Source organism: Trachinotus anak, unplaced genomic scaffold (assembly GCF_046630095.1).
Source record: "Trachinotus anak isolate AG129_WGS33_773 ecotype Australia unplaced genomic scaffold, CSIRO_AGI_Tana_v1 ptg000001l, whole genome shotgun sequence".
Taxonomy (NCBI): domain Eukaryota; kingdom Metazoa; phylum Chordata; class Actinopteri; order Carangiformes; family Carangidae; genus Trachinotus; species Trachinotus anak.
This window is the reverse complement of record NW_027273852.1, coordinates 21,271,387-21,415,565: the sequence shown is the minus strand read 5'-3', so window position 1 is coordinate 21,415,565 and position 144,179 is coordinate 21,271,387. Positions and strand designations below refer to the sequence as shown.

Sequence of the window (144,179 nt, the reverse complement as noted above, 5' to 3'; positions counted from 1 at the left end):
CACTCTGCAAAAAATAGCTCTGTAGTTTAACTGAGACAAAGTTCGTGAAGCCTTTTCCAAATCCAGTCACATGTGCTGCATGAAAGTATCAGTAAGCCACATTTACACTTGTCATTTCAAAGCTCTCACATGAGAATAAATTCCACATCTTATCTGATAGACTTTGCATACACTTAGCATTGATATGCGTCGGCGTTAGCCAGATCTCAGATCTGATTGTGTCTGTCTTGCATTTCATGAGCTACATGCAAATGAGTCTGGCTGCACTCAGGCTCAGAGGAAGGTGGTAAAGCTCCTAAAGCTGTCAGGTTCAGGTTTACTGTTGTTTCCACACGTACGCTTGACGTGCATGTGAAATGCTGTCCCCTCATGGACCGCAGAGAAACATAGAACAAACACACAAACGCCACTCAGTGAGCCCTGTGATATCAGCAACAACAACAACTCACGACAGTGAAAGAGAAGAGTGGGCGTTTAGAAACTGCAGCTCATAAAAGAAAACTGTGTCGCGTGTGAAAGTGTTTTCATAATCGCCTGCACAAAGTGAAACTCCTGCTTTCCAGCAGCAGTGAGGACCAGTCCACACAGGAGATATTAGATCATCATTTAAGACAAGACGGTGATCGTCTAGACTCTCAGTCAAGGTTCAGTCACAGCTCTGGACAAATGCAAGAGGGACTGGTATTGACTGTTGATTAGATATTGGATTTAAAACAAAAAAATTTGGGTTGGGCAGATAATAACTCACATATTTAGCCAAGCCCTAGTAAAAATAGTATTTAAAATGGTTTACATGGCTCATGGGTCATGGAGGAGGGTCCCCAGAATTTTGTCTAGGGCCACTTGGCGTCAGGACTGACTGGTGTTGCAGGACGCGATGGTGATTCAGGTTAACTAGCATGGATGTGTGTTTACTGAGGGAAGGCTCAGATGTACTGGACGTCAGTGAAATTCAAAAAGTGGACTTGGCTCTGTGAAAGTTTGTCGTGCAGAAAACTCTACAGCAGGCGTGTGTTTTTGCGAGGTGTACCATGAGAGAATGCAGCGTGGCAGTAACAGCAGAAAGTGGCAGCATTAGAGAACAGCAGCATCTCAGTGTTACTTGTTTAGCAGGTGGCGAGAGCTACGGCCCTGTACACACAAAGCTAACAGATCAGTCAGGGTGGGATGTTTGTTTGCTGTCCAGCACGTCATGACTGTGAACTCCACCAGCTCCACTCCGGACACAACCACAGAGCTCTGTCAGACCTCGACCAGTCCCGGGCGTTACCATAGCGAGTTAGCTTGTCCAGCTCCATTAGTTCCTCGCATCATGTCGGATGAAGCAATGTCATACTCACCCTGCTGCTCTGAGCTTTTCTGAGGTGCTCTCTGGTTTTCAGCTGAAGATACGTTTAATGACAGAAGAGAGAAATATCTGGTGTGTGATAGGCTGCTGTGTTTGCATGTACTGCCATGGCAACCATGAAAAAAAACTTTTCAACATTTAGCTTGAATTCAAGGCTTTATAAGGCTTATATTATCAATGATGTGATTTGAGTTTGTCAGTATTCTCGAGCTGTGACTGACAGTCATCTGAACTGGTGCCAGTGGAATGACATGAGGGGCTGACATTATTGTAACATGGATTATGTGTATTGACCTTACTGTTATTGTGTCTCTCTCCAGGGCAATCAAGGCGTTCCAGGAGGTGCTTTACATCGACCCCAGCTTCTCAAGAGCTAAAGAGATTCATCTGAGGCTGGGACTCATGTTTAAAGTCAACACAGACTACGAGTCGAGCTTAAAGGTAAATTTAAAGGCCGTGTCGTGGAGAGGTGGGAGAAAATGTTCTTGAGTTTTGTTTGTTTAGGTTTCAAGTACTATGTCTAACTAGTTATCAGCCTAGTAACTGGTCTTATTTTATAGAACATGGATTTCACTTGCAGCACCATCCATGTTGTCACAGACTTTCAAAAACATGGAATTTTTGATTCCAGTCGTGGGAATTCAGAAAATGATTAATTATTATTGATTATTTAATCAGAACATTGACTGTAGAAGGAAACGGTGAAGGTTAATATACACTAAGGAAATTTTGGGAACTGACATATTATTGTAAATATTGTTCAGAACCATAAAAATAATACATAACTATATAATAATCATACTTTTTATGAAGGAAAACATTACAGAAAAAATCCCAAATGTTTGCTGTTTCCAGCTTCATTGATGTGAAGATGTAGTTGTTATTTTTTCTATCTTATATGATGGTAAAAGTGAACGTCTTTGGTTTTGAATTGGTTTTGAATTGAACTGGTCACACGATTAAAGACGCCATCTTTAAATGAAGGAAATCCTAGCGGACATTGTTGCTGTTTTGTTTTTTTGTTTGTTTTTTTTGAATAGACAGAAGGACTCATAAAGTGGGGATGACCCAATAGCCAAGAGGTTAGGCGCGTACCTCATGTACAAGGCAATCTCAGTGCAGATTGTTTTCATCTGTGAAATGAGCTACCAAGTTCTATCAGACGATGGGCGTCCCTCTCTATTTTCAACAATCTCTTTTGACACTCACCTCGTCTGAGAGCCCCTCCTGTCCTGAACATGTCTAACTAGCACTTTTTGACAGACTTCCTCATACAGTCTCCCAGCACTTAATAAATAGATGTGGTAGCTAAAACTTACACAAAGGTTTCCCACTGCACTGTAGCTTTACTATTGTCCTTCACTTGTAAGTCGCTTTGGATAAAAGCGTCTGACAGATGAGTAAATGTAAATGTATGGAAATGGCCCCGGTGTGTTTCCCTGCCAGGGTGGACACTTTCCTGCATGTCATGTACTCTCTGTCCCATTTTCTCTCTCTTTACACTGTCCTATCATACAATAAAGGCATAAAATGGCTGAAAGAAATCATTAATTAATCAGTTGTATAATGATGATGATGATGATAATCATAATAAAAAACTTTATTTGTACAGAACTTTTCATACATGAAATGCAGCACAAAATTCTTTACAACAAAGAAATTACCTGCAGGTTGAAAATATTTATATTTATCATTGATATATATTAATATATATCAATGATAATAATGATGATGATAATCATCCGTATTGTCCATGATGTCTTTCCATGCTTTAAACTGACCCAGTGACCCAGTGAACAATAACAACATCAGTGGCTCATTGACTAATTTTCCAGTCAGGCCGTCATTCTGTCACTGGAGTTTGTATCATGCATTAGCATTTTTTGGGGCCTTGTTTGACATTTAAACTTAGAGGCTTTGTTGTGAGTGGAACTTCTCCTGTTAACTCTGCATTTCTTTTATTTTTTAGAGGCGTATATTTTTCCTGTTATTATAATTATGGCTGAATCAGCAGCTCTGACTCTGAACAGGAAACCTGAACATTTACCAAGTGTTCATGACAGTTTCTATTCTTTCTGTGATTAAACTCAGGATTATGACGTGTGAGGGAGACGATGCACAACCAAGGGTCACGTTAACTGAATAGTTTCCATGACTGAATTGTTTTCCACAATGACAGAAAAACCTGGAGGCCGTCCATCATTTTGACAGATTAGATTTAGACAGCAGGTTCTGTGGGACCATGCTCACACAGGCAGATGCACAGTGTCGTGGATCGTGGAGGTAACTAAATTCCCCTTGAAGCAATGCCTCTTAGTATCTGGGTGCTGACAGCACGTTACTGACAGAAGGTCGTGGAGCGCGTCAGTGACCACGACACAGAGGGGTGCAGAGGGAACCCATGCTGCGGGTTGTCCTCCCAGTGAAGCGAGGGCCTGCAGGATCAGGAAGTCCTGTGTTCAGAGTCTTGTCAACTTCTGATCACTTCCCTGTTGTTGTGCTTATAATTCCAGTCTGATGTGTATCAGTAAAGCTTGTGTTCAGCCTTCAGGACAAAATTAAAACAGTCACCTCTGCAACACCTCTGCCCTGATGTGTGCATCCACTTCACATCAGTAGAGGAAGGTTGGAGTTCAGGCTACAACAGGTCAATTGAGTTTAATTTAATTTCTTGTCAATAATTTGTTTATATTTTAATTGTCTAATTCTGTTTCCTCTGCTGTCACTGCGGAAAATAATGTAATTCACCTGCTTCATGTGGTGTTGACATGAAAATCATCTTTTCTCTATTGCTGTTTTTGAAAATGAAAGGCTCTTAAATAGGCTCCGTCTCATTATCGTTAAGAGAGAAAATTAAAATGATGGGTGATAATAGATTATGATGGAAGTTTTTACAATGAAGTCTAACACAACCTCTGTGCACAACTGTGTGCGCTGATGCTCGAGGTGGTTCATTATTGAGCTGTGTGGACTGCACGTGCTGCACGTCCTCACTCTGTCTTGGAAGCACCCCTCCCTCTTAGTCTTGGCTCATTGCCCGCAAAAGACACACACACACACACACACACACACAGAACTGGCCCCGTTATCTACAGGGAGGGGTGGGCGCACGTTTAGAGGAGCAGAGATTGAATAAAGGTAAGCGAGCGAGAAAGGAAATGGAAAGGGACAAACAGGAAATTGTTAGAAAATTCTGGGGGGGAGGGAGGAAACATGCTTCCTCCTCATCATTCCTCTTCCTCACTGGATAGAGGAAGAGACTGGGGGGCATCAGGTGATGCAGAGATGAGCCGTCTGCCATTTCTGAGGATATATTGTAACCTGATAATGTGCCAAACATCACAGTTGTGCACATAACTGCATCTAACTTGTCTTTGCACACACACACACACACACACACACACACACACACACACACACACACACACACACACACTACTGAACTCCATTACTGGCTGCTAGTTTAGCCAATGAGAGAAGGGGAAATGAGACGGCAGGAGTGTGTTGATACACTGTGTGTTAGTAAGGTGATGAGTTGGCTGTTGTCTGTGCAGAGGAGAGCTTTGAGCTGAGAAGGGAGGCGAGATGGGGGGGTGGGGGGGGCTGCCTGTTCCAGCTTTAAGGTATTGTGTGTCATCTCTCTGCACTCTCCACTGCAGCCGTCTGCTGAATAGTAATCAGTGACACCAGGATAGAAGAGGGGAAGGAGGGGGAGAGAGAGAGAGGAAAGATAGGACACAGAGAGAGAGAGAGAGAGAGAGAGAGAGAGAGAGGAAGGCGAGACATGGGGAGGGAGGTGGAATGCCAAGCTGACAATCCTGCTGCATTATCTGCCTGCTGGTAGAGCAAGTGTGAAAGAGAAGGAAGGGAAGGATAGAGGAGACGGAGGCACAGAGCTACAGGATGATGCAGCGGGGCTCCAGGAGGAGTGTGATCTGCCAGCCGTCTAGGTAACGTGTTCGAGCGCGTTAGGACGTCTGGCTGCGATGAGCGTGTGTGATGTTTTGTAACTCATAGCTCTGCTTTAAAGGGAATTTATTCTGAGAAGGCTCGTGTGTGTGTGTGTGTGTGTGTGTGTGTGTGTGTGTGTGTGTGTGTGTGTGTGTGTGTGTGTGTGTGTGTGTGTGTGTGAGAGAGAGAGAAGCTCCACCGGCCTTACATGAAGCATGCAAAGAAAGCTCCAGCTGGATGCTTCTTGATTCTTATCTGTCTGATATTGACCGTGTGTGTAGCTGCTGCTGAAAGGCTACACACACACACTGTGTGTGTGTGTGTGTTTACAGCTATCTTTTGCCCCAGCCTTTAAGATATTTGCTGTCTCTGTTTCCTCCACCACAGCTGACAGTGGAGCAGCAGCAGTACAGTCTGTTCCACGGCTCAGGTTCTCAGGAGCTGGGAGCTGTTTCACTGACCCAAATAAGAAACCTTTGGCGCCTTTTTAAGTGCGTGCGTGCGTGCGTGTGTGTGTGCTTGTGTGTGTGAGTGACAGAGACTGCATGCGCTGGGTCATGGTGCAGCTTAGTAACTGCAGTGGCACCTGTCACCTTGAAGGTGCCTATGGGTGCCCTGGTATTCCCTTTGCAGAGGGACCTTTCATGTGTGACTTTTATAAAGCCTAAGGTCAAAATAGTGGTTGCTTGCGTATGGGAAATAACAGAGCTGTATGGGAGCCCGGGGGGTGGGGGGTGTGCAGAAGAGGGACCCCAGAGAGCCGTCTCTGTAGCTCTGTGATGTACTCGTGGGCCAATCGGCTCAGTGACCCTGGGTGGATCTTGGTTAGTAGTGTGCCACGCCTTGGCAGCCAGGCTAAGCCTCTGCAGACATCTGCCTCACTCAGCGGCCCCGTCCTTAGTTCGCATGGTGGGACAGGATGTTGTCACACACATGGTATATCAGTGTGGGGTTTTTTTTTTTTTTTGAGGTGCTTTGTCATCTGGTTGGACGGGAGGAAGGCAGGTTGTTGGAGCAAGTTGACTTGATCCAGAGACAAGAATATCTATGGTTCAGCCGCCCCCTCCAGCCACCTGTGTCCTCTTATGTTACAGTCACCAGGGTTCATTCATGGCTCGGTGTGGATCTGTTGGGGGAAGAATAAGCATTTCTGCCCAGTTTTCTTTAAAGCATTAAGGCTTAAAATCAGTGGAGTACTGTATGCTGTGAATCTTACCACTGTGATTTATTTTCATCCTGCAATTCACTTTTTGTATTAGTAACATGATAATTCAGACCCTTGATCATGGCTTCTTCCCTTCAAATTAAAGTGCTTCTTTTTCTCTCTCTGCAGCATTTTCAGCTGGCTTTGATCGACTCCAATCTCTGCACTTTGTCCAAAGCTGAAAGTAAGTAGCGTTCCTACAATTACCAGGGGTGGTGGTGGTGGAGGGGGCTGGGGGGCATGTGGAGAGCAGCCATACGCTGCTGTGTGATGCAGTATTAGATTTGATGTACAAGCTTGTCGGTGGCAGAAAGCACATATTGAAAGGGCACAGGAATATTTCTACTGAGCAGTTTTCCCTCTCTGCTGCCGTTTCCCTGCTGACTCTGCCCAAGACTGGGGTTGCCTAGGAGACAGCAGACAGAAAGAGAGAGAGTGTGAGAGAGAGAGAGAGCTGGAAGTGCTTGCAAGCACATTGCACATACACAATGTGATTTCAGATTACATGTACATGCCAGGGAGACTGTCCCACTCCCCCTCCCACCTGTGCTCCATACTGTTTGCAATCTGTACACACAGAGATCCATGGGGTGAATTTGTAATATCCCTGTTTTTTTTTTTTTTTTGTTTTTTTTTTTTAAGTAAACTAATTCTTCTTTCCTCTGCTTCCCCCCCCCCCCCCACAGTTCAGTTTCACATCGCTCATTTGTATGAGATCCAGGTAAGCAGTTATCTATTTCTGCTCCAATATTTAGACCAGTTTAATGTTGTGTGGACATTTCTCGGGGTTAAAGATCCCATATTGTATAAAGGTAGATGTCCCTGTCTTTTTTGATTGTAAAGCAGGTTTAGGTTCTATATTAATACTGTGAAAGTATCAAAGGTCAGAAACTGAGCCTTAAAACCAGCCGTCAGGACTTCTGGAACTTTGTGATGTTACAACAAAGCAGTCACCGCTCTCAGCCATGCCCCAAGCCCCGCCCACCTGGACCCACCATCCAACCTTGTAGGATTTGGTTTCTCGGAGCGTTTACCTGAAATCTGCTATATTTTTACTGGGTCACCCAGAAAACAGTCAGCCAATCACAAGAGCAGCTCAGATCCTCTCTTCTGATTGGCTCACTGACCTGTTGTTACTAGAGCTCCAGAGAGAAGCCTGAGAGAGGAGATGTAAAACTACACTGAGATGGTTTTTGGTTCTTAAAACCACAAATATATCTTCTGATGGAGATCAACACTTCAAATAAAACACAGGAGAAGTGTCAAATCTGGGACCTTTAAAAACATCATTTTATTCTTAGTCTGATGAAGGTTCACACATTTTTATTTTATTTATTTTTTGCTACTTAAGCTTCTGAGCAGACAGATTTTCCTCTGTTAGATCTCACAGTATCTTAAAAAGTTCTGCGGTTGAATGTTAGAGGAAATAAAAGTAGTTAGCAATCACCAACTGATAATTTATCTTGCCTTGGCAAAGACACACTCTCTCACACACAAACACACACACACAGTTCACACACTTCTGCTTGAATTTTATTGATTCCAACAGTAACAGTTTCACACATAAAGTCCAGACCTGGCTGGGTGCAGAATGACCAGAGAAGCTGACTGAACAACAGCACTCACAGTTAAATAGTCTTATTATTTAATATGGTGCAATACAGGGATGACGTACATCTGTGAATGAACCACCCAGAAACTGACTCCTCATTGGTGTGAGGTGAGGTGTGGCAGAACATCAGTAACACAAGTAAAACAAGACATCGGACATTCATCATCAACATCATCATCATCGTCATTCACAGATGTACCTCATCAAGTAATCATGTTTGAACCCCACACCGTTTCAGTGTTTACCGTTATCCTGTAGTGGTTGCCGTGCAGTAAAAGCTGTATGGTGCCTCTTTCAGTGCAGTTGTAAGGTGAAGAGGAAGGTGTATGTAACAACAGATAACCATAGCAACAACAGTGTGGTAATACACCTGGACATACAAGTACATGATTCTGCAGTGGACTGTGATATCTGTTCAAACTCTCCTTTCTGACTGTAACCAGACTGTAAACGGACTGTTTAAAACGGAGCCTCAAAGAAAATACTGGACACAACTGTTATATCCTCAATTTAAAACAATATATTTAAGTGATAGTTGGGGGTTATTTGACGTGGGGTTGTGTGAGGTACTTATCTGTAGTCAGTGTGTTACCTGCAGTAGATTCAGATCAGTGCCACTTTAACAAATTCAGACCTGAGGCGCCCTCTAAAAATGATCCAAAACCTCAGCACTGTGGAAACAACCTCTTAAAAGCTGAGGGTTTATTCAAACCCTCATGATTAGCCTCTGAATCAGATAGAAACATGAAATAATAACCCTTTGAGGGCTTAAACCTTTAACATTTATTGTATACCATCAGCTTTGCCTTTGAAATCATATATGGCTGGAAAAACAAGCAAGTTTGTCAACATTCCCAGTTCAGTTCAACTTTGTTTAACATTTGATTTTTTTTTTAATGTTGATGAACATTAGGCTAAAAGCAATGATTTACAATAAAAGCCAAAGGTTTAAGGTCTCAAATGATTTTTATTTCATATTTCTATTGGCTTCAGAGGCTGAGAAATAAAAGGTTTTAGTGACAGTGTTGCATCCGGTGAATCAGGACTTAAAACAGTGATGGTTGAACTGTCTGCCAACTGTCTGCTATAGCAAACCAGTTGTTCTCCCGTAGCAGACAGTTGGGCTGCAATGCTAGGACGTGTCGAGATCTATGCCATACACGTCTTGCCGAAGCCATCCCTTCAACCGAGAAGTGTTGAGAGAGACTCTACGTCTTGCCATAGCTGGGTTAGAGAAGCAGCAGGAGTTCTGGCACTGAAGCTGAGTGATGAGCTGCTGTGGATGGGGTCATCTGCAAAAACATGTTTTAGCCACTTTAAAAAATACCCAAAGTCTCATCAGTTGAAGTGTTTGCCTTATTTTGAGTATTTTGCTGTCAAACTGCATTTTCTGTTGGAACATTTTTCAATCAAAAACAGCTGATCTGCAGAGTGATACAGTGCATGCCATAGATCTTCCACTGGAAAAATCTGTTTTACAGAGAAAGCTGTGAATATGATAAACATAAGGCAAACACTTCAACTGATGTTAGCTTTTTTTCTGTGGGCATTTTTTTTTCAAAGTGGTTAAAAGACATTTTTGGTGATGACCCATCCACAGCAACTCACCCCTCAGCTTCAGTGTGGTGCTCCTGCTGCTTCTCTAGACTGGCAGCGCACTGATCTGAATCTGCTGCAGGTGATGCACACACGTCCAATAACCCCAACTATCACTCTGACATCCAGGAAAGTTTCAGTCGCCTGCTGAACAGCCTCATTCAAAGCTATGATCCGAACTCAACTGACAGGTGATTCGTTGCACTGGTAGAGTTTTAGCTTCTTGAGTCTTCAGTTGAGTCACTTTTAATTAATGATGGAGTCAAACAGCTCAGTTCAGATATCAGTGTTTGTTGTCTGGTCCTGGTCCGGCTCCATGACGGTCATCAGTCTGAGCAGGAAGGAACCACTGAGAGCCTCTGTCATTTATGTGCCCCAAGTGTCAGGGTTGAACCTGAGGTGTCTTTATTGTGAGCAGACAGGAAGTCCAGGACAAGAGTGAGTGAGTGAGTGAGTGAGTGAGTGAGTGTGTGTGTGTGTGTGTGTGTGTGTGTGTGTGTGCGTGCGCGCTGAAATGCACTTGACATTTGCAGCTTTAGGGTGTGGACAGATGGGGGTGTTTTTTTTTTTTTTTTTTTTTTTAAGAAGACCGTGAACTGATAAGGGAACATTCAGTCAGACTCAAAGTCAGTCAGGTCACCAAGTTAAAACAAACAGTGGGCTCACCTCAGACCAGGGAGCTCAGGTTTCCCTAAAATCCAGAGCGACCAGTGCAGTGGATCCACACACACACACACACACACACACACACACCTAAAGTGCAGACACACTTAAAGCTGCCAGACGTGTTGAGTCTGGCCTGTCCTCTTCCACGCTGACCCTCCCCCCGTGTGTGTGTGTCCGTGTCCGGCCGGTCATTATGAGTGAGGAGGTCTTTAGACTCTTTGTGTCTGTGCAGATAGAACCATAAAACACACACTGACCCTCCTGTCTGGCTTAAACAATCTCTCTCTCTCGCTCGCTCTCTCTCTCCCCCTCTCTTTCTCTCTCTCTCTGTCTCGCTCATTCTGTCTGTAGAAGAAATACAGAACGGCAAAAGAAGCGTATGAAAGTCTGTTGCAGACAGAAAATCTTCCTGCACAGGTGAAAGCGACAACACTGCAACAACTTGGTGAGTGTCTCATATTGTCTGATACTCTTATCTCCACTGGCTGAAATTAAATGTCTGCATCATGAACTACTTTGTGCAATCATGCCACAGAACTCACAGAGTTTGAGATATTGTATGCGTGATGCAGCATGCTCTGGGGGCTGTTTTTTCTTATTTTCATTCATTTTGTCGAGTGAAATGTGTTCCCACGTCACAAAAATCCACTTCTCTGCCTCTTCCTACCTGTTTCTCACAGTGCTGCTTTGATAGTTTGTCTGTGCTGAAATGGAGCGTTTCTTTTCTCTTGTTCCCTTCCCCCCCCAACACTGGGTCTGTGCAAGCATGTGCACACAAATGCAAAATGATAATGCGTGGGTGTATTTGTGAGGATTAGAGTTAATTTAGAAAACTGTTGCAAATAAACATCACACAACAGAAGCAGTCTGTAATCACCCTTGAACAACTGGAGAAAATTTAAGAGTTTGCTTTTTCATTATGCACCAGTTGAAGTTTTACTGTGAAGAATTACTGCAAATCTGAAATAATTTGAGGATGATTGACAGATTGTGGTTGGTTGTGTATAGCATGGAAATTAAGAATCTGATTGTGCTCATAACATGGTTCAGAGGAGGTAGATTAATAAAATGAAAGAAACAGATTTGTCCATCTACAATGGGTTCTTCGCTTAAAGGTCCCATACTGTATAAAGGTAGATGTCCATGTGTTTGTGATTATAAAGCAGGTCTAGGTTCTATATTAATACTGTGAAAGTATCAAAGCCTCAGTCCACAGAGAAATGCACACAGCCTGTATTCAGAAACTGAGCCTTAAAACCAGCCGTCAGGACTTCTGGAACTTTGTGATGTCACAACAAAGCTCCAAGCCCTGCCCCCCTGGACTCATCATCCCAGTGTTTCCATAAATCTGCTATATTTTTATTGGATCACTCAGTAAACAGTCAGAAGAGAGCGAAGAGAGGCTCTGATTGGCAGACGGACCTGTTGTTACTAGAGCTCCAGAGAGAAGCCTGAGAGAGGAGATGTAAAACTACACTGAGATGATTTTTGGTTCTTAAAATCACAAATATACCTTCTGATGGATATCACCACTTCAAATAAAGCACTGGAGAAGTGTCAAATATGGGACCTTTTAAATGGTACAATTAATTCAGTTTTGAAACAGAATGGTTTTGCTTTGATTTGCTAAGTTACCAGTTTGCTATGAGGCTGCAGGTTCAGCTCAGCTACTAGAGGACAGTGTATTCAGATTATCTAGAAAAGTATTTCCTGAAGCAGCTTGCAACGCAAGAAGACAGTAATAACAGTGATGCACATGGCATGACGAGTGACACTGCAGTAAGTGCTGAGAAAAGGCTTAGCACATACTGCAGTGTCACTTAGTTGCACAAAATACCACAAACGAGGAACAGCAAAGACAGGTGTTAGAAACACTTGTAATTCATACTCCATGTAGCTTTCACCACTGTAGCCAAGGCTGATAAGAGCCAATCAGTGAGCAGCCGGTGGTGTCCACATCATCGTTTCCAAACGTCTCTGTTTCTGTCCACAGCGAGTTTTCAGACTGAAACAGGTCCAGCAGAGTTTCTGAAAGTCTCTGTTTATGGGGCTTGAAAACACCGCAGTCATGTGGATGGTAACCTAGCAACAGGGACGTGTGTGAAAACTAAATGGTAGCAGTGTGGATGTAGCCTTAGCAATGTTTAAGCTAGTGTAAATATGATAAGTCACAATCTTAGAACTTCTGTTTCCAGCAATGTTACATTTATGCCTTCAGTCTGTGATATTACCGGTTTCTCTAATTACCAATTACCAAAAAAAAAAAATATATATTACATGTTTATTAAAAGTTAAACGCTATACATAAGTCTGGGTTTCAGATTTCCCATTAAGACTGTGGGCAGCAGTAAAGACAGATGTGGTTGTGTTGCACTGGAGCATTCTATCTTTTCTTATTGTACTTGACTGTGTTGTGTCGCTGATGAAAAAACGTTTCACTGCTGCATTTATATAAAATATCATCAGCTGCCTTGATTTTCAAAGTGTGATTATGTGCCTCCCTCTGCAGAAGCACTAATCACAGTGCATGTTGTTAGGAGAACAGCCAGTGTCTTTGATTTAGTATTTCTATGACATAAAGAAGGAGAGTTTTTTTATTGAGCCAAATCATTAGCAGTGATTGAAACAGTGTCTCTGTGTTAAATATTTCTTTAATGTCAGTTTTATGAACAAAGCTGTGACTGCGCCTTTAGCGTCACATGTCTTGAGACATTTCTCCTGTGCACGTGCAGAGAGAATTCCATTTTCTTCCTCTTCACAGTGTAGACAGCCCACCCACCCCCACCCCCACCCTACAATCACCCAGTTGTAAAAAACATTTCCAGTGTAGCCTGCTGGGGTTGTCATGACAACCTGTGGAGCTTGCCACAGGTGAACAGGAGGAGGAGAAGTGGGGAGGGCTTGCAGCTGTCTTTCCCTAGAGAGTGTTTATTTGTAGAAAATTGCCCATCACTGTCACCGTGTGTGTGTGTCTGTGTGTGTATGTGTTTGTGTCTGCATTTGTGGAAGTGGTTGGAGAGCAGGGAGGAGTTGTTTGGAAAGGCTTCATATGAGACCCTCTGAAGTGTCTGTGTGTCAAGAATACTCCCCCCTCCCTCCCTCTTCATCTGCCTCCTCCCTCCCTCCTCCCTTCCATAGGAAAAGCCATTTGTGTTCTTTATGAGTCTGGTTCATTTGCACATCAGACAGTGGTCTCACTCTCTGATTGTACTTTGTGTCCTTTGGATTCAGGTGCTTGACTCATGTCTGTTTTAAATGATTGAGCTCTGTTTCTGCTGCTGCACCTGAGAGCAAAGGCAGCTCTTTCTGGATTTCAAACACTCACTGACCCCCCCACTCTGCTCTGCTCCTCCAGGCTGGATGCATCACACGGTGGAGCAGCTTGGGGATAAAGGCACCAAGGACAGCTATGCCATCCAGTGTCTGCAGAAGTCTTTAGAAGCAGACCCAAACTCGGGCCAGTCCTGGTACTTTCTCGGCAGGTAAGACAAACAAGGGCATGAGTGCTTGTTTTCACGGAGTTGGACACCAACCAGTCGAGCGCGGGACGGTTTGTGAGCCCTGATTAGACTGTTTGTTTAACCCAGAAGCCATCTGCCAGGTAGCTTTGATCTCAGCGACATGAATCTTTAGTTTGTAGAATTAATGCTCTAAAGGCCCAGTGGAGGCATATGATCCACAACAAATTCTCCTGTTGGGTATTTTCCTCCTCGGGGCAAAATGCACAGGGGCGTCGGAGCAGAGAGGAATACACTCCCCCACCCCCGAAGTCCATGCTGCCCTTTTAGGTGTGAGCTAGGTTTGACTACATCCTGAGCAGTAATAAAGTGTGTGTGCAGCAGGTTAGTGTTGTTGTGTTATAAACCCTTGACACTAAGCATTATAGCCCCAACACAAAAATTAGCCTTTTCCAGAGAGCTGCATACACACCCCCACCTGTAGATCAGGCTGGTGTCAGTAGTGCAGGTCATGATGGGTAATTCAGGCTTGATCCAGGACAGGACAGAGTTGATTAGTTTACCGTCATGTTGCATTCAGATTAGAGAAGAGCAGCTGTTATTCCTGAGCGTTCTCATTATTCCATGGTGGTGCTAACCTAATGCTAACCTTGTATCAATCAGATAAACAGCCTAAATTAGCCACTGCTGTATATGTATATTTAGCAATTTGGTCGTGTGAAAGCAGACACAGTGTGTAGATTGTATGAAGTGTTCAGGTACATTATTGAATGGCCGTCCTGAGAGTGTAGCAAAAATTTCACTTGCACTCTTTTGTCAGAGCCTCACTCTCAAGTTCACTCTGTAGTATTTAGGTTGCATTACCTGGCCATGTGCAGCAGCATGTGTGTGTGTACTTGTACTTGCTACATAGTAAGGAGTGTCCTCACAAAGATAGAAGTGTGTGTGTGTGTGTGTGTGTGTGTGTGTGTGTGTGTGTGTGTGTGTGTGTGAGAGTGATTGAGTGTGAGAGAGAGATTTGGTCGATTCAGGAACGATTACTTTATGGGCCTCTCTTTTGAGCTGTGCACTCTTCATCACATTCAGCTGTGTGGTAGTGCTGCAAGTGAATTGAATGACACTGGTGGTGTTACCGTTGGTCCTTATCCACGGTGCCTTCACCACTGTCTGACAGTCGTCACTGATGAGACCCAGGAGGCGTCTGCTTCATTGTTTGTAAAAGCTCATGCCCGTCCAGACTAAAGCAGTGTGGACCTCACCTGAGGCTCAGTGTTTGCGCTTGTGTCGTCCACACCACCAGCTCCAAGTGGTGGACGTGGACTAACTTTAGGTAGACGGGGCAGAGTCCCCTGACTGAAGAAAAGGTGATGAACCCTGCATTGCAGAAATTATTAACAGACACAAGAAAGGTTAAGTTGGTGAGAGGTTGTAAATATCAGCTTTTATACTTTTTCAGTTTCTTACAAACTACACTTAGAAAAGCTTGAAGAGTGGAGCTGTCACATCCTGGTATAACAGCTGCTGTTTTATCACAGTAGCTTGACCTGGGGCTTTGCACGTCATCAGGTTTGGTGTAACGAGGTTGTCGGTGAATACCTGACTGATGGAGAACCGAAACTGTTTGAGAGCTGATGTTTTGTTCCTGTCACCTGTGTCTCATGTCCCGTGTGTCTGTCCTCTCAGGTGCTACTCCAGTATTGGGAAGGTGCAGGATGCCTTCATCTCTTACCGTCAGTCCATTGATAAGTCTGAGGCCAGTGCTGACACCTGGTGCTCCATAGGGTAAGAACACAACTCACAGTATGTTGCTAAACTGGTCACAAGCAGAGGGTAACATCTGTAAGTGTCTGGGTGGGGGGGTTGGGGGGGGGGGGGAATGCAGCAGCTGCAGTGCGACAGAGGACGTAATGAGAGGGAGGATAACAGCAGCAGGGGGGTGAGGAGGGATCTATACATAGATGCATGAGGGGTGGGTTATGTCCTCTGGGAGTCTGAAAGTTGGGATGGCTCAGAAAGATAAAGACCTAAATCCTGGAAAATGGCAAGAGATTCAACCCCCCCTGCCTCTCCTCCAGGGTGCTGTACCAGCAGCAGAACCAGCCTATGGATGCTCTCCAGGCCTACATCTGTGCCGTTCAACTGGACCACAGCCACGCCGCCGCCTGGATGGACCTGGGCACCCTCTACGAATCCTGCGGCCAGCCGCACGACGCTATCAAGTGCTACATCAACGCTACGCGCAGCAGGGCCTGCCTCAACACTGCTGCACTCACACAACGCATCAAACTGCTGCAGGTAGGACCGGCGTTCAGATGACACCCCCCCCCGTCAGCCCTGTTTGTTAGATGTCGTGGAGTATTTGAAGTGTGTGTGTATTATTGAAGTGCTGTGTTTACTGCCAAAGCAATCGCCTTTTTTTTCAAAATGCAGATTGTGCTTCTTGTCATTTTGATTTCTGACCACTGAGATATGAATAATGATTCATATTGATGTGTTTAGACACATTTTTTTCTCACTTGTAATTGTAATGCATACCTTCATTGCATTGGACATTTCTGTTGGTATTCTGTATACAGTTACCTCAAACACCACCGTAGCTTTTGCAGTGCCTTTTCCTGTCAAACCAACGTCCAGCACTAAAGTCTGTGTCTTACACAATTTCTCCTAGGCTCAGTTGTGTAACCTACAGCCAGGTAGTCTGCAGAATAAGAGTAAAATGCTTCCTAGTATTGAGGAGGCGTGGAGCCTTCCCATTCCTGCTGAGCTCACGTCCAGGCAGGGGGCCTTGAACACTGCACAGGCACAGCAGGTGAGATCCAGCTTATACAAGAGACTCCAGCCTCTTGGAAACGTATTTCAACAATACATTTATGAGGGATGTTAAAGCTGAGGCCTCACTCTGATACTCTCAGACTCACTCAGGCAAGTGTGACTGAAACATAAAGCAGGATACAGTCTGAGGGAATTGGAGCGAGGCCTATATTGCAATAATCTAATTACCCAAGCGTCGTTGACCTTCATAGTGCCACTCTGTGTCACATGACAAGTGTTAAGATTATTAAGCAACGCCGCGGGAACCTCATTATGTCCCACAACTCATCTCCTTAATGCAAAGATGCATAAATCTTGTGGAGTCCTTGCAGCGCACTGCAAGGCTGAGAATGCATGCACACACTCTGTTAAGGAACCAATGCATGTTTCAGTGTCATGTTTCTGACACTCATATATATCAAGTTCTGTTTTTATCAAGTGGTGTAAATTGTTATTTGTCACATCCTTTCTTGAAAACGAGACAAATCTCAGTCGCACATCAAGTCTGCAGGCTGCACCCCCACCCCCATCAGTGTTATTTAGTCCTCCTAGTTTCCTTGTCTAAACTGTTTTCATGTAGTTTTTTTTTGGTCTGTTATAGTCCTTTAATAGTGACATCATACTCTCTTGGCCACAAATAAACATCATTTCCATCATCAGCACCTGCGTGACTCTGAGAGCTCAGCACACTGCAACTCAAGAAAACACCTGAAAACAGACAAAACACCAACTCCTTCAGGAAACATGCTGCAAATACAACACAACCAAATGCACAAAGGCACTGTATTTGCTCATGTTGTGAGAATTTGCAGCACACGTGTTGTCAAATTGATGTCGATGTTTTCTTAATGTGTTTGTGTTTTGTTTTCACGTGTTTTCCGTTCTGCAGCGTGTTGAGCTCTCAGGGCCACCACAGAAAAACAGATTTTCTAAGTTGCTCCAATGATGACGTGTTCAGGTGTGGCTGATGAAATGTGTCTGGAAACACTGACGTCTCAGCCCACCACAGTTTGTAAAGTGAAAACAATACGGGGGCTGCATGTGCAACAAAGCTCCACTAATGTGACTCATGCTGCATTATTTCACATCCTAATCACAGCATGGACTCTCTGATTGTGACCTTAATCAACCTGCGTCTGTTAGATTAAGGTGGTAACAACCAGACCTTAGTTTAATCAGAGTTGTTGCACATTCAGTGTTTAGACTGTTGTGCATGTAAATGTACCAAGTGTGTGTTTTCTGTTTGTCTTGAAGCATCACATCAGGCTCATTTAGTTTAGGTGAAGAACCGTCAGCTTTGCTGTCATCACAAACTTTGTCCCTGTGCCGGATTTGTAGGCCTGCAAGGGGGAGGGGAGCCAGTCCGCCAGTAATCACACAGACCCACAGGCCAGTCCTGCCAAGAGGAAACGCACTGCCAGCCCAGCGAAGGTACGGCTGACGACATGAACAGTTTGAACTGGATGATTTAAGAATGTGAGCGGGTGGTTGAGTCTCTCTCTCTCTCTCTCTCACCCTCTCTCTCTCTCTCTCTCTCTCTCTCTCTCTCTCTCACCCTCTCTCTCTCTCTCTCTCTCACCCTCTCTCTCACTCTCTCTCTCTCTCTCACCCTCTCTCTCACCCTCTCTCTCACCCTCTCTCTCTCTCTCTCACCCTCTCTCTCACCCTCTCTCTCACCCTCTCTCTCACTCTCTCTCTCTCTCTCACCCTCTCTCTCACCCTCTCTCTCTCTCTCTCTCTCTCTCTCTCCTCTCTCTCTCTCTCTCTCTCTCTCTCTCTCTCTCTCTCTCTCTCTCTCTCTCTCTCTCTCTCTCACCTACAGAGTGTTGCTGACTCGTGGGCAAACAGCACCAGTCAACAGCAGATCCCCAGCTGGTACCTGACGCCACAGAAGCTTCAGGTAGGAACATTTTTCTATGTGTAGTGATGGAAACAGAAACTTTCCCAGTTGAATCAGACTGGTTTGCAATTTTGTTTTTGAAAATGAGCTCAGTGCAGTTTTTTTTTTTTTTTTTTGCCTAATGTTTGATTGAATGTAACGACAATCATTTGAACATTTGAGCAGTGTCTCACTCTGGTTTTAAAAGGGTAGCCTGATTGTTGAATTGTTGTTTCAGTCCGACCCTGGAAGGAATTGAGGTGTTTACACAGGTTTTAGATGATAATAACTGGATCCTTGTGTAAATTAATAGTTTTTTTTTTTTATTTGTAAAATAAAATGCATCATTCACTGACGCTGCTCTATGTAAAATGTGCAGCACCTGGAACACTTGCGAACCAACCGAGCAAACCTCAAGCCCCCCCAGGTGCAGATGCTGGAGCAGCTGGAGAACCAGTTCTCTCTCATGCAGCAACATCAGCCGCAGGTACACACGTGCATTTGTGTTGGTGAGTCTGCAGGTGCTAATGTAGAGACAGGAGGTTGTTGACAGATGGTTTGGTTTGAATCTCTCCGTCAGATGAGGCAGCAAGCAGCGGCCGGCGGTCAGCCGCGGCCCGGACTCCCCAACGGGCCTTTGGCCGAGCCCTCTCACAACCACGCAGGCCTCTCCTGCACCTCCCTCCTCAATCACACAGCCACCCGGCCCCCATGTGTCATCCAGCCCACAGCCAACGGATCCTGTTCTTCAAGTCCTTCAGCAGGGCTGCTGGGACACCTGGACAAGAATCACACCCTGGGACTGGGAGGTGGCGGCGCGAGCAACGGAAACGTGCCTTACCCGCAGCAGAACTCTCTACCTCACAACTGCACAGCCGCCAGTCACCCCAGCACCAGCAGCACTACCAGTAGTCCCAGTCATGCAGACGAGACATGGAGGAGCCAGCAGCGCAACACTACCACTCAGGTACCCGCCGCTGTCTGTGATGCTGTGTGTTACGCTCACGTGTCAGCCTCACTCGTTGTTTAACGTGTTGTCCTCTCTCTGTCCAGGGGCTTCAAAAAGGTCCAGGTTCACATTCGGCGGGTCCCAATGGAGAACCCCCTTTCTCTTCCTCCTCCTCCTCCCCTCAGACCTCGTTCTCTTCCTCTGGCATCCTGAATCAGGTTGGACATTCCTCTGGGCCCTGCACTGCCTCCTCCTCAGCTTCCTCTTTGTCCCCCACCTCTCCCCAGACCACACCCAACCACCTGTCCTCGCCCCCCCACTCAGCTACTACCTCAGGGGTCCACACCAAAGACACCACGCCTTCAGGGGGCAGCAACGGCAGCAGCAGCACAGTCGCTGCTTTGCCATCAGGTCCGGAGGCTGCCGTCACGCATTCTGCTGCCGTCACGCCCCTTAGCCCCAGCACCACCCCCGCGCAGGGATTGACTAATCACGTCCAGCCGCGGGTGATGGACAGCTCTGCTGGCCTGTCTCAGCCTGACTCTCCTGCCCCCGGCGTGTTCACTTCAGACAATCCTCAGCTCTCAGCCTTGCTAAAGGGAAAAGCCAATACTACCAGTAATGACAATAACAATAACCACAGTAACCATGGAGGGCCTTCCTCAGAGAAAATCAACAACGTCCACCCAGGTCTCCACGGCGCCGCCGAGCCCACGTCAGAGAATTCGGTGACATCATCGCCACTTTCAGCCACCGCTACGCCCTCGCCTCACTCGGCAGACCCTCACGCCACCAACAGCCTCTCCTGCCTTAACAGCCCGTCCAACACCAACAGCCAGGGGCCCACGCTCAACGGGAAGGGGCCAGAGGACTCCCAGAGCCCCATGAAGGTAGAGCCTTCTGCAGGAGCGCACAGACACAATGCCCCTGCTGGTCTGGCACCCTGGTCCTCGTTTTCCATCTACCCCAGCTCCAGCGAAGTCCTCAAAGCCTGCAGGTGAGAGAGAGAGAGAGAGAGAGATTTACACTTTACTCCAGCTCACCACAGTGATGTGCTTTTAATGTTTCCAGCATCTAAATAAATAAGATTCAGCTGTTAATTAGTGGATATGTTACAGTGACAGGAGCTGTGCTGGATGTTCTCGTGTGTGTGTGTGTGTGTGTGTGTTTGTGGCAGCAGACACATTCAGATGTGAAATCATTTGTAGATGTGAGTCATGTGTTTATTCTCTGGTGCTTTTGGAAAATGTCATGACACTCTGACCCTCCACTGTGTGCTAGTCGTAATCATCATCATCATCATTTCCTCATCAGCTGTGTGTCTTTGAGACTGAACTGCAGAGACACTTGTCACTGCAGCACCATGACACAGACCTGATGAGCAGGTCTCTGCTCAGACTGAGCCTCACTTCTTCCTTATAGAAGGAAGTGTTTTTACCCTCGGTCCTGATCTGAGTCCAGCAGTTTCAGAACGGTCATCACGAGGGCTGGGTGGTGCCACTCAGTCCTAGTCGTCATGCAGGATCCTCTCCTGTGCCACATTCACATCATGTTATGATATGATAATTATAAGCAGCTCAGTCAAAAGAAACATTCACCTCTGATTTCTGGTCATAATTCAAACGTAGAGCTGGTGAGAGATGCATCTAAAGAAGATGCGACATTATCACTGACACAGTCAGTTCTGTTCATTTAAAAGGATTTTCACTCTTTGCTTATATTTGGCTTCACTTGTTAACAAACCGCTGCAGACGTGAAGCACAACAGAAGTGGATCCAGAAGGTCACCAGTGGGAGTGACCATTTGTGTGAACATTCTCAAGCCTGAACAATGAGTCCGTCCCTTCTGCCAACAGGGAACGAGTCAGGCACATACATTGGTTTGCACAAGCTGAAGTGCTGCTCTTTGATTGGTCAGAGCGACTGCCCGTACTCACTGGCAGGCGTCATCATCCACTGGTGTCGTGCAGTTTTGTAGATAAAGGTTTAAATGGTGCCAGACTGACACCAGGTATCAAAGAAGGCCTGGAAAGATGTTGGATAATGTTCGTGATGAAATGTGTTTGTATGTGTTGGAAAACCTCTGAAATCATGTGTGTGGACTTGAAATATATCAGTTATTATGTGCTCGGTTAATCCCTCCATCTGTGTTCTGTTGCTTATCCAGGTCCAGGTTGTGGGTCATTATTAATCAATTATATTATTAGGAATTATTGGAACATGCAGCTGGGAAGTAGTGACAGAAATGTGAATACATTGATGCATATGGTAAGTAGTGAATAGGCCTTTTGATTCCCACTGGTTTTCACTGATATCTCTGACATCGTGGTCAGTGACCGTGAAACAGCTGCTCAGTTACATCCTGTGTGGTTTTAAAGAGTTTTGAGTTGGACTGAACCTGCAGAAACCCTGAACAGAGGAACAGGTGTAACAGCAGCTCTGGGGGACTTGCAGCAGTTTGAAGTGCTGATTCAAATGTCCAAACTTTGTTGTCAAGTGTTGTGTCGTGTGGTTTGGTGTGTTTACACTCGGTGAAATAACACATCTCAGTTCTGTGGGAGGAGTGAGGTGAACATGGGGAGAAACGTTCACTGTAGAATGAACGGACTCCACACCACGTCCAAAGAACCAGGTCCGGACCTGAGTCTTCAGACCTCGTGTCCCGACTGTGAGACACACTCTCACCAACCAGACACCCTTCATTTCCTTTAGGCCTGTGGCCGCAGAGCAGAACTGTTTCTGCACCCATGGCGAGGGGTGGCGCCAGGGTAGAGCGAGCAGGAGAAATGATAGAAACCTCATCTGGACAGCAACCTGCTCTGTTGACACATCAGCTCAGCCAGACATTACACAGACTTTGCATCAGGGAAGGCGAAGTCAGTTTAATGTTCGGTCCAACTGACTCATTTACGTCACGCACGGCTCCTCAGGGTTAGCTCTGTGGAGGTTCGGGGCTGCGGCGCATGTGTGAGCGCAGCCCAGTGTGCAGAAGCTTGTTTCGGTAAACTAGTTCTGTGTTGCTCATGTATCATCGTTCTCTGTCAGTGTCACTGCTGACTCTCTCTCTCTCTCTCTCTCTCTCTGTGTGTGTGCAGGAATCTGGGGAAGAACGGCCTGTCGACCAGCAGCATCCTCCTGGACAAGTGTCCCCCGCCGCGGCCCCCTCGCCTGCCCTCTCCTCCGCTGCCAAAGGACAAGCTGAACCCTCCGACGCCCAGCATTTATGTGCGTACAGCTCGGTGCACCATAGAAGGAGAAGTATTCATGCTGTTGTCGTGTGCAGTGTTAGAGCAACAGTATCTAAAACATCAAAACACAAACACTCTCAGTCTGCTCCTCTGAAGTGTGTTGATTCTCCCTGTAAGGCTGGAGTCAGTCCACAGCCCTGACCCCCCCATCCTGTCTCCTCTCTGACATGCAGCTAGAAAACAAGAGGGACGCCTTTTTCCCTCCCCTCCATCAGTTCTGCACCAACCCGGCCAACCCGGTCACCGTCATCAGAGGACTGGCCGGAGCACTGAAACTAGGTAAGAGGCTGGAAAACGTGCTCTCTCCACCTGACTCCAGTTCACCACAGTCAAGTTTTTAATTGAATGTTTCCAGCATCTAAATGAATGAGCTGTAGCTGTTAATTAGTTGACATGTTATAGTGGAGCTGTGCACGGGGCAGCTGGATGTTTCTGTGCCCGCCAGTCTCACGTGGCTCTGTGGGTGTGTCCCTGTAATCATGGCAGAGTGTGTGTGGCTGTGGATGAGTGTTGACATGTATGACAACAGCACCACCTGCAAGTGGAAAGTGTTACTGCACGTTTGCTGTAGAGGAAACTGGTTTGCTTTGCCAAGAATTTACAAACATCTGCTCCTCTATTACGAAGACCTTCTGCCCTGTTATGTAAGAGTCTAATCTGAGACACTGTTCACAGCTTATTTCTGAAGTGATATCATGATATGTTAAGACGACGCAGCCTACACCCCCACCCCCACCCCCCCTGCTCCCTCCAACCTCACTCTGATCCTGACAACATGAATAAAATCGATTGTGTATCGTGTTTCAGTCGGATGTCATTTTAAACACGACATTTATTTTCCACTAACTGCTCATGTTACTTGGCTCCTCTCCTTCTTTCCAACGTGCACGCGCGCAGACTTGGGCCTGTTCTCCACTAAGACGTTGGTGGAGGCCAACCCGGACCATCTGGTGGAGGTGCGGACCCAGTTGGCTCAGCCCACCGACGAGAACTGGGACCCCAGCGGCAGCAGGAAGATGTGGCGCTGCGAGAGCAGCCGCTCCCACACCACCATCATCAAATACGCCCAGTACCAGGCCTCGTCCTTCCAGGAGTCTCTCCGGGTCAGTGGGAGACGGACACACACACACACACACACACACACACACACACACACACACACACACACACACACACACACACACACACACACACTATTATTAGTATCATCATTATTATTATTATTATTAAACTTTATTTTAAAGCACCTTTCATACACATTACATCCACCAAGAGCATTTCATGAAAAGATGTAAAATGAAAATAAAAAAAGCATTGGAATAATAATAATAAAATAATAACAAAAAATGAGATGAATAAATAATTCAATTATGTTAAAAATGGACAGAAGCATAAAATCAGCATATGTCTTAACACATGCTGTAACAGCATTTAAAAGAAGTGCTGAGCAAAGTTTAAAGTTTCAGAGCTGGTTAAAGGCTGAGGTGAAGAGATGAGTTTTAACTTTCTTCTAACAATACAATACTTTCCTGGCATTACAGTAATTAATAATACTTAATGTTACTGAGTGCTGGAAATCTGATGCGTGCAAATGACTAACTGCAGCTGAAGCAGAGTGTCTGTCAGTTCCGGCTCATGGATTTGAATGAAACACTTGGCCATAAACGTTTGAATCATGCAGCACTGACACAGATCGTTAAATATTTCATCAGAAATCGATGGTATGATCGTAAAATAATGTTTATTAATGTTACAATAAGAATATTCAAAACAGAAGAACACTTCACATCTGTTAAGTGAGGCAGGTATGAGGAGCAGGACGAGTGGATCTGAAGTAGCACTTAAATCCTGCTCCCTGTCCAACAGTAAACAGTTTATTCACAGGTGTTTGTCTGAAGTTCCAGCACTGAAACACTGTCAGTGTACAGGATTTTTCAGTTGCTGCGAAAAGAATGTTCCAGCTGTTTTCAGAACTTTGAATCCGTTTGTTTGTGAATGTTGTGGCAGGAGGAGAACGAGAAGAAGAAGGAGACGGACGCAGAGGCCAGCTCCTCAGACAGGTGACCAGCTGTTGTCCTCAGATTTCACATGCGAGTGTGTGCAGCTTTGTTTTCTGTCACTAACAACATTCTCCTCTCGCGCTTCATCAGTGCAATGCGGCGGCGGAAAGGGCCTTTCAAACACATCAAGTTCGGCACCAACATCGACCTCTCTGATGAAAAGAAGTGAGTGAACCTGTTGGAGGTGTGGGTCTGCTCCAATGACCCGTCGCACACCTTTGAATCAGAACTGACCTGTGACCGTCTCCTCACAGGTGGAAGCAGCAGCTTCAGGAGATCGCCAAGCTGCCAGCTTTCGCCCGGGTGGTGTCGGCCGGTAACCTGCTCAGCCACGTGGGTCACACCATCCTGGGCATGAACACCGTGCAGCTCTACATGAAGGTGCCAGGGAGCAGGACGCCAGGTACACGCGGACACGAGCACACGCCGCTGTCGTCTGTTGTGGCTTCTCTCCCTCTGTTAGTGACCTGCTCGTTGTCTCTCGTAGGTCATCAAGAGAACAACAACTTCTGCTCGGTCAACATCAACATCGGCCCTGGGGACTGTGAGTGGTTCGCTGTGCCTGAGCCATACTGGGGCGTCATCAACGACTTCTGTGAAAAGTGCGTCAGTAAAAAAATGATCAGTGGAGAGTTTCTCAGCTTGTCTCATCTGTTTTCTGTCCATCTGTCCTGTTCTTGTGAACGCCTTCAGAGAATTTCTATAAATTTGGCTTAAATATTCATTTGCACTGATTAGATTTTGGTCAAAGGTCATTGTGACCTCACAAAACATGATTTTGACCATAACTCACAAATTCATTCACTAATTATGGCACATATTAACTCAAATGTTTATGAGGATAACATGAACTTCACATTCAAATTCAAATCATAATGTTCTGCAAAAATCACCTCTGGCCATTGTTCAGCGCTGTTAACACTGAGGAGGAGGTTGTCACCATATTTCCCGTAACTTCGCTGGTTGGTGGAGGGAACAACCACGATGTGGTGATTCTAGTCTTTAATGTCCTTTCACAGGAACAACATCAACTTCCTGATGGGCTCGTGGTGGCCCAACCTGGAGGATCTGTACGAGACCAACGTGCCTGTTTATCGCTTCATCCAGCGTCCTGGAGACCTGGTGTGGCTCAACACAGGCACCATCCACTGGGTCCAGGCCATCGGCTGGTGCAACAACATCGCGTGGAATGTGGGACCCCTCACAGGTGAGAGACAGAGGGATCAGATGTTATGCTAACTGCTGTGCTGCTTGCTTGCCTCTGGCAGAATGATCATCCCTGTACACTGTGATTAGGGCCTCCAGGTCCAGGTCCAGGTCTAGGTCCTGGTCCTGGCCAGTGCAGCTGTGTGAATCTGATAGAGTGCTGACAAACAGCCTGTGGCCTCAGCTGGACAAACACACGTTTCCTCTGCTGAACAGATAAAAAGAGGATTTTCTGTCTGTGTCCTCAGCCCATCAGTACAAGCTGGCGGTGGAGCGCTACGAGTGGAACAAACTGCAGAGCGTCAAATCCATCGTTCCCATGATCCACCTCTCCTGGAACATGGCCAGAAACATCAAAGTGTCAGACCACCGGCTCTTTGAGATGATCAAGTGAGAACTCCTCTAATCAGACTGTTAAACCCACTGGGTGTGTGTTACTCTGTGCTCACTCAGCATGTGTGTGTCTGTGTGTTAGGTATTGTTTGTTACGGACTCTGAAGCAGTGTCAGATGCAGCGGGAACTGCTGTTGTCTGCTGGGAAGGAGCTGGTGTGGCATGGGAGGAGCCAGAACGAGCCGGCGCACTACTGCAGCATCTGTGAGGTGAGGACCCACAACCTCTCTGCTGTGACTGCAGGGCTCCCAGGCGTCCTGGAAAACCTGGAAAACACATGGAAAATGAAATGAAAGTAAAATGTCCTGGAAAATGATTTCAACATTCCCCTTCAGGCAAAGTCACATCCAGGGTGACATTGATGTTCAAATGGTCGGCTGGTTTATGAATGTTAGCCAGACACCGGCTAAATACTCGCTAACAATGCTTTTTACTGATCTAGCATCTTTGTGTAAGCTCACAGTGGGTGTGATTAACCTCATTAATGATGTCACTTCCTGTTTCTAGTAAAGGGGCTTAAGTGTGATGAACTGATGAGACCCAGCGGCAGTAAATAATCTGAGCTAACTGAATCTACATTGAGCTGTGAAGTTCAGTCTCGAACAGTTTCCCACTTAAGCACTAAAATAAAACTGTCCTAACTCCCTGACCACACCCCAAACCTGCAGGGCCCAGTAGTGTGGCGAGCCTGAACAGAGCGAAGTTACCTGAGGCAGGTTTTTTTTTTTTTTTTTTTTTTTTGTCTTCAAGGATTTGAATGTCTTTATTATATATAACATGGGATGGACAGCCGAGAATCAAACCAGTGTCCTGCTGCTCTGTGCTTTTGCAGCCACATGGTGTGGGCTTTAATCAGCGTTTTAACTATCAGCAACATCTGCACAGCAACAAGTGGTATTATTTATATAGCATCAGAGTTATCACACACATCACTGATCGTCGTCAGACGTTCGTCTCCGTCATGGTGACTACATCATTAATAAAACACTTGTCTAGTCACTAGTAACACTGGTCCATTGTCTGTGTTTGATAATTAACAGGCTGATAACAGGTGAACTTTAGCTCAGTCCCAGAGCAGGCTAACCGCTTCACCCACATTTCTTCTCAAACGTCTCACTAATCTGTTTTCAACATTAACTGTAAACTGGTGTAACCAAGTGAGCGGACGGTGTCGCAGATCAGTCGGATACAGTGAAGTCCAGCAACACCGCTGAACAATCATTTCAAATAGCAATGTTTGAATTTACTCTTGAGTTGATTTTGAAAACAACACACATGCAGCACTTACTAGGCCCTGTGGTCACACACAGACACAAACAGAACATTTAAAACATGTCACTCTAACAGATTGACTCAGAGCACTCTGAGAAAAGCTGCTCTGGATTCGTCAGTGGAGAAGATTGTAGGTTTGTGTTGTTAGTGCTCAGGCAGCAACGGTTCATATAGTACACAGGAAAAAAGTGAGTCAGGTTATAAATGAGTGATGGTGAAAATAATGATTTTATTTACACAGCACTTGTCTGTGACAAAGTTCTTCTGATCAATTTGTCATACGTTGTGAGAGATGAGGTCGTAGATGAGTTTAAATCAGACTTCCTCAGACGGGAACATATTGGTGTTTGTTTGAACTAGACTGTAGCACCACCACATGTTTCTCCTGTGTGAAGTTTTAGTAATATCAGGATTAGCCAGCCTTCGTGGTTTGTGTTTGTGTGACATCTTTCTGCCTCTTGTTGCCAGGTGGAGGTGTTCGACCTGCTGTTTGTGACCAGCGAGAGCAACAGCAGGAAAACATACGTGGTGCACTGCCAGGACTGTGCCCGCAGGGGGAGCGCTAACCTGGACAACTTTGTGGTGCTAGAGCAATACAAGATAGAGGACCTAATGCAGGTGTACGACCAGTTCACACTCGTAAGTATCGCCAGTCTCTGATCTCTTGAGCCACACAGGAGAAGCTTGATGAGTTTTGTCCGAGGAGCTCAGTGTGTTGTCGTCTCTCCTCCACAGGCGAGCCCCCTGCCCTCCTCCTCTTGATGCTCACGCTCTGCTGTTCTGAGGTCAGAACCACAATGGACTTAACTTGGAAACTCTCCGGAAACCTTTTTGTTTTTTTTCTGATATTCAGGAAGTAAGCCGGCAGTCCTCCAACTGCGCTCTGTAGCTATCCCATAAGGCAGCTGCGTGAAAGCTGTGTGTCTATGCAACCTGCCCCAGAGTGGTGCCCCCTCCCGACGGGGGGCGGCAGCTCCTCCTGTCATCATGATCAGACTGTTCTACTGCTGGCCCAGCTGGACTTCACTAGAAAACACAAACACAACCCACCCCCCTCCCCCCTCCCCAATTACATAGAAATGATGAAATAAAGTTTTGTACATATTAAGTTTTAACTGACAACATCGTCACACAGAGACTACTGACTGGATACTTTTCTTTTTCCTTTTTTTTTTTTTTGTATCCTGTTTGTGGTTTGACCCGAGATCCCCCTGCCCCCCCCCCCCTGCCTCCTCCAATGGGATGAGTCATTAGCCTAGCTGGTCTTTTGTATGTTAGACACCTCCTTGTTCAGGAAAACGAGATAAAAACTGTTTTGTAATGTGAAAAGTTGAGTGACATGTTTCTTTCCAACATTTCCCTTGTTTTGTTTTGTTTTTTTTTCTTTAAATCAGTTAAAGCGTTAAACTTCATTTAGCGGGAACTACGACGAGTCTTTGGTTACTTTGAGGGGAGGAAATCATTCATAGACAAACGACAGCCAAGTCACAGAGAAAAAGGGTTGCACATAGACAAAAAGAGTGAACTTTAATTTGTTTTTTTTCTTTTTTTAAATTTTGATGTAAATTTACACTATTTATAAAATGCATATTTATTGCTTGAAAATATTTGTTGATGGAATGCTGTAATTTTTTTTTTTCCAGAGTACCTGCCATTAAATTTGAAGGAGCCTTGTGATTTTAAGCACGGCCCCTCATACGTTTTCTATATAAATAAAACTGCTTAGTAAGCATTGTACAGAGACCTTACCTTGAAATGGGTTTATTGTTTGAAGGATGTTTTATGCGTCAATAAACAAAAACTGTCTTTATTTACATCTGCAGCTCAGTTGTACTTATTCAGAATTATTTATTTTAACTCATATTTTTGATGCATGTGAAATTCAATCACTTGTTTGATGGTTTCCAGCTTCCTGAGCGAGAGCTGCTGTGCAGTGCAGTTACAGTTTGTTATGAACCTGGCACAAGTGGCCACAACAAAAGGGAGACACACCATGGTAAAGATGAATCAAGAATATTTTTATATTAAAAACACACAACATGTGCAGCATACAGTGGTGCAATGAGCAGGCAGCAGCACATTGGTTTAGTAAATAAATACCAGAGAGCAAATCTTAGAAGATAAGAAGTAACAAGTGTTCCCTGGTGCCGCCATTTTGTGTTCAATGCCTGTGGGGCAGAGGGAATAAAAGACTTGTATCATCAATAATAATAAAATGTGCAGTTTGTAGCAACGGTTTCATACTTTGTTGATTTTTGGAAAACCAGAGAGACATTTACAGATGAGCCTGATACTTTTTATTTCATGAAGTTAAAAATAGAGGAAACAATGAACAATCGCTAAAAAGACAATACTTCTAAACTGGAAGAGTAGACACAACCTCTGAATGTCTCAGTAGCATCATTTACCTTGTGAACACACCTCAGTAGAAAGACTGCAATAAAAATCCATACAATGGTACCAAAGCCTCCCTTCACTGCTGGTGACTCCAGTGAACCAGTACAACTGTAGAGTAAACAACCCTCTAACTCTGCCAGGACCGTCACATCCACATTCATTCACTGACACATTTATTTACCTACATTACTATTATTATTGTTATTATCGTTATTGTTAATATTATCATAGCTTCTCTTTTTCACTTTTCATTACACCAATCAGTGCATAATATACCACAACTCCCCCATAATTTAAAAAAATTGCAGCAGTTGCTTGTCAAGTTGTGGATATCGCAACCCCTGCATCTCTCTCTGTCCAACTCTCTCTCTTCATTTTTGTTTGTTCATATTTTGTGTCTGTCTCAATCTTTGTTGTATCAATAAACCCTACTGTCCTGCTTCTGCACCAATAAGAAAACAGTAACAATGAATCAGTACTTTGTAAACCTCCCAAACTTTAGCAGCTTGTAGACTCTTTGTAGCTGCTCTTCTTCATTTAGAAATTTTCACCCACTCTTCCTGCAGATCACTTCAGGCTCTGAGATAGTTCAGTCTGTCCTGCACACACAGGATGTTCTAGATCTGCCTACAGATTTTCGATCAGGGGGCTGTAAAGCTTGAAGTGGTTCACAGTGGATTTTGAGGTCTGCTGCTGAATTCAGCCTCGTTTCAGTTTCTCTTTCCTGACTGACTGCAGGATCATTTGCCCCCAGATTAAAGGAATCCAATCTTTGCTCTCTCTGTTCAGTGTTTACTGTGCCACTGGCTGCTGCGCAGCCACAAAACTGAATATTTCCACCCCCATGCTGAACAGTTAGCAAGGTGTTGCTTCTGCTTTATATTCCCCACACACACCTTTGCTGACTGTGACTGCAGAGCAGGACTCCAGATGTTGCTTTGCAGACTTCAGATGTCGACTTGTGTGATGAGGTTGCAGGTAAAGCGCTCCTCTGTGTCGACCCTGTTTGTACATCAACAGTGCTCGGTGGATCAGTGCACCACCGCTCCTGTGTCAGCGAAACCTTCCTGCAGCTCAGCCGTTCAGTCAGGACTCACACCTGCACTTTTATCTGAAAGTTTTCTGCATCTTCTGGACCCCGTCTTGATTTCCTCAGTTCCTCTTATTTGCTATGTCTTCATGACTTTTCAGACAGAGAAAATTTCAAGCTGGAAGTGATTTAGCTTCTCCTTCTGTAAAGCATCAAAGCTTCATTGGCTAATTGTGTTCTGGAAAATCAGCTCTGGAAAAGTCATCAGTTACAGTTCTGAATGACGATTTTCACCCAGACTTATGCACAGGTCACATTTACTGTTCAATTTTTTCCCCTATTTTTCAACTTCTTGAATGAGAATAAACTGTGTATTAACATAGACAGAAGATAAGATGTTAGCTGCAGGCTGCATATGCTGGCTGTGCATTTGTCCTTGAAAAACAGAGTAAAATGGGTCATTCAAGACACTGTTCAGAAGAAGAGCATTCTTTGATTAAGAAATTAATAAAAGAGGGGAAAACCTATAAAGAAGTGCAGAAAATGATAGGCTGTTCAGCTAAAATGATATTAAATGCTTTAAAATGGCAGCCAAAACCACAAAGGCGAGGAAGAAAAAGAAAAACGACTATTCGTAATGGATCGGAGAATAACCAAAATGGCAAAGGCTCAGCCAATGATCAGCTCCAGGAGGATCAAAGAAGATCTAAGATTGCCTGTGAGTACTGTAACAATCAGACGACGTCTATGTGAAGCCAAGCTACCAGCAAGAAGTCCCCGCAAAGTCCCATTGTTAAAAAAAATACATGTGCTGAAGTGGTTACAATTTGCCAAAGAACACATTGACTGGCCTAAAAAGAAATGGCGTAATATTTTGTGGACTGATGAGAGTAAGATTGTTCTTTTTGGGTCTAAGGGCCACAGACAGTTTGTCAGACGTCCTGCAAACACTGCATTCAAGCCACAGTACACAGTGAAGATGGTGAAGCATGGTGGTGCAAGCATCATGATATGGGGATGTTTCTCGTACTATGGTGTTGGTCCTATTTATCGCATACCAGGGATCATGGATCAGTTTGAGTACATCAGAATACTGGAAGAATCATGTTGCTGTATGCTGAAGAGGAAATGCCCTTGAAATGGGTGTTTCAACAAGACAATGACCCCAAACACACCAGCAAGCGAGCAAAATCATGGTTCCAGACAAACAGAATTCAAGTAATGGAGTGGCCAGCACATCCCTGGACCTTAATCCCATAGGAAACTTGTGGGCTGACATAAAAAATGCTGTTCATGAGGCAAAACCAAGAAATGCAGAGGAATTGTGGAACGTAGTACAATTGTCCTGGGCTGCAATACCTGTTGACCGGTGCCAGAAGGTGGTCAACTCCATGTACCACAGATGTGAAGCAGTTACCAGAAACCGTGGTTATGCAACTAAATATTAGTTTATGATTCTCAGGAAAGTTGAATCTACAAGCATTTCTTAGTTTATACAGTACATTTTTGAGTTTGTAAAGAAAGATGTCAACACTGCTATTTTTTTGAACATTATATTTCTTGACTTTCTGTAAAATATTATCAAATTCAATTACTTTTTCCCATTTTCTTGCTTTGAAATAGAATGTGCAGTGTCCCCAATGCATTTGTGTTCATTAAAATACAATTTATTTGAAGAATTTTGAGGTTTACTCACCTTTTTAAACACACTGCTATTATTATGAACATAACTGTATGTAAATTATTTTTATTCACCTGACAATGCGACTGTATTTACAGCAATAGATTTGAGTTCAAGTATCTGCATCGGTGCAGCATGATGAACACAGAGAGGCACTGGCAAGTTGATGGCTGCCATTTGTCCATCTCAGTTGGTCGTCTCATCCACAGCAGGCTGCCAGGAAAACTTTGCCAAGTGGATCACCAGGAGGACCATTAAAACCAAGCACTTCAGTCTCTCTTAAACTCCCATGGCAAACATTTGGCAATATATTGAGAGATATATATTTACATATATTTACATTTATCACTTTAAATGTAGAATGCTTAAATCCACGTCCAAAAGTTTGTGTTTGAATGTGGCCAAAAAGTGTAGAAAAATCAAAGCAGTGCTGCGTTGGATCCAAACCAATAGCGAATGCAAGAACAGTTCTGGGCGACTGAGCAAGTGAGAGCAATACAGATGGTAGGGAGCGGATGAAAGATGCGTTATCCAAGCAGTTCTACATGTTCAGTGGTCAATTGAGATTTGCACCCTATTAGTGTATTAAGGAGTTAATAATAGCTGTAACACAGTGTTGATATGGATGTTAAAAATATGAGAAAGGACAGTTTCTCATTCAAAAACAGACACTGTGTGATTTCTTCTTCACTGGTGTCCGTGCAGAACATTAAGGGGAGCCTGTTATCCCAGCAAACTCAGCCCCGAATTTGCACCATATACGGTCCACCGCAAACACGCCACAGTCAGATCCCTGTGCCATAACAAAGACATAAAGCCTCATTAAATGTCCCCATGGTGCATCCAGTTGACCGGCTCCCGCAGGGGAACTGTTTTTATCTGAATGAACTCTATGAGCACAGATGCAGAAAAAAAAATGCTAGGGGAGAAAATAATGAATCTGAACAAAGTTGCTGTGAGAAATCAAAGGTTTTCTGATGTTTCTGTCTGCAATCAGTACAAGGTTTGATCTGCTTCTTTCCCCCCTCCTCAGTAGGTCATCGTGTGTGGTAATTAAACTGTGTCTGCTTCACAGTCTCCTAAAAAAGAGCTGGTTTACGGGAGATGAGAAGAGGAACTCTGACAGTTGTCGGTTTGTAAAAGAGGAACTGAAAGAATTTTCTTCCTCCATGAATGAATGGATTGATAATAATGATGCAACAAGCCTAATTAATAATTAAGTGATTGTGACTCCATCTGATTAGATTGTTTGCTTATTGTGGCTTTGTGACTGTTAGCGTTCTGCCAGGCTTGATTCGGCCTGACACTGGGTAGTAAGACCCATCACCACCTTCTGATGCAGAAACTGGAGAGAACACCCAGCACTACATGGATTCAGTCCATCCATCCATTTTCTTCTGCTAGATATAGAGATAAGGTCACGGTGGCAGCAGGTCAAGCAAACTGGACGTCCCTCTACCAGGAGAGCTTTTCCTGGGGGATCCTGAGGCATTCCCAGGCCAGCTGAGATATATAATCTCTCCAACGTGTTCTGAGTTTACCCCAAGGCCTCACGCCAGTTGGACGTACCTGGAAAACCTCCAATGGGAGGTGCCCCGGGAGGCATCCTTACCAGATGCCCAAACTACCTCAATTGGCTCCTTTCAATGTGAAGGACCAGTGACTCTATTCCAAGCTCCCACTGGATGTCTGAGCTCCTCACCCTATCTCTAAGGCTGGGCCCAATCACCCTCATTTCAGGAAACTCATTTCAGTCACTTATATCCACAATTTCAGTCTCCCAGTCATTGCCCAGAACTCATGACCATAGGTCATGGTCATGTAGCGCCCTTAGCCTGATCAGAAGAACACACCATAAAACCTACATTCTCTCTAGGTTCGGAGAGCTGGTAATAGTTAGTCAAGCATGATACCATGAAGTTAACAGTTGACAGTTTATTGCCACAGGCAGGTAATATTTTGCAGTGCATGAAAATAAAAGATACAAAAGAATAGAGCTCTTTCATAAATAATAAAGTTCAAAAGAAAATGTCCCTCCTTCTTTGTAGAAGGTCAGAGTTCAGTTCTTTGTTTTATGTGTGCGATGTTCAGTGTTCTGTTCATATGGTTACTACCCGGGTAGATTTTTGTGTTATGTTCTGGATCCCACAGTTGGTCAGACCGTGTACCGTTCTGTCTGAGTCGCTCATCCTTTCTGACTCGCTACCGAACCACCTCGGTTCGTAATCTGAATCAAGTCCTAATCCGGCAAAATGAAAAAACCAGTCTACACATAGAGTGTAGAACAAATAATCATTACTCTCTATTCAAATCATGACATCTTTCTACTTTCACTTTTCACTCTATTTCTTCCATATCTATACCTAGATGCAGGATATACAGCATTTAAAGCATTAAATGAGTCTGCATATTTTTACAGTACAGGATAAGTATTTTTACCATGACAATTACTTATCATGAACTTATATTTTAACATAAACGAACTTATTTATTTTAATAAAGCTCTATTTATATTTTTAAACAGCTCTATTAATCAATATTTATCTTTTAACATCAGCATTTATCTTTTTAACATCTCATTACATGAATCAAAATACACTTTTTCTATCACAACTGGCATCATATCAACACAATCATGCATCATATGCCATCTCGTTCTCTCTCATATGCTACAGTAGTGGCAATTTAGCTTAACCAGCTACACCATTAACATTTCCATTACAGGTAATACCCATGGATGTATTATAAGACCTGGATACGGCGGCGCTGCTCAGCCTTGCAGCCAATTGTTTCCAGTGGCCACTCGTGGTATTGCAGCGAAAAATCTCCCTGCGGCCCAAAAAGCATTTTTCCCATAGAGCGCAGTAGTAAAAGAGAGGCCTGTAAAACTGTTAACAGGACACCTCCAGCTGTGCACACAGCGCAATATTAATCTTTCTATTCTACATTTTTAAGCCATGGGGTTTTCATCTGTGTAAAAGTTTTTCAAAGCTCAAAAAAAGCCCAGAAAAGTCTTTTTTCTCTGAGTGACGTCACCACTGTGTACGTGCACTCTATCCGCGGTCCCGCTGTGTCTCGGGAACAAGCATGGTTGCTAGGTTACTGCTAGCGTCGTCAGGACGAGAACAAGTTAGTGTGAAAAGGGAATAAACGGCACAAAGGAGAGTTTTCTTCTACACACATCAAGGTTCATTGATTTTTTTTGTCGCATTTATTCGTCACTTCTTACACTTTTTTTCAGGAATGTTGTTTTTAATCGATATATTCGCCACATAACTGGATTCACTAAGACGCCGATATGCTTTTTCATAACTTCCTCCGTAACAGTTTCTTCAGGTATTTTAATTTAAGTCATTGAGCTTCTGTGTGATAGTTTCTGTGATGTGTGAGCAGCAGTGTCTCATCCTGACTGCAGGTCACCAGCCTGTCATCCGCTCACAACAACCGCCTTATTATTTCATAGATTAAATGATTCATCCTGGTCAGTGTTTCCATCCCACCACAGGCCGACCAGATACTGTGTGTGGAGCGGACCAACCCGGACTCCTTAGTTATTGTACTTGGTGACTTTAACAAAGGGAACCTCAACCATGAACTGCCCAAATACAGACAGTTTGTTAACTGCCCGACCAGAGAGGGGAACACTCTGGACCACTGTTACCCCACAATCAGTGGTGCTTATCCCGCCGTCCCCCGGGCTGCACTGGGCCACTCTGACCATGTCATAGTCCACCTGATTCCCACATACAGGCAGAAACTAAAACTGTGTAAACCTGTTGTTTACAAGAACCTCCAAGAACCTCCAACTGCACCAATCACCAAAACAAATTCCTTGTATGTGGAAACATACTTGGCAATAAAACTGATTCTGACTCTGAATGACCTTCTCTGTGTCAGCGGGTTAAACTATAACTGAGTCCGGCCTGGATGCAGCGTCCTCCGGGTCAGCAGCGGTGGCCTGAGCCGCTGCAGCCCGCTGCCCCTCTCTGTCCCTGAGGGGAAGAACCGTCCTCATCATCGTCTCTCTAACTCCCCACGTCCTCAGTGTGTGCTCAGTGTACAGTTTGCTAAATGTTCAGTGGCATTCTTCATTTAAATTAAATCTTTATAAAAAATAATTTTGATATATTTTTCATTTTCAAATCAAATATCTGTGAAACAGAACAGTGAAAAATAGAAAGAGCAATGACGGGACATAAAGCATAACTACAGCCCTGCACAGTTTTGGTTGTTTTGTTTTTTTAAAGAAGGCATGCCGTATAAATCTGCTTCTCAATGACAGAAAGTAAACGTGATAACTTTATCTGATGAGTTGTGATTATCTAGCATCAATATCTTAAAATTGCCTAAAAGACAATTTAAATGTAATATTTTTGCCTGGTTATGATTTTTTAAAATGTTGATTCCAATGTGACTTTCGGCTCTAAAGCTTCAGACTGAATGTTGTTGCCGTTTTAAATCCGTGTTTAAAGCCCCGGGCCGGTCCTGTGTTAGTCTGTTAAACATCAGTCCGCTAGCAGAGCACTCGTGAACGCGCAGCGCCAGATTGAGCACGTTTTTCGCTCGTTGTCATTGCCCAAAGGGATGATGGGAGTGACACTACTGCGCAGTCTCTAAGGGCCGCATAACGCGGAAGTAACCCGGAAGCCAGAAAGTTTTTCAGCGTATGCGCCAGGCGAGCAACTTGTATTGAACTGAATGGGCGCCATTTTTAGATCCGTCATCCAGTTCTTATAATACATCCATGGTAATACCTGAATTAGCTTAGCGGCGCTAGCCGCGATTAGCATTAGCTTCGCGCTAGCTCGTTAGCGATCTTTTTACAGTTTGCTTTCAAAGTTCACAATGATATGGCAGGTACCACGGAGGGTTTAAAACATTAGGAAAACATATCGGGGACCCTGACTGGTTTTATGAACGTACTTCAATGAAAGGAATTTTCTCACATCATGCTAATGTCAACAGCTAACCTTGAGGCCTAGCCCCGTAGCATGTAGCATTTTTCTTACCGGAGTTCTCACAGAGGCTTAACACGGTGAAACCGGCTCCTCTCTCGCTCACGCACACTCACACGACTTTCCGTTTACTTGTGCGGGTGCTCTCATCGTAGCTCGGCTCTGAGTAAGATGGCGCTCGGCACAGACTGAGATCACGGTCAATGGTCATGGCACTAACCATAGGCTGGTGCGCCACCATGTGGTGGGTTAAGGTACTACACTCAAATCACATAAATTGGTTTAGTAACCATATGGGTTACAGTCAGAACGAAGATTGACTGTTAAATCAAGAGCTTTGTCTTCCAGGTCAGCTCCCTCTTCACTGACAGTCACTGCTGACGCTGCACCAATCCGCCTGTCAATCTCCCGCTCCATCCTACCCTCATTCATGAACAAGACCCAGAGATACTTTATCTCCTTCACAACTCTGTCGCAAGCCGAAAAGAGCAATCCACCATTTTCCAGCAGAAAACATGGCCTCAGACTTGAAGGTCCCAGTCTGACGAGGCCAACAGAACCACATCATCTGCAAACAACAGAGGGGAAGTTCTGAGGCTCCCAACGTAGACACACTCCTCCCCCTCAGCTGCACGTTGAAGTCCTCTCCATGAGAATCAAAACAGGATTGGTGACTGATCAGATGTAATGAAGGCATAGACCCATCCATCCATCACTTCGGTCCAGACTCCAGTATCTCAACATGATTAGGATTGATTGTCATGAAAATGCTGTACAGACATTCATGGTGCCCAGAGGATGAATCCTAATGACTTTGGTGATTCTCCCCAGCAAAATAAATCCAGCCCATTCTTAGGCTACATCTGGCCCATGCACAGCATGATTGGAAGATGCTATTTCTACATCTGGACCAAATCTGGCAAGACACACAGAAAATCTTCCAGTTGTCAGTCAATAACGGTGGATAATAGCGAAACTCTACCCAGATGGGAAAGTATATGGGCCAGACTCAGGCCGGGGACCTAGGCATATATTGGGCCAGAAGTTTCATTTTCTATCTGCATCTTATTTTTTCTTCTGGTGCCACCATGAGGTTCATATTTGTAATTTTAAGGGGAATGGTTTGATAAATGTGGGATGAAATCTGGTGCACATTCACGTCTCCCTGGGGATGAGTTTTCATCTAACTTTCTAGATCCTCTGACTTTTCCTCTGGTGCTATCACTTGGTCCATTATGACCACAGACATTCAAAACTAATGACTAATGACTTTCTCATTAGCCTCAGTTGTTCTTTGAATTTACTGTTAAGTGGAAAATATTAGCATGCTAAGACTAAGATGGTGAATGTGCTAACTATCATACCTGCTCTACCTGACTAACAGCCTCACAGAACTGCCAGCATGTCTGTAGACACTGATGATCATATATAAACAGCTGTTTGGTCATTTTTGGTTTGGTCCACTCATAACTGAAGGGGGGGGGGGGGGGGGGGGGAATCCAACTAGGATCAAAACATTGTCCTGTTGTATAATGTTTGTGGTTTGGATTCAGTTGGCAGGCGTTACTGTTTCTTTTGACCCTCTCATAAACAGTGAGAAAAATACAGAAAATAAATAGTACAGTCAATGCTAATGTTGAAATGTCTTTGTCCGGACTCCATGAGATGAAATTAAAAGGCATTGAGCTGAGAACAGATGAACAAATATTTCTTTGTCTTTTTTATGCTAAATCCTTTTCATGTGTCACTTAAATCAATTTATTGAGAGATAGGGAACGACTGGGTTTCAGGCTGAATCACATACCCATTTCCTCTAGTACAGTATGCCCATTCATGTCTTTTAATGCAAAACTGCAAAGGTTATTTTAACAGCTCTATCAGTGCCCTGCAGTTCTTTATATCCCACCTCTCTTTATGTGCCTAATGCACGGGTATAATGATGATGGCTTGGTGCACACTGTGCTGATTGGTCTCTAATCACTGCAAATACTCCTGAACGGTGCCCTAACATAACCCACTTTATGTAACAGCACAACTCACAACTCATAACCAGAGACCATGAATTAAATACATGCATATAAAGTAATAAATAAAATATAACACTGTAAACTAATTCTAGTGATCAAAGAAGAACTTCTCATTTACCTCTTTCCATGCAGATAGTTTTGGTGTTTTTGAGACATCTGCCTCTGTTACCATCACAGCACACTGGAGATGAAGCATATTTTTTTGTCAACACTGACATTTAAACAAGAAAGAGCCTGCAGCCCTGCTGCTGCTGGCTCTGTGAGGCTGCAGGCAAAGTGGTGCTTTCAGCTAAATGCTAATGTCAGCATGCTCACAGTGACAATGCTAACATGTTGATGTTCAGCAGGTGTAATGTTTTCTGTGTTCACAATCACAGTTTAGCATATTAGCATTTGCTAATTAGCACTAAGCAAATACAACTGAGGCTGATGGGAATGTCATTAGCTTTGTGGGTATTTGGCCACAAGTCAAAATACTGGACACGAAGAAAATTTAACTTGAAGATGGTGCTAGATGAAACATCAGAGGATCACCAGAGTCAGAGGGATTCGTTCTCTTGGAGCCATGAATGTCTGTAAAAAAATTGAAGCCAATCCATCAAGTTGATGTTGAGATATTTCATAGGATTTGTGAAAGTTTTTGACCTGATGATGCTAAAGAATGAATCAATGGGTCACCTCTGTCAGCAGGATTCAGTCTCTGGTGGAGCTATGCTGCAACGCAACACTGACAGCAGAGTGTAGGAGAGTAGCTTGTTTTGTTTTACCCAACAAACTGTGACATTTTCAGAGAGTGCTCAACCTTTCAAATGGAAACTACAAGTATCCACTCAGTGGAATTTATATTCCAAAACGGATGTGTTTGGTGCTGTGTCTCAAACTCCAGGACTGAATGAGACAACAAACATGCTCATGCCAATGTGGCGCTGATCGAGCTCCTCCCTCACTGCTCCTCGCTCACCTGCTAACAGCAGCCACAAATGCCAGAATTATTACTGCTGCACACCAGGCTGTGGTGCCAACACTGTGGCTGTCCCACAATCACTGCACAGATACTGAACCTCTATTCAGCAACATCAGATATATATGATGCTTATGTGGAGCTGCTGATGGATGGACTGATAATATATTGAAAAGAGAATCCATTACTATGAATCCTTTGAGATTGATTTGTGTTTGATTCAGGTCTGTCCTTTGCTGCATGTTCTCATAACATAGAGATGCTACCATGTGGGATGTAACTAGGTACCTGAACCCAAGTACAAATTCGACTTAGGGAGAAATTCTACTTTTTACTGGACTATAATTATTTGACAGAAATAGTCATAGTTACTTTACCAATTAAGATTTTGCAACACTTAATGAAGATCTTATAAAATACGATATTTCATTATTAAATTACTACCCAACAGTTTATAAAATTAGAGGTGAAATGATTAGTCTATTAATTGATTAGTTCAGTGGTTCCCAACCTTTTCCAACTCATGGCCCACTTAAAAATCTCAAAAATGTTGCTGGCCCATAACAATACAGAGGCCAATACTATGTTCTCAGAACACTTTTTTCTTTTTATTTCATTGATAACAATTGAATATTCAGGATTGAACTGAATGCTGGAGAAGCTCAATTTTTCTTTCTTTCTTTCTCTTTGGGGGAGAAAAAAAACCAATGACACGTTTTTCAGTATTTCATTATTTAGTTTTAAAACATGTAAAAACATTTTTTTACATAATTACATCTTTTCACCAAAACTGTACTGTTTTGCAAATGATTTTGTCGGCCCACTTGCAATACCTATGTGACCCTACAGTTGGGAACCACTAGATTAGTTGATCAATAGCAAATTAGGAGGATTCGCTGTTTTTCTTTGTTACAATGAACTGAATCATTTTGAGGTTTGACTGTTGACTGTGATTTGAAACGATTGGTTTTTCTTTTTAGATTTGATGAATTACAGAAAACAAACTGCTGGTTTTTAAACCTCAGCACAATGAGGCTGCAACATGTATTTCTGACTTGTTATCACTCTACAAACTAGATCGCTACATGAGATCCTCCAGCTCTCACCTTGTCAATAAAGTTTTAAAGGCCTTTCAGCTGTAGATCAGACACAGAAAATCGGTCTCCTCTTTTTGATTCCTGCTCAAACTCTAAATCTAAAGCCCTACTAATCTGGTTTTTTGTAAGCCTTTATTGATAAAACAGTGGAGAGTGACGGGAAAGGGGATATAGAATAGGGGAATGACATACAGGAAAGAGTCTGTACAACCAGGAGTTGAAGTGGTACGTAATGTATAAGATTAAATTTTTCTTGTAGCCTTCTGCTGCTGTGTTAGTTTTGTTTTACTTTTATACTTTCATTATATATTTCTTCACCCTCTGTACACAGATTTGAAGAAATATGTGTTGTTGTCTGATGCTGATAAGTCCAGTCCTTTTTCATGTGGAGACTTTTATTTTGGTGAGATTTATAGCAGATGCTTGGCAGCTGGGACAGAGGACGATGTGTCCCCAATATAACAACTGAATTTGTACATTATGGGTTGTCATGTAGCCATCAAGGTTATTGTTAAGTATCTTGTAAGCCTGTATTCATAGCGCTCAAATATAATCTATACCTGTAAAGGTCTCTGCAACTTTGTTTTGAAAAGTGCTATAAAAAAACTTGACTTGGAGAAATGTATTTAAATGAGGAATATTTATCTCCACATGTGTAAAGTGTGTTTCCATTAAAGCTATTAATGCATCACACCTGCCAGTCAACCCAGCAGGAGTAAAGTGTTTAGTCCCAAGTTACTGCTCCACCCTCCTGAGCACCTGACAGCAGGATTTTGTTCTTTCCAGCTCAAGTTGTGACTTCTGTTCACTTGTATTCAGATGTGAATGCAGACTGTTCTATAAACTTGTTTTTGCTTGATTGTTCATTTGCTTTTATTCCACAAAGCTGATATTTTTTAGTTTCATATTTTTACAGGTTTCATATTCAGCTGTAATTGATCAAAACCAACACTGAAATAACCTAGCTAGTGTGGATATCATTTATTCCACTGTACCATTGACACATCACTACCTCACACTGTTGAACTCAGTGGCCATTACAATGGACATGGGAGCTTTAGTTTATTTTAAACCATGTTGCTGCTGTAAATACTCAGCAGGACACAAATGTAGCTGAAAATAGTCCCTGGTTTCACAGCCCACAGTGTTTTAGGAAATATTTCAATTTTTTAAAGGTCCCATATTTTACACTTTTCCAGTTTTTAATTTGAAGTATTGATATCCATAAGAAGATATATTTGTGGTTTCTAAGTAAGAAAGACCATCTCAGTGTAGTTTTACATTTTACATTTCTCTCTGGAGCTCTAGTAACAACAGGCCAGTCAGCCGGCTCTGAACCTCTCTTCTGATTGGCTGACTGTTTTCTGAGTGACACTCATAGTGAGTCCAGGTGGGCGGGGCTTGGGTCATGCTTGAGAGCGGTGACTGCTTTGTTGTGACATCACAAAGTTCCAGAAGTCCTGACGGCTGGTTTTAAGGCTCAGTTTCTGAATACAGGCTGTGTGCATTTCTCTGTGGACTGAGGCTTTGATACTTTCACAGTATTAATATAGAACCTAGACCTGCTTTATAATCAAAAACACATGGACATCTACGTTTATACAATAAGGGACCTTTATATTTGGGACTATACATTCTCAGTAAATCAACAGACAGAGTAAGGAACTCAGAAAGTTTTGTTGGTGGTTTTGGTCTTTTCATTGTATTTGTGGACAGTAATAAGAATTTAAATTTCACCAGAATTATCTTTTATATAGTCCAAAGACTTCATAGTCTAAAGACTGTAAGGTCAGTGGGATGTCTCTCAGCCTTAAGTGGGTAAAAAGGTGAATCAGTGAATTAATGCTAACACATCTCTCCAAACCTGTGTCAAGTGTTTCAACCTCAGAAGACAGATGTTTTACCCCCCCTGCCTGTTCTGGCTTCAGTATGAAAATAGTGAAAAAGTAGTGAAACATTTTGGTAAAGCAGGTGTGGACTGAATTGATGTGACAACCTTGTACATGACATGTAAAATCAGACTATTTGCTCCTTTAAGGTGCCACAGATTTGCCACACACATTTTATAATGTCTCCCTCACCTAAACCTTTTCTCAAAACTTTAGAAACTGTGTGATGGCAGGCGTTCATTATGCCCACTGGTTGACATTCATTGTGCTCCTGTAAAAAAAAAAAAAAAGAGTCATAAGTGTGGGATCATTCATCTGCACTAGGCCCTGTAGGCTCTGTACTTGACGGTTATTTCATTATCACAACCCCAGGTGGCTGCATTGGACCAATGGACTGACAACCACTTCAATCAAAACACCTTTAATTTATTCATGATCCTGTCTGAATTTCCTGTTTTTCTAAACCGTGCTGGCAGGCTGCGTTTTTTTCTTTTTCCACTTACCTTCAAAAGTGAGAAGAGGGAGGTGGTTGACATTTTAGAAAATATCAAAGCTGGAAATTGAGGCACTTTTTTTTTTTTCTTTTTCTTTTTGATATGAGACTCAGTCATTTCCTTACAGTAAAACACTGTTGGATACCATCACCTATTTAGATTTTTATGATTGATTTTATACTTTTTGATTGTAAACCAATCAGCCTCAATATTAAAACCAGTAACTCATCTAGGTTCTATATTAATACTGTGAAAGTGTCAAAGCCTCAGTCCACAGAGAAATGCACACAGCCTGTATTCAGAAACTGAGCCTTAAAACCAGCCATCAGGACTTCTGGAACTTTGTGATGTCACAACAAAGCAGTCACTGCTCTCAGCCATGTCCCAAGCCCCGCCCCACCTGGACCCACCATCCAACCTTGTAGGATTTGGTTTCTCTGAGTGTTTACCTGAAATCTGCTGTATTTTTATTCAGTCACTCAGAAAACAGAGGCTCAGATCCTCTCTTCTGATTGGCTGACTGACCTGTTGTTACTAGAGCTCCAGAGAGAAGCCTGAGAGAGGAGATGTAAAACTACACTGAGATGGTTGTTGGTCCTTAAAACCACAAATATATCTCCACATAAAACACAGGAAAAGCATCAAATATGGGACCTTTAATATTGACCTTGATTCAGAGTAATTTGGAAAATACTTATTCTTGAATTATCATAATCATTCCTGTTTTGTTCTCAGAATCAGAATCAGAATCAGAATCAGTTTTATTGCCAAGTATGTTTTCACATACAAGGAATTTTTTCTGGTGATTGGTGCAATTGATCAGCAACAGTGGGGCTCTCTAGCCTTGTTGATGAGGCTAATAGCAGATGGGAAGAAACTATTTTTGTGGCGAGAGGTTTTGGTCCTGAAGGACCGCAGCCTCCTGCCAGAGGGGAGTGTCTCAAAGAGTTTGTGTCCAGGGTGGGAGGAGTCAGCTACAATCTTCCCTGCACGCCTCAGAGTCCTTGAGGTGTACAGGTCCTGGAGGGACGGAAGATTGCAGCCAATCACCTTCTCAGCAGAGTGGATGATACGCTGCAGTCTGTTATTGTCCCTCTCCGTGGCAGCAGCGTACCAGATGGTGATGGAGGAGGTGAGGATGGACTCAATGATGGAGGTGTAGAAGTTCACCATCATAGTCCTTGGCAGGTTGAACTTCTTCAACTGCCTCAGGAAATACATCCTCTGCTGAGCTTTTTTGATGACTTGTTTTTGACTTGAGCTTTTCTTCACTTGTTCCTCGATAAGAACTCACAACTGTGTGTACCATATTGTAAAATGTTACCAAAGAACTTTTAAACAGTTATGATTGTACGCTTGCAAGTAACACAACAACAATACTTGGACTGAACGTAGTTATTAAGGTAGTTTTTATTTGGAGGATAAATTATTTAAAGTTGTCCTCCTGAAAAGCTGATTTGGTTTTTCAAAATCAAAAAGTTCAATTACCTCATTAAACTTTCTCAAAATGGCAACTACCCCTCCCTCATTTAAAAATTCATCATCTATTAATATTCAAATATTTTCCATTTAAGAAGTTTAACTACTGGACACAAGAGGTCTCATATTTCACTGAAAAGTCAATTTTCAGTGTAAGTGGCTTCAAGTTTCTACATCACTTCAACAACTTTAATTCTTGTAATTCACAGAGAGACTCCTCATCAGCCAGAGGGACTGATGAAGCCCCTTGAATAATGAGAGGCCATTAATCAATCCATTTACCTGCTCATGTGCAGCCAGAGTTTGACTGTGTGTCATATTCATAATATGTAGTTACAAGTGGGTCATGCATGAAAACACAATACACAACCTCCATCTGCCCCTCACACGGATGTGAAGAGAGGAAGTCTGAGTCTGAAGTTTCCGTCCAGAGACACAGAACCAGTGAAACCTGGAGCCAGCAGATGTCACTGTAGTTATGAAAGAGATGGATGCTAACTTTTTATCTGTAACACACACACATACACATACATACACACACACACACACACAGACACACACACACACACACACACACACACTATTAAAGGGGGATCAAAGCTGCTCCTAAATCCTGAAGGTGTATTCCAGATGTCTTAGTCACTTGTGACTCAGCTTGTATTTGTTCCGCTCCTATTTGTTTTTACTCTTAACCCGAGTGACTCACCCTTAGGTTGACAGAGAAAACATATGCAAGTGTTTTAGAACAGGAAATGGATGTACAGAAGGGCAAAAACTATATTTCTTGGACTGTGCGGCTCGAGTGCTTTCAGCAGCCAAGAGGAAATCATAGTCATTTGTGGAAGTGCTGGGTTTGAGAGGAATGTGTCTGAAAGGAGCACAGACTTCCATTAATGCAGAGAGCCAAGTATCTGAAGGCTGACAGGGCAATGACAGACTGGTTACTAGGGTTTCTTAACGTGAATGCCACCCAAAGGTCTGAGAGGCTCCTGTATTTCTTCTTATTTGCTTTTTTTCTTCCTCTTTTTTGATTCATTCAAACGGAACAGGTAAATTTCTAGTTTGCATCAATTTACAATAGTCTTATATACCCTAACCCCGAGAAATTAAAATGGGATTATCATCATGAGCATGGTTATTTATCATTGGCAAAATCAAAGTCATGTCCAACTTTAATCAATTAAAAAATGGTAAAGAAGCCAATTCAAATTAAATGTATTCGGACTGCTGGGAATTAAGAAGAGATGAACATCATTTTAGGAAATTGGTTTATAAAAATATAAATATATAAAAATCAAACGTATGTTGTATGGGATCAGTATAAACTCCCTCCTGGATTCAGAGGTGAGAAGTAAAGTGCATTTAATGAAGCTCACTGGAGATTTTGTACATCTTATTCTTTGCATAAATCTCTACTCTAAACTTTCACTCCTTCTCTTTTCAGAGATATCTTGTAATTTTTACTCAACATTTTTTTGTGTGTTTTCTATTGAATTCTAAAATAAAGATTTCACTAATATATCATAAGCTCATAAAAATGTTGATTTTAACAACAGATTTAACTACTATTTGGAAGCCTACTGTACATAATGTATAGTAGCACCTGGACCAGTTAAAAACTTTAACATAATATAAAAACATTTTTGTCACATTGATGCACGTTAATTTCAACAACCTGAAATAAACCACACTGAACTTCTTGCAGATTTTTACTTAAAGTTTTTTATTATAATGGTTTATTATTGTTTCCTCTTCTCCCACTGACTGGATGTCTTGTTCCTGAAGCTACAGTCTGTATTAATACCCGGGTGGATGTGAGCTGACCGCGCTCAGGCTGAGCAGTGGTTCTGTTCAGCTGCTTATATACAGCCCAGAAATAGTCCCGGCAGCGGCGGCGGCGGCAGCGGCGGCAGAAGCGGCGACAGCGGGGGCAGCAGCAGGCGGCAACAGCGGCAGCGGCGGCGGCGGCCGCGGCAGCGGCAGCGGCAGCGGAGGCGCGCTGCTCCCGGTGACTCAGACACGACTCAGCGCCGCCGCGGTGCGTCGCGTGCGTACCGCGGGGCGCGAGGGGAACTGCTGAGATGAGTAAAGCAACGCGAACGCAGCAAACAGGAAGCGACTCTGCTGTGGACGTCAACACAACATACCTGAAGAAGAAGTAGCCTAACTATAGGTGCTGCTGGCGAGCCGCCACTGAACAGATGGATGGCTGCGTTTACATCTGAGGCGTCCATTCATAAAAATGATTTAGTGTGGAAAAGTCCCTACATTACTAGCAACCAAAATAATGACTAATTTCCTGTGGAAGTTATTAAACAGTCTTGTGTGAGACATGCGGTGGTGGAAGAGTTAAATCCTTAGATTAGAGAATAAACAGTGGAAAAACACAAAGTATGTCAGGGGTCAAAGAGCCTCACTCTTTTCAGTAAATGTCAAGTACTGAGAGTTAAAATACTCATAGTGAAGAGTGACCTGTCAGAATATTGACATGGTTACAAGGTGGAGAAGTGATGCTCCAATCTTTTAGTCATAACACCCTGATTTCTCTGAAAACATGAACTATAAAGCAGCATTAAAGTGAAACTCAAGTAAAGCACAAGTTCCTCAAAACAGAACTTAACTACAGTACTTGAATTACTTTCCACCATGCTAATACAATTACTTATTTTAATGTTGTTCCATTATCCAACCAGGTAAAGCTCCTGAATACCTGGGTGAAAACAAAGAGGGTGCCTGTTAAAGGGGGGGGGGGGGTTGCCCATAATTTGAACCCTGTATTTACCCAAACTGAAATCCTGCAGAAAAGAACCGTGATTTGGGAGTTCAGTAAATGTTCTCTGTTATCTCCCACCTCTGCACACATGATGGCACAGGTCATCAAACTATCTTAAATGGTTCTGCATGGTCCTCTGTTCAACCTGACGATCATTTCCACTTAATATTGTCCTCTGCTCTGATTAGCTACTGATGATCAGAGGTGGAAGAAACAAAAAAATACCCTCTGTTAAAATGCTCTTCTGAATATGTACTGAAATGTACTCAAGTAAAAATACCATGAACAGAATGTATTTAAATTAATCCTGATGCTAAACAGCCTTTTCATAAATATCATAAGTAATCTAATATTGGATTAGTATTATTGTTACTGTTAGTATTCATGCATTGAAGTGGAAGCAGTATCTTGACGTTGTAGGCTCGTATGTTACATATTTCGTAGGTTGGTCATATAATTTGTACAGCGTGCAACAGCTGCTGAATGAATACATTCTCAGAAATGTGTCAGAGTAGCAGCAAAAAGCAGCACAAGTAGAACTGCACCTTGTTACAGTAATGGAGAGCGTGTTGATAAGTAACACAAGAGGCACAGCTGGTCTGCAGACACTGTGACACACATCTTAATCAGCAGGTGGATGGATGCACATCACATATCGTCCTCCTCCCATATCACCAGAGGGGACACAGGAAGCTCAGCTGTCTCGCCTGCAAAGCGTGCACAACGTTTAACTCTCCATGATGTTTTCAGACAGCATCCGCTCCCCCTGTGCCAGGGCAACAACAACGTCTCCATGTGGTAGAAGTCCCCCAGATTCCTCTCGGGTGAGTCTGAGGGTTCTGGAGCCGTGAGTCACAGGAAGCATCGGGTTAAATTGACGGGCTTCTTGCGATTCTGCACACACACTTACTGAGGAGTGTGTGTAAAGTAAAAGTGCTCAGTGGTTCAGTGTGCAACAATCTCCCATAAACATGCAACATATCACACTAGATCATCTATCCAGATATAAAACTGCATTTTTGCACTGTGCATTCTGGACATGGAATAATTTACAAGATAACCTTCATTTGAGAACAGAGGACAGGCTCAGATCCTCTCTTCTGATTGGCTGACTGACCTGCTGTTACTAGAGCTCCAGAGAGAAGCCTGAGAGAGGAGATTTGAAACTACACTGAGATGGTTTTTGGTTCTTAAAACCACAAATATATCTTCTGATGGAGATCAGCACTTCAAATAAAACACTGGAGAAGAGTAAAATATGGGTCCTTTAAATATTACTGTACACATAGTGAAGAGCCCACATTTATGGACCAATCATTTGCTGTCTTAGAGAAACAACTTCACTCAAATTATTAGTATTAGCATTTATACATTTTGCTTATAATTTAGTGGAAAGGTGCAAAGAAAATGTGCTTTCTTTGCTAATTTTAAAGAACAATTCCATGTTTTAGCCCATTTATACTTTACATCATATAACATCATATCACAGGAGTCATTTTCAAAGCCCAGCTTACTGTTTTGTTGTTTTTCATCATCTATAGATGATGAAAAAGAAGGAGCACAGCAGATTATTTAAATCAATGTGCAGCACCAGGGAATGAAAATGTAACTCTGACAAAAATAAACCTATTCACTGTGATTGATCACACAACTTCATCAGGAATCTGCCAATTGATTTTCATATCATACAGAAATTAATGGAAACAAATGGCTGCCAGGAACAAGAAGAAAAAGTATGCATGTGAAAAAGGGCAACAAGTGTTAAATGAAGCTAACATTAAGCTGAAACTTGAAAACACTGATGTGGTTCTTTAAGAGTTAACAGGTAATAAAGACCAATATGAAGGGAAACACCTATTTTAAAAATCCACATAATTCCAGTCGAAACATGAATTCTTCTTCTACTTTGAGCGCCGTCGGACTGCTAGAAGCCTGCAGGCGTAAAGACAACCTGATTGCTTTGACATCTTTGCAGTTTGTAACATTAACCCAATCCTGTCCACTCACTCTCAATCTCCAAACACTGCGAAGCTCTTTCTCACAGACGAAACCCTTCACAAAGAGGATTTGTCATCTAGTGTGTGGCAGACATGACGGTGCCACTCTGCCTCATCATGTTACTGCATGGTACATTTTTTAAAAGTGTTTTTTCCTGTTATAGATTATTAACCATTAGAACATGAGGTTGAATCAGTGGGTGTGGAGCTCAGCTCTGAATCATAGGCTAAAAATGTACAGGGGGAAATTATTTAGCAGCAGTTGTGGGTGATTGCGTTTCTGTTGCCATACCATACCATACCATACCATATGTTAATCTTAATTTAGGATAAATAAATCTTAATCTTAGGATAAAATAATCATGCTCTCACAAAGAAATGTCAAAATGTGACATTCTTCAATTCGGCAAATAGAGAGAAGATCCAGGGGCTCCCACTCTTTTCTAGAGATAATTTTCCAGGACTTTTCCAGGATATTTTCAGTGATGATCTCACTCATATGACAAACAGGAATCTCGCCATGTGCCTTTATGTTCCTACCTGTGGAAGTCTGATTCAAAATAAACAATGAAAAATGACTGAATGAGTAATGATTCTCCAGAATATCAGCCACTGAAATCATCCAACCTGCAGGATGTGATGTGACTTCAGGGTGCATCCACAGCATTGCCAAACAAAACCAAAACACTGTCATCCATAAACTAGCCTCTCGTCAACATGATCCTGAACATAACTTTGCCTGAAAATATGAGAATGTTGAATTAATTTTCCAGAACAACAAAATATTTTCGGGGCATTGAGACTTCTTCTCATTTTCCATGTGTTTTCTAGCATGCGTGGGAACCCTGCAGATGTTTGAGAGAGGAGGCTGTTGATTTGATGAGTGACACGAATTCATTCATTTGTTGGTCCAAAACACTGTCCACAAATACATGAAAATCAATTTCAATGATGAATAAAATTCTATATGTATATATATATATATATATATATATATATATATATATTGTATATTCTATTTATAGCCAGGACGTGTGCTCTCTGTTACAGCTGTGCAGAGATTTTACACGTCTATAAAATGAATTTGATTAACTGATATATTTGATTGATTTTAAAACCTGTAAGTTTGCTTATTCTTTTCTTTTTATATTTAAGTTCCATCGAATACTATTTAATCTAATTGATTATTGATTGTTCGTTATGAGATGGAGAAGCGTGGACCCCCCTCCTCTGCTCACTGCTGGTTGTGACGAGGCTCTCAGGTTGGAGTGGAGCCACATGGTGGCAGTGTCCACAAATGATGTCAGCTTGTCTTCCACATCCACATAACATGATTTTGCCACATCCAAGGTAACCTGCCCCCCTCCCAGCTAACAAGAGTGTGTGTGCTGTGAATTTATTCTCATGTAGCCTGAAGTCTCTGCAAAAGGCAGATGGTAGCCCAACTGGGACTCCGGGCAGTCATACAAAATTTTTAAATTCTTATGCTTGAGTCACTGTGACTCTTCTGAGGACCATCAATCAGCAGAGAGGTCGATCTAACAACCATTTGAAGCTTCATGTTGCTAATGTGAAACAGTGGTCAAATCAGCCCCCTTATTTTTTGTCGTATGAAACTCATATGTAATAAACCACAGGAAAGATCAACAGTCTGTCTATGAGTGATAAGCATCATGAGTAATAATGACTTCAAAAAATAAAATAAAAAAGGGTAAAGGTCCCATATTGTATAAAGGTAGATGTCCGTTTTTGATTATAAAGCAAGTCTAGGTTCTATATTAATACTGTGAAAGTATCAAAGCCTCAGTCCACAGAGAAATGCACACAGCCTGTATTCAGAAACTGAGCCTCAAAACCAGCTGTCAGGACTTCTGGAACTTTGTGATGTCACAACAAAGCAGTCACTGCTCTCAGCCATGCCCCTAACCCCGCCCACCTGGACCCACCATCCAACCTTGCAGGATTTGGTTTCTCCGAGTGTTTATGTGAAATCTGCTATATTTTTATTAGATCACTCAGAAAACAGTCAGCCAATCAGAGGAGAGGCTCAGATCCCCTCTTCTGATTGGCTGACTCTTATTAGAGCTCCAGAGAGAAGCCTGAGAAAAAAACTATATCGAGATGGTTTTTGGTTCTTAAAACCACAAATATATCTTCTTATGAATATCAACACTTAAAATAAAACACAGGAGAAGTGTGGAATATGGGACCTTTAAAGTATTTTGTTAACAGGTGATGTTGTGTTTGTTTAGGTCATAAAACAATGTTCTTCCTGACAGGTGCCCCACTACCTGGGCAGTGAGGGAAACTCCACCGCTCCAATGGATGTGAACAAGAGAGCTCTTTTTATTGACATAACACAATCTCATCACATCACTTCACCTGTCTAAGACACAGATGTTTGACTCTGGTTGGGGCGCCAGGCCCGAGCGCTCCCTATTTCTACCTGTTGCACCGTGGGGCATCATCTGTGGGTGACTCATGACTGCACCTGGAGGAGGGCGCCGATCCAAAGGAGAAAAAAATGAACACAAAGCTTGTTTCCACTCCAAGTGAACCGGACAGAACTGGGCATTGTCTCTTTCTAAGTAGGACGAGTGTGTGTGCACATGCATGTGTGTGACAAGCAGATACAGGAAAGCCAGCTGAATTTGGGGTTGTGTTACTTCCTTTTACAAACATACCACAATATTTGGTCATCTGAAGTGCCTCTAACAGTCATCAGATTATCTGGCTGTGCTGGATAGTACGGTGCTTTCCACCTACTAATGCAGCATAAGTCACTGGCCCTTGACTAACCAGCAGCACTACACCGCTGCCTCTGTGCTGACTGCAGGCTCCACATGACAGATGTTGTTTAGAAGTTGACCAGCCGGCTCCCGGCTTCGACCTGCTGTTGTCCTGGTGCAGAATGACGCAGGTATTGCACAACATTTTCCTTGGTTATGACTGAGTGACATCACCAGCTCCTCTTAGCGCTCGCTGTCTCCCAGTTCCCCTGACGTGTGATACACTCTCTAACGATTGCACTGTTATGTGTAAACACTGCAAATAACTCAAAGAGCGTATACATACACACGCACACACACACACACGCACACACACACCTCCACTGCCTCAGGTTTCTGCTGTATCCACGGAGGCACCTGTCACACGTGACGTCATGTATGAGTCAGGTGTAAATGCATGCATGCATGCGTGTGTGTACAGGCTCCTGCTGGCTGCGGGATGTTTGCATAATCAGCACCGCAGCACACCTTGGTCACAAGGTAAACTTTCCACTGTGCTCAGAGAAAAAGACCTCCGCTTCACACTCGAGTAGCCCGGGAATGGCCTACTTTCACTGATAGGACTGATGGGAGCTAAAAGCAGGAGAGACAAGTGTCAGGGTCCTGTTTTCTGTCCTTCCTGTTTATACGACAGGATTCTTCACAACAGTTTTGCTTCAACTCCCTCCATGTGACAAACAACCCCACTTCATTCACTAAATTCTAAAATTTATAGCTCTGCTTTTACTTGAGTAGATTTTCCTTTAAAGGTCCCATACAGTCTAAAGGTAGATGTGTTTTTTGATTATAAAGCAGGTCTAGATTCTATATTAATACTGTGAAAGTATCAAAGCCTCAGTCCACAGAGAAACTTCTGGAACTTTGTGATGTCACAACAAAGCTTTCATTCAGCCTGACTCTTTCCTGCGTGTCATTCCCCCTCTTGCTGCCCCTTTCCTGTCACTCTCTACTGTCCTGTCAATAAAGGCAAAAAATTCAAAAAAAAAAAACTCAAAAAAAAAAAAAAAAAAGGGACCTTTAAAGAAACAGTTCTGCATTCTGGGAAATATACTTATTAGCTGTCCTACATGGAGTTAGGTGGGACCGCTCTCAAATCTATACCAGCCAGCAACCTGTTAGCTTATTTTCGCATTAAGACTGGAAACAGCTCACCTGGCTCTGTCCAAAGGTGACAGATTTCACTTATCAAAACCTCCAAAATTCAACTAAACTTGACAAGTTGTGGTTTCATTCCAGGTTCATTCCTAGTTTTTATACGGATTAAACAAACAGGTTATAGCAGGTGAACCAGTGAACTTTAGAAGTTCTGTTACCTTTGAACAGAGCCAGGCCTCGTATTGATCTTCTCATCATTCCCCATAATGTTTATCTTTTACTTTAGGCGTTGTTTTACAGAGGAGAGAATTAAAGAGTAGAACATGTTGTGGCCTGAACAGAATAAATTCTGAATAAATCTGCTTTGTTTTTCAGTGTAAATCAAATCACAGACAAAAAGATGACGAGCACTGTGCAGACCATCAGTGGACTGCAGGAGGATGGAAGTGTTCATGTTACCCTCAGGATACCACATGACTGTGACCTTTACTGTTGGTCAAGTCAAGTCAAATAAAGTGGAATAAATGTGAGAGGGGACCTGGATTTCTATTTTGGCTCCTTCAGCACTATTCACTTGATATGATGACAAATCATTTACTTTACAAAGATGTCACAGTCACTGATGGTGTTAATTTAGCTCTGAGCTTTATTCAGACCAATGTGTTTCCATGTTTGAGTTCTGCATCACTTCACCTTGTTCTCGACATTAATTTCTGACATCTCAAAGTTTCAAGGGCAAACTGCTTGCAAACACTGCTACAAAAGTTAATGATTAACACTGCTGTGGCTTATAGCTCCCTTTTTTAATTAAAGGGTCAGTACATACCAATTAAAAGAAAATAAAATTCATGTTTTTTCACTTGTCTGCAGTGGTATCTCAACCCTGGGCAGAGTTGTGGTTTAACTAAGACACCACTTTTTATTGAATGGAGTTTTGCTTATGTTGCTAAAAGCATTGAAAAACGACATTTAAAAGATTTGTGTCCTCCAGAAACAAGGTCCTGTTTGCTGACGATAATCCACAGACCTCATGTGAACACTTTCCACACTTTTTTTTACTGAAGAGAGTGATGGATAAAGAAAATTTTGCATTGCTCTGAGAAGCAAAAATTGAATTTGATTAATCTCCATTGTATTTGGGACAGAGACAGAAATCACTTTGTCTATATAATTTGATTTATCACAAATTATTCATAAATTTGCACCACTGATGTACAACATCAACTACAACTGGTCCTTCGTCCTCCATCATCAACAGCAGTGTTTGTCAAACGTTTTCAGACCAAGGAAGACTTAACCATGAAAGTAAAACTCATGGACCACTTAACTCCCCAAACATCCCCAAAACCAAAAGGGCCCACAACTTCAACAATATTGTGGTTAGCTTGTGCAGAACAATGTCACCTGGGACTGAGTTTTAATTATAAACCATCTGCATAAAATTGTTGCACTTTTCCTGTTGTGATGGAGGTTTCATTTGATTTTCTTTTTAATTGACCTGGTCTTCAACCACTGGTCCATGATCTTGTGAAATGAAACGATTTTTCGAGATAAAGAGATATTATCAGATTTTTTGTTTTCGTGAGACAACAGAATAATTATTCCATTATCTTGAGATAACGGGATCATATCTCAAGAAAACAAAAATTGTTTTCTCCCAATAATATCTCGTTATCCCAAGATAATGGGATAAAAAAAAGGTTTGTGAATATGGCCTTTCTCAGCTCCCGTATGATTGTGCAATAAAGTATCACTGAATACGCTGCTTTATAATTTGATGAATGCACCCAGCTCCTAGTTAATTGTTTTAATGAGAGCTGAGGTGCAGTTCACCTGCCCGTGTTGTTAGCTCGAGCAACGCAACTGGGACCCATCTGTTCTGCTCCTATAAATGATCATAAGGCTGGACTGAAGCACCTAAATATAGACGGGACAAATTAAATTCAAATGACTCAGATGTTTTATGACTGAGACGAGTGACTTATCCCTCAGTTGGTCACTGTTCTGCTTCTCAGCAAACATCCACGAGCCGGGACTCACTTCTTCCACTCTGGATCGCCTCTCAAACCTTCAACTGTCAGAGGAAGGAGGTCGGGCGGTTGGTTTGGGTGGTGGTTGTGAGGGGGTGGAGGGGTGGGGTGGGGTGGGGGGGGGGTTTAAAGGAAGATGGGTGGAGGGAGGGAAGAGAGAAAGGCTAAATCAGTTGGCGGAGGAGAGGAAGCTCTGTCATATCCAGGAGGAAGTGTGAGTCAGTGCTCGTACATTCTTGGAGGCTGATTCAGCGCTGCACAGGAAGTGGGAAACGCTTACTGCTGAGCTTTAACACCAGGAGGGAAAGAACCTCGTCTGGAGCGGTGTAACTGTAAAAAGAGTCCCCCAGCAAACACAAACACACAAAAAAAAGACACTCGTTGTCACAGGTGTTTGCGCACAATCACAAGCTTGGAGGAGCTCCGCTAACCCCCAGGAAGAGGTGGCTGCTGCTCAAAAACAGACTCTCAACAGAGAAAACAGAAAGGAGAAGAAAGCCTGTGCCACCAGGAGAGAGGCAAAGAGCTGTCAGAGAGAAGCAGGAGGAGGAGGGCAAAGGGTAGTGCTCTGGGTCTTCCTCTTTTTCTTTTGGTCCCCAGAAATCTCCCCTTCCTTTTCCCTCTCCTCTCACTTCTCAGATTTCACAGTTCCAGCTATCGCTGCTTAACCCATTCCTCTCCAGCTCGGTTTCAGCTGCATCTGTGAGCTGTAAGTCACTCAGAGGAAGGAGGAAGTGATTTCACAAAAGGTCTAGCCCAAGAATAAACCCAAAGAGTTTGCTTCAATATGGTATATTTTTACATCAGCCCACATCTGTCCCAGGCAAGATTGAATTTTGGTGTCACATGGGGAGGTTTTTCCAGGTTCAGTGGCCATGTGGGTGGTGGTGTGGGTGTGGTGAGGGGGTAGGAGATGAGGGGGTTGTTTTAAAGATGTTCTCCCCCATTTATAAACCCACGTACAGCCTGTTCCACCCAGACTCTCATGGTCGCTGCCCCCGTCCTCGTGATAAAACACCAGCTTATCACCAGTTTCCATTCAGCTTCTTAGTGCTTATGTAACGTCAACCCAGGGAGGAAGTGCTGTCCGCTGTGAATGAAGAATGTATCTGCATGTGTGTGTGTGTGTGTGTGCGCGTGCGTGTGTGTGTGTGTATGTGTGTGTGACAAGAGAAGAGCAAGACGACACGTCGAGTGAAACAGGTTTCCACATGAGAGTAAACCCACCAAACATGTAGGACAGTGGAAAAAGTGTGCTCAGCTGATTAGTGCATGGGCACACACACACACACACACACACACACACACACAGACACACACACACACACACACACACACACACAGAGACACACACACACACAGATCAACCCGTTCTCACACTTCTTACACACACATCACTCTCACACTGTGTCTCTGTCTCACACAAAACCATGTTGTATTGTACGGGTTGTTGCTAGGAGACAAACTAATTCCAAACCTCTTGAAACAGAGGGACTTACTCCTCATTTCTGAGCTGGTACGTCGGGAGAGAAAAAGGGAGAGTGAAGGAGAGGGGAGAGGAGGGACAGGGGTGAGGAAATGGAGGGGGGGGGGCTGCTCTATGAGACAAGAAAGCAACTCTCCCACACAGAAAAGCTTTCACTCTCAGCAGGAGCGAGTCGACAGACTCATCAGTCTCTTAGTTCGACGTGAAAAAGCATTAGAGTGAATAACGATACACATCTAGCATCAGAACGCTCGCACAGCCGCTCATTGCTCCTCTTCACCTTTGTGAAATTCAACATACTTCAGCAGAGGAATATGAGAGAGACAGCTGCGGCCAAAAAGACTTTCAGGATTCATATGTAGGAAAATTTAATTGTAATCAATTATATTTTTTGGAAGCGACGTCTCAGGGTTGTTGTGCACTCTCCAAGTCAAACCTAAAGGATTGCATAAAATCTAAATATCCTGTTGTATAGCTGAAGGGCTTTTGTAGGGTTTTACATACTGTGGAGGAGAAGAACATGCTGTCAGTCAGACATGAAACAGGTTGTATTTTGAAAAGATAAAACTGGGTGAAACTGGACAGAAGTGATCTAAATCTTTGCTTAGCTGACAATATATATGTCACAAATCCCCCTTCAATTTAATATCACTAAATAGATACATTTTTTGTTTGATTTAATTGCTTTAATTGAATTTGGCAGGTTTATCAGATAAAATGATTAAAAATGTCATGTAAACCATTAATGATGCAGATAGTAGTAAAACAAGTTGGTATTTAACATCAGATGCGAACAGCAGTTAGTGCGGGTTTGATTGAGTTTGAGTAAACAGAGATATGTACCATGGGATTTGTTTTCTGAAAATAATTGAAAAAACTGACGGGGAAACTGAAAATCAAAATAGTAGTACAGAGTTAAAAATCAATTATTACCAGAAAACATCCAAAGGTGGGTTAAAATGAGAGAAAATAAAATTTTCACATGGAACAATCAAATTGTGAGGCTCAATTTAAGGGTCCCATATTGTATGAAGTGAAATGTCCATGATGTGTTTTTTGATTATAAAGCAGGTCTAGGTTCTATATTAATACTGTGAATGTATCAAAGCCTCAGTCCACAGAGAAATGCACACAGCCTTCCAACCATCCAACCAGTGTTTTATTTGAAGTGTTGATCTCCATCAGAAGATATATTTGTGGTTTTAAGAACCAAAAACCATCTCAGTGTAGTTTTACATCTCCTCTCTCAGGCTTCTCTCTGGAGCTCTAGTAACAACAGATCAGTCAGCCAATTAGGAGAGAGACTCAGATCCTCTCTTCTGATTGGCTGACTGTTTTCTGAGTGATCAAATAAAAATATAGCAGATTTCTCTGTATTTCTCTATAGCAGATTTGGTGTATGGCTGAGAGCAGGGACTGCTTTGTTGTGACATCACAAAGTTCCAGAAGTCCTGACGGCTGGTTTATATACCGTAATTTCCGGACTATTGAGCGCACCTGAATATAAGCCGCACCAACTAAATTGAAAAAGAAAAAAGAATTTGTACATATATAGGCCGCACCTCTTTATAAGCCGCAGGTGTCCACTTTGTAACATGAGATGTTTACACAGAAAGAATTTTTTAATTTTTATTTTAATAAGTGCTTTTTTCCAAACAGTGCCTGTAACACAGCAGTAACATGGCAGTAACAAGCAGTCACAGCAGTAACACGACTGGTTAAAAAAAAAAACCAGCCTACCAGCCGTAGGCCGTTAGCCTACCAGAAAAGTCACTGATCCCTATCTTCATCTTCCTCCTGCGCACTAAAACCACTGAAGTCGTCGTCTTCAGTGTCGGAACTGAACAGCCTCAGAATGACTTCGTCACACACTTTCTCAGTCTCTCTTTCGTTGTCGCTCTCAATGTAACTTTCGCCCCCTGGAGGCTGTTAGCCCGTAAAAATCTATAGATTAGCCGCATCGTTGTTTAAGCCGCAGGGTTCAAAGCGTGTGAAAAAAGTAGCGGCTTATAGTCCGGAAATTACAGTATACAATATAGGACCTTTAAGCAAGGCACATAATCCCTAACTACTGGTCAGAGGGCGTTAGATCAGCCTATGTTTCTTAACAAAACTCCCCTGTTTGAATAGAGAAAAATAAATAAAATGTGTGAGGGTCTGTAGTAGGGATGGTTTTGTTTTAATGTATCACATGTCAGAAAGATGGAGGCAACCTCCCCCTCCCCAGAGTGCAATTTGCTGCTATGTGTCAATCATAGTAGCAGTCAGGTGCTTATAATGTCATTACCAAGGTAAATGGAGGCCTCGGCATTCTTCAGCATACAAGTATGCAAACACACACACACACACACACAGAACAAATGGAGCAGAGAGACATTTCCAACCTCCTGTCATGTGCTCCTCATTTTCATCATTCCATCTCTGCTATTCTTTGCTGGTCCACTCACTCCCCCCTTCAGTCCGAGCATCCTCTCAGCTGCTTCATCTCTCACACACTGTGAAACACTGAAGCTGTAAGAGGGTGAGGGGAGACAGAGAAGGGGACACTCTTATTTCACAACGCAGTCCCCTCAACAAGATCCATCCCTGACACTGGCTGGTCCTCCAGCCCATCATGTCACATGCTGCGGTGGTGTGAGGTCAGCTGCCTGTCTGTCCATCTGTCTGACATGACAAGGGGGGCGCGCTGCGGTTTTCTGCATGGTCAGGGATTTCCTGCAGATAGGAATCCAACCAGAATGCCGATCTCATGCTTGTGTCAGGGTTTCTCTCAGCCTCCTCTGAGCCAAACTTAGTGGCTGATGTGAGAGCAGATACAAAGGCTCAGTGCAGAGAGCTTCTAGCTCACACTTCACCTCTGACCTGAACAGAAATACCCGCAGGTCACCTGGTGGCAGCCGTATGTCTCCCTGTGTGTCACCTGTGGGACGAAGGCCAATAAAGAGGCAACTATATTTAGGACGGTATCAGTGAACCAAGGTTGATGCAGTCATCAGCACGCATGACTGACTTATTCCATTCGGGCTGCAGAGGTAGCAGACAGTGAGTGTGTGTGTGTGTGTGTGTGCCTGAGTGTGTGTGTGTGTGTGTGTGCAGAGTAGTGGGGAGTTGTCCCACAGTGTCCCACAGTCTGAATCATGTATAAGATGCATGAGGTTCAATTTCAAATTATTGTACAGATTGAAAAGCAGATATGACTCAGAGTCACCTGCTGATAATAATAATGGACTGATTTTATAAAAATTTGCTTTAAAGTTCCTCCAGACATGTTTTAAGCTCTAAAATATAAAATATTTTGTTGGATATGTTTTGTGAAAAAAAAAGAAAAAAAGAAAATCTGAATCTGTTTTTATGAGACTGACATTGATCCACTGCAGTTTAAGGTGGAAACACTACACATTCATGGTGTTGACTGATTATTTCACCCATGATATGTCTCGTATTATATAAAAAACACCACATGGGTAAATACTTGATTTGTATCTGAGGGGGTCTTTAATGACTCAACTGTAATTATCAGTTTACATTTTCAGTGATTAAACTTGCTGGGGCTGCAGCTAACAATTATTTTCATGTTGATTAATCTGGTGATTATTTTTCAAAATTTAATCGATTAGTTGCTTGTCTAAAAATGAGCAAAAAAATGGTGGAAAATGCTTGTCATGAATTCAATGGCCACAACTGTTGCGGAACAAATTGTCCAAAACCCAAAAATGCTCAACTTTCTTTCACAAAGTACGAAGGAAACAAGAAAATTGGAACCAGAGAATTTTAGCTTTCTCTCTTAAAAAATCATTCAAAATGATTAACCCTCGATCAGGAATAGTTGGAAATTAATTTCCAATCGCTCTAATACTTACACATAGTAACACATACATTGTAAAACACTTAAAGATGTATTATGAGACAACAGGCCCTACACAGGAGTGAGACACCCGGACTGAAAGACATGCAAAACATATAATAAAAGGGCTGAGCTACTCTGGTCTTCTGTTTTATATTACTTTACTAATTTTACTGTATTTAAATGAAAAATTAAAGGGCCATCAGAATCTGTAACTTTCCAAAAGTGACGATCCCACATTCACGAATGTCGGGTTTTCACTCTGCCTTCCAGTGAACGACTAGAAACACTTTGGATTTCCTATGTGGTCTGACAGTACGCTGTGCAGCTATAATCTGAAGGAAAAAAATCAATAATCAGATTGGATTTGGTTGTCAGATAATCACTTCAAGAATGATAGGGATCAGGGGCAAAAAGAAAACACAGTTAGGACATCTCTATTTTTAACTGAGCTCTGTGGCTTTCGAGCAAGAGGCTCTGGTCCAGGGGCCCCCAGGGCTGTGCCCAGTTCAGTAATCCAATCCTGCATTTAACTATGGTCATGCCATTAAAGTAAATTTGAATATGACAAAGAGTGAGAGTGAGGACTCTCTCGATGACTTCATGCCATTAACTTTGTTTCCTTTTCTCTCCCGTAGTTTGTGCTTCTCCTCTCTCTCCCTCTCTCTGTCCTCATTCTGCAGGTATCTCTGCCTCGGGAGCAACAGGATCCAGATCCACCACTACTCATCTTTACTATTAACCACTGTTACCTGTCATTATTATTGATAACACCATTACCTACACAGCTGTTCCTGGTCTCTCTCTCTCTCTCTCTCTCTCTTCTCTCCCCTCTCCTCCCCCTCCCCCTCTTTCTATCTTCTCCTAAACCCAACCGGTCGAGGCAGACGGCCGCCCACCCTGAGCCCGGTTCTGTTGGAGGTTTCTTCCTGTTAAAAGGGAGTTTTTCCTCCCCCCTGTCGCCAAGCGCTTGCTCGTTGTGGGAACTGTTGGGTTTTTCTCTGTAACAAAGTAAGGTCTTGACCTTACCCTGTAAAGTGCCTTGAGATAATGTATATTATGATTTGGCGCTATACAAATAAAATTGAATTGAATTGAATTGAATTAAATACGGATGATGGAGTTTCATGCATTTGCTTCCTTTGACTAAAAACATTAGATCATATCCATGGATTGTTGTCTTACTTACTGGGTGATAATATCATCAACAAAATACATGTATGTGTATTTGTACCTGACCTGCAGGCACATATTAAAACTGTACAACACAACACCTCAAACATAGTTCTGGCCATTGTTGTAAATCCATAAGGCACTGTACCCCCGTTTAATAAATGTTTTAATGGACTCCAGTGTGTCCCAAGATAGAAAATATTCTTTGCCTCCAACCTATAATTTGGATACCTTGTTGCACAGTTTGTGTTATTTCCCTTATTAATACACATTGTTGCACAGACACCTTATCTGTATTTAAAGGAAGGATTTCCAAGCCTCATTACATCATGTCTAAAAGGGTCTTTAAAGTATCAGTGGCCTCTCCTCAGTGATGTGTGATGAGGTCAGGTCCATAGACAAAGGCTCTAACTAGTTGCTCCAGTCTCAGAAATGAACATTTCCCTCACTGTTACAATTTTAGAAAGGAGCTCCCATTTACCAAAGTGTTTTCATTAAGTATCCTTTGGACAGACCAGTAAGGTGCTAGTGAAAAGGTAGAGGGAAAGACTTTGGGAAGAAGACAGTTAGAGGCTGGATGAATCCTCTTCACCTCAGCCTATAGTTTTATTATCGGAAATCCACTTTAATGCGAGGGCTGAACAGGACCCTTGTGCTGGTGTGCCTGGGTAACACTACCATGCAGTTTGGTGTTGTGGCTTTGTGATGGGGCTCCTGTCGACTGCTTGGTTGTACACGTATATACTTGTTTTTAGAGGTTGAACACAGAGACACACAAGGTCACTACTGAAGCAGACAAAAAGTGTGCGAAATGTGAAAGTAGTGTCCTTTACCTATATGTGAAATATGGAGATCATGGCCAGTGTCCACAAGCTCAACCCTTGTTTCTATACAACTAAAATGCAGCAACAAATATGTTTTGTAGGAAAGTTATTCACTGGCTGGATTATGTTTAGATTATGTTTAGAGGCAACATATTTTTGAATGAATGAAGCTGCATTTCTTAACATCTGTGGAGGCACAAGGAGGTGGTTGAGGTGGATGGTGGGTGCTCAAGGCACATATGACTGTCACACCAGAGACCCAGGTTTACATCTAGGATCCTGTCAAAGCTCTTTGGTTAAGATTTGGGAAAGATGATGGTTTTGCTTTTTCTGTATTAAACCAGACCAGGATCCTTCCATCACCTGTGAGAGTCTGAATGGAATCATTAAACAGTTTAATAATGCTGTTTAATGAAGCAAAAACGTATTTCACTGTTTAGTGAAAGTGTGAAGTTTAATTGTATAGAATCATAATTTCTATCAGGCAGGTTTCTATTGTGGGGCTTCAGGAGTCGAAGTGGATTTTTTCCACAGAAAGTCTTTTTAGTTTGAGATTCCTTCTTTGCATTTACCTGGACAGTGTTTCCCAGTTGAGCCGCAGTGGGGGGACAGTTTCCTGTCTCATTTCACAGAAAAGCTTCAAGTGGTCAAATACAGGAGGAAACCAGGCCGGTGGCCTTCAGGCAATTTGACTTTGAAATACCTGGTGTGGATGATCTTTGTCAAGTCAGCAGAAAGACAAAGCAGAGAGCTTGTGGTGTCGGATGTGGTGTGAGGACACCACTTGGTTGGTGGTGGAGGGAGGAAAGGGGGGGGGGGGGGGGTGCAACGAAAAGCACCAAAACACCTGATGAAGAGGGGAGCTCATCTGAAGATGTGCCAAGAGCGATGTGCACAAGTAAAGAGCTTTTACAGATGCTGATAATGTTGTCTGCTGGATGTGTAAGTAAGGAATTGCTTGCTGACACATGATCCATTAGCATTAGCCACAGGTCCTGGCTAGCTGTTGTTCAACTAGCTTCTGTAACCCTGCATTCATGTGGTGTCGGAATAATCAGAAAAATTATTTACCAACCACGAATTCATGTGAATGCCTCTTCAAGCCAGAACAACAATGCAAAAATTTTGGTGCACAGTTTGACAAGGTGTTGACGTCATATACACAGAAACATGGCAGGCAAAAGAAAATGTCCAGTTGATGGTGAGAAAGTTTTGATTAATGGTGCAAATTCACTTTTTGCATATACATTTAATTTGTAATACAGTGTTAGGTTGTAACTGTTTGATGCTGTCCACATAGAGTGATCTAGATCAGTTAGAAAAGTTATGCATTAGCTTTAACACAAATACTGGAAACAACTATTAATGTGTTGTTTTAATGCTCTTATCTAACATATCTTTGTAGCGTCCATGTTGTTTACACATTCAGAATTAAAAGGACAGGATCACCTGAATGCAGCATAACTCAGTATGGTCTCCTGATGATTTCTCAACCTCTGGGGCTGAAAAAGACAGAAATGCTAAAAACTGCAGTTTTTTGAATGAGCACTAGAGCCTGGCTCCAACAGTGAGTCAGTCCCCGTAGACTCTCTTGTTAAAATGTCCAACTTTACAGCAGAAATAAGCACAAACAAATGGTTTGGTCTCTTGAGCTAATTTCGGGCGAGTTCGGGAGTTCGGGCGAGTCAGGCACTGGCAAGATGGTGACGGCGGAGCAGCTCAAAACCTCTCCTCAGAAATGTATGGGTGATGTCACGGAGGCTATGTTTCTGTCATGATTCTCTCTATGATAATTGGATTAGTATCAGATTGGACTCTGGCTCAATGTCAGCAGATGCCTAATTTTACAGGACTTGGATCAGGATCTGCCCCACCACCCACCTCCATAAAAAAACTACGTTTCTAGATATCTCTATCATCCACAGTGCCTCCCTGTCGGGTTGGGTCAGGCTGTCGGGACGCTTTCACACCAAACTCTGTGGTAGGTTCCTCCTCTGCCTGGTGAATCACCAGGTTTGGTATTTGATAATGGAGCGGTGGTGAACGTGCTGTGATTTGCCTTGCTCACCAACAGTTTGAGTTTCTGGTGAACTGTGGTTAAACCAAAGTAGAGACAGGCACAGCATGTAGAGCCTACATTGCAGTGCAGTAATTACCGGTTTCCCCAATCCATGATCTGGGATATCGTCTTCCAGCTCATGTTTAGTCACTGGTTTGGACTTAAGGTTTTACGTAACTCTCATGATTCAGCGTGCGTCATCAAGCATCAAATACATTCACGCTCAGCCCTTGTAGCGGTCGTCTATGTGTATGTAAGACAGTTATTTAGACGTGGATGTGGTCAACCATGTTTGTTTACCTCCAAGTCTTTTTTGCTGCATCATCATCTTTGATTCTTTGAGTCTTGAGCAAAGACCGAGACGGAAAAGGTTGATCAGAAATATCACTCCTCTAGTTTTTGATGAGCTGAGAGGTGCTGGATTAAAACCTTATTGCAACTGACCTCCCCTCTTTACGATGGATTAACAATTGTATTATTTCATTCTTATATGTTATATTTTATGCACATTTAATGGATTTATTGACAGTTGACAGTAGAGAGATCACAGACAAAGGGACAGAGACATTAAGTTAAAGAAAGCAGGAATTCTTATGTTTTTCAGTTATTATTAGCTTGAAGATTAATCCTCTTTGATCCACTGACTAAAAACTGTCTGCCCTCTATTTTTTAGTCAGTGGATCAAAGAGATGATGTGAACTGAGAAAATCTGATGATCATTTCTAGCATCTTGATTACTATTTTCATTCATAAGTAGATATTCTGAATGCTAATAACAAGTACATTTTTCTTTCATTGTATTGTCTTTAATTTCAGTTTTATTTTGCTTGTTGATATTGTTTAAGTTACATTTTAATTTTATTTATTTTAGCCCTGATCCTTGAATCTTTGTGGTTACACATGAAAAAGCTTCATGTTATACTCAACACAGTGAGTCTGCGGTTTGTGTTATGTTTTTCTGTTGTTGCTGTTTCCATACACAAATGTAATATATGTACTTTACAAATTCATATTTGCAAATGAAATATATGCACTTATAATTAATATAAATAAATGAATATATATTTATGAATCCTACCAGAAATTAGAACAATATATTCAATTATTGACATATATCTCTTGCCCATACAAATATGTGTTTATGTATGTATGCTTATATTGTACATATTTTAACGTACAGTATGAACATAAATATATATATATATATCCCAAAGCCTGCCAGTATATGTTAATATTAAATACAGGAGGGTCAAAAGTCTGAGAACACTTTCTCAGAACTGGAAGAAGACATGTTTAAAATTAATGAGAAATTGATTTGAGACAAAATAAACACCGATTTTTAGATGTATGTTGTTTTAATAAATCTACATATATAAATTAAATATATATTGTTCACATACATGGTCACAACATGTTATACCATATAAAAATTCATCATAGATATTTTTATGTACATTTACAAATTTTGTACAATTTTTTTTTACAAACATTTGTATTTATACAGATATATACAGACATATACATCATAGATTACATTTCTGTATGGGTTGTTTATAATGTTAATACTGTTCTGTTAAATTGAAAAAAAATTTATGAAGTTAAAAATGTTTTTATAATTCCTTATTTTATGGATCCATACTTTATGTATAATGTCCTAATAATGTCCAGCACATTTCCCAGTAAAAATGTTATTTAATTTTATGTTCTACAGGGAAAAGAGAGACGCTTCCAATTAATTAATTCTAATTAAAACCTGAAAACTTGAGAGAGTCTTAAAAAATGTGAATATTGTTTACAAACATGTGAGTTTTATTTCAAGGAAACATCTGTCTTCCCTTTAATTACAGAAACGTTTCTTTAACACACCTACAAAATAAAGTGTTACCAGTTTTTACTGTTTTCTAAATGCTTCTTTGTAAATGTTTAATGAAAAAATGCATATCTAAATATAGATACAGCAAAGGAATTAACCTTTTAATTAATTAAAAGGTTTAATTAATTAAGTAAAGTAAAAATTAAAACCACAGGCCATGACCACCACCTCTGAACTGGAATCACAACCCCACCTTCACTCCTCGTGTCCATCCTCCTGTAGGTGTGGTCTCTAAACTGGAGTTACTCCCTCAGTGCGTCTGGTGCAGAGGCTCTGGAGTCGTAACAGGAGCCTGACTTCAGCCAAGACCGTAACATTCAGAGAAATGAAGCCTGTCAGCTCGAGTGGAGCCTGGTTTTATCACAGACAGTGAAATGTGAAAGCCAATCTGTGTTTTTTAATCTTTTAACCTTTCTTATGATTTTATTAAACTAAAAAAAAGAAGAAAAAGCCTGAATGAGACTCTGTGGCATTGGAAAGTACTTTGCTGGAACAAGAACATTTAAAGGAAATTGACCTCTAAAATATCGGTGCCTGACGAGGACTACTTCTGCTGCCAAACTGCTCCTGCTTCCACTTCTGTGCAGTTGTCAGTTCAGTATGACTCATGGACCTTGAGGGATGTGACACAGGCTGTGTGCAGGGACAGTGCTTTTTACAGTGATGTGTACTGTACCCGAAACTCAGACCGCCACCTGAGAAACATCAACTTTGTTGTCAGTCTGATTCTGCTCATAAACCAGTATGCGGGATCAGAGCCACTCACCAGGAGGTGGTTGGGGTAGCAGTGTTGGGGAGGCTACTTTGAAAGCTACATATTACTTAACTTAGAAACTTAGAAAAATTTGCTTAAAATGTGAAACTGGTGAAACTGACAATTTACATGTGATATGAAATTATAACAAAATATAATACATATTTAATACAGTCATGTCAGTTTAGTGCAAAAAGTTCCTGCTTCACAGGTCATAAGATAAACCAAAAACATACAATACTCCACTATTCATGGGAAAGTGCTGGAACGTCAGCTTTGGTTTGGTAACAATTATTATTTAAGTATGCCCGTGGTGAGTCTTCCTCAGGCTGAGATTCAGGAGGTCCGTCCATGATGACGCTGTAGTTGTGTGAGCACTACACAAAGATCACGTGTGCCTGACAAATGCATTGCCTGGGCTGCCTTCACAGTGGTCATGATAAAAGAAAAAGGGGCGGGGCTGGTGAAAGGGGACTCGACTACAATAGAGAACCAATAGAGTGCATCACCCCCTGTTCCCTCAGCAAAAAGCCAATAAAAGTTTTACATTGTCTTTTGGATTTTTATAAGAATACAAGTCAGTGTATGACACCGACGTGTTTTATTTCAGCAGGATAATCATCACTAATGACACCACTTTATGATGTTTGAAGCTTAACTACAATCACCAGCAGTAAAAAGCTGATGTTAGGCTATGATGTTGCATTTCTTACTGATTCCTGTTTTCTATTTCTATTTTTTCTTGCTTTATAACTATATGTATTGTCTAATTTGATTTCCCTTTTTTTCACCCTTATTTTATTGTACTATTCCGTTTCTTATTGTAAAGCACACTGAACTACATCTCTTGTATGAAAAGTGCTCTAGAAATAAAGTTTATTATTATTATTATTATTAAACCAACCACACTGTGGTCACATGACTTCAACATCACCACCACTAAACCTAGCTTGTAGTTTGATTCAGCTCTGAGCTCTTCCACATCTTGAGCTTGTGTTAACCACAAAACTTATTTCAGCCATCTAACCAAAAATTTTAAAAAAATGTAAATGCTAAAATGCAAATTAATGTCCAGGTTTTAGGACTCATTCCTGTGGCACTTTATGGCAAAATAAATATTAAAAATAAATAGAAAAAATGTCCCCAAAAAAAATTATTTTAATAAATTGTTTAGTTGTAAAATAGTTTCCGTAGTTAACGACACAAAAATGACAAAAATGTACTTGAATCATGATGCACATATAAATGTAGCTGAACTACCAGAAAGCTATGGAAAATGTAGTTAAACTACAGGTTTAATTACATGTAGTTCAATCAGCACACAAAGAGCACGACTGTCACACCAGAGACCAAGGTTTTCATCCAGAGTCCTGTTTGTGGTTTAGGCAACAAAAACACATAACACTGGTTATGGTTAGAAAAAGTTTTTTGTTAAGTGGAAATAAACAGGTTATTTCTGAAGTTTTTCTATTTCAAACCAGGAGCTTTCTCTAACCTTAACCAAGTGCCGTGAGAGTGAACACAACCATCTTTATTACTACAGGTGCTGCAGGTTTGGAGAACAAATATGTTGTCTGTGAATATTTTAATGATATGTTCAATATCAAAGTATTTGTCACTTGCCAAACATACAAATTAACACCACATTCTCATGATGTTTTCTACAAAATGTATTTGAAGTTTCAAATTAGTTGTCTCAACTGTCTCTGTTTGACTCCTGTGAACCATCGCTGGATTTTCCTACATGTTTGCTGACGGAGACGGCTCAACTGTAGAGGTCACTCAAATGACTTATTACAGCAGTGACGCAGGTGAGACAGGGAGTGTGCGTTTGCAGCTCTGGGGTGAGAGGTGGACACTAGCTGATGACGTCACACACGCCAGCACCTTCACCTCCTACCCTGTCCTCCTTGAAAGCGTTTATATACGTGTGATAGAGGAGGACACACGACTCGCCCTCTCTGTCACCCCCCCCATCATCATCATCATCATCATCATCATCACCATCATCATCACTCTTTTTCTCAGCAGTCTGTTGTTCTGCATTCTGACTGTGTATGCAGTCCTTGCACCACGCACGTCATCAACAGCTTATCAAAGCAACAATAAACCGCCCACACTCCCCTCCCATTAGCAGCCACTTGCATTGTTGGGATTCTCATAGAGGAGAAGGTCCCACTGCATTCACACAGCTCATGTTGAACAGGTGAACATGAGGGAGTCAGTCATGAGACACAGATGAGACCTGTACTGATGATGGAAATCAGTCCCATGATTCAGAATGAATTCATTACAGGTGCTACAAACATTTTTTTTTTATTCTATGAAGCTACTGAACATTTATGAAGTCATAACATTCAAGCCTCAGCAGCTTTATTTTCTTGTAAAACACTTAGTCCTGCATTTCTTGTATGAATGGTACTGTACAAATAAAGTCTTATTATTATGATTATTATGATGATTATTATTATAACTTCTGTAGAAAAGAAATCATTCCAAACAATTTGAAATTTTTTTAAAAATGTGAAACATAACAAGTGAATCTTACTTTATATCAATAAAGAAAATAAGAAAATATCACTTTGTATCAAGTTAGGATCAGATTCCAGTACATATAGTTGTAGCAGTTTAGTTTTTCATCTGTTTTAATTTATAACATCCATGACACTGATATTCACTGATAAAATTATGTGGTTTGTAGTTTACAAGTTTTTAAGCTTGTTAACATCTACATGATGTTATATATATATATGTATAAATATAAGAAAGACATATCATGAGCGAAATAATCAGTCAACATCATGACTGAGAATATATCCACCTTCGAACTGCACTGAACCAATGACCAATGTCTCATAAAAAGAGAGAGCCAGACCATTAGCACAGCCACTAACACTGTGTTAGCCAATGTCAGTTACAAGCTATCAAACTACATAAACAAATAAAAGATGCTAACTACGCTAACTGTTCTGATACATCTGCTAGCCTCTGATTCTGGTCTCAACAGACTCCTCATCTGAGTCTGGGTCTGACTGAGGCTCCAACATGAGGCTGAGTCTCTGATGTTTCCTCCTCTAACCATCTTCATACTCTGCTCTTTCACCTGGACACCTGGAGCCAGCAGGTGGTGAAATATATGCTTCTTTTTTTTTTTTCTTGAAAATGACCAAAATGTTCTGTCAATCTAATAATCGATCAAGTAATTGTCTAAACTTTACTTGTATAGAATATATTTTGCCACAATGAGGACTGAGGTATTTGTGACCCATGGTTTAACACTGGAAATATAATAGAAAGGCACTGGTGTGTAAGCCTGTGTGGAGCAGAGAAAGGATTAAAGTGACCAGTAAGATATCTGTCTTTGATTTGACGATAAAAGAAGAGACCCCTGTTATTCTGACGGCCTGCTGCCATGAGGCAGCTTTACCTTTGGTTCCTTTCATGTCTGAGCTGTGGAGACTCATTATATGTTCACCTGTATGACCAGAGTCCGGCTGCAGGCCTGTGACAGGACTCAGAAGCCACCGCTGAGTCTCTGCTGAACACACTCATTTCCTTTGTGTTTTTTTTTATGTTCAGTTCACCTGCCTCTGCACTGCTGCTGCTTCTTTAGTCTTGTGTATGTGTGTGTGTGTGTCTGTGTGTGTGTGTGTGTAAAAAATTGAGAGGCTACCATCAGAAATAATCAGATCAAGACATACCAAATTACAGTGTAATTGTGTGTATCAGAGTAAACATCTGGTTCAGGGTTTTCCTCAAATGCTCAGTGAAGAGAAAACTAACTTTTGGATGTAAAAGTTGTTTTTTTTGTTTTTTTTTGCGGGGGTCCATGGACTTGGAGTAAGGTGTCAGAAAGTGTGTGACTGTCACAGCTGCACACACAGGTAGGGATGCCAAACGTCTTCCAAAAGCATTCTTGGTTTGTGTGACGTTCCAGTATAATCCCAGGTGTGTGTGTGTGTGTGTGTGTGTGTGTGTGTGTGTGTGTGTTGGCTGTAGGGAAGACAGTGCTGTTGCACTAATAAGGAGCCAGTCTGACAGCAGTCTGACAACCTCCTGACAGACAACGACCTGCTTTTGTGCTGAGTTACTAGAATATTCCTGGCATCTCTAGCTTGGGGTCAACTCTTGGGACGCAGAAGCATCACTGCGTCAAATTAGATTTTTTTTTTTTTGCAGATTCCAGATTGTGCAGACGTTTTTTTTCCTTGTCTTTCTCTTCAAATGTGATATTCAGTCTGACAGACGACAGCACGAGTCACTCAGTCGTATCAATGCAAAATACTTTCTTTTTATTGAATTGTCAGGGTCAGGCACATTGAGGCACATTGACTTGGAATAGATGAATACTTACCTTCTTGAGCACTGCAGGGTTATATAACAGCTGCTTATATTGCCAGCCAGAAACCCAGCAGACAATGTAGCTGTAGAATTGAACCACACAGAAATCTACATTGTATGCCAGGTTCAGGACAAAGCAAAGGTACGTCACTTCATCTCTAAGGCTTTTCAGACATGCTTCAATTAGCACGTTTCCTCCTTGTAATGTCAGCTGCAGAACTTTTATAGTTTCACTTTAACAGCTCTGACCAAGGACATTTATTACAAAGAGGACCTCACATAGCATGAGGCAGAAAGAGCGCGAGAGAGAGGCAGAGACACAGAGAATTAAAACAAGAATGGCGGAAGAGGAAGGAGTGAAAAAAAAAGCACAAAAAACCTTGACAAGGGCCCCTTGTGGAGTTGTGACACAGAGAACATCCTGTCTGTGGGGGTCACAGGATCTACCCCCCTCTGACATCGCAGCCAATCAGGCGAAAGGAATGTGCTACCAGCCAATGGGAGAGGAAAATGGGCACGCTTGAGCGGGAAGTAGGCCGAGCCGTCAGAGACCCAGTAGCCAGATGTAGCTGCTGATTGCTACACAGGATCTACACTGCCTACTGAGCAACTGACAGCAGCCAGAGAGCCGCGAACCGTGAAGGCCCGCCACCAGGTTCGGTCACGCCTGGGCGGGAAGGAAGGCTCCGCAGCTGTAGAGTCCACCTGAAGAAAGAGGGAAGAACAAATAACTCTATTAGAGACATGTAAAGAGGTCAGAAAGTGGGGAAATAAGCCGGGCAAATGAAAGGAAAGGCGTAAGAAAAATGATGACGAAAGCAAAGGTGTCAGTGGCGAAGATGGGGGTGATGCAAGGGTAAAGAAGAGAAGGGAGGGTATGAAGGCAGGCGAAGAGCTGATGGGGGGAGATCAAGCAAAAGAAGAAGAGGAGCCTGAGGGAGGGGAAGGATATGGGAGATTATCTGCTGACGAACATCTCCAAGCGTGGCATTATCAGTTGCAGATTCCTGTCATTCTTTCCCATTAGCCCCGAGGCGTGACAGGCAGCGGCCACCGCCATGCTGGCTCCAACACTTAGCCACACACATAATGGGAGCACTGACCCAGTCTTAACAAATTACGACCTAGATACAGGTGATGGGAGAAGAGGGGCAGAGGGGGGGGGGGGGGGGGGCAGCATGGCTGATCTCTCCCTCCTCTCTTTCTCTGTGGTGGCGAGTCTAGCTCTGCATACCTGAGGCCTCATGACCATATTGATCAAACGCACTCGGACCAGCTGATGGTCACTTGACTCCAATTTCTCTTTATTAAGGGAAATGTGCTGGCTACTTCCTCTCTTCCTCTCCTCCCTTACCCCCCCCACCCCCCAGCTTCCCACCCCCTCCTCCTCCCCCCTTCGCATTCCAGCTCTGTCACCATTGCTGCTCTTTCTCTCTGTCTTTGCCTCTTCTTCTTCTTCTCCCTCTGTTTCTACGCTGCAGCTGAGTAACACTTGTCGATGACAAAGGTAGATGGCTTAAAGTTGCGTCATTTGTCTTTTTCTCCCACTGCAGCGTCAACTCAGTGACTCACGCCACCTGTGAACTTATGGTTCAGGGATTTATTATTGAATGTGCCGCCCCTGCTCACGCTTTATAGTAGATGGGGTGTAAAGGGACGTGGCCTCAGGCTCTGTTCTTGGCTGGGGGGGATACAGTTTTTAGAAAGAGAGCTGGGGGATGAGGACGGTGACGGGGGAAAGAGATGAAAATAGTGTTTGTTGCTACAAAAATCTATTCTTACCTCTCCTGGGAATGGCGCTGGGAACACAGAGTTGTTTGATAGTGCCTCTGGAGAAATCCGTGCAGAATTTGCCAACCTGCAAAGAAGACATACCTGAGGTCAGAGACAATCAATCAATTATGCAGGATTTTGCATTGTAAAAACAAGCACAGCTGCATGTTAAAGCTGTCAACAGCACTACAAGTACAAGTGTGATATTAACAGGTCCAGACCAGCGAGCTGGAGATAAGGCAACAAAGTCTTCTATGTCTTATCTCTGTCTTTTTTTTCCATGCTTTGGTGATGCTGTCACCACCGCTCGGCAACTACAGAGGTCAAATGTACATAGACAGGTTGGATTTTTTTTTTTTTTTACTAAAAGCGAAGCGTTTGAGATACAGCGGACGAGGTCAGAGGCAGCGACAACGGAGGAACTGAAACTCTCTCATAGCTTAACCCCATTCATTTCAATGAAGTGATACCAGCTCATGTATTTTTAAACACACATCTCACAGCAGGATCATGGGTGCAGCAGTAGAGAAAAAAAAAAAGTTAAGTAAAAATGAATGACTGGAGCAGATACATGTGGTTAAATTAAAGGTGGTGTTCACCAGTGGGAAGCCAGTGAGGGATGTCACTGCACTGGAGATGATACTGGTTTTAAAGGAGGGATATGACGGACGTTCTGCATGTGATGTCCACACAGTAAAGCTAATCAAAGTGATCATGTGCTGCACAGGAAGCACATGTCTGTCAGCAGTGGACGCAGCAGTGACAAAAAGCAGTGCATCATGGTGGAAGCAGGAAGTAACACAGAAAAGAATGAATGAATGAGTGAATCTACGAGGAGTTTAAGTAAAGGGTGCAGAAGAGTGGAGGTTGAGGAAGGTGGACCTAGGAAGGGGTGAGGATGAGTGAGGATGGGTGAGGCGGGGTGAGGCCAGCAGGCGTGCCATTCCATTCCTGCCTGCACTGGGCAAGTCTATTCCTAGAGTGTGGTGTATGGCAGTTGATGTGGCTTTCCTCTTAGCTGCCTGGAAGATGACTGGGCCTGACCACATCCACATTCACACACACACACACACACACACACACAAACACACACACGAAACACATTCACAAAGTGACAACTGTGCACACATATCGAGCAAATATACACACAGATGAGTACACACACACAGACACACACACATTCTGAGGGAAGCAAAGAGGAACTGAATCATTACCCTGCCTTAGCCTCAAAGTAGGGGGTGACCACTGTACAAGTATGTGTGTATGTGTATGTGTGTGTGTGTGTGTGTGTGTGTGTGTGTGTGTGTGTGTGTGTATTTGTGCAAACACAAGTTGCACTTCTGCAGTAAGCGACATTGGTTCACTGGTTATGTGCATGTGCTGTTTGTTGCTCAAGTATGTGTGGGCATGTGTACGTGGGTGGGTGTGTAGGATGTGTGAGCTGGGTGTGGATGCATTCCCTCTCTCTCTCAGTGTCCCAGTGTGTGTGTGTGTGTGTGTGTACAGTATGGGCCTCGATCCATCTTTAAAGTCCCCCAGTGTTTCAGCTCAACTTGTTATCTGCAGTTATTCTTACAAAAAAAACTCTATCTGGAAATGTGTCAGTGTTTATTTTGGAATAACAAGAATTGGACACAAAACTCAAACACAATTTTGTCTAACTTTCTCTAATGGAAGTGCTCAGCAGAGGAGGACATTGCTACTGTCTTTGTTTTTGCAGGGAATGCAACAAGTTTTTCACATGTAGAAAGAAGCTGAAACAAGTTTAAATGTTCTTATGTGTCTTTTCAGCAAAAAATCTGTCAAAAAAAAAAAAAAGAGCCTAGTTTGAATATTTGAACTCATTTGCACAGTGTCGGCAATTTTGCTGGGTTCATTAAATGAAAATAGACAATCGGAGTTTGCACCAATCAGTGCGGTTTCACTGACTGAAAGAGATGCCTAGTTTGCAAGATGAGACAAGCCCACAATGCAGCTATCACCAGCAGATTGCCACCAATTTAGCAGTCGTTCCATGAGGGCCAGCGGCCAATCAGATATTGGTTCTCAGCTCCCCAGGTTCCATTAGAGCCCAGCCTGAGAGTCTGATTGGTTGTGATGGGCGAGTGAAAGCGTCCAACCGAAGAGAGGACGCCAATAGCTCAGATTCCGTGGAGACAGAGGTTATGGAAGCTCAGTCTTCCCTGCCACCTCTGTTCGCTATCCAAAGTCATTCCCTGTCCCAGAGTATTCCCTCGCTATCCAACGGATGGTCACTGCCAGACACACTGTTGAAGTCACTTTCCCCCCGTCCTCTCCCTCTTTCTCCCCCTCTCACTTTCTTCCCTGATTATAAACCGAAGAGATGAAACAGGCTCTACATGTAAAGCAATCCCGAATGGTTCCTTTGGGTGCAGCTAGGTAGCTGTCGGTTGAAGCAGCAGACTGAATCCACGCCTGAGATGCGGGAGCCAAAGAGCTTCTCCAGAGGGAGCCCCATGCAGCCTCAAATGCACAGCCTGTACCCCAGCCCCAGCCCCAGACTCAGCCCCAGGCCTAGAGAGAGAGAGGGGTGTCTGCAGGCTCTTCCAGGGGGCTGGACTGATGGGAAAGAGCTGGCAAGATGACCAAGGAAAGCTAACTCCCTCCTCAAGCTGCTTTATGAAGGCCTGGCAAATGTGCAGGGAGCAAAGAAAGGAGGCAGTCGAAGAGGGAAAAAATAGAAATATAAAGTAAGAGGAGGGATAGAGGGATAGTCCCAGGCCAGTCCTGTGTCCCTGTCCTGTCCATTGTTGGAGTCACAGGGTTTAAGCAGGACTAGCATTGCACCCCCGGCAAACAGCCATAAATCTGCTTCATTAGCCCCAACACAAGGCGACGTAGAGGCTTTAACGTCATAATGTCAGCTCTGTTTGAGAGCGCTACAACCTGGCTACTGATACCTGAACGGCCTCCACCCTGAACGCTAACACACTCATTGATAAATAGAGGGAGGGAGAGGGAGAGAGAGAGAGAGAGAGACCTAACTCAGGGGCTGCAGGAGGTTTTTTAGGACCAGATGTCAAAATGGCTGAATAATGTTTCTGGTTTAACCATCAGACCTTTAATCAAGAGCTCGATTCTTGATTTAATAATCCCACTGATCCACAGGAATCGCAGGGATTTTGTTCCACTTGTATAACAGCTACATGACCACAGATCCTTATTGACGTCCTCCCACTGCAGCCACTTTGAATAATCAGCCCGGCTGAGTCATTGTGTTAACTGATTACCTTTGGAAAACAAAAGGAACACCTTAAAAACGCAGCTCTGCTGGCCTTGCCCATTGATCCTGGTTTTCCATGACGTGCATCCGTCTCTACAGCCTCTTCCTTGCCTGCGCACACACATATACACATACACACATACTCACACACACACACACTGCCACTTATTGGAATTCAGAGTGGGGCCCAGGTAGGGGAAGCTTTGCCCATATATGTGCAAAGAGGAAACAGGCCAGGTGTGTGTGGTTAGTACACCGTTGGAACGAGCGCTCTTAAGTAGCCTACAGAGAAAAAAAAAAAAAAAAACGCACACACAAACTCGCGCGCACACACACACACACACACACACACACACACACACACACACACACACACACACACACACACACACACACACACTGTAACGGGCTTCTCCTGTTGTGCACATAAACCAAACTGCATTCAGCCCCCGTGACGTCTGAGTCGTGCCGCTCAGCTCTTAACTCTACCATCTGCCTGTGAGTGACAGAACCTGTGTGAGTGACTTGTTGCTGTATAAACAAAGACGTGTCACGCAAAAAGGAAAGTGGGGAGAAGAAAAGAAGGAATGAGTCAAGTGATAGTTAAGATTGTTCTTACGCTGCTTAACCCAGTTTTAGTTACATAACTCTGCCAATGTCGGAACGACTACGGTGTGTGACAATGTCTTACCTCCTGACAACAGCCTGTGTGTGTGTGTGTGTTTTTGCAATAGGAAAGAACTAAACCCTGCCACTGGTGACTTATGGCTTCACTCCCTTCAAGCTTTCCCACCTCGCTGAATCATCTGCATCTGCCTCCTTTCATTATGTCGACCTCCATCTGATGACTCAATAGGACATGACTGGACATTTAAAGGTCCCATATTTTACTCTCTTGTGTTTTATGTGAAGGGTTGATATCCATAAGAAGATATATTTGTGGTTTTAACAACCAAAAACCATCTTAATGTAGTTTTACATCTGCTCTCTCAGGCTAGTAACAACAGGTAGCAGTGACTGCTTTGTTGTGACATCACAAAGCTACAAAAGTCCTGATGGCTCGTTTTAAACAAGGTTAATATCATTAACTAAATGAATAAAATAACGAAAATTTGATATGAAAGAACATTTTTGTTAATTGAAATCAAAATAAAAAAAATTGGCTTTATAAAAAAAGATAACTAACTTGTGTTGTGTGTTTATAAAACTAACTAAAATAAATTACATTTATTGATAAAATGTCTTCATTCATGGGGTCATTTTTGAGTCTCATCCCTGACAAATCCCCCATATTACAACAAAAAGTAAAACACTGAAACTAACAAAAACTAAAATAAAAGTAAGCATTTTCAAAACTAAACTAAAAGCGCAAACCTGCTTTAAAAACTAATTAAAACTAAACTGAAATTGAAACAAAAAGTCAAAATGAAATAAATATAATGAAAAATCCAAAACTATTATAACCTTGGTTTTAGGCTCAGTTTCTGAATACAGGCTGTGTGTATTTCTCTGTGGACTGAGGCTTTGATACTTTCACAGGATTAATATAGAACCAAGACCTGCTTTATAATCAAAAAACACACGGACATCTACCTTTAACACACCACCACCTGCACTCCAAGCTTTTGTGTTTTAAATCAACATATTATTACACATCATAATTATCATTATATCTATCACTGTCATTAATAAAATAACATTTACATTGATTTAGATTTACTGGTTGTCACTTTAATAACATAAATGTTTAAGAAATGTTTAGGACATTGACACTGTATGTACAGTAGATACACGGATTTAATGTTGCATTTTCTGTGTGTTATAGAAATATCACAGTAAATACATTTTACTTTTAAAAAACTGATCAAATATAATGTTGAAAATAAAAACAGTCACTTTTAACAAATGGCGTTTGGCGGCAGGAGTGTGGTTGGTCTGCTCAGCTGCTTCCTTCCAAGTAGGACAGGGCAGGGTTCACTCTGTAGGCAGGGTGATAAGACAGAGGCCAGATTCCACACTAATCTCCACCGAGGAATTTAATCTCTCTCATCAAGATACCTGTGATGCATCTCACCGACAATCGCCCTGCTATCACACTCTCATGCCGGAAACGCTGCCCTGATAAGCGCTCACAGATCCTTGCGCTCCAACAGGACAGTTTACGGCCGGCTCCTTATCACCACTCCTCACTCTCTCTGTCACACACACACGGATGCACACACACATGCACACACACACCTCCTGGTGTCATAAACTACAGGATAAAGTCGTGCTGCGGTGGCCCACACTGAGGCAGGGGGAGTAAAGGAGCTGCTGTCGTTGTGTTACAGTAAAACAAAGAGACAGAGCAGGGTGTGTATTTGTGTGTGGCTGTAGGCTGGTCTGCTGTGACCGTGCACACACACACACCCACACAGAGCCATGCTGTGACTATGAACCCTCATATCTTGTCTGCGGGAGGTAGCCCAGCCTCTGTACTTGTTTCTTTAGAAGCAGCCGTTAAAATATCTCAGGATCTTGATAAGATCCTCAGATTCACAGCGTCTAACACACATTCACTTTTATACCATTTAAACTGTTTAACAGGAAACATTTGTGTCTCGAGTGATTCAGAGAGGAGCGTAATTCCTCCTGCTGGAGACCTGCCCTCTCATGACGAGTGAGTAAGAGTAATGATAGCTGGAGAGAGAGAGAGAGAGAGAGAGAGAGAGAGAGAGAGTCATCTTAGTCAGAGAGAGTGGGAGATAATTTGAAGAACAACAGCTGGGCCGAGAGCCACAACTTTTAAAAGTCCACAGCTTTGAGAAACACACACACACGCCTCGCTGTTCGGCTTGTGACTAAGCCCCCTTAGACAAACACATGTAACCCAGAACCACTACACTAGCACTGATTCACACAACCCCACAAACACTCTCTCTGTCTCACACACACACACAGACCGATACATATACACATGCGGCAGCACTTTAAGAGGTGGTAACCAGGAGAGACGGTGGCGACAGCAAAGGGCAGAGCAAATCTAAACCTCAAGTCCCTGCTTTGCATCATCATCATCATCATCATCAGTCGTCACTCTGCTCACGGCCAATCACATCAGCTGCCTGCCACGTCCATTCATAAAGAAGCCACACTGCGCTGTCCGTGCTGTATGATACTGTACCCCCCCCCCCTCCACAGACAGACACACACACACACACACACACACACTCAGTTCATTCATGCCCTCTGCTGCTGAGCAGAAATAGTTGACTGTGCTATCTGTGTCAAAATGAAGGGGGGGGGGGCAGCAGCATGACTGAAGCAGAGAGAGGAAGTGTACCAAAAAAATGGCCTATTAACTACAAAGATCTATTTTTATCACATGGCTCCGGCTCACATCGGCTCCGTCGTCCAGACATTGTCAGATGAGCCTATGTCAGGTATATAATTACAGCGCAGACGATAGCACATACCACACATTGTGATTCCCGTCTAATTCTGGCCGTAGTAACGCACGTCAGAGTGTGACCCAGACCAGTGGACTATGTAACAGTGAATCAGCTCCTCTGCGATGTGAGGTAACGCTCACTCCGCAACAGATGACCATTCAAACCCTGAACATCCTCCTCAGAGCTAAACCTGCCGAGCGTGATCGTAAAGACAGGTTATGTGACTGCACAGCTTCACCTTCAGTTCCTCACACTCAACACACAAATGTCTTCCCCTGGTCTTCCTCTCCGTCCTGCTCAGCCTATTAAGGATCTGGGAGCAGTTTCTCAACCTTAACTTGTAACATATGATATCCATCAACAGCAGCAGCAGCTCTACTTTCTGAGAGTCTCTTTCTTTTCTTTTTTTTTTCCTCTTCTCTTTCTTTTTTCACTTACCCGTCTGGGGTGAGAGTAGTGTTTCCTCCCGGCACTGAGTTTGGAATGAGGGAACCCCCCCCCCCTCCGAGTTTCTCTTTCACTGGTCTCTCTCTTAAAAGTTTTTCTCCATTTCTGGGTGTCCACAAACCGGGTTCTCCTTCACTTCAACTTTGCTTGGTCCAACAGGGAGTGAAAGAGAGTGAGAGAGAGAGAGAGAGTGAGAGACGCTATTGGGTAACAACCTCTCACCCACGTCACTGTCCACGGCTGTCACACAAAACTTGTTGGAGCCGAACTCCTAAAAGATTTCATCCTTACATGTCTCCTCATCTCTTTCCCTGTCTTTTTTCCTCCTCCCGTTGCATTCTTCTGAGTGTAATCAGTAACAGGCTTAAAGTGACAGCAGCAGCACTGCAGAGCCGGCTCACTCTCTCTCTCCCTCTCTCTCGTTTTCTCACGCACACACACACACATTTTCTCACACACACACAGACAGCGTGTGAGGCTCCCTCTGGGCTAAAGGTGCTTTCCCAGCGCTCTGGAGACACTACAGCCATTAAACTCCCTATAAGCCCTGCTAGCGTTGCACTGTCACATGTTTCCACAGCAGTCTCCCTCTTCTCTCTCTCTCTCTCTCTCTCTCTCTTTTTCTCTCACCCTTCGCCCTCCCTTCCTCTCGTTCAGCCCCTGACTGACACTGTCGGACATACTCTCTCACACACACTCAGCACCCGACGCTGCACTCTCTTATAGTGTGGCAGTTAAAGAGGGGGCTGAGCCTATTGCAGTGGAGGGCAGTGTCCTGTTACACAGCTCTCAATTGAGGTTAGGGAGAGGACATCCATTCAGAAAAAAGAGAGGAGGGAAGAAGGGAGGGGGAGAGGGAGGAGGAAAAAAGTAGGGGCAGCCTCGCTGTCTCTCTCTTGCTCTCTCTGAATGTGTGTCTAAGTGTGTGTCTAAGTGTGTGTGTGTGTGTGTGTGTGTGTGGCCAGGTCTTCAAAAGCAGGAAACTCCCCGGCCCGAGAGTTGGGGCGCCTGCAGAAAAAGGAAAAGGGACCGTCTCTAAATAAGGGAAAGGAGGCAGGGACATAAGCAACCCCCCCACCCCCCCACCTCAACTCGGCCACAGTAGAGTGGTCTTTATGACTTCCAGCCTCACTGGCAGCACTATACTCCCCACCCATACACACATACACCCACATAAACAAATACTATATGTGCATCTTGCCTCAGCTTGTCTCAGCTGCTTCTTAGATTTCGGTGTGACAGTTAATCTCGTGACACATCAGAAGTGATTTCAAAAACAAAACAAAAAACAAAACAAAACAAAAAAAACAATCCATGCATGTATACGTGTGTGACAAAAATGTTGTGGTGTGATGAAAAAGACAGATGTGACCACAAAGAGAAAGTACCAGAGTTTACAAGAGCAGACAGGCCCATAAACAAACGAGTAACCCCGTGGTGACCACAGCCACCAAACAGAAAGTACCTGAGTGTACCGGCACACAAGCAGACAGCAGAGGGCAGTTACAGGTAAAAGGTGTGACAGCCGGAGACTTGCTGAAGGTGATGGGGGTCATTACCATCTGTTGACCCTTCACCTCCAATCCTGACCTGAAACTGCCCTCATCCTGTCCCTGGTCCACCACCTCTCCCTCCTGGATCCCTGTATTCACCTACATCCTGCTATTTTACCCCACATCTCCTCCCTGCCACGCCATCTCTGCCAACCACACCTATCAACAGTCCCGTCCTACCCCACCCTGCCCCGCCCCTTCCCTCCTCCTCCTCCCTACTGGTGTTTAGGGCGAGGGCGGGCTGGGGTTTTTTGAATGGGAGTCTCGAACGTCAGGAATTGCATAGTTGGTTTGTTACTCACAGGAGGCCATGTGACTCATCAAAGGCCATGCTGCACCCATGCTACGCTCCCGTTACACATACGTGCATACACGTACTTAGTGGAGCCAGAGAACCGCCTTTGTCAGACTCCATTCATAGCTATTTAAATAACAACAGTGACTCATGGAAGGAGCTGGGTTAAGTAATAATTGACCTATATACACACAAATCTCTATGCTGCATTGTTACCCCTGTGGTCAGAGGCCCCACACCTTTTTGACCTGTGACCCCTTGATATGAAGCAACTTGTGACCCAGTTGTTTTACATGTCTATCAGAGGTGCAGGGAGACGGCCTCACATCTCAGAGGAGTATTTTTAGTGAGTCATGTGGAGGTAAAACTATCTTATATTTCACAAGGAGAAAAAAAGCCAAGGATTTTCTTTTTCCTTTTTCCAACCTCAGGAATGATCTCACAACCAATAACCACTGTTACTTGTGATATGTTTTGTGATGATCCTGATGAAGGCCACGAGCCAAAAAGTGTTGTTTGCTGGAGTTTTTGACCAGTGTGGACGTTTTTTTGTGCCAGAAACTTTACTTCTTTGATTATAAAGCAGGTCTAGGTTCTATGTTAATCCTGTGAAAGTATCAAAGCCTCAGTCCACAGAGAAATGCACACAGCCTGTATTCAGAAACTGAGCCTTAAAACCAGCCGTCAGGACTTCTGGAACTTTGTGATGTCACAACAAAGCAGTCACTGCTCTCAGCCAGGCCTCAAGCCCCGCCCACCTGGACCCACCATCCAACCTTGCAGAATTTTGGTTTCTCTTAGTGTTTACCTTAAATCTGCTATATTTTTTTATTGGATTTCTTAGAAAACATTAAGCCAATCAGAAGAGAGGCTCAGATCCTCTCTTCTGATTGGCTGACAGACCTGTTGTTACTAGAGCTCCAGAGAGAAGCCTGAGAGAGGAGATGTAAAACTACACTGAGATGGTTTTTGGTTCTTAAACCACAAATATATCTTCTTATGGAGATCAGCACTTCAAATAAAACACAGGAAAAACGTAAAATATGGCACCTTTAAATATTTTTTTTACGCCAACAAGAAGAGGAAGTCTTTAAAGGAAAAAAGGGAGATTTGAACATCTATAAGAGTGATGAAGCTCATACTGTATCATATGACTGAAAGCTCCAGAGCAGCTCCTGTGTCTCTTGAGGTGAGATTGTTTTGTCTAACATCATAACATGGGTTTAATGGTCTATTTTTACCACATTTCCATCCATCCCCATAACTCCGTCTCACCATCAAAAGCATCAACCTATATAACTCTAATGCTGGCTGTGTGTGGACAGAGAGTGAGTGGGTGTGGGTGAATCACAGCCTGTCGTGTGTCGGGACCAGTGAATGGATTTCTGTGTGTTTCTCATTGTGTTCAATTGGGTGCCGCCGAGCCCCAGCAGCAGGCTGGGCTCAAGCAGGGGGATGACTCAGGGTGAGGGCGGCTAAATGACTCCAGACCTGCCGACAAACCTGCAGGAGCCTCCGAGAGGACGTAGAGCACATTAAAGCACTGTCCTCTTTTCTGACTGGGTGCACGCTCTCCTCTCATTTCATCCTGCAAGACAGAGCACTGTTCTGTGTTAATTTTATTTCAGGTGGCTCTGAAAACAAATTTTATTCCCGCATGGAGCTATTTCGGTTCAACCATTTCATTTGGCGTTTGGCTGCTCTCTGCCAAAAGCAGCAATCTGACAGATTACTCTTCATCTTGTTATTCAGCTGCTCTGCAAGCCAGATTCAATGAGTCACTGGGAAAGAAATGATTATTTTTTTCTTAACAAGGGGGTAATTTCATGTTAAAATGAAAACAGTGATGCAGTTGAATGTTTAATCTATTATTTCACCAGAAAACAATTTAAAATATTAACATTGTAACCGATAAAAAAAATACAAATAAATTGGTTGTGTAGCTATGTATTATTTTTTGTTGGATTGAAGAATGAACTGTCAAAATGATAACAAACAAATCCTGCTCCATGATTTGAGATGAGATTTTAGGTGTAAACAAATGTGCACTGCTGAATAAAAAATAAAATAAAATAAAATTTTTTAAAAAATGCAACGTTCACAACATGCGAGCCACAGTCTGACATTAAAGTTTGTCTTAAAGAGGAAAGTCTCACAGTAACTGAGAGGTTTGCCATTTTAGAATGTGACTCAGTCTATTGTGGGCACAAACTGAGCACCGCCTGCTCACTTTCTCTGGGTGGATGCAAGGGCGGAGATGTGTTTCAACACACATGCACAGCACAGGCGGGGGCCTTTCCTTCACGCACGTGCGCGCGCGTGCACACACACACACACACATACACAATGGAGATTGCGGTGGAAAGGAAGCTGGGGATTCCTGAGATTCCTGTGGAAAAAAAAGGTGTGAAGTCAGGCAGCCGAGCAGCCTGGGAATTCTGCTGGGTCGGCGTGAGAGGCAGTTTAATGGCTGACCAGAGTTACCGGTGACACACAGATAGAGATAAAACAACAGAAGAGACAGAGAAGAGGAGGCAGAGAGGCTAAATGTTTAGATTTGACCAATCATTTACAGCATCTAATCGATAAAGTAACACGTCTTCAATTTAAACAGTTTGAGACAAAAGAGTAGGAACTACCTGTGAAACGTAAGAGAAACACTGTTCTTAATCTGCATGTGTTTTTAATGGTCTGTGCTAATGGAGGCTAAATGCTGTTACTTTAACAACATTAACAACTGCATTAGTTCTGCCCAAGTAAACATGGTCAGAGAGATAGTGGAGGAGGGAGGGAGGGAGGGGGGGGGGTGACAGCAGCTAAAATGCAGTAAAATGCAGATACAGCAGATTTTCTCTCAGCTGGATGAAGTGAATAAATTGTCTCCCTGAAGGTAAAAAATATATATACAGAGAGAGAGAGAAAAAGAAAATATTTAATTCAGTTATCCAGCTGAAATTTTAACACACCAAATGCTGTGTGGCCGTACAGTAAAGGTGTGTGTGTCACATGTGGGAGAAGGTGTTGACAGGAGCTTTGTGGGCAGATGTGGGCAGATGTCTCTACAGAGAACATCATATCAAAGAACACACAACACTACTGCTGCTTTCAACACACACGCTTCCATCAAAACCTGTGGCTAAATGTCTACATATCTAAGCGTTAAAAATGTTCTATAATCAAAATTGAGGAAGTTCTTCATCCACACACACACACACACACACACACACACACACACACACACATTGCAGAGGCAGGCATAGATGCACCTGTTTCATGATGGACAAGAACAGACGTAACAGTGACGTCATTTCATTCACTAAAATGCCACGCATGCACACGCACACACGCACACACACACACACAGACACACACACACATACACACACCTCTGAAGAAACACATGCTTGCAACCGACCAAGGACAGAGGATGGAAATATGCCCCCCCCCGCCCTGCCCCTGTGAGGAAGTGTATGTATCTGTGTGTGTGTGTATGTGTGTGTCATGGTCTTCACTGACTATATTAGGCCAGTCTGTTTCCAGCACGGGGACAGTGAGCACACAGATACAACTGTGATGTCACAGTCACGCTGAGGAGGCATGACTCTACGTCTTATCTCTGTGCACTGTACTTGCTCTACATTGCTCTCCACTGCCCTGCGGTAACGTGTGTGCAGCCGCCTGTCTCTGTGTGCGCTCGCGCGTGTGTGTGTGTGCTGATTACCCTGTGATAACCCTGTGCTCTCAGTGACACACACAGGGATACCTCAGCAGCCCTGGTGACAGACACGCTCCTCGGAGCTCAGGAGAAACATCCAAAGCAGCTTGAGTTACATTTTTCTAACGCTCCAGTTTTCTCGTACTTATGCAAGTGTCTAATTACATCACACACACACGCACACACACGCACACATGCCTCCATTGTGACGCAACGGTTAACCATCAGGTCAAGCTATATAAAGTAAGAGCTGTCATAAGAGTAGTATTAGTAACAGCAGAAGGAATAAAGGGTAATTCCTGTTTGTTGCAGCTTCATTTTATATTTTACTGACAACACTACACTCACTAAAGTCATTTATAAAATCTGGGAATTTTACCTGTCAGCTGGGTTTTCTCTTCTAAACAAGTTTACTTCAGTGTTTGCAACCAGATGCTCGAGTTTCCTGTGTTGCTCCTTTTTAACAGAGCTCAGTAAACTCTATGAGCATAAATTTAATATTAACAGCAGTGGAAGAAGTGTTTCTATCACTTACCAAAACAATAAAATTACTCCTTTACAATGACTAACCTTGCATTTAAAGTTTTACTTAATAAATACAAAATTATGGAGGTAAATTTATTTAAAGTTATTATTTTTTTTAAACTTTTGTATCAGTTTAAAATGATACAAACAAACACTGAAAAGCATTTTAATGTTGTAATGTTGACATTTTTTTTGATTGTTCGATATTTTACATTAAGTAAAATAATACAGCAAATTCACAAGACATCATATATTTTGCATGTAAAAACAAATGTTTCACTTCCTTGTCCTATGTATTTTATTTCTTTTTATCATTTAAAAAAATATATCTTATTCTATTATAACTGATTTTATTTTGGTTTTTATTGCAGTTGATTTTTAATGTCATTCTAATGCTTCTATTTGCTTCACATGTGCTGTTAACATTAAGCTGCATTATAAATAACTGAAGTACAATGTTTAAGTAAATTTAGTTATTTACTTTCCACTGCTGATTATAAACAATAGAAATGATGACCCAGAGTACAATAATAAGACAAGAATAATAATTATAATAATAATAATAATAATGATAAAAGTATAAAATGTATGATGTGATTAGCTCTTCTCTTAATGACAGTAACACTGAGGCGTTACCCATACATGTGCGTGTCTGTGCTGTTAGAAGTTGCATGACAGCACAGTGACTCCTTTAAAGGAACCCACTGGTGTTCTGCTCCATCCTGTCATCCCTTCCCTCCTACCCCCACCTTTCCTCTCTGCCCCCCCCCAACCCCCACCCCTTTTCCTCTTCCTCTTCCCTTCAGAGGCGTCAGAGGAAAAACAACTCCACTGTGAGACGCTCTCTCTCTCTCTCTCTCTCTCTCTCTCTCTCTCTCTCTCTCTCTCTTCCACAACCGTACAACGTGGGCTGTGTGGAGGCAGTGGCTCCGCGGCTGCTTGGCCCACTCACCCTACCAAGGCAGTGAGGGGTCACACTGTGGAGAAGGTGTGTGTAATAACATGCAGTGAGTGTGTGTGTGTGTGCGTGCATGAGAATGACTGTGTCACACTAGCTGGTAGCCGTCTGAGCAGGGACACCACCGACAGCAGCCGCCCTCATCCTGACACTCCATGGGTGGAGAGGGCTTCTTGTGAAACATTCCACTCTCCCCCACCGCTGCTCTGACCAGCGTTTCCTGCTCTCACTTCCCTATCCTTCCCCTCCCACCCCTCGTCTGTCTTCCTTTACACCCGTCCCACCCCCACCTCGCCTCCACACGCCAACGTTATCCTCACGCGTTTCCCCACCACCCCATGTCCTGGCTGCTCCACGCCCCTGGGCTGGTCCCCCTGGCTCCAGGCCCCCCACGCCCCAGACTGGTGGACTCCCTCTGGGTTTCCTGGAGAACCACCTTCCATTATCAGAGCGACCGACCCAGCCCAGAAATACGGCTGCTGACCTCACTGGGTCATTGCAACCCCCGGAGCATGACCTCCATCTGTGAGGACAGATTTCCCTCTGAATCAGCCTAATCACACTGATATTGATCCTCCAGTAAAAATCTGAATTTAATTGGTCAGTCAGCACCAACACAACCAACGTGATGAGGCACTATCTGAAGCCTGCAGTAACACCTGCTCACAACAGCAACCTCACTAAATAACTTCATTAGGATGTGTTTTAATGGAGTTCTTTTTTCTTTTTTTTTTTCGTCCTGTGATGATTTCAATTAGAGCTGGAACCATCAATCAATCGGTCAATTGACAAAAAATTTAGGGGCAACTATTCTGATACCTGACAAATCATTTGTCATTTGTCAAGCATGAGTCCACCTCATTTCATCATTTAACTGTGAGGCTTTGCTTCTGTCGCTTCTATGTGACCGTAAACTGAACATTTTTGAGGTTCTGCACTGTTTGTTCAGACAAAACAGGCAGACTGAAGATGGCACCCTGGATTTATGGGGTGGAAAATGTGACAGGCTTTTTTCACCATTTTCTAAATGATGTTTCAGAGAGTTTCTCACTGCAGAAATGAACACAGTTCTACAGGACAAGGCAGGCTACACCAAATATTTTCAAATTTAAATATACAGAGAATATTTAATTAATAAACACTAATTTTAGCTTTCAGAAACCTGTGTTCATTCATAAGGTGTGAGAAATGTCCTCTGTATGATCAGACTGAGTATCCAGGGGTGAGATATCCACATGTACACAGCAACAGACACGTGTTAAGACAAAGCAAGTCCACATCACATCTTTTCCTTTTAACAGCAGCTCCACTGTAGCAACACCAACTGAGGAAACTCAGAAATGATTACCAGTAAATAACATAGAGCAGAGTGAGAGACACATTTGTGTAAACTCCAACACAAGGAACAGGTTTGTCAACCCGGCACAGTCACCCTTTGATGATCACTTATGGCTAAGGGACTAATGCAAATGCATATGTGTGTGCACCAGTGTGGACTGTGAGGAGAAGAAATGGACCTGCAGCATGGAGTCCTGCTCTCACAGCTCCTTCCTTCAGAGACAGACAGAGTGAGGAAGAGTGAGGAGCTCCAGCAGATGGGGCTGGGTCTGATACAGCCATCTGTCTCCCAAGTGCAAGAAAATGAGTAAGAGGGCTAGGATTCTACTCAGCAGAGCCTCTCTATGGTTATTTGGGAAGATTTAAGGATAAAACACACAGGTTTGGGCTCGGGAAGTTGCAGTGATGCATGCAGCAAAAATTGTATTTTCTAATACCAATGAAATTAACCATTGAAGAATTGTAAACCTGCATCTCGAAAATACAAAACAAAGAAGGTGCAAACGACACCCTGGTGTCCTGCGCCATCTTCTGTGTCTGCAGCCTCACTCAGTGCATTCTTCTGCAGAAGCGTGACACTTTCTGAGACACTTTCTATCTGCACCTTTAGCAGCTACTTCCTCCTCTCTCACTGATTCTCCGGGACGAGTGAGCTCCTCATAATAGACTTTACTGTTTCTTCAAATGCTGGCAGGGAAGAGTACTTCAGCAGTGTGCTCCTTCCCTCAGCGGTGTCTTGTCTGGGGGCTCCGCAGCAGGCTGACTCACAGCCCCAGCCCACTCTTCCCTCCCACTCCTCCCTCCCACTCAGCCCCAGTCGTACCCCAGTGTGGGAGGCAGCACAGCCCAGGACCAGAGCCTCCGGCTGGGCACACACACACACACACACACACAACCAGCACGGGCCCACAGCTCTGGAGCTTTTGGCTTTCATCCCCCCTCACCCACACAGAAACAAAAACACACACACACACACACACACACACTGCCTACCCACATGCAGTGCCCACACTGATTTTTAGAGCACCTCTTTAATGATGTCATGTGCCTTACATCTGAAGGGAGCAGAGGCAGAGGAAACACGTGGGAGTGTGTGGGCCGTTCATGCTGTTTGTGTGTGTGTTTGTGAGTGAATTATGCTGCCAGATTTTTTATTTTTATTTTTTTGGTTTACATTAAGTACACTTTTTTTTTTTTTTTACGTACACATGTACTGCTGACTACTGCAAGTAAAGAGCTTTTAACACGGCTCAGCTCTGGAGGTTGCACTTATTTTTATATCGCAGCTACAGGGGAGGATTTTGGACAATGACGAGCGCGATGAGGTCTCCTCAGATGTAGTAGCTGCACTGGGTAGTGTGGTATTTTACGAGAATGGACCCTGGCAAAGTTTTTTCATCTAAAACTTTTACTAACTCATGTCAACCACAGCAAAACTGCATCAACAAATATCTCCAAAAAAAAAACCAAAACTGGTTGAATTCTTTCTGCATCAGTTAAAATCATAGATAATTTGTGAATCTTACCAGAAGGACAGGAGCCATCAGCCGCCAGTCTGTGCTGCCTTTTCACTGCTGTGCATCATGACGAGTTCAGGCTGTGAAAACAGGTGGCAGAGGAGCACGTCACTCACATCATCATCCTGAGCCTTCTCAGATATTCTCATCACCTTCGTCCAACTGAAATCTACGAGACATCTCTTACAAGGAGACTTGCGCGGTGTCACACGTCGTAGGATGCCTGCAGCGTGAAGAGGAATGATATTCAGAGGGGCCAGATTGCTCATTAGAATATCTCACATTTGTGTGTGGGCGAGCTTTTAGCAGTCCTTCTCCCTTCTCTAGTGCCCAGCGCTGTTCCAGAAACACTGTTCTCTGTCCAACACCAACCGGGATCCTAACCTCAGTCTGTCCGTTAAAAAAAAAGTAAATCCAAGCACTAACTTCTGTCCAAGTTTCACATACAGTACGTGACACACACACACACACACACACACACACACACACACACACACTCTCTGCCTCTTCACGCACACACCAGCTGCACCGAAAACCTGTAAGATGCTCAGTCTGTGAACGATGCAGTTACATGTTATCGATCACACTGTGGGAATCTATCACAGCAGAAAAATCACATATGTCCGGTCTTGACTACACAACACAACAAGGTGACAGAGCATCATGAGGCTGCACTCACAGGAAAACAAACCAGCATCGCATAACACAATGTTGATAACCAGTGGAAACCATGTATCTCCATACAAGATGATTTTTTTTAAATTTTCAGATAAACATGCAGATTAATTCTCCTGCTTCATTTACTAAACTATCCTGGAGAATGTGAGGGATGCACAGTCACAAATGGAAAAGTATGCAATGTGACTGTTTAAAACCCATTAATCATCAAAGCAAAAAAAAAAAAACTAATAAAGCTACAGTTTGTAAATTCTAATTCTAATTTCATGTGCTTTCACATGTGATTAATAGTATTTTTTTGCAAAATCAAACGAATAAAAATGTGTTTATTTATTTAAAATAATAATAATAAATGTTAAATTGTGAATTGATATAAATGGTCCAACTCATTATATAAATAACCAGTGAAATACATGTGTCACAAGTGCCCCCTGTTGGATGCAGCATCACAGTATCTAAAACTGAGGGCGCATGGTTTTAATTATGGTCCTCTGAGAGGAAAATAATAATAATAATAATAATATAAAAAATAATAATAATAAAAATCAAACAGTAAAAATGTTATAGTTTATAATAATGTTGTATCTGCCACTTAATTAGAAGTAATCCCTACCACCATTTGCAATTAGCGCCATACTTGCATTACACAGCACCACACCACTGGTTTCTTAGAAAGTCAATGCAATCACAATAGGTCAGACACTCTCTCTCCCTTTATGTCTCTCTATCTCTCTCTCTCTCTCTCTGCTCCCCTTGTCTATCCCGAAGTCACGGGGTCTCCCCCGGGGTAAACGCATTCCAAAACACAAGAATTTCCTCCAGCCCAACTCACATACCACCTCTCTCCTCTCCGCTCCCCCCTTTTCGCTCTCTCTCTCTCTCACACACACACACGCACGCATGTGCACGGACTTGTGAGCACGATCACATGAACACACGCAAACACACGCGCGGAGAGTGCACGACAGAGAGAGGACCACACACTGTTGCAGTGCCCTGTTCAACACACTGCTGCACAAGCACAAACAATGCCAGCGCGCACAGAACTCACTCATTGTAATTAAGTAATAATCATAATAATAATATTAATCATAAAAAAACTAAATTCATTCTTTTAAGATAAGAGGAAAAAAACTTGTCTGTAATCAGCGTCCTCATCCTGTTAATCATAATTTGATTATTGTTTTTAAGGAATAATAATAACATCTGAAAATATCAAATGATAATTAACAGTGTTAATTATTAGTACCTGTGTTCTTTAAGTTGCAGGAGAAAAACGGCCCGGTTTGCAGACCCCTTCCTCGACAGCAGCGCTGCGGGGTTTATCCGAACAGAAAGACGCAGGAGGCTGGAGACTGAAACAAAACCTCACCGAGAGCTCACAGCAGAAGTGTCCGTGCGACGAGCGAGGGCGGCCGCTCATATACGCGGCGGAGAGGAGGAGGATCGATTCATCACGTCTCGCAATTTGCTGCTGTGATATTCTGCTCTATTACTCATCTGATGTGAGAGTCCCTTCTTCTTCCCCTTCTTCTCCTCCCTTCTCTCACTCTATGTGTTTTATCTCTCTGCCGCCTGCCTCAGCGCCTGCGGGGCTTTTCACTGGATCGCTCGGAAATGCCACTGCCTGGCCCCGCTGCGTCGGAGTGAAAGACTCGGGTTACCCAAACTCCCATCAGCCGGCCGCAGCTTCGTCCCCGCGCCGGCCGAGAGTCGACCTCAGCCCGCAAGAAATCCCCCTCCGCTGCCCCCTCAGGCTCTGGGGACCGTCCCCGATGCAACCCAAGCCGCTAAGAGTGAGAGCTGAATAGTGATACTACCTCTGTCGGCAACAACAGCTAAAGGTGCATTTAAAGAATAGAACTGAAAAAGAAGAGGAAGAAGGAAGCGGAAATTTCTGTTGTAGGCTAAGACTAATAACAGAAAGGAGTCTTCTAAATCAAACCAAAAACCCCATCATGCACTACAGTAATGCTAATTCTGTGAGGTAAATTCACAAGCCGAATATTAGATATCATAATCATATTTTTCTTCAAATAAGAGCAAACATCTGAAGAGATCATGTTATTTCTTAAGTTTCCACAGCAAATAAATCTTCAGTTTTCTTCTTTTTCTTTTTAACAAGATGATCTCAAGAATAGAAACTATGACAACATGCAAAACAAATTGCAGGCTTTCCAATTATAAATGAACATTTCTACCTTCAGCTCTGGACAGAAGCAGATGCACATTTTTCTTTTTCTTTGCTGTTACGCTTGCGGAAATGGTTCCCAAAAGTTGGGGTCCAAGAACCTCCAAGAGGTCCTTTAAAAATTTCCAGGAGCTGAGCAGCAAACTGAGCCCATGCAGGTGAATTTCACCTCAGTCGAGCAGGACAGGTGAACTGTGGAAGGGAAGGGCTGTTCAAAGGACAGACACCGTTCTCAAATTATCTGCATCCATTCAGTCAAGGATTCAAGAAATGTTTTTTTTTTTTTTCGTTTTTTTTTTTGGGAACCACTCTGTTGCCGCACCAAAGGTTCACAAACAGTCACTCCTCACAGGCGCTTTAAAGCTTTTAACAATGTAAGAAATGTCACAATTTGGCATTATCATAAAACCCCTGAAAGACCAGCTCCTTTCTGCAGTGGCATTTCTTTCTTTCAATCATGATTCCTCACATGAAAACAGAAGAATCACACTCAACAAAGCCTCTTAACAAATGAACTAAAAAGCACAAACTGGCTCTGTGCACACTGCGAATGTTTTTACTGTCAATTTTAACGAAACACTAAATGTGAAACATTTTAAAATCATAACTCGACTGAGAACCGTGTCTCTCTAGAGCCACACACTCTCCCTTTGGGGAAATACACCTGCAGTGGGATTGTACCTGCTCGGTTAAATTTATGCATCTACATTTGTATAAATTTCCTGTGAAATGTGCAAGATGATGTGTTATTGCTCACCTGCCCCCCCCCTCCCCCCCTCCGCCCCTGGCTCAGCTCATCGCTCTCAGTCTGAGAGTGAGAGTGATTTTGCTACAGCGATCTGGGAAATTAACAAATGTTTTCACTGCTTGTTTCCTCCCTCCACTGGCACAGGTTGAAGAGGTATGAAGTCTCTAAACCGCACTGACAATATTACCAGCATGATGACTGGGGTTCATATTGTGAAATTCCCTGAATAAATTACTGTGCCCACTCTTTCTCTTATCTGGTTATGAGTACAGTTATGACCTCAGTTTCTGGTATTCAGGATGGATGGGTATTTCTTCAATGTAAACTTCCCAGAAATATTTCTGTATTAACAGCTTTTTCTGTAAGCCCTGTGATCAAATTAATTTAACCCTTTGCTCGGCAGGTTGTCTCTTCATCGAGGACAGACAACAGCAGAGGCTGTGGTTTTAACCCTGACTGACGTCTGAAAGGAGGAAGCAGTGGCAGGTTCTTCATGAGCTGCGTTTTTGATTAAATTCACTCAGTCAAACTTACACAAATTGAGGCAATTTAAATTGCCTGTTAACATTGAGGCAGATAAGCAGGAACTCAACCTGTATCTACAGTATTTTTCCCATAATGAATTCAATAAATTAATGGCAAATAATTGGACAAAAAAAAAAGGAAGAAAAGAAGCTCAATAATTAACTCATAACTGTCAAAACAATCAGTCGCTGCAGGACATGCAAAAACAGAGGTGATTGGGGATAATCCCACACCTTCCCCTTCGTGTTTCTCAGCAAGAGGGACTGTGTTTTCGTTTCTGCGGCTGTATTGATCTGACTGGGGAGTGAGCAATATTGATTCCAGGTCAACACCACACATCATACCCACAGCGAGCATGCAGCAGGACATCAGAGGCACCGGGAAAAGGTTGACCTGTAATGTCCACTGACCCCCCCACCCCACCCTCCCCTCTCAGTCTGTAGCCTCCACCAACACAGACGACAAACACCTGATGAAATCTTCAACTTGGGAGATACCGCGCCGGCTTTGAAGTCAGAGATACAGACGTTGGCAAAAGGGCACGTTTTTGTGTCAGAGCATGTGATAATGTATTGTTTCATTATGGCAGCAGCAGAAGAAAAAAAAAGGTTTCAAAATACAGTGAAAAAAACACCTCAAGGTTCTGGAAACACTGCAAAGTTTGACATTAGTGGAAATCTTAGCATACTTTCCACCGCTAATAGAGTTCATAAAGTGCCACTTGAGAGTCGAAATGCTTTATCTGAAACGTTATAACGGTAATCTTCTTTCATGACTTGGCCAATTGCAGTTTTACGAGCCTATCTGACAACTCAGCCCTGGTTGATCTTTTACACATGAAGCCTACAAACCGAGCCACGCCGCTCTGTCATTCTTTGAGAATTTGTCACTTGCAGAATCACCACCCCCCACCCCCTTTGGAGCTATTGGCGGTTTTCAGAAATTCAAGTGAACCAGCGTGCCATTGAAGTCAATGGTTTACCATTGAAGTCGCTGGTGTACCGCAGTGGTAGTAAAGGCTGGCTGTACCTTCATCAGTGTGTTTCAGTGCTGGTATGTTGGCTCCCAGGCCCAGTGTGTATAGGCTATGAAGGCAGAGGTGTAGTGTGTGTTTTCACTGTCTCCTCCCTGGGAATTCCCCTCTGTTCCAGGCTCTAACAGCCTGTTAGAGCCGCAGCTGTATGCACATATGTGTGTGTGTGTGTGTGTGTGTTTGTGTGTGTGTGTGTGTGTGTGTGTGTGTGTGTGTGTGTGTGTCGGGATGTATACACACTACAGAGTTCAGTTATTCGCATTTCAGTGTGCATGTAGGCATGCGTTAATGTAAGCGTGTGCACATGTATGTGTGTGTATCTGTGTGCGCGTGTGTGTGTTTCCTGCCTGATTCCCAGGGTTCTGCGGAGTTAAACCCTCTTAAATGTCCCCCTGGCTTTTGTCCTCACGTTTCAGCTGAATTTCCCCACATTCATCCCACCATTCAGGCTCTGTGTGTTCGAGCACTCAGGAATGCACTGGGTTTGACAGGCGCCTGAACTGTGTGTGTGTGTATACGTGTGTGTGTGTGTGTGTGTGTGTGTGTGTGCGCATGTACATGCGTGTAAATGAGCATACAACAGAAAGAAAGACGGAGGCTTGGAAGGAGGGGGGTGGATTTTTTTTTTCCTGTTTTTTTTTTTCCTCCACCTCCTTTTGATGCCAAGGTGCTCAGTCGGACTCGGAAACACACAATCACCTTACCTTTGCACACACATACTTTTCACCTTTCTACACACACACACACACACACTCAACACCCACACACACACTCCGAGTCACATGTGCTCTCACTCAAAGAGAGCTCTGCACCCACTCACCCTGACACCCACACAACCACCCACACACTCACGTGCACTGCCAAATAGCTCTCACTCTTTACCCTCCCACCCTATCCCCTCTCCACCCACCATCACCACCACCACTGAGCACACACATGTACACACACACACACACACACAAAGTGCGGGGCATGCGCATGATCTGGTTTCCTCTTTGCTTTCCGAGCGACCCGCAGTGATAAAATAAACACAAATACGTGATAATCACATTCCAGACATTTCTCTCCTGCAGGTGGGAAGTTTCAACTGGTTTTCTGCAAAAGTTGATTTGACTGTGTGTGTGTGCATGTGTGTGTTTGTGCGTGTGATGTGTGCAACCCCGGAGAGAAAAAAGGAGAAAGAAAATGAGAGAGAGAGAGAGAGAGAGAGGGAACAAAGAGATCTCGGGCGAAGTCTCACACATTCCTTAGTTCTGCCAATATCCTACCAGTATACTAGACCGTCACAACTGAACACACACTTGGACGCACACACACACACACACACACACACACACACACACACACACACTCTCCAACAGACCGCCAGATCTGAATAAAATCTCCTCATTTGCACTACATCTGTGGCACCAATCTGACATGAACAATTCCACATTTGCAAATCATATCATGGAACATTTAAACAAAGCAAAAACTCACACTGACAATGGCATCATCAACCAGCCCACCCCCCAACAAAAACAATATATACATATATAAATATCAGCACTGCATGGGGGTTTGAACCCTGGAAAAGGTGAGTGAGAATACATACAATAGAAAAAAAATGTAAAAGCCTCTGGATAGCAGCAGGAGAAGTGCAGTCCTACCTTGAGTTATTACTGACTGACTGTTTTTTGGTGGAGACAGATGCAGGGAGACAGACACGGCTGTAAATGAGAGTCGGACGCTTGCGGTGAAAGAGTAGCTGTAGATGGGACCTACCTGAGCACATGGCCCGCATGGCATGCACACTTCCTCAGTCAACACGCTTTGTTTCTCCTCCTCTTTGCTGCTCGCTGCATGCCTCTCCTCCATCTGTCTGTCTCTCTGCGTCTCTCTTCTTGTCTTACTCCCCCCCTTCCCCTCTCTCTCTCTCTCTCTCTCCCTCTCTCCTCCCTTCCCGTGCTCTCTATAAGCCCTCTTCTTCTCTCACTCTGCTGCTCTGCTTTAAACTTATCAGCTTTTTTCTGGAGGAAAAAAAAACCAAAAAAAAAAAACCACTACACACACTACAACTTGTCCCTGGTTTTGCACCTCACTTTTCTTCTCAGGCTCTTCTGCTCTGTAAAGTTGTCCCTCTTTATGTAAGTGAGAGTGATCCATGAAGGCAGTCTTAACTAGAACGTCTCTCTCCTCCCCCCACACCGCATGGTGTGTGTGTGTTTGTGTGTGTATGTGTGTGTGTGTGTGTGTGTGTACATATATGTGTGACTGTTGCTTCCTTGCCAGTCATTCACCTCCACACATATGTCTTTAAACACTTTTCTCACTTTCTTTATTAGTCCACCTTCTTTTTTCCTCTGAATTTCTCCTCATTCACACACACACACACACACACACACACACACACACACAGACACAAACATCTTCTACATCGATGTACAGTATTCAGTCATTGTGCGGTTGTCAAGCCTTTTCATGCACGGCACGATATATGCCTCGATGATGATGAAGTCCGACCTTGTCTTATATATTTCTGTCAACAGAAAAAACCTGCACGTACAATACAATGAAAACTGGGCTGTTTACACTGACAGAGGCAATAGATGGAGAATGTGGAGGGCGAATGAATGGAGGATGAAAAATTGGTCGCATGCGCTGCAAACAGCCTTGTGCAGAGCTCATCTGGTATTATATGGTAGGGGGAAAATAAAACTGGTGTGGAAATCTGTGCAAACATTGCTAAGCAGTGCACTCTGCAGTTTAGCAATGCATGCGACCGTTAAATTAGCCTGCACATTCATTTTTAAAGCACGACATCCAGAATCGAAGCAAAATTAAATGTTTGTCATCCTACTTAAATTAATGCGAATACAAATGGTAAAATAGTGAAAATATCGAACATCCAACCTGAAACATTGCATTTATAAGTTACTAAATAGCTGCATGAGACAGCAACATAATTGCGGCATTAGATTGTTTGCAGTCCAAAAAGTTCTCCGTCATCAGAGCGCAGGGAGTCAGGGATATGAAAGCTCTGGACTTTGACACCAGACACAAGGGTTCATGCCCTGCTTTTCACATGTTGGAAGTTTTAGGCAAAAACTTAACACCAAATAAAAACACTTTGGTTCAGTAAAGACTGTATCTTTAGTAAATACATCATATCTCAAGTCACCATCTATGTTTAATATTTAACCAAGACCACCAAAGTCCTGCGAGTTGCCAGAACACAACCATAAAATGTTAACCGAATCTTCGCTGCCACGTGCGGATATTGTTAGACAAAAGAATAAAATCACTGATTTTCCAGTGTGCCACGATCATGTGTAAAAAACAACCGCGACGATCAAAACGTTCCAGTGGAAATTTAATATTATTATATAATAATATTTCATTCAGGCAACTTCACATTTCTGTCAAAACATGTTTGCTGTCGCAAATTAGCAGCATATCAACATGATTCTAAGGATAAAGGGTTGTAATATCCTGAATGCTATTTCATATACTAAAAACAAGCACATCACATCACCTGATGTTATAGCTCACCTGGCTGAAACTTCATCTTTCACTTATAAATTACGCATTAACAATAAAGCAGGACTTGCACAGTGTCGCATTTTAAATAGCATAATTATACCCTGCTTTGATTGGCTGATTGTCATGCTTTCATCTGGACACAGTATAGCGTTGTCGCTGTATTTTGACACAACTATTAATTTTTGGTTTTTCATCTAACCAACTCAGCCCTTTTATTTTGAAGGTCATGGCGTCTATACTTCCAAGGTTTCATCTTCTATTTTTTTGTCACCAGTTTATTCAAGAACTCACAAGATACCTTTTTTCTACTGAATGGCATCTGTTCATCTCTGTACCCTTTGAAGGTCCCATATTTGTATTTGTTGATATCTATAAGATAAAGAAAAAAAATAACATCTCAGTGTAGTTTTACATCTCCTCTCTCAGGCTTCTCTCTGGAGCTCTAGTAACAACAGGTCAGTCAGCCAATCAGAAGAGAGACTCTGACCTCTCTTCTGATTGGCTGACTGTTTCTGAGTGATGGAATAAAAATATCGCAAATTTCAGGTAAAAACCCAGAGAAACCAAGTCCTCCAAGGTTGGATGGTGGGTCCAGGTGGGCGGGGCTTGGGGTGTGGCTGAAAGTGGTGACTGCTTTGTTGTGACATCACAAAGTTCCAGAAGTCCTGACGGCTGGTTTTAAGGCTCAGTTTCTGAATACAGGCTGTGTGCATTTCTCTGTGGACTGAGGCTTTGATACTTTCACAGTATTAAAATAGAGCCTAGACCTGCTTTATAATCAAAAACACATGGACATCTACCTTTATATAATATGGGCCCTTTAAACCAACCAAGGAAGCTTAATATCTGGACACTCTTTTCTTCTTTTTATGTAAAGCAACAGACTGTATCACTGTGTTCATTGCACAGTGTGACAATAAATATTACTCTAACTCTACATCTCCCTGTGATCCGACAGCCACGACTTTCCATGCACTGGATGCGGAGAAACTGAGAAAACACATACGCGTGTTGACGTTGCAATCAGAAATTCCAAACGTGGTTGAGAAGGAGCAGCAGCAACCTCAGTGAAGCTCAGTGGGCCGCGAGAGGGGATGAATGTTGTCCATAATCTGCCGTTGTCTTTTCCATTCCCCCTCCAAATATTATCCCATGCTTCCACCGGCTCCATAATATTTTGGAAGGGAAGTGGATGGGGTATCTGGGTGCTTTTGCATGTGAAGGGATGACAGTCACGGTCCATACGAATGTGTGCCTTTTTTTGTGAAGAAAACACGCCGTGTTGTTTTTCCTGACACAAATTATGGCCAATCTGACGTCTCAACAGAGGTAACTTCCTTCGGTGTGCTCCGTAATGTCACATAATGACACAGGCACACCACAGCGACTGCCACCGTGCTGCACATTCTCTTGGAGGCTAGAGACTAAGAAAATGAGGCAGGCAGGTTGATTTGTAATGTTTAATTTACCCACGAGGCACGGTGCCTACTGCTCGAGCCCACGCCCACCCGACAATCAGGGCTCGATAAGTGATTTCATCTTGCTTTCTGCTTTTGTGCAGCAGAATAGAAACTCTTTGGGAACAGCCTTTCTACTGAATGACCATCCTGCGTGCCCACCTCCTCTTCGCGTCCACCCTTCTTCACCCAGCTGTGTGTGTGTGTGAGTGTGAGAGTGTGTGTGCGTGGGAGTGTGAGGGTGAAGGAGGACCACTCTGCGTGGGCTGAACAGTGCTCGGGCTTTCTCTGCTGTGGTGTTAATAGGCCTTTTTCTCCCCTCAGCGGGACACAGAGAGCTGTCATTTACATGGAGGTAATGGAGTGATGGAGAAGTGGATGGAATATGTGTGGGCGAATAATGATGAGGGCCTCGCACCTCTCTCTCTCTCTCTCTCTCTCTCTCTCTGTCTCCCTCACTCATTTTTTCCCTACTCTTGCTTTTTTCTTTAGAGTCTTTCTCTTCCTCGATGCGAGCCTCATTCTCTCCCTTTCTTATATTACTCACCAAGAGGTTGTTGTGATCGATGCCAGTTCTGACACCAGAAAGCAAACATTAAAAAAAAAAAAAAAATCCTGATCATGCTCTGATTTGAACATTATTTAGTCTGAAGTCTGATCCTGCACGAGTGTAACATGAGAGCAAGTTAATAGAATTAAAAGTCTCTGCATACTAATTGGATATTATTTCATAACATATTAACAATCATTTGGTTATCAAAGATTTTCTTTGTTTGTATGTGTCTTGCTTGGCTGTGGCACCATGTCAGTGCCTGAGCTTGAGCGCCATCCAAACACATGGGAGAATGAATTCACTCTGTGGGAGAGTAAAATAGCCTTTGTGGAAGGGAAGGCAATCATCCAGCCAAGCTGCTACCACAAATTTAGCTGTTAAATGACATGAAATTTCAGTGAAGGTGTCTAATCGCTTTGTTTAGTTTTTTTTTTCTAGTTGTGTCAGCAGTTAAACTGAAATTGAATAATCAATTGAAAACTTGAAATATTACACCACATTCCCTGTTTCTGCTGCATCCAAACAGAGATGGAAATATTCATGAAGTGTTTACCAGCGAAGAAAATAAATATGTAAAACAGGTTTCAAAACCAGTCATTATAATGGAATGAGATGAAAAAAAAAAAGAAAAATAAAAGCTCTCTTCCTTCCATATTGTTGGTTTAAACAATTACATCATGAAGTCAGTTTAGTTGTTGTGGAGCTTTGAATCCTATCATATGATATTTATCAACCGAGATGGACAAAATCCACAGCTCTGTTAGTTGAGTCAAAGTTTAGGTCCTCCTGGTCAAACACAGGTGACGGTTGTTCAGTACATTTTTACCTGAGTTAAAGTACCGGAGTACACAATTTTAAAAATACTCACATACAATATTTAAGTATTTTTTTATTATGTCAACAAATTGTTGTATTGTTCCACATTTACAGAGCCTAATGACTCTGGAACAACCTACTGACTGATATGATATAGAACCCACAGAAATGGACATAAAAACAAAACTGACTGAACAAAAGGAGCCATTAGGTGTTTCTCCATTTACCTCCTTAGTCACAATTTGAAATTGTTAACAAGACTTGGTCAGAACCTAGTGTATGTCTGAACCACCCACGTCAAATCCTGATTTTATAACCATGACGTTGTCTGACAAAATCACCAAAAGCATAAATTAAAGACAAAGACTTATTGTTCTGTATTTACTGTAACATGATCACTCAGAGAGGAAGTTAGGAGAAACTATCTTTATTTATTTCTTTTTTTAAAGTTATTATTTCTTTTGCCTTTATTACAGTGAGAGAGAAAGAGGATGACACACAGCAAAGGGCCACAGGCCAGATTCAAACCTGGGCCACTGCAGTAAGGACTAAGCCCTGCCCCAAGACAGGGTGTCTTTAATCCACAATAGTTTAGCTCTCATTTACTTCCAGCTCTAGAATGTGACAGACTTTTGTTAGTGGCGGGTCTGTATGTCTCACTCTCTCTGTTTGATGTGTAGAATTGGTCATCACTGTATTTTAGTGTGAATCCTTGCTACCGATGACTTCTCTCCCTCCCTCCCTCTCCCCAGCTCTCTCTGCTCAGTGTGTCTCATGTTCAGTTTTTCCTCTGCTTCCTTTCATAATAATAATGATACATGCAATGAAAGTAGTTTATTTGCTGTAATGGAGGTGATAACTCAATGACAAGGCACTCCAATGATCAACCAGTGATGGGAATATGATCAGTCATTCAGTCAGTCAGTCAATCAGTCAGTCAGGGACATTCCAGATTAAAAGTCTTTTGCTGTTGTTGTCCAGCCTAAAACAAATTTGAACACTTGCAGGTCATTTGTCAGACAACAATATTCCACAAAGTTGAAATGGAAATGCATCCAAGTTGTGGCGCCTGGTGACTCTTTCTTTATTTCTAAAATTTCAAACATGGACTTGAGATAAGGTCGAGGTCTCTGGTGAAGAATCTTCTGCCTCCTCTTTATCTAATGTGGCATCATTAGGACACTGACAGGTTCAACTGAGCTGTTCAAACATGACTGACAGTGGAGGAGTTGGCTGTAATTGGTTTTTCCTCCACAGCATATGCTCGATCACATTTTTCAAAATTCACTCTGCTAACTAAAGCTCTGCTTCAAAGTAACAAATAGTCACAAGTTTACAAAGATAATACTCAAGTAAAGTACAGGTACTGGAAAAATACATTTCAGCACAGTGCTCAAGTAACTGTACTTCGTACTGAGCCCTTTAATCTCTTGTATGTTTTTCATGGCACTAGTATATTTTGTGTTCATTATATATCTGAAAGCTGTGCTCTTTTCCTTTATTAAAGTATTTTTGCACAACTAAACAACACAAAAGCATAAAGGAACACAAGTCATGTGAACAGACAAAAATCTGCATTTGTCTGCAACAGACAAAAATCTAGAAGATGATTATCTTCACATCAACTGGAACAAAAAAAACCTCCAGTGTTTTGAATTTTGGAGCTAAAGAGCAAACAGCTGAGAGGAAACAAAGCAATGGTTTTTTTTTTTTGGTCTTGCAGAGAAATCAGATATTGTTTGCGCACAACGTGTTCTGAAAGCAGGGGTTTCTTTGCCAAGAAAAGGTACTTTTGCTTTGCTTGTTAATGCCGAGGCGTCGTGCAGCTGAGATCTTTGATGAAGGGATTGTCCATGGGAAAGTTTGGGATGATTCTGGTGACAGTAAATGACACAAAACAGCGTGAATGTCTCACGGCGCCCGCTTCCGCGGGTTTATTGTGATCATTTCGATGTCAGCAACTCTAATTTGACAGAGAAAACACAATAAGGGAGAATTTCTCAAAAAATGAAACACAAATTATGCAAACAAGTGATGCCTACGAGATAAGTAGCATGAACCTAATTAAACAGGGCTTTTTAACCTTTTCCATTAAAACTATATAATATATATACTATTCCTGCTTGCAACTTTTCATTGAAGCTGTTACATTGTTTGTAATGTTTTTATAGCTTCAGATTGAATAATCTGGATTGTTGTGCATCATTATTGAAAAAGTTTCCATATTTGAAATTTTTGGAAACTTTGAGCCTTTCCAAAAATTTAAAATAAGGTTGTGTGGGTTTCAACAATGCTTGGCTGTGCAACACAACTTCATATGGTGACAGAATAAATAACTGTTACCATGAATGAGAGACTATAATAATAATAATAATAATAACAGCTTAATTTCAGAGCTAATGATTCCAAATGGAGAGAGAGATAATGTGCGGAAGCAGTGAGTTTAGTTTAGTATCAGGAGACACACATGGAGGATCAGGGGGACGTGGGGAGGGGGGGGGGGTTCTCCCCTCCTCTTCCGAGAGAAGGGTGGTCCCATCAACTTGTCACTGACAGGAAACACTCACCACAAACCAACGTCTTCTCCCACCCAGAGCAAACACACTCACACACACACACACACACACACACACACACACGAACGCATGCACACGCGCAATTACACACACCTTATATGGACCATATGATTGTGACAGCCACGTAGCTTACACTTATACATGTGCTGTAACTGCCTGAATGGCTGACAGTGATGGGGAAAAACAAAATAAGACTTGGGTGTGCACATGCATGTATGCATATGTGTATCTATGCATGTGTGTATGTGTGTGTGTGTGTGTGTGTGTGTGTGTGTGTGTGTGATTTCCCTTCACCTTGGACAGGGAATTCCCCTCAGCTTTCTCTTCTCTGCAGAGGGACTCTCTGCCTGTGTCCCGGCAGAGTGCACACCTCTCACTCTGAGTGCTGGAAACTTTTCTGAGCCTCTGTTCTCTACCTTTCAAACCTCCGTCTCATCCATATCTTTGATGTCTCATCTTCATGACGACGGCTTCGGCTCTGTCACATATTTGCTCCCAAAACTCTGCCTTTCAACTTTTTGAGTTTATGACATAATTACCTCATTGACATGCAGGATATGATGGTTATCAAACTACACAAAGAGTTTTTGTTATAAACCATGTACAGCAATTTTACATAAGGGGTCACCAACGTGTTTGTAGTTTGTTTGTTTTTTTTGTCTGTCTTTTGGTAGACCGACATCAAACTGGATTTTATGTCAATAATAAAACCAACAAACGCTTGTGTGTGTGTGGGGGGGGGGGGGGGGGGGGGTAAAACTGAAACTAGACTATGATCCAAAGTAACCAAAACAGCTTTCTTCCACCTCAGAAATACTATGCCCATTTTTAACACAAGATGCTGAGAAGCATTTTGTTGTGGGGCTTTTAAATATTCCAAAAGTCCCCCCAAATAAAACTGAAATATTACAGGGGCTGACATCTGTGAATGACAACTATTCAATTTAGCTTTTAATTTGCTCTTAGTTTTTTTTCTCTAAATTATATATTTTATTATTGTTGTTATTATTATTATTACTTTATTTCATTCATTTTTAATGACTTCCCTTAACTCCCTTTCTCCCCTGATATTTGTCAAAGCTCTTTGAGCTGCATCCTGTGAATGAAAAGTGCAATACAAACAGTTTATTATTATTTTTTATTAGAGGCTAAAACTACCTTATGATTACTACATACAATATTATTTTGTTTAAACTAGAAATTTTCCTTGTTAACAACATGTCACTTTAACTTGTGATGTCACATAACATTCCCATTAATACCCAAACTCAATGTATCTCATTAAAACCAACAATTGGATGGAAGAAAAAATATGCCAGAAACATTTCAAACTGAAACAGCCTGAATCAGAAAATGTTCAGCAAAACTGTAAAGTAAAATAAACGTAGAGGAGTTTGGACAGTATGTGAACATGAATGGTTGTAAATATTTTATTTACAAGCAAAATTTTAAGCCAGCACAAAGTTGTCAAATTGAATTGAATGATTTGTGTAGCACCTTTCACACAACCTAAAAAAGTGCTACAGCTGTTTCAAAAACAGCAAAAAAAAAAAAAAAGATGTGCTCATTTTCTCATTATCACATGAAGCTTTGTCTTTCAATGAGATTCTTGTCATATTATAGCAGCCAAACATTTTCTTATGATTGCGATGATTATTATGATTATGATTATTCTTTTCATTGTAACTTGTTGTATCACACAACATTCCCATTAATACACAAATTAGTATCTCATTAACACAAAGACCTTCTCTCATTAAAACATGGTTTGTTGGCTTGTACACTGTCATATGTTAAAACAAATAAAGGTTAATACCTTAAGGGACATTAGAGACATTATATATTATACCTACTGTCAAAATGGACAGTGACTGATTTAGATGATTTAATCAAGCTGTATTTCAATTTGTATTGACCGTTTCACTGAATTAGAGAAGCTTAGGAGGGTAAAGATAAAGTAATTCAGTAATTCTATATTCTATGTTAGTTCTATATTAATACTGTGAAAGTATCAAAGCCTCAGTCCACAGAGAAATGCACACAGCCTGTATTCAGAAACTGAGCCTTAAAACCAGCCGTCAGGACTTCTGGAACTTTGTGATGTCACAACAAAGCAGTCACCACCCTCAGCCATGCCCCAAGCCCCGCCCACCTGGACCCACCATCCAACCTTGCAGGATTTGGTTTCTCTGAGTGTTTACCTGAAATCTGCTATATTTTTAATTGATCACTCAGAAAACAGTCAGCCAATCAGAAGAGAGGCTCAGAGACTCTCTTCTGATGATTCTCTCTTCATTCTCTCCTCATGTTGTTACTTGAGCTACACTAGCAGATGTAAAACTACACTGAGATGGTTTTTGGTTCTTAAAACCACCACACTTCAAGTAAAACACTGGAAAAGTGTAAAATATGGGACCTTTAATGTTTACTGTCCCTCTGAGTTTTACACCAGTCTTGACTGATGTGTTACCTTTTTTTTTTTTTTTGCCTACCGTGAAACAGAGACTCAAGTGTCCTTGTCCCTGCTGATCCACAAGCACATTATGATGCAGCTAGTTGAACCATCACCACTCTGATGGGGAAGGCACTAGAGAAAAGTCAATGAGATGTTCTCCCATTTTAGGGCAGGACACAGAGAGGTATTACAGAGCTGAGTGACATTTTGATTTGGATAAGTGGATGTGGTGTGTTTGCAGAGGCTAAGACTTCAAAATTCAGCTTTGGTGGGGCAGAGCTGTGTCAAGCAAGCTTTTTATTTCTATATGCAGTAAGAAAGATGTGTTGTTGTTCTTCTTCATGTATTCTCAGGGAGATCTTTCAGGGAGATATATTTTGTAAAGGTGAGAGATGATATGGATGTTCAGTAGGGAAGAAGATATTTGGAGCATTAACAGATTTTTATCAACCTCTTTCCACTCCACTCTCAGATGAACAGCATCACATGGCTGCTGGTTGGTGCAGACATGAGTTAAAGCAACAATGTTGTTTTTTATTTTTCTTGCGCTCCACCAGGTCTTTCCATCCTGTCTGAGGTGAGTCTGGCTCATTAGAAGGGGACTCCACCTGTCCCATTATATTACCCTTCACAGCCCCGTGTGAGTGTGTCATCATTTGTGTGAATGTGTGTGTGTATGAGAGAGAGACTCCAACAAATAAATACATGCAGGTGGACAGGTGTGTGTTACCGTTGATGGAATTCCCCGACCTGAGTCCTGACAGCTGCCCACGAGTCAACTGTTTTTGCCTGAAGCCAAGAAGTTAACTGTCTTCTTCACCACAGCAGCATTTAGTCCATTTAGTTGGTGACAGTAATCAAAGCTACAAATCAGCTTTACATAGATCCAACATGTTTTACAGTGGAGGTGAGGTAGTTAAGTCCCCAGCATTCAAGTTCTCTCTCTTATAAAACCAAAAAATGCTGTTTAAACAATTACAATAAGGCATACATTTCACCTTTGTGTTGCTTTTCCACATTTGTGTGAAACCCTGTGGCTGTTGAGGAAAAAACAGTCAAGACACCTGTGGTCCTCACCAACTATCAAATAAACACCAGTGGGTTTTCTTCCATCCTCTGGCCTCAGGGGGCAGTGGTGAGAGCTCAGCCAGACTGGAGGCTACAGTGAGTGGCTATCGGAAAGTGATGAAACAGGCCAGGGCTAGCTGGTTAGCATGTTAACTTATGAAGAAGAAAAGATGTAATAGAGACAAGAGTTAACATTGGCGTTGCTTTCCACCACTGGAGACAGCCCATGGTGAGTAAAGGTATGAAGTTTGATGCTGAACTTAAAGCATTTCTTCTAGACTGGTACATTAACAGCTGTTAATGCTAACGTTAGCTATGTAGCAATAGCATAACTTGCAAATAGCTCCTTTAAGGACGAAGACTAACTCATTGGTTTCACAAATGTACATCTGGTTGACCACCCCACCTCCATTAAAGAGCAGCGCTTTTATCCCTGAGATTTCCTATGGCACTTTACAGGACTGTCTCACTTGCAAAACAGAGATCATCCAAATGTCAGTCTTATGCATTTATTGTTTTACACAGCATGGAAAAGCTGCTCCCAAATCCTCCCACATATTTAAGGAACAGATGGATGAAGTATGTAGTTAAAATATGCAAAAAATTAAATGTCACAGAGCATGCAAGGAAAGACAAGCAATTTTCCAAAAAAGGAAAGAGATGAGCTATTGCAAAAGACATGTGATTATAATCTCCCATGTCTGCATAACGTTCTGCAGCCATCATCTGCCGCCATGTTTGCAAATGTGTCGGTGAGTGGAGCACTTCACCTGTGGCCTTGCTTACTTCACACACTGGGTCTACTTTACCTACCACAGCAGCTCAAGTCCCTGAAGCTTGTGATTTGCTAAGGTTTATATTTACTGACAATTAACGATTTAATTCATTATCATCATGTTTTAAAGTATAAATGACCAGTGTTGGGGAAGCTACTGTGAAAGCTAACTTTACAAACATCCAATTACTTCACGCTGGAAGAAGCTGAACTACAGCAAAGCTATGCCAGGGCCAAATCTAGTTTAGTTTACTGAAGCTACATAGAAAAAGTAGTACAAAAAATGATGAAACAGACAATTTACACATAATATGAAATCATAACAAAATATAATACAAAACAGTCATGTCAGTTTAGTTCCTGTGTGTCCACAGGTCATTATGTAAACCAAAAAACTAAAATACTCCACTATTCATGGGAAAGTGCTGGAACATCTTTTGGTAACAATAAGAACTTAAGTATGACCGTGATGATTGTTCATACTCGGAGCTCAGCCTGCAGACTGCCTGGCAAATGCATTGCCTGAGCGGCCTTCAGTGGTTGGGGCTGGTCAAAGTGGGCTCAACTACAGTAGAGAAGCAATGGTAAAATTATATATATATATATATATATACTTTTATGGCCCAAAATTGCTTCTAGTTTAAGTAGTTAATGTAGCCGAACTTCCTGCAAGCTACTGCAAAATGTAGTTAAACTACTAGTTAAATTACATGTAGTTCAGCCACTCCCCAACACTCCAAGTGACAAAGATACTTTTTCCTTTTTTTTGTTGATGTCACTTCTCCAAAGTCTGTGAAGCAGGAGAAAAGAAAATCTGCAAATATTGCCACTGATAGCATCCAGATATAAAATTAAGTTAATATGGGTGAAATGCTTCCACCAGGCAACTGGCTTTAGGGTTTACAGTTATGCAAAGCAGCTGAAGAGGTGTTGGTGGGTTTTACTGACCGCAATCAATGCTTGTAAGTTTACAAAAATTGTAGGCTGTTACCAGAAATGTATGATAGTTAGTTATAGTAATGACTAGTATGACAAAGCTAATTAGGCTCATGAGTGATTCCTGAATAACTCTGAATAAAGAACAATCTTGTAGATAATCATAATTTCATTCAGATGACAGCAGGCTGCTATGTATCATGTAAATGAATCAGTCCTGAATTATTTAAAAAAGATGCTGATAATCATAATAATTTACATAAATGAGCCAATCACAAGTCATTGTCTTTTAATCACAGATTCAGATTTAGTTTCAATTTTTGTGAATTACTAGAGTGTAGTGGTGCATCGTACTTAGTTGTTGCCTGAAATGCATCACTACCTCATCACTACTTGCCCTGCTTGTGTCCCTGCCAGTAGAAAGTCCCCTCCCCAACCACTGAGCTTTGAGCCACTTAGTTTTAATTGGGAAATCACCATTAACTCATCACTGACTCAAGCCAGAGACAGGAACTTACACATTTATATTTACATTGTTTGCATATATATTTCAAGACTATTAGTGGAACCACACAACAGCCTGTTAGCTAATAATAATATAACTATAGGTCTATCTTTTCCGGGCATTCTTCATGTTTTTTTTTCCTAAAAGCAGTATTAGTATTACTCCAGCTCTGAAAATAAAAATGTGAATGTAAATATGTGAAAAATAGTATATATATATATATATATATATATGTGTATGTGTGTGTGTGTGTGTGTGTGTGTGATACATTTTCAATTAATTTATTAGTTTGTGTCTGTGAATTTCTTATAAATGTTAGCTGATTTTATTGTAGTGCTGCAAGGTCAAAGTGTTGTGTTGCCTCAGTTTACCTGATTCTGGACCTTTAAATGTACTGAGCCCTGAACTCCCAGTCAGTGTATTTGGCATCCTTTGGCATATGGGCTGCTGTCCGGCATGTACAGGAAGTACTGAGGGCAGCAATCTGTACAAGAGCTGTGCAGCAGCAGGTAAGTCACGTATATGACATCGTTCAATTCAGTTCAATTGATTCTTATTTATACTGTGCCAAATCATAGCAAAAATTATCTCATGACACTTTGTAGGTTAAGGTCAAAACTTTACAATATTATAGAGAGAACCCCCAACAGTTCCCAAAATAAGCAACGCTCAGTGACAGTGAAGAGGAAAACTCCCTTTTACCAGAAAGACAACCAAGCATCAACCTCTGAGGCTGAAAAAAAAACCCCAACACTTAAGTGCTAAAAATTCTTCTAACAATTCTTCCAATAGCCACATGAGACTGACTCCAAAAACGAGTCAGTCCCCATAGACTCTCAGGTTAAAATGCTCGAATTTAAGGCAAATCAAAATTCTGGTCCAGAAAAGTCTCCATAACTAATTCCCCCCTTCATAACAACTGTATGGAGGGGTGAATTTTTATATAACTCACAGGTGGGTGTGCTTATGCTTGCCACAAGCTGGCATGTACCAAAGCCTCAGCTCCACACCTCTCCTCCACCTCTTTACCCATTTTTCGATTAGCCGGGAGTTAGGTGGAGTCGGACACTGCCAAGATGGCAATGGCAGGGCAGCCCACGCTGAGCCTCAAAAAAAACTCTTCAGAAACCTGTGGGTGACATCACGGAGGCTACGTCCATCACTACCTGCACTGCTTAAAGCTAAACTTGGTCACACAACACTCAAGTGAGGTTGTAGCACTATTTAAGGTTTCATTTATATATCTGGCAGTCAGTTTGGTAAAAGCTGAGTGGGTGGTAGGAGGCGATAGCTTTTGTCATGTTGGACTTGAGAGCGCAGCATATGGCTCATTTCTGGAGACAGTAGGTATCACTGTAGCTCTGGTACATATTCAACACACAAGAGCACAGAAGGAAAGTTCATTTTTGTCTAGTACTACTTTACAGTACCCTCTGCCTTTTTGAGTGTCCAGTTTCAGAGATTGAGATTCATGCTCTAGGTAGAGCCTCAAAAATCCCAACAATCCACACCAGTGTCTGCTAACAATGATTTATATTTGCCCCAGTTCTCAGTTTACTGTTTAGTATAGAGGAAACTCTTGAGTGTCAGTTACACAGGGGATAGTTAATGAGCGAACAAAGGATTTTGAGGTGTGATATCTCACTGTGTGTGGTTCAGCTTGGTTCCCTTTCTTCTCAGTGAAAGCAATGATGTGATTGGACGAGCTGACTGCGTACACAGCTATAAATGCACAATTAGAGCCATTTACTAACAATGAAGGGCTAAGACCTGAAACATTTGGACGTGTGCTTCTCTGCTGCTGCTGCTCAGAACAAGACAGAAAAAAAAAACAGAGGAACACCATATTGTGAGTACAGAGCTCTCCTTTCTTCTCGAGTGATGCAATTGATCTCTGCTCCTGTGTAAAGATGTCAGCACGCTTCAAAAAAAGTGCTTGTCAGATTGTCAAAGAGTGTCTAAACCCCCCGCTGCACCCACACATATCCAACATTGGACTCGGGGGGGGGGGGGGGGGGGGGGGGGGGGGGGGGGGGTCTCTTTCCAAAATTGACAATCAGATAATCATACCCACTTAAAGCTGCGATTCCTCAGGTGTGCGTTTTTCCACATCAGGCACTTTAACATGTCATAGCATGAAAGCTAATAAAATGGAGCCATTAATAGTGTCGATGCTCCAGTTTCAGGGTCCTGGTTCTTTGGCAAGACGTAACTGTGACAGAGCCATCATTCATTGTATCTGTGCCACCTTTCATCAAGTCCAAACGCCTGCTGTGAATAAAGGCCAGATTATCATACTGACTGTAGACAGTAAGGTCGTAACACCATAGGTGTAGTGCTGCTGGAGCACACCTGAACCATCCTCAGCCACTTTTTTAATCCAAGTGGTAAAATGAAATATCTGCAGTTCACACAATCCAGATCAAATTTATATACATTTTAAGAGCTTGAAGATCCACTCATCACTATCATGTATGTCATGCAAGAGGGCTAATAAAAACAGATGAAATGGTCAAAGTTGTCATATTGTCATTGAAAGTGTATCTATTGATTTTCAAATGTCAACCATGCATTGAGTAACACGCAAGAAAACATTTCACCTTGAAAGTTTCCCGTAGCCTCTGAACTGCACAGTGAATTAAAGGTCTTAAGATTAAACTGACCAAACATGATGCTGATCTGATGAAGTTCAACCTCCAAATGGCAAAAATGGCACTAAAATTGCACAAATTGTGAAAATCCAAAATGGCTGACTTCCTGTTGCGTTTAGTTTTCTGGGTGCAAGATGTTTTCTTGTAAGTCTTGGTATGTTGCATCTGCATCCCGAATTTTGTGCATGTGGGTCAAATGTAAGGCAAACAGTGTCACTATTGAGCCATTTTGCAACATAGAAAGTACATTTTCACCAGGCCTGACACGTTTGTTTGATGTTTAGGCCTCAAAAAGGTGATTTATTTTTAGGAAGAATAATAATTGGTAAAGATGAAAAGGCAGGAAACAGTTTCATTCATCCTTCACTCCTCTGAAGGTTTCTTTATCTGTGATGCATTTACACAGAAACATGACAAACACTCGGACAGCTTCAGCTGCTTCTTCATGCTACTTCATTTGCTCGACACAAGTCAGTAAATGAAATAATTCCAAACACAAACTACCAGTGTTCATTCACCTGCTGCTTAACACCACGCTAATTACAAGCTAATACATCCATGGTATCGTCTTATATCACTGAGCTGGATGTTTGTCGGATGCTGCGTCATATTCTCATCATGATCAAACTGTTCATTAAGTCAGTCTAACATTTGATCATGTGATCATAGTTGACTGATGTTTGTAGACTTACCACTGTAGGAGCAGTGATTACATAACCTTCGAAACGAGCCAAAACTTAGCTAGCGCTACACCTCTGCACTCTGCAGACTCGAAGTTGACCTCAGGCTGTCACCTGTTGTTGTAGATACGACATTGTTGAGCGGCAACACAAAGCATCTGTGTCTGCTTTCGGCCTATTTTTTTCTCTCCCCCTTCTTGTGTAACTACATGATTGTCTAATGAGATGTAAGCGCCGTCAAAAAGCTTCCAACTGCACAGCAGCGCCTCAGCTCAGCAACAGCAGATCTTTCAACAGTGTTGAAAGGGTGTTATTTGTAACCCCAAGCTGATGGTTTGGGGGACATGAATACAGTGAAAATGTTTCATGTTGCTCAGATTTCTTTTATTTTGTGTCAGTTGCTACCCTGTGAATCTAGGAAACACACACAGGTAAGATTATGTGTACCTGCCCTGTGTTTCTCATATGTCAAAACACCTGATGTTTAGGATCTGTTAAGAGTAGTCCCATAATGTTAGAATTCAATATACTGCTACCACACACACACACACACACACACACACACACAAAACAAACTTCTCCCCCCGCCTCCCCAGGGTTACATATTACTCAGTATAATGCTGAATTCTTCTCCTCCCCCCGTGTACTTAACCTTGTGTCTCACCTGTGTTTTCTGTGAGTCAACAAAGATAACAGCCGGAGAAATCCCTGCTTCGGAGGCCAGATGCTGCAGGGTTCAGCCGTTCTCTGGATGCATATGGAGGAGGCAGAGGACTCAAGGGAAGACTTCTCCCTGGAAATGAAGCACCGTCCACCTTTGTGTGTCAGCTCTGCCTCCTCTCCCCCAGCTGCTTTCACACCTACGTCGTCCTCCACCCTCGTCCTTCCCCTGTCCCATTGCTCTCTTCCTCCTCCTCCTCCACCTTCTCCCTCTCCATCCTCCTCCCTCTTCTTCTCCGCTTCACATCAAAGAGGTAAAAACACACAAATACGGTGGATGTGTCTTTTAGATGTGGTGCAAATTTAACAGAGCGGAGCGAGTTGAAGCTGTCAGAGGGATGTAGTTTCACATCCTTTTTTCGATTTTTTAGATTACGTAACATTACATAATTCCATCTGTAACTGTGAGAATATTTGGGAGGCGCTTTTGACCTTTTATGCTTGTTGTAATATTCATCGACAGAAACTTCGATTTCAGCTCCCCTGACATTTTACCAGTAAAAACGGCAGCATGCATAATACACATTACCGGACTGAGAATCCTGACTGTTTCGAAGACACTAAATTGAATACCTGCTCCTTGCGGGTTAACCACAGTGTGACATGCACCGGGATGTTTAGACAAGCTTAAGGATGGCAGATTGAACATGTGGTTTTATGTGAAAATAAAAGCTGAGACTGTACTGGGATGAGTATTGACTGATTTCTATCTGTCGAAAGCTTGTTGAGAAAGAGAAGAAACAGGAGAGCTTAGGAGGGAGGAATCCCCTATTCTCTCATCTCTTCATCTATCTCCTGCTTCTTTGCTCCATCTCCCTTTTGTCCTTATCTTTATCTCTTTTTCCACTGGACACACACACAACACTGTCCTTTGCCAACCACACCCAGTATGTTAGCTCAGTCATTCTCGCGAAAGTGTTCACAATCAGAACATGAGTTACGGGGAGACACGCAGTTGTTCCCGACTATCAGGGGACCAGTTCACCTAAAGAGTTCAGTGGTGCTTCTCTTAACAGGAAATCATAATGAGATTTACAGGTTTAGGAGCCAGACAGAAAAAAAGGAAGAAAGAAAAAAATTAAGGAAGGGAGGAAAAAAGTGAAGAGCGCTGTTTGGTTTCCAAGCAACAGTTAACGCTGGGTGCAGCGAGAGCTGCAGGGTGGGTTCCTGAGTTCCCATTTCTGCCTTCGTCTCCACATTCTCTTCCTGAGGAATTTGACCCGCCTGACCCCTCTGAATACGTCTGGATTTACCCTCCCCTCCGACACACAATCACAGAGCACTGTAATCGAAAGCCTTTATGAGAGCAAATCTCACTCTCTTTTTTTTTGCCACAAAACAATGTATATTGTAGCTGACATGCATGTTGACTCAAATGGCTCTTTGGATAAAATTCCATGTCCAGTTGTTTCCTGATGTGCACTGACCTGATTTGCTACATAGACAGGAGTGTAACTCGCTGTACGCAGGTGCAACCACAGCCAAAACCCACCAGTGGAGATGCACAATTGGTTCCTGTGCCGAACCTCAACCAATTTCAAAACAGAGAGAAGCCATCACTGTGCTATAACAGAGAGATGGTAATTGAGAGGAGAGACATTCACAAAATGCAGAGAACTATAATTAAATAACAAAAACAAGAAAGAAATTCAAAAGAAAAAAATTGTGCCAATTTTTGCATATCATAGCAGCGATCCTGATAAATGTAAATGACCAGTCACTGAGTGCGTTCAGCAAGACAAGATTTAACACATATTATCATCCTCATAAAAATCCCATAAAAAAACTGTGTGTGTGCATATACACTTTGTACAGCACTGCAGCTGTGTGTCGATATCAGAGAAGGTGACTGATGGAAAAGAAGGCTAAAATATTTTGCTGTTAAATCCGTTAGTGTGTGTCAGAAAGAAGAGATAGTGTGCGTTTGCTTTTGCATGCCTGCAGTGGGGTGAAACATGGAGGTGTATGGGGGATGATCAGACAGAAGGCCATCTGAGAGCACGGTACACACTCCATCTGGACACACATTCACTGTGAAAAAGAGTGTGAAAGAAGAAGAAAGAGAGAGAGAAGGTGAGATTATAATGTTTGAATTTTAAAAAGCAACCTGTACAATTTCCACCAGTCTCTCCACTTTTTCCCATTTTGACTGATGTTTTTTAAATTTTATTCAGGGCTTGAATAATATCCATTTGCACACATTACAAGATGATGTATCCACTGCCGAATGAGGGAAAGTGACACCAACACTTGGAGATAAATGGGCCAAAAATCAACATATTCAAATGTTGAAGACATACACAGTTTTTGTCATCTCATCAGTAAGTGATAAGAACACAGGCATCAAAATCATTCAGGCATCAAAGTGAGGAATTGTGTTTCTGTAGGAAAAAAAATCGCTAACAATACATTTATAGTATAATGTTTGTTAAAGGGAATGTCTATATTCTGAAGCTACTAAGTAAACAACATTTTATGTTAAAGTAAACACACAGGATTTTGGGAGTGAACTCTGTGTTCAAACACAGTTTGTGAGTTGAATAAATAAAGCTATAATTGAGATTCCCCACCCTGTTGCTATGGAACTATTCTTGCAGCGATTTTTATCCTTCTGCCATATCTATTTTTTAAAAACAATTTTGATAATGTCATCAGTATGACTTACCATGGTGGACTGATGCAGAAATGTCATGTTGTTTTTGTTGACACACAGTGGCGGGTGGTGTTGTCCTGGAGCACACATAGCAAGATTTTTTAAAATATTTTGTCCAACCCATTGGACATACATACATGTAAGTTACATATTAGAAGCACCTTTTAAGTATGACTTCATTATTAAAGATAAAATTATCACCATTCTGACAATGTTGAAAAAACTGAAACAAATAGCGCAGAGCTGTTGTATCCAGGTGTACCTAATAAAGTGGACAGTGAGCTTTTATGCACAAAATCCAAATGAACTGATGCACATGTATATATGTAAGAGTATTCACTTTATTTACATTCATTGCATTTAATCTAATAAATGCATAAAAAATTGCACAATATACAGAAGAAAGACATTTCTGTTGCTACATAGACACATAGCATCAACAGCTGTTTACTCACCAGTCTGGAAAAAATGTTGCGAGTTCATCATCAAACTTCATCCTTTACTGACAAAGTGCTGTCTCCAGGGAAAAGCAACCTTCTCCTTTTGCTTCTATTGCCATCTCTTCTTCTTCAAAAGTTAGCATGCTAAGCCCCAGCACAGTTGGACTGTCTCATCACTTTCTGATTTGACTCACTGTAGCATCAAGTCTGCCCTGAAGATGTAGAGCTACCTAGAGCACCTATTATAACTTCTTGTAAATGCAACGATGGCGGAATCTCTTGGCAAGACAGGGAAGTAAACAGCTGCTAATGCTAATGTTAGCTATGCTGACTTACAAATAGCTCCTTTAATCTTCGGTGTCGTCATCAAATCCTAAAGTGTTATCTCAGTCGATGAAAAGTCAGAACGCCACCAGCCTCTGTGGACCACAAAACAAAAGGTCATGGCAACCCATCCAGTAGTTGTGGAGACATTTAACACATAATTAGAAACCTCACGGTGGCGCTAGAGTCAAAGTCAGAGAAATCGCAAAAGTCCTTTTAGTTCATCCTGTGGGGACCATGAACACTCGGACAAAATTTCAATGCGATCCACCAAACTGTTGTAGAGATTACAGTCGAGAACAAAGTGGTGGACCAACGGACTAACTAACCATCTACTAACCAACTGACATTATCATTCCTAAAGCTCTGTCGGTACCAAGGCTAAGACCTCTAACCAGGAATGAAGATCATACTCAATAACAGAGTAATTACATCAAATCAGTGGTCAGTATGTCAGTCATGGTGTCACCATGCAAGGCACAACTATTAGAGTCAAAACTGACGACGGTGGTGTGGAGGATCACCTCTGTTTTCACTCCAGTGTTCAACCTTTTCTTAAGCTTCTTCCAAGCTGCACTGGATACTCTACTCTTCTTCACGGAGCAAAGTTTTGAATTGAACTCGAACGCACCATCAGAAGCAGAGCTGATGGATTCTATGTTTTTCCCTGCCTCAATACTGCAGCCTGCTCGCGTTGATAATGTCACAAACTGTGTATGATCAATATCATCACTTTGAATACTTTTAACTGCCCCACTGAGATAATATATTTACATTTATTCATTGTTTCTGGGGAGGATGGTGCATACTGCGCATACATAGATGATTTTGTGCATCAGCATCTGATGAAGTTTGAAAAATGATGAGGTTAAAAAAAAAGTGAATGAGCATTTTCTTGAAAAATCTGAAAACTTAAGAAGAAAGGAAAAATGAGATAAACATATTTTTAATCGTTTTAATTTCAGCTGTGTTGTGGGTCAGTACGCGCACACTTAAATACAGTCCGCATATTTCACAGCTGTTTGCTTAAAAACTAACTACACCCACACAAAAATCGTATAACCTTAAATCTTGCAAACTCACACACACACATTATTGCAGAGGTGTTGAGAGAGTTGACCTGTGGCCTTATAATCAGTGCTCAGTGTGCTCCACTGTGTTATATAAGGGAGCAGCGAGTGCTAGTCAGATCCTCCTACAGATGCCTGAGCAGTCACGACTAACGCGGATGTTCTCCATCCATCCACTCAGCCTGGCTAACACAGACTTCACCTTAGCCTCTGCTGCTCAGTCCCACACACACACACACACACACACATCCGCACAAAAGCAGGCACATACACATACAAATACATAGTTTACATACACATGTTTAGAAGTGCCCCACCAGGGGCTTGAAAAGTGGCAACATGTTGCAGGAAGTAATTGCAACTTTCATGTGGGAGTGTGTGGTCGAGTATGTAAAAAAAATATTTAAAATGTTTACACATAACAAAGTATTTATAATATGGGGTTTATGAGTTTGCGATGGAGACTATAAGGCAGACGGGTGAGTGAAGGAGACGTTGTAAATAGAGGCAGCTCAAACGAAACAGACTGCTCATCCACATCCTCCCGAACGTCAGAGGACGAAGACCTACAGTGCTAAATGTTTCTGCTTTGTGATATACGAGATGTGATCCACTCCAGCTCATTCTACAAATCCCTAAAGTCCCACATCCTTTTAGATGTGTTTTTCCGGTCTCAAGGAAAGGGTTATTTCACCGTGGATCTGAAGCAGTCTCTGGGACCTCAGTACCTCAGGCTCTGAGAAGCCTGTAGCTGAGAATAGCAGGCAGATCCTGCCCACCATCTGATGTTCTCATGCAGTGCAGTCTGCAGGGACAGAGATGAACCTTGATGAATAAATATGAAGATAACCTGCACCTCTGCTGCACTTTTTCTCTTCCCATTCCCCATATGGTTCTACTGAAGAGAAGGATAGGGGAGAAAGAAAAAAAATCTGTGATTTTCAAAAGAAGCCTCTGGGCCATTGTGTTTGTCCATGTGCTGGTTTTGTGTGTGTTTGTTTGTGTATGCATGCATCTAGCTATCTCCCTTTGTGTGCCACCATCTGAATGTGTGCATGCACATTATTGTGTAGTGGCTGTGTGTGTGCATGTGTGGGCGGCACTGTGTAGGAGTGTGCAGTAGCTTTTTGACAGAGCCTCCAGTAGCATGTATTTGTGAATCTTTTGTTTTATTCTCCAGCCCCTATTCAGCTCTGCAGCAATCACACCTAGCAGTGCCGCTCAAGGGCTGCTGCCCTTGAATGAAGAAAAACAAAGAGCGGCCCTTTAAAGAGTAATTTACACAGGTCATTGAGCCTCAGCCAGTGCTGACAGCAGTGATGAGCAGTTTATATACATTGCTCATTAAAAAAATATAATGATAAACAGGACATAAAGTCTTTTTCTGCTGTAAATCAGTGCAACAAACAGGACCTGTGAGGAAACCAACAATCACAAATATTAAACCGGAACCTGCTGTGCATGTGAAATGTATTTTGAATATGAAAATACTTTGATATCAGCAGTGGTTTGCGCACTTCCTGGGCATGGCTAGCATTCTGGCTGAGTAGGAAAGAGGTGTGGGTGGGGGATCCATCCATTCCGGGCCACATTGTACCTTGTTTTGACTATCAGCAGGTTTATGGTGAAGGGGGGGGATCCAGACAGGAAGAGAAGACACAGAGTGAAAGAGCCAGAGATGATTATCCGTAAAAATAATGTCTACACATATAGAATATTAAAGACACTTATAAGTGACACCCTTGACTCAAAACACAATTTTGAAATATTCATTTTTTGCTTTATTTTTAGATCAGGTGTTACTTTACACTGGCTCCTTCACTTTATAAATGAACAGATAACAATTAACTGTATTAACTGTGTAACATTTTACATGTAAGTTTTATTTCATGGCGTTTATTTTTTCAAATAAATATCATTAATTCAACATGGTTTTGGTTTGATGTCAAAAGTCAGTATACTATATTACAATATTTAGTTTTATATATTGTGTCATCCGAATTGAACTATTTATTCATTACTTATTTTTATTTAGTATGTAACGTAACAGTACAGTCACACTTTGAAATGGAATTAAACTGAAATGTAGGAGAGAATCAACAGAAATACATATTTCTGTCTATATCTGGTGTCTTAAAGAGTGAAACTGAGTAGTCATCATGTTCTTAAGTCACAGCATGAGTCCCATCCATTGGAGAAGGCCATGCATCATTTCCTGTTAATACAAAATGCTTTAAAATCTGTGTCTCACTCACATTTACTGATGAAATCTCTAGGATTATTTTCCGAGATGACTGAAACCAGACATATCATAAGACAGCAGCACAGATGCCGCCATGCATGTCTTATATGTCTTTAACTGGAGATTTCTCTTTCTGATGGATTCTATTTGCCCCTCCAAATGGGTCTCCATGCTGAGATCCTTGAGCGCTTGATGAACACATGACACGAAAGAGCAAAAATACAAAATATTTCTGCATCGACCCTGAATTACTGAGAAAACAAATTTACATGAGCTCTGTGCAGGATGGTTGAGTTCATTTTGCATCAGTGGAGATAGAATTAACAAAAGACTGTTCATTTAGTCCAGGTAGAGGATTCAGCGCCACTGACTGTGTACTTTGTGATCACATTATTCAAATCAACATCAGTAAGTACAACAATGAGGTGGTGTTTCAGACACTGTGTTAAATCTGGCACCTGAGTTAGATTTTTGAGTTTTTAGTCCAAATGAAATTTGTGTTAGTTTTAGTCAAATTATAGTCATTTCCTTTTTGTTAACTTTAGTCTTGTTTTAGTCAACAAACACTAAAGACATTTTAGTCTTAGGTTTTGTCTTAGTCTTAGGTTTTGTCTCAGTCTTGTGTTTTGTCCTAGTCTCAGGTTTTGTCTCAGTCTTAGGTTTTGTTCTAGTCTCAGTCCTAGGTTTTGTCTTGGTCTTAGTCTTACGTTTTGCCTCAGTCTTAGGTTTTGTCTTGGTCTTAGTCTTAGGTTTTGTCTTAGTCCTAGGTTTTGTCTGCTCAGCTAGCATTACCACAGCTGCCTTGAGTGGTGAAGCTAAAATGTTAGTGATAGTCCTTTAGCAAACTTCCAGAAGAAGATGAAAATGTTTGACCGTGGACATTAATCCCATTTCTCCTGTGTAATTCTCAGTGGATTGTGGATGAATTTATTCCATTAATCTGTTTGTTTCAAGAACAAGTATCATCAGATATCATTACTGACAGAGACGGGAACATTACTGAATGATAGATGCTTCTCATTAACAGTAGTGCAACAGATTAAACTGATCAATCAACTTCTGAAGAGGAGATATTTTTGGGCTGTGGAATAAACTCTCTTACTAATCAGGAGCTACAGTGTGTGATTGCACGGATGCATGCAGGTCGCTGAATTTTTGAACAGTAATTTGTTTATTTGTCCATTCGTCTGTCTTTCACATTATCATTCAGTTTTTATTTGTTGATGCAAATTTTTATCAATTTCAAAGGTTATTTTTTATTTACTTTTGTCGTGGAAAAAAGTCATAAACATTATTCATCAGGGTTTTTGCTGATGAAATCAACACATCCATGCTGTGGATCACAAAGAAGTAACACACATTAAATCAAAACTATGCCTATAAAGGTATTTTCAATTATAGTGAGGAGCTTTGATGCAAATGGATACTGATGATTCAATGCAGTCAGTTCAGTGTTCCAACTTAATAATCCGACCCACAGCACAGGTCTGATCTCTCTCTCTCTTTATGCAATAATAATCTTACTTTAAAATCACTGCTGTTTTTAGTAGAACTGTGTATTTGTAAATGTACTTCTGAGTTATTTCTGTGGGCAAAGGGCAAATAATACAAATTTACAACCCACAGACCTCTGAAATATTAATACAGTTTAAATGGAAGTTAACATTATAACAGCATCAATTTTGATCCGTGATTAACCATTAGTTATTTTTCAAGCACAAATTAAACATTTTATGGTTCCAGGTTGTCAAATGTCTTCGACTGTCTGCTTATCCCCGTTTTAAATCTTGATACAGACAATACATTTGGGCTTTTGATTGGTGGTGGGAGAACAAAACAAGACATTTGAAGACTTTACCTCGTCTTGTAGGTATTATGAGCACATTTCAATTGTTTTCTGATATGGTTTTGTTGACCATAGACCCATAAACCGCAAAAAGTATGTATCAGTAATGAAAATAAACATGAATTGCAGCCACAATGACATGCGTTAAGTGTTAGTATGAAGAGTTGTTATGATTATTCTGCAGGGTCACACATGAAAAACTGTGGTATGTACTGTATAATCTTATCACTTAATGTTTTTACAGTCCAATCTGTCAGCAACAGGGTGTGTTCCTTTACTGCCATGTAAAAGGCAGGACTGTCATCTTCATGCTCAGCTGTGTGCATCAACAAATCACTTCTAACTGGCAGGAGACTGATGCACAGCAACTGTCAAAATTAGACGGAACATATTCATATTACATCCAACATAATCCCAACAACACGTACTATATGGCTGGACCGCAACATATTTACATTCTGCCTGTCAGCTGGTTCCAGCCCCTTCTCTCGTACTCTGTGCTCACATATACAGTATTGTAATGCAGCCAAATTCCCTGTGAAGATGTTCTCATTTACATGTTTTTCTGTTTCTGTTGTCAGACAACGGGACAAGTATGAAATAGTAACCGAAACACAGCTCATTAAGACTACATGTTCACTTCTCAGCCATGGCCCAGCTGCTGCTAAAATCCAAAATCACCAAACACTTACAGTACCAGTCACAAGTTTGGACACAAAAGTGTGTCCCAAATGTCCTGGCCCTGTAAGTTAAAGACAAGGACTGTGCTTTGATTTTGGTCACATTTACTTGTAAGATGATCAGAGACAAGGTTAGAAACTCATTCATGTCAGATACCATGCGGTCAGCATAAAGAGGTGTGTCTGCGGAGGGAAAGCCCGACCACCCGCTCACAGGTGACACTGGCAATTCTCTTCTGTGGAAAGTAGCAAAGGTTTGTCACTTTGTGTGTTTTTGAAAGAAATTCACTAAAGGGGTCTGTAGGGCACTAAGTTGGCAATGCAGCTTGTTCATGACAAATAATTTTCATAAGGCATTGACCAATGAGGAAACTCCAACATTCAGCCGATGGTGTCACCTTACTACTCAGTCACATGGCATTCAGCTGACAAATAGTGTAACTTAATCACTCATTCAGTCAGCCCTTCTGTTGCAGTCCAGTCAAAAATGGATGTCTTTATGTCTTTCAGTGGTAACGGGGCAGGTAAGGTGATAAAAGTCATATTTACATTAATTACGAGATTTTTTTCGCATGTACATCATAAAATACCTTGTATGAGGGTTGGGGTTTCTTATTTACGTGTCATAAAAAATCTTTGAAAATACATGTTTGCATTACAACATAGTACATGAACCCATAATTAATCATACAAATGTGTGTCTGTGTGTGTGGCAGTGAATGCTACAGAAGGCAGTTTAAGAACACTGGTGAGATCAGAGTCACAAAGAGAGAGACATACATTTCCCCATGTAGAGAGATGTGAAGTCAATGATGTGTTCTGTAATAATGGAGGCATAGTTCTGCCTCATTTGTGCTGCCAAAACTCCCTGGATCTCACAGCGTCTCTCAGCTTCCACACATCCGATCTGCACAGCACCTTTCAGCACTGTCACTACCTAACACCAGACACAATCACTTATAGACAAATGTTTGTGTGTATAGTCTTATCTTGTGCCTATAAGGTCCGGTTAATGTACGAAAGGGTGATATGGTACATGGAAGAGAGTGCTCAAGAGGTGTGAGGCTCCTTTACAGCGGAAAAATGAAGCCTCGAAGAAACTGTGGAAACATGCTCTTTTAAAGCCAGAGAACACTGGATTGGTGAGCTCAAGGTCTTCAATACAGAGTGGCCTTATGACTGCGTAGGTGGCCAGGCTGAGCAGCATTGCATCGGTAGGCAGGGGGGAGACGTATTAACAGTGGGAATGCTGTAGATCGTCAATTACCGAGACTTCTGCTCTGACAGTTCTTCCTCTAGCTCTTTTCCAAAGGTCTTCTGAGTTCATTTCACCTTCCTCTGTCACCTTGCCCTTCCACCCCCACACAACCCAGAATAATCCCCACCCCGGGGGGGGGCACACCACAGTCTGGGTGTACCACACGGAGAGGGGAGCGGTTATTTAGTGTATTATACTGCCAGCCAGTCATGTCACTGAGCAAGAGCTGGTGCAGCAAAGTAATGGCCATGTTGGATGATTTGTCAAGGTTTGGCCTTGGATAAGTCAATGAGATGAAAGGTAACTCACCTGTGATCAGGGTTCAAATTAAGGGTGGGATTGTGGGGGGGCTGATTAAGACTTTAACCCCCTCAAAAGAGGTAAAAAAAAAAAAAACTACAGTTTTGGGGGTTGAAACATTTATATTTTCATGCCTATGAGAATCTTTGACACCCTTACATGGACTGTAACATCTGGTCTGCCTGCATCACTCCATCAGTGGCTCTTCTAGTCTCTGCTATAACTAACTATACAGCTTGTTTAATACACTTTCTTATCTGCAGAGTTCCTGAAGTTACAGTTAACTAACTAATGTTAGCTGGTTTGTAACCCTAACCTTAAATTCCACTGAAGCTAACAATATTGTTAGTCAGCTGCGACCTTTCATTTCCAATGTTAACTTGATTTTTCATTATCAATATAAAATGTTATATATTATTTACTGTTAGCACACTAACACTGTTGCTCAGTCATGAGCAGTGAGACAATGGAGGATTACTTGCTGTAGAGATATGTTTTGACATCAACAGAGTGGTTTAGTTCGTCTTTTAGCTTTAACGTTTAACAGGTGTCCTCTTTGTTTCACTCAGTAATTCAGGAGTTTTACCTGGTTGGTTAATTGAATAATATTAAAATACATGTGTGTCCAACACTTCAGTTCACTGAAGCATGTGCCTGTTCTTGGCTTTCACCCTGGAGAAATAGTTGAATTGAATTAATGAGCTTTAGGTTTTAGAGAACATTTTTATTTTTTCTATCACAGACAAGGGACTTCAGGCCTCTTACCGCATTTGACAAAATGTTCAGGTGTGGATCTAACGACCTTGTTGAGAAGTGTGTGCTTGTTTGTCAGACTATGATTCATTCCTCCTGTAGGTGAGGCGAGTAAGACGAGACAGATGTAAACTGAACTTTGATTACTTGACACCTCATGTGAGCCATTACTTCCATCTCACATCTTTTAAAAACAAGAATCCCTCAGCACTCGCACCATAGCTCTCTGAATTTATTCTCAAGGGTCACACTTTGAAATTTTTGATGACATCTCGTTCTTGTTCCTGTCGAGGTTGAGCCCACATACTGTAAGTTGAGTCGATCCCCACAAGAAAGACGATAGCACCTGTCTTTTGGCCAAATGCCTAACCTGGCAAGCACCTCTAGATACCATGAGAATTATGACTCTTTTGTGTCAGAATAGAGATGGAAGTAGTGTAAAGTCATTACATCATGTAAACTCTTGAAGGGAAGAGGTTGAGGCGGACGAATAGGTCAACAGAACCTGTGTGAGATGGGAGAATGCTGATGGCTTCCTGTTTCCTACCAACGGTGACTGCTGTTTTCTGTAAACCTTGACCCTGGATCGTTATTTCACCTCAACCACGTTTCTGTGCCTATGCCAAACCAAACTTTGCCAAACCACAGCGGTGACAGATCTGAAAAAAGTCAGATGAATCATTTTGTAACAGTCAGTCAACGGTTTTGGAAGGCACCGACAAGGTTAGTCTGCAGATGAGGGAGTGAGATCACAAAGTTCACGCACATGTTCTGAAATGACAAGGGGAGGAACTCTCAAATTATGTTGTGTAGTTTGGAAGAATGTTTTTGTTCAAACCTCTTTTGCAGTGTCCATCCAGGTGCTTAGTATGTTAAATATTCCAAGCTGTGTTTAGTACTGCACTTGTCTTTCAGTGCTCCTGCATGACCCTCATCAACTTGCAGTTTGTTTACTTCACAACTGTCTGCCTCCTCTCCCTCTGTAGTGGCGAGCTTACCACGCTCCAAGTTCCTAGGCCACTTTGTCTGCACAGTATCTTGGTTTTAATTTGTGCTCCACTGAATTAAATCCAACTCTTGTGTAAAAGGCAAGTGTACTTGCAAGTCCAGGAGCCAGGGTAAACACTGAATGAGAGCTGAAAGTTCCAAGCGTTCCAAAGTTACATCTCACCCCCGACTTGATGTTCTACACATTCTTACATGTTACACAATATAATATTACACAGAATACACAATATAACACTAACACATGGTCTAAAGCAGACTTCTCTGCATCCTAACCTGTATTCCAGCCCTTTCAAACAAAATAATATCAAATGCAAACATAACCTTAGCATCGTCCACTCAGTGTCAGTGTTTGAACATGTATGATATGTAATGACAAATATATGCTTCAGTGCCTCTTAGACCTCCTGTTGTCCAAAACAGCTCCGCCTGAGGCTGTTCATTGGCTAACCAGATGTTGGTAGCAATGAGGAAGTGAACGAGGACAGATTGAAAACCTAGGAGAGTTTTTTCAGAGTGGTGAGTAGAAAGGGTTAAAACAGTGAGATGAAGATGAGGGTATGAGTCTGGACTTGAGGTGGCAGAGTCATTGTGCGCCTGTTGTTGTTTGGTATGAGGTGATGATATCTCCAATGGACTTGAGGTATGTCAGGTATATCTGTGGGCGAGCAGTTTGGCCATAGGGTATATCCCATTCTTTTGCCATGTGTCAGGAGTGTGTGTGCGAGTATGTGTGTGCGTTTGTGTGTGTATCTGCATACTGTGGATTCCTGGTGCGCAGGTTGCATGTGGGAGCAGAGAGAAAGCACCTGGCTGAGAGGTGAGTCACAGACACAGGTAATCGCTCTGACATTTAATTCTAATGAAGTACTTAGAAGATAATGGTACCTGTTGGCATTAGCGAATATGCACAAACACACACACACACACACACACACACAACTGCATTCGACATATAAGCACACTAATACACACACACACACAGACATAAAAAGCCCTCCTCAACACTCACCACAGTAAAAACCTGTGCTTAAGACCCTGACTCATACGCATTAAGGCAGAGAAAGCGGAGGAGGGAGAAGTGTATTGAGGCCCCAGACAAGATGACAGTCAAAAGGACACTTACACAGCCAAACAGTGGCAGCGCTAACAGGAGGCAGACGGTGAGGATGAAGGAAGAGGAATGGGGAGGGTAAAGAGGTGACTAATGCAGGAGATGCTGATTAGCTTACTTGAAAACACGAGTCTGAGAGTTAGAGAGAAATGGAAAGTGAGTTCATAGTTTGTGCAGCAGGAGCGCACTGAAAAATCTCAAATTAACTATTTCACTGTGGAGGAAGAGAGATTCTCACAAGCAATATTGTAGTCAAACAAAGAGTGCGCACTTTCACGAGGTGAAACATTTCCACTTGGTCTCTGATTGCATTGCACTTATTCGAAAAAGTGAAGGGTAAGATGCAGTAAATTGAAGTGGGGTTTTCTCAGTTGCCAGTCTGTGTATTTGCATGTACCATAATAATAATAGTCATGCATGTGTGTGTGTGCGTGTGTGTGTGTGTGTGTGTGTGTGTGTGTGTGTGTGTGTGCAGAGCTCATCAGCATGTTTAAGGTCACATCTGATGTCACCGTGTTTCCCCTCAGTGAAAGGGTTGACTCCTGCTTGTGGTTCGTTCCTGACTCACTGTGGTTTCCCTCTATCAGATACATAACCTTGTGTGAGGATATGCGAGTGTGTGTGTGTGTGCGAGAGAGAGAGAGAGAGAAAGAGAGGTTGCAAGAGAATGACCAAAGGAGTGAGAGACTTTTCAGTTTTGCAATGTGACTCAGACGTCTTGCCGTCGTAAATGGCGGGGTAAATGTTAGGACTCTGGGTCACCCTCCACACCACAGAGATCACAGCTTCATCTCTCCCTCGTTTTGCTTCTGAGATTTTTTTTTCTTCTGCCCACACACACCAAATAACACACAGCACAAAAGCCCTCATTTATTTAACCTCTGTCAGAGTTTTGATGTTTTTGACACACTGTAAAACGCCCATGTGGTTTTGGGAAATTCTGCCTTTGAATTTCTTGCTCTTTTGTTCTGTTTCCCCACCACCACCCCCCAACAACAGTCACTATTTGCTGATTGTCAGCTTGTGCAAAGACTACAATGACTTTATGAGTGACTGTGATTGTGTATTAAAGAGACTGAGAGAAAGAGAGAGAGAGAGAGAGACTAAGAGAAAAATTTGTGTTCGATAAAAGAAATCAGCTGCAGGCTAGCAGTGCGCCACAAAAGCCCTCGAAATTTTCGCTTGTTGCTCCGGTAACAGCAAGGACACATTCAGGTACGTATCAGTGTTCAAAAAAAGAAAAAAAAATCTGAGTGCAAACAAACTCTGTATGCATTTTCATTTTGTATTCTTTTGTGGGAAACAATGAATGGAGCTGGATGCAACAGGTCCTGACCCTTGTCTCTGTCAGTTAATACAGCGTGTTACTCACTCACATTTGTTTCTGCACATCATTCTGCTGAGCCTTTAACTGCTCGAGAAAGCTCTGCCTCATCCCTTTCACTCATTTTATAGTGGTTTGCCCTCGCTAATGTACACCGCTCCAGCATAACTTTTATTTTCATCATAATTTTCTATGACAGTGTAGCATTAGCGGCCCTTGTTGTCAACACATCTTTTTTTTATTTGGGTCTTTCTTTGGATTGCCCCCCCCCCCATTAAATACATCCTTGTATCTCCACTAAACATGATGCTTTTCATCGGATTGAAAACCGACAGTCCTTTTCACCAGGTTGTCACGCCCTCGTCATTGTGCTGCTATTTGACAATGAATCCCGTGGCTGGGGAAAAAAAAAATCTTGAAAACTGACAGTCACTTCTCAGGCGTGGACCTTTTTTAAACAATGTTTCAATTTTACTTTCAAATGAATATGTTTTTTGTGTGTGTGTGTGTGTGTGTGTGTGTGTTTGAGTGGTGGAGGTGAAACCCATTATAAGATGTGTCGGCGGAGAGAGGAGAGAGAGAATGAGTGAGAGGGGGAGAGAGTGGCTCTGTGGTGTTCGATGAGTGGGCTGCCGTGCATTCTTTTAGCCTTATTCACTGAGTAAGCGTGGGCGGCTAATTCGTGTTTGCATTCACCAGGTTTACCTAAGGGGGAAATGTTTTATTATATGCTGTCTTTGAAATTGATGACTAATTGTACTCCCTTCTTTCCCTCACTCTCCATCCACTCGTCTTATGTCTGTCCATCTCCCTCCGGTCCCATTTTCTCCCGATCTTTGCCTCGTCTTTGCCCCCCTCATGTCTCTCAACACTGTCCCCTTCTGGACTTGGATCTGAGGGGTGCAGTGTTTTGGGCGGCAGTCTTGCAAAGGAAAGAAGCAGCTCTGTGCTGCTGCAGTCTGTCAGGCTGTAGCTGCTGTAACATACAGTAGAGTTGAAAAAAAAAGGTGTTTTATTCCATCATCTGAATCTCTCAAAGAAAAACACAAAGAGCAGAGGAGCAATACAGACATGGCCTTGGGAACCTAGAAGAAAAGAATACATTGAGTTCTTAAGAAACCGAGGGAGAGTATGATTGAGAGGCATTAAGACAGTTGAAAAAAAAAAGTAAAAGAAAGAAGTGCATTCTCGGTACATGAGTCACTTCTGAGTGAAAGCTTTGTAATTTAAGCCACACACAGTGAAAGAGAAAGAGAGAGAGGGATAGATGGCAGAGATACAGAGGAAAGAGCAGACAGATGTAGACATCATCCATCACAAAAAATCTCCAGCGTTAACCACAGCACAGTAGGTGGGTTCAATTAAGTCGGTGGGTGGACCTGATGTGGCAGTACTTATCCAGGCTGATTCCAACTCACAGTAATTACATACTAAGAAGCTGACATTGACTACAGGTAAAACACACACACACACACACACACACACACACACACACACACACACACACTTGCACTTCATTTTGTCTAAAGTGTGTGTGATCCACAAGAACACTTACACACCTTACCTGAGATCCTCATGATTCACTTTATTTCTTTATTTCCTTCCTCTTTGTCAAAGATCAGTGTAAATAATGATGCTACTATCCGGAAATACACGCACACTAAAAACCTGTCGCTGAAAGGCCTAAAACCTTTGGGTTTTCTTTGATTACCGTCCAGGACCATGACACGAACTGTGAGGGTCTCGACTCACACTCAAACAAGTATAAACAAACATGTTTTGCCAACCATGGCACTGTAGTCAGCTGTGTCAGAAATACAAAGTCATCAGAGGGAATACAAGCTATTGTCACCGAGTACGGATGATTTCACTTGAAGTCAGATGACTTAATGTTGAATCCAAGATGGCGCTGGTTTTCTTCCTCACTCACAGAATAGAGATCTGTGTGCTCAGTGCTGCCACTGGGGGCTAGAGCCGACACTGCAAAGATACTGAAGGTGAAGCTGATGTTGTACATCATCAAATTAATTCTTTTTTTTTGGGGGGGTTAATATTGATTTACTTTTCAGCTGATAAGAAGATTATTGTCGCTTCGATCAGTTTGTATTCTGATCAACATTCTTCCAAATTTATGAAAACCTGAGGGATCACAAGCTCGGGTTCCCTCTGATAGTTAGTCATCATTATATGTGCTACATTCATGTATCAGGATGTAATGAAAGCAGAGAAACAGTAAACAAGAGTTTAAAACAAATACCTTCCAACAGCTGAACAGCTAAAGGTGAACATTTTTTCCATGCTCAAATTAAACCTGTTGGAGTTTAACTGACTTCACCACTAATTTGGAGCCAATTTCACTGCAATGTAAAATGTTAACAATTGTGATGTGGAAACTTAAAAGCTCTGGGGCGCGCACACACACACACACACACACTAAATATTGACTCAGAGAAACATCTTGCATTAAGCAAAAATGGTCACAGGATTTTTCAATGTGGGAAAAGGAAGAGATGCCATTTAAAAAACACATCTTGGTCAAAACCATGTCATACACAACTTATTGTTCAAAGCAGTATTTTGATACATGTTAAAACATGTCTGGAGTGGATCTTGAACTGATCCTGAAATCACAACAAGAGTGTTGACATACAGGTTCACACACTTTGGTGATGAGTCTTTTTCTGGTTCTTTTAATATTTTGAACATGACGTTTACATGAAATAGTGAAGAACCTGGTTATGAATATCAGCTGACTCCCCTCAGCAGCATTCACTACTCAGCTGAATGTGTCTCCTTCAGTTTTACACTGCTGCATGTCCAGTGTTTCACTTTCTGTGCTTTATTATTGTACTTACTTTAGCATTATCTTTTTTTGTGTTTTACATACAAACTACTGCATGAATGTCGGTAAGGAAACACGTGAACACATGGCAGACACTGATCAGACACCTCCAGCAGGTGTTTAAATGCTGCGATATCCCAGTGTCTCCCAGAAAAATCCAGCTGGCATTTTTTGCTTTTCTCAAAACTGGGATCTGGGCTTATCCTGTGTTCTACTTTTATATGTTTAATACACAAGATAAAATGTAAATAAGACAGATTTGCTTGAGTTGACTTGAAGCAAGGCTGGTGGAGCAAGTGAGAAAGCAGGGGAAACTAATATCTGATATATCTAATCAGCTCTCCCTTTTTTACAATCTTATGCTAAGCTACACTTAACACACCAGAGTTATCTCACATGAAGATGATATTGATCTTCATGTTACTTTGGGTGCGATGGCAGTTGTCATTTAAAGGTCCCATATTGTCTAAAGGTAGATGTCCATGTGTTTTTTGATTATAAAGCAGGTCTAGGTTCTATATTAATACTGTGAAAGTATCAAAGCCTCAGTCCACAGAGAAATGCACACAGCCTGTATTCAGAAACTGAGCCTCAAAACCAGCCGTCAGGACTTCTGGAACTTTGTGATGTCACAACAAAGCAGTCACTGCTCTCAGCCACGCCCAAGCCCCGCCCACCTGGACCCACCATCCAACCTTGTAGGATTTGGTTTCTCTGAGTGTTTGCCTGAAATCTGCAATATTTTTATTAGATCACTCAGAAAACAGTCAGCCAATCAGAAGAGAGGATCTGAGCCTCTCTTCTGATTGGCTGTCTGACCTGTTGTTAATAGAGCTCCAGAGAGAAGCCTGAGAGAGAAAACTACACTGAGATGGTTTTTGGTTCTTAAAACTACAAATATATCTTCTGATGGGTATCAACAGTTCAAATGAAACACAGGAGAAGAGTAAAATATGGGACCTTCAAATTCACTGTGTGGTGAGGTGTAACTGCTAGGATGCATCAGCTGAGCAGGCACATACAGCAGCTAATCTTTCTCTTCTAAATATCATAGTCGATTGTGTTTTTTCCCTCGCTGACACAAGAAGATTGTTTTCATCATCTGCTGTATGTATGTTATATATATTATGAACTGTGAGGAGTTATCTGCTGATGCCAGGACTTCAGCATCAGAGGCCTGAAAACTTACATTTGGCCGTGCACATCAAATCTGTCCCATCCACGTGGCCAACTGTACATGAGTCATGTGGTATTTACCATGACCTGCCTCCAGTCCTACCTCCTCTCTGACCACCAGCTACTATTTAATTCACTGTGGTCTGGATGATGACAGTGTCCTGGTTGCACACACACGCACACGTGCATGGACCTGCACGTGTCCTTAAATGCAGCCTCTCTACTTGACAGCTGGTGTTTTCAATGAAATGGTCAGTAGGCCTTTTGTGTTTTTTTTTTCTCCTTCATCTTGAGGAGCAAAAACAGAGACACATGTTGTGAGTCACCACAGTGTGTCATGATGATCCGTCAGAGAGGACGGCGTCCTGTGTTGGTGGCGATGTGATCCCACGAGCGACAGATCGCTTTTGTGACCGGCGCTGCGCTGCCTACTGCCGGGGCGGTGGACAGAAATATAAGAGAGTGCATCTGCCTCACTGACAGACATCAGTGAGAAGACTCCCGCTCCAAATGACAGACAGCAGCACCACTACCCTGCCCTGACAAATACTGAAACATGGGCTTGTCACTTTAGGTCCATTTATGTGTGTGAAAACGAGACGTGTGTTTGTATGTGTGTGTGTGTGTGTGAACTGTTACATTCAGAGATTTCTTCACCTAATCTGCACCAATACTTGTCAGTCTGCATCTATCTGTCTGTCTACAGTGGTGGAAGAAGCACTCAGGTTCATGGCTGCACGATCCTATTCAGAGTCTGATCGTCCTGTCGCCACTCTCTCTCGCTTTTTGACTGACAGTAAGATGACAAATGCATTTTATGCCTCTGATAAAACAAAACTGTCACAAATAAAGCATCAGAGCATTCACAATCACTCACAATCAGGAAGGAGAGGCGCATCAAAACAGCTGTTTAAGGCCCCCTCTCTCTCTCTCTCTCTCTCTCTCGTTGGTCGTCCAAAAGGCCTTTCTATAACCTTAAGAAGCAGCAGGGGAAGAAACTGAACGAAGTGACATGTTCAGTTTGTCTGCTGTTTAGCACCTACACACAACAAGCAGCGCTGCAGTGACAATCAGATGATCGTAGTCTCTGTGTGTGCTTGGTGCTCGGTGTTGCAAGCATCAGTTATATATGTGAAACTGTGGCAGGGCAAATTAAACCCAATATTAATTTAATACTACAAGTAATGGCGATAATAAGTTAATACATTAATGGGATACTAGCGAGATATCGTCTTGACATCGGCAAAGGCATAAGCAATCGGCGATCGCACTGATGATCCTTGATCACCAAGCTCATTGTCTACATTTTTCAATCAATATTTTTATAATATCAGTGTATCAAATGACACGGTGAAAACAGTGGTCACACATGATGAACCTACAGAGAATAACCAGCTGAATCTGCAGCTCCCCTCAGCTTTACAGAGCTTTATAGTATATTGTTTCAGTTCACTCTCACGGCGTTGTTTTCAGCTGCAGCAGGCAGACAGACACAGTTAAGAGCTAAATGATGGAGCATTTAGGAGCTAGAGAGCCAGATGTTTCCCTCAGGAGCTGGTGGAGACCAAACACAGAGCTAAAAGAGAGGGAGTACTGGACTGAGGTTCATCAGGTGGACGCACACAGACCACAACACGTGAATGATCAGGTTGCTCTGTAACTGCTGGAGCCACCATCTCAACTTTACAATGATGATGTCTTAATGTTGTATTCATGTTTTGTGTCCACAGCCTCTAATTGGCCAAAAAAATTCCACTGTAAGTAAAAGTCTTATCCCTTTATTTTACAGGTCTGCTATTTCCAAATAAATCTTGAATGTTTCCTGGTAATTAGCACTGGTAGTTTAGCACTAATTTCAGGAAAATTAGAGATGAAGTTCTGAAACTGTCAGTTAGTTCAGTTAGTTGTGTTGAGTTCATTATTGACTCCCAGATTCATTTCAGTGAAAGAAATGGCTCCATTTAAATCACAGTGAATATTTATTACTCATTCATTTATTACTGGAAACTTGATTCTTCATATGGTACATGGCTGTATTTTTGCATGTGCAGCTCACCTGCTATCCTCTGTATCGAAGTATATATCTGAAGCTTGTGCTCAGTTAGCACCGACTGATCACTCTCATTTTACCTGGAGTAAGAACCAAATGATATGCTTCTTCTCAGGAGATTATCTAGAATAAATTCTAATGTATAGACCTGTCAAATAAAGCCTTACCAGCCCTCTGTTCAAGTACAAGAGGATTATCAGCTACTTAAAGCAATGAAGGTAAAAGCACTTACTGGGCACAGTGCTCCTTTTCAGAGTGCTGTATTATTATAGATATCTTATCATGGAATATTATTACTGGTGCATGACCATGTAAGCAGTACTTTGGTGTTATATCTATCTATCTCTCTATCTATCTGCAGCTATATGGCTGATTTCTTAGCTCCAAAATACACAACTTTCCCCCAAAGGAAAGTTTGTCATTCTTTGAAAACAAATGTTGTAACAAATGGCAGTGCAGCTGACGCCGTGCCGCCGGTCCGCCTGTCAGAAACTGTGCAGCAGAGTGGCAGTTCAGATACATTACTGTTCTGCACAACCAATTAAAAACTTTCAAACATTTTGAATAATATGCAATATTACCATTATTTGACAGACCTTTGTTACTGTAATCACAGGTCACAAGTCTGTAATAGGAGAATGGCTGCAAACTCACGTCCCTGTCCATCCCTCGTTTCTGGGAATCACGAGGTCTTTGTTACAGGTGAGCTGGCTACTGTGTCTGTGTGTGATGCTGTAAATCACCCACACACATGCCTGCAGACATTCACACTGCTATGCAAAGCATGTTGATGTTACTCCCAGACAGAGCACACAATGACACTGAGGTTTAAGATGGATTATGGTGATTGTCAGAGGGGTGGAAACAGTCATTATCCCCATAACTGAACCTCTTACTTTTCCTATAACTCAGACTGTGTTCGTGAAACCAGTGCCTCACATGCATAGAAAACAATACACTAAAAAAGGTGGAATTCAAGACCTGAGGTGTAATGAAATCCATCTCCAACGTCCTGGAAAAGGTCTTAAGTTGTTTTTGAGGGGGTTCCCACTGAAATCCACAATGCAGCTCTTACGGACACTGAATGAAAATAGAATAGGATTCTATTTCTAACCCCAGTCCCAACCAAGAATCAACACACCGGCGTTCGCAGGAGTTCACCTGACAGCGGAAGGAATTTGACCTGGTTTTGAAACTGAGCTTAGAAATGAGGGAAATCCCTAATATGGAAATCTGACACCTGTCCCACAAAGTCTCAGGAACTAAGGTGAATAAAGTTATATTTCCAAAGGGTGCACAACACACATTCAGTTTTCCCTGTGTGTGTGTGTGTGCATGTGTGTGACTTACAGTCATCATTACCCAATCGTTGCAACTCATTCCAAGTGCGTGACAAGGCAGAAGTGTAAGGTCCTGGCTGAAGTCCACCGTCAGCGCCAGCCCGCTACAGTAGCAGTGCAGTCCCCAGAGTCGGCTGCCGCCTTTGATCTGCCACCAGTGAAACCAAATCAAAGGACACAGGTGATAAAGCAGTGTGCAGTAATGTTCCTCCCCTCCCAGTCTTCTCATCTTCCCCCCTTATCAGCGTGGCCTACATCACATAGCTTTGAGGTCATGTACTGTGTGAACAAGCCTACGCATGGCGCTTTAAAACCCTGTCTAATGTAAGGACAATGTGTGTGTCAGGGTTTTTAAAGCACATAGCTTGGGTGGAATGTCCTTGAACGTGATGTTTATCTATTAGCTCATTATAACTCAGTATAATTAAGATTATAACTGAGCCACAGGACACAAGAAACTCTTACAACCTGTTACCTCCTTCCCTCTACCCTCGACATGAATGGATAAGATCATGTGAAAGGCACTTTTATGTAACGTAAGCACAAGCAGTTTTCACTCGCTGCATGGCACCCTATCGCTGATAAGGATCGAGACATCAAATGTTTTTCACAGGGGTAACTTAGCAACCAGGAGAGCCGGGAACAGTAGGGCTGAGGATTTGAGGCTGCACAGCTAAAAAGTTCGACCGTCTAATTGCTGACATCAAAGTGGGACTTTCACAAGCCATGTGACATCACCCCTGCGGTACACTGGTCACACGCAGATGGTATTGACCTAAGCTACATAACCTCTGAGCACAATAACAGAGCAGCCTGTCCTGAGCATGGCTGAGGCCAAAGTATGACACAATATTCTGGTGTGAGCTAATGAAACATGCATAAGATTTATCCTCACTTCTGCTTTGCCTACAAATATCTTCATTAACTACATCAAATTTATATAAAAGATAAATGCACCATGAAAAGAATTACAGTAAGAAAAAAAAACAAAAAAAAAAACATGAAATTTTAGCTCCAGCTTTATCTGGGTGGTAATTTTTATGTCTTTAAACCCACTGCCTTTCAAGGCAGGACCTTGAAAACATGAGTGTCTTGAAAGGCCTTTTTCTAAGGCACAAGGTCTCTCTGCCACGGTTTTGTGTAGCGGAGAAAAGCAGCGATGGGAGAGGGAATGCTTCAGCTTTCTCCTTTAAAAGAAAGTCACATATTTCTAAATGAAAGGCCTTTTGCAACAAGGCTGCAATCATGTTTCTCTGAAAAGGCTGTCTGCCCTTTGACCTCAGATATCTCTTATGGGCAAGAAAGGGAAGGGAAGCAGGGAACGGATGAGAAAAAGCATATTGACAATCTTTTCCTCGACTCCTCTTTTTTTCGACGCCTCACCTTTTCTTCCTAATATGGAACCTCTATCTCTCTATGCTCCTTCAACATTTCGAGGTCATGTCAATGTTTATCAGCGTATCCATCCATTATCCATCCAGCCATCCATCCCCCTCAGGTATTTGAGCAGGAATTAGCTGGTAATGCCAAAGCATTGTTTCCCACGCTGAACATTTAGGGGTTAACAGAGTAGCGTAGGAGTAGTTTCGATCCGTCAGGTAGGTCAGGTTTCTCTTAACATGACTGCATACCTGTGTGAAACTGTGTGTGTGTGTTTTTTGTGTTTGTACGCATGTGTGTGCATGCATTTGCATGCTTGTATTGAGATGCCTAAAAAAAAAAAAAAAAAGGAATCCAATCATTCTTGATATGGCCAGCCCAGACAGAATAAGAGAGCTAGGCAGCCAATCAGATTTCTGCACATACACTAGCACCATGTTCACAGATTCACCTCATATAGGAGCCTGCAAGTCCTCAGTGACCCCCAAAGAAATAAATACTCAGCTAAAAGATATGAAGTGTCTTCAGAGTCACTGGTTTTCTGTGTTGAAGCTCAGACAGGAAAAGACGGTTTAATAAAAGAAAGTTCATGAGCATGAAAATTGATTCTTGACTAGCACACTGACAAAAGAAAAAGATCCACTTTCAACTGCATCTTAGTTATTTCTATAATATTTTGTCAATCTAGAAAGTTATTCTCTTTATCTTCAGAGACTTTACAAATGAAAGAAACACAGAAAGTTCTCTAGCTCACTGACCTCATGGTATATTGTGAGATGCATGCGTGAGATGTATGTGGACATCCCTGACCACATACAACTGCAGGGGTTGTTTTTCATGTTTTTGGATAGACCACTTAGTTCCAGTTAAGTGAACTATTAAAGGTTCCATATTTTACATTATTCCTGTGTTTTATCTGAAGTGTTGATATCCAGAAGAAGATATATTTGTGGTTTTAAGAACCAAAAAGCATCTCAGTGTAGTTTTACATCTCTCTGGCGCTCTAGTAACAACAGGTCAATCAGCCAATCAGAAGAGAGCATCTGATCTCTTCTGATTGGCTGACTGTTTTATGAATGATCAAATAAAAATATAGCAGATTTCAGGTAAATACCCACAGAAACCAAATCCTGCAAGGTTGGATGGTGGGTCCAGGTGGGTGGGGCTTGGCACATGGCTGAGAGTGGTGACTGCTTTGTTGTGACATCACAAAGTTCCAGAAGTCCTGACGGCTGGTTTTAAGGCTCAGTTTCTGAATACAGGCTGTGTGCATTTCTCTGTGGACTGAGGCTTTGATACTTTCACAGTATTAATATAGAACCTAGATCTGCTTTATAATCAATACACATGGAAATATACCTTTGTACAATTGGGACCTTTAATGCCACAGCATACAATGATATTTTAGAATACTTGGTGGCAACAGTGTGGAGATGAACCCTTGTGCACAAAATTAGCTCCATAAAGAAAATGCTCTTTAAGTTTCTTGTGAAAAACCATGACTGAGCCCTGACCACAGCCCCATTCAAACACCTTTCAGAAGAAACTGGAGCTTCATGGGCCAGATCGCCATCACCCACCTAACATCACCCAACATCAGCACTGGACCTCACTAATGCTCTATCATAGAGGATGGGAGCAAATCTTTGCAGCCAGGCTCCAAAGCTTATGAAACATCTTCCCAGCTGCAGCGTACCGTTGACCTCGCTGAAGGATGGTGTGGACATCAAAATAAGTGAGAAGTTCAGAATCGTGGTTCAAGGAAAACTCCACCATCTGACAGTCAGCTCTGCAGAGTACATCTTCATCTGCAGGAGTCTCCGCAATGCTTGCTGTCAGCTTAAGTACCTCCACTTTGCTGCTGTGTTTGATACTGAAATTTAGGCTTTTGATGTTTGACTTTTGATCCTCAGATTCGTCAATAAATTATTAAGTTATTTTTAAAAATTATGAACAAATGAACTGAAAGTCATTCAAACAACTTAAAGCCAATAATGGGTCTGATGACAACTCACTATGAAACAACAAATTTTTAAAATACCAATAATTAAACCTTTAATTACCTCTGAAAACACACCGCTCACCCTAATCTAAATAAAAGAGCTGAGGTTGTTATAGCAGCATATTAATGTCCATGTGGGTGTAATATTTCAGTGTCCACATACTTTTGTTCACACTTGTACCTCAACAGCCACTTGTGGGAAAAAAAAAACATCCAATTTAGGTCAGGTTTAGCTGCACACAAAGAGGCATGGCTAAATGGAGGACTAACCAGCAGGAGCAGCGTATATGTGTGGTGCAGAAAAGAGTGAGAGATACTTTGAGTGTTGTGTTTTTTAAACTTCGGCACACACACACACACACACACACACACACTATAATAACCAAGTGCTCATTCACACTGACTCATCTTTTGTTTATGTTTTCAGCTCCTGCAAATGTAACAGGCAGCATCTCTGAAAGGCACCGTGCATTATAAAGCATCCTTGCTCTGTCGCCATGCTTTGTGCAAGGACAGTTTGAGTACCTGCAATCAGCCAGACATACTCAGTTGCCGCTCTGCTCCGTCTTTGTCTCTCACACTCCCTTGCACACTTGTATGCACACACACACACACACACACACACACACACACATGAAAACATGCAACAACTGGAAGGTGGCATCTTTAAATCTGACTTGTCTTAACAGCAGAAGACAAACATTACATCTTTGCAGCTAACTTCCTTTTTTTTCTTTCCTGCTAGTTAAATTTGTTCCGGGCTTTATTTTAGATGATCAACAATTTACTGTGCAAATCAAATCAGTAGCATACCACAGAGTTACCATCACTCCATTCTGCAAATAGTTTTGGAGGCAAATTACATCATGAAGTCGCCTTAGAGGTAAATTTTTAAGCATTACCGCCCAACGCTGGATTCAGTGATATGGACATTTTTTGCAGTGTACATACACATATGAGCACACACACGCACACACACCTTGTTTAATCCCTTTCATGGCGGGTGGCTGTGCAGGCGGATGCTGTTTAAACACAGCGGGCCCTTGATGTGGGGCCTCCAGGGGCCAGGGTTTGTGTGTGTGTCTTTCACCCTGGATGTGTATGTGTGCCTCTCCCAAGTTTTCTGGCCATGGGAACAATGGTCCTTTAGAATGTGAGGTTACTGGTGCGCTGACCCCTGGCAAATAAGAGCCATGTTCTGGCATTCCAGGCCTGATTGGCACTTTGAGCCTGCAGAGAGCTCAAAGGAGACACAGGAAATGTGACCAGTGTAATTGGTTATATATTAGCGGAGCATTCCCCCCCCCGTTTAAATGATGGAACATTCTTCAGTGACACTTAGGTGGATGGGGCTGGGATTCCACCAGCTACAGGGAGAGAGGGGAGGGACAAACGGGGGGGGGGGGGGCAGAGGGAAGAAAAGAGGGTAAAAAAGGGCAAGGGAGAGAGAAAGATTGAAAGATTTGTTCCAATCGTGACGGCTTTCATGGATGAGAGAGAAAATATTGGGGGCGGGGTTGTCTCTTGTGCACCTTGTGTATTCACCCCTGTGGTGGTGAATGGGGCTGTCAGGTCATGATATTTTCAGCACTCTGACTCTGAAGTGTGGCAAGCCCCCCCCCCATCTACACTGAAGGCAAAATCAGTAGCTTGACCTTTGACCTGGGGTGCTTGGGTGCAGTTCATGAAAGCTCCATATCACACTCCATGTGTCAGTTGACGTATTTATGCTACACATACATGCTATTGTCTTGTCTTGAGTTATCGTTGTTCTGCAGGAAAACACAAACGTGCAAAAAAACATCTCTGTCAAAGTAAAAGCACCAACATTTGCCTGTGAAAGTAGCTCAAAATAAAAGCCCATGCACAGATCTGTAGCCTGGTGTCAGAGGAATGAGTTATTATCCCCTGAGGCTCGGCCGGGGGAAGCTTCAGAGGCGGCAGACCCACAGCACCACCCTGCATTCCTTCCTTATACAATGAGCATAAGGATGGAGCGGGTACCGATGGGTGCTAATATGTGCTCACTAAAGTGATCTTATCTAGGTCCTGTCCTTTCAAAACAAAATGCTTGTTAGGGTAGTTTAGATAACATTAGACTGGCAGAAACCCCCACAGCACACACACCCACACACAGACACACACACCTTGGTATATGGCCTTAGGGTAAATTCAAAACACACAGATCTTGTTGTAAACTAACTGGAGGTTTCTGTCAGTTTGTGTCTGTTGGCCATTAAATTCCTGTGGGAACCATGAGACCACCCACTCCCGTCAACACAGAGACCATCACAGAGGGTCTGCTGAGGTTCACACGAGTTAAAAGCACACTGTCAGGGGTCGGTTGGGTGACATCGTGAAGTAGCATGGGATCATGGGAGTTGTTGTCTTCATCACCATCAGCTTCTCCTGGTTTGGATCCTTCAGTGTCAGTGGTTGAGGAAGTTTTTACCTGGAGCTGAATTCTCGACAGAGGTCTCCTCCTCTCCACAACAAATAGACCTGGTGATTAAAACCAATAGAAACACTGAATAAAGCAGTTTCACTTCACTGACTCACTGATGCTCTTCAGCAGAAAACAGGACGTCTCAGAGCGGCTGGGAGCTGAACTGTCTAACATTTGCTTTTTTCTCTGATAACTTCAGATGCAGACGTCTGATGACTAAAATCCTTCATCAGGTCAAAACATACAGTTGAAAAAGACCAAGGTGTAAAATCTTAGAAATGAGACTTAAATCTGGATAAAAGTGAAATTTGAGCTTCTGACAGAAAACCACAGCACTGACACATGAGCACAGAGGATATGATGTCATTGACAGGTGACCAATGAAACGGATCATTACCATGATTAGAATCACTGATTTCTCTGGTTTGAGAATTGATAAACACAACTGAACAACATATGTAACATCAGTCTAGTTGTTTTTAGATATTTTTATGTGGAAAAGTTTTATATTATAACATTAATACAAAAGAAATGAGCTGTTTCCTACTG

At 42.4% G+C, this 144,179-nt stretch overlaps 1 protein-coding gene and 2 long non-coding RNA genes across 6 annotated transcripts in view; 1 reads left to right on the top strand and 2 right to left on the bottom strand.

Annotated features, from left to right (window-relative positions):
* Positions 1-29,466, top strand: part of kdm6a (lysine (K)-specific demethylase 6A) — a 42,350-nt gene extending 12,884 nt beyond the window's left edge. The window contains exons 6-30 of one of the 3 annotated variants that reach the window (XM_071484222.1): positions 1,669-1,789; positions 6,633-6,687; positions 7,190-7,224; positions 10,729-10,822; positions 13,733-13,859; positions 15,519-15,617; positions 15,911-16,130; positions 16,504-16,644; positions 17,985-18,077; positions 18,469-18,546; positions 18,905-19,012; positions 19,106-19,492; positions 19,579-20,471; positions 22,569-22,698; positions 22,895-23,000; positions 23,619-23,824; positions 24,729-24,781; positions 24,872-24,946; positions 25,036-25,184; positions 25,269-25,383; positions 25,801-25,988; positions 26,236-26,377; positions 26,463-26,589; positions 28,121-28,291; positions 28,388-29,466. In XM_071484222.1, coding sequence (XP_071340323.1) covers positions 1,669-1,789; positions 6,633-6,687; positions 7,190-7,224; positions 10,729-10,822; positions 13,733-13,859; positions 15,519-15,617; positions 15,911-16,130; positions 16,504-16,644; positions 17,985-18,077; positions 18,469-18,546; positions 18,905-19,012; positions 19,106-19,492; positions 19,579-20,471; positions 22,569-22,698; positions 22,895-23,000; positions 23,619-23,824; positions 24,729-24,781; positions 24,872-24,946; positions 25,036-25,184; positions 25,269-25,383; positions 25,801-25,988; positions 26,236-26,377; positions 26,463-26,589; positions 28,121-28,291; positions 28,388-28,414 — 3,940 coding nt within the window. In that variant the 3' untranslated portion in view covers positions 28,415-29,466. Of the gene's footprint in view, positions 1-1,668; positions 1,790-5,166; positions 5,299-6,632; positions 6,688-7,189; positions 7,225-10,728; positions 10,823-13,732; positions 13,860-15,518; positions 15,618-15,910; positions 16,131-16,503; positions 16,645-17,984; positions 18,078-18,468; positions 18,547-18,904; positions 19,013-19,105; positions 19,493-19,578; positions 20,472-22,568; positions 22,699-22,894; positions 23,001-23,618; positions 23,825-24,728; positions 24,782-24,871; positions 24,947-25,035; positions 25,185-25,268; positions 25,384-25,800; positions 25,989-26,235; positions 26,378-26,462; positions 26,590-28,120; positions 28,292-28,387 lie in introns of those variants that run through there. The other 2 variants (XM_071484242.1, XM_071484232.1) reach the window with 2 other exon arrangements.
* A 43,162-nt stretch (positions 29,467-72,628) lies between these two features.
* On the bottom strand, positions 72,629-93,624 carry LOC139624867 (uncharacterized). Of its 2 annotated transcripts, XR_011691762.1 has the most exons (4): positions 93,424-93,624; positions 91,506-91,576; positions 74,483-74,558; positions 72,629-73,405 (listed from the first exon to the last, which is right to left on the bottom strand). It is a non-coding gene; the product is annotated as an uncharacterized lncRNA (long non-coding RNA). The 2 variants fall into 2 exon arrangements; XR_011691769.1 differs by lacking the exons at positions 91,506-91,576; positions 93,424-93,624 and adding an exon at positions 81,587-82,612.
* Positions 93,625-117,121: 23,497 nt separating this feature from the next.
* On the bottom strand, positions 117,122-121,562 carry LOC139624863 (uncharacterized). The gene is made up of 3 exons (XR_011691761.1): positions 118,494-121,562; positions 118,051-118,115; positions 117,122-117,416 (listed from the first exon to the last, which is right to left on the bottom strand). It is a non-coding gene; the product is annotated as an uncharacterized lncRNA (long non-coding RNA).
* Between the last annotated feature and the right edge of the window lie 22,617 nt (positions 121,563-144,179).